Source organism: Rattus norvegicus, chromosome 8, assembly GCF_036323735.1.
Source record: "Rattus norvegicus strain BN/NHsdMcwi chromosome 8, GRCr8, whole genome shotgun sequence".
Classification (NCBI taxonomy): domain Eukaryota; kingdom Metazoa; phylum Chordata; class Mammalia; order Rodentia; family Muridae; genus Rattus; species Rattus norvegicus.
The window spans coordinates 87,669,610-87,813,788 of record NC_086026.1 but is presented as its reverse complement, the minus strand read 5'-3'; the positions used below and the strand labels follow the sequence as shown (position 1 = coordinate 87,813,788).

Sequence of the window (144,179 nt, the reverse complement as noted above, 5' to 3'; positions counted from 1 at the left end):
AAGCCTTAACCAAATTTAATTCCAGCGGTGGCATCTGTGAGCACAAGTGGTTCCTTTTTTTTTTTTTTTTTTTTTTTTTTGGAGCTGAGGACTGAACCCAGGGCCTTGCGCTTGCTAGGCAAGCGCTCTACCACTGAGCTAAATCCCCAACCCCCGCACAAATGGTTCTTAAACAGTTCTCGTGTTGTGGTGACACGCCCCTCCCAACACACATCATAAAATTATTTTCATTGCTACTTCATGGATTAATTTTGCCTCTGTTATGAATCGTAACGTAAACACTTGTGTTTTCTGATAGTCTTAGATGACCCCTGTGAAAGGTCTTTTGACCCCCAAAGGGGTTGCAACCCCCAAAGGGGTTGAGAACCACCAGCAGCACATTAGCCATAAGGTGTCTGCTGTGTCTGTCAAGCATTTGGTCACTGCACTAAGGTGAAATGGAATTTAACCCTTCTGAATTCTGCTGTTTCTGCAGCCCGTGGTGATAACAGTGATGGCCATTTCTCGGCAAGAGTTTTTGAGCAAACTAATCTCACTATGCACTTATACAATAACTATGAAAAACACAGGGATGTGGTGTCTCCTACCGCACTGCTTAATATTGGATACCACGAAGCCACCATCAACAGGCAATGCAGAGTTCTGGTTCAAAGAGGTCTGGAAGTGCACTTTTCCCTTCACAGACAGTTTCCTTGTTTTTCAATACTGCTCAGGCACGCAGAGGACTCAGGATGAGTCTGTGTGACTGCCAGGTACTGCCCTATTCCCTGCGTGTGAGCCTCTGACCGGACTCTGTTGTGTCAGGACAGAGCTGTGGTTCAGTCAGTCTGGAGTTCCAATTCAGCAAAAGAAACAGCTCTAGAGGCTGGTCCACATCGTGCCCCCGTGGCTGCTCTCGCACTGTCAAAGCAGTTATCATAGCAAATTTCATGTTGATTTGAACCACCATAAAGTCATACCATAAAGAGGCCCTTAGGGCCTAAGTTACTTTGTTCACTCTTCTGTTTCTACCGGTGTGAAATAGGAGTGGTAAGGCTTTCCTGCTTCAGGAGTTCTGGGGATTAAATGAATGCAAAATGCTTGCCACAGGGCACCTAGCAAGCTGGAGGCTGTAAATAAAACGGAGTCGCTGGGTGTGGCTCATTCTCCCAGGCTCCCGTGATAGATGCCTCAGATGGCAGATCCCACCTATTTCTTAGAATGAGAGCCATTGTAGTTTGACTCTGCCCACCATCATGACTCTCAGAGACCTGACATGAAATAAGGACAGTTTTCACTGAGAAGATTCTCAAAGGTCATGGTAGAAGATTCTGGAAAAACCAGAAAAAAAAAAATCAAGGTACCAATTCTTTGCTTTCCCCACAAGAATGCACAGCACAGAACATTAGTTAGCAAAGCCTAGGAATGTCTGAAGGCAAACATCAGGGTCAGGATGGGTGAGCTTCCCCTAGGTTAGACTTCCACCCAGAAGGAGTGTGTAGCTGGAGGCACCCCTGCCGCCCAGCAGTCAGGGGCAGTCCTTCCCTGCCGGAAGGCGCAGCCAGGAAGGATGTGCTGCCATCATTCCCTCTCCTAAAGGGCACCCTGGCCACTGTGACCTCGTGTTGTTGTTCAGTGTCCATGTAAGAATCCCCATAGAACCTCGACATCCATCTTTTCTTTCTCCTCTTCACTGAAATTCTAGTCATCACTTTCCAGCTTTCTCTCAAGGGAGAGCATAGCAGAATATACTTTGCTTTGCTTTTTTTTTTTTTTTTTTTTTAAAGATTTATCGTATACTAGTACACTGTAGCTGTCTTCAGACACACCAGAAGAGGGCATCAAATCCCATTACAGATGGTTGCGAGCCGCTATGTGATTGCTGGGATTTGAACTCAGGACCTCAGGGAGAACAGTCGGTGCTCTTTTTTTTTTTTTTTTTTTTTTTTGGAGTTGGGGACCAAACCCAGGGCCTTGCGCTTGCTAGGCAAGCGCTCTACCACTGAGCTAAATCCCCAACCCTAGTCAGTGCTCTTAATCACTGAGCCATCTCTACAGCCCCTTTGCTTTGCTTTTAAAGTTTTACTTTATTCCCTGATTATGTATTTGTGTGGACAGAGGTATGTATATGCGTGTGACCAGGGTAGGTGCTGGGAACTGAACTCCTAACCTGAGTTATCCCTCCAACCGCAGTAGGTTACCTTCGAGATACTTAAAATACAGATTAAAACTCTAAAATGTATGCTTACCTTTAATCGTTTGAGCTATAAAAGATTGGTGGATTTGTATTATTCAAATGCGACATACAGGTATCAAGATAGGAGAGACAAGGACAGACATTTAGAGGAAAGCATAGATTTCTTTGTGAGAGTCCCACCTACCCACTTCCACTGTAGCTGTTCAGAACTACAAATTCCATGAGCCAAGAGGGGTGAAATGAGAGCCCCTCTGACCTTCAGACCAAAGCAAAGATTTGTGTGCATGGAGAAGGAAGTGACTCTCAACATCTTTGAGGCTATTCCCCTGATACCCTAGTTTTCTACTTCTATTAGTTAGTAATGCAAGGAACCTCCCTAAAGGAAGAGTGACCCCCATGAAGCCATGACCGTGGGGAGCCGTGAATGCAGGAAGCTCCTCTTGGCTGTTGCTTATTTATTCTGTCATTTGCCTGGACGTTTAGAGAAATCTTTGACAACTTTTTCTATTAAAATGGGCGAAGTGGTGGATCCAGAAGAGGGAGGCAGTTCTGAAAGCCCTTGTAATTTACCACGGGAAATGTTGTTTTAAAAATCAAGAACGCTGCTTCTTAACCTTGCTAGCAAGTCCCAGCAGACCTTCCCTTCTTTTTAGAACCTTTGTTAATTTAATTTCTAACTTTTCATAAAACACTTTCTTCTTTTTAGACACTATGTTTACTTTAATTTCTAACTTTTCATGAGTAACTCTTTGTTTTGGCTCTTGGTTAAGAAGTTTATAATTGAAAGGAAACACCCTTAAGTTTTCCAGCATGTCACATCTAACAAATTTGTATTTTTATCATCTCCTGGGTAGCATCATTAGGAATGTAATTGATATTTCTATGACCTCTCTGCATAATTTCATCCTATAATTTACTCAATCAGTACCTTTTAAGCTATATGAAAATACAGGGCACTCTTTACATGACCTTCATTTTAATTTAATTTAGTCATTTGTAGTTTTAACAGACTCTCATAAAATACATATACTGTTATACAAAACTAATAAAATCAGATTCTTAAGTTAGGTATCAAAGCAATCACAGAATGAGCTAGGAAAGGTGGTTTTTGTCTATAATTTTAGCAGCGGGGAGGCTGAGCCATGAGAATTGCTTTCATACCAGCGCCAGCTTGGATCACACTGTGTGAGATCATCTCAAAAAATAAAAGGGAAAGAAAAAAGAACCCAAATTTTACATCATGTTACTACATTAGAATTAATTTTCATTCTTAGTATGGTCTAGTCTTCTATAGAGCAATTACCTTCCAGCATTACTAGTTTATTAATCCTTTATATAAGTATCTTCAAATAGATCAAGGACATCAAACACTCACAAAGCAAATGAGGACTCCTCTAGTCCAAGTTATAGACTCACAATGTTGCTAAGGCTGGCCTTGTGCTAGAACCATAGGAACACCACACCATACCTAGCTTTTCAAACAGACACGTTAAGCAAATCTGGTAAAAGATAAGATGTGACTTACTAAAAACAAAACAAGAATGTAAGTCAGGGGTGGTGGCCCACACCTTTAATCCCACTCAGTCCCATCACTCAGTAAACGAAGGTAGGCAGATTTCTAAGAGTTCAAGGCCATCCTGGTCTACATAGCAAGTTCCAGGCCAGCCAAGGTTACATAGTGAAACCCTATAACAACAAAGGAAACAAAATATACTGCCGTTTTGACCCTATAGATAAATTTTTTGGAGCGAATTTGCCTCTTCTGGGTTGCCTATAGGTGCATGGAGTTCTAAATGTCTTCTCAACCAATGTCTTTACATCCAGAATTGCTCTCTAGCAACCCTGCTACTTCCCACCTGAGGAATGACCATACTACAGGGTGTTTCTGTTTTTAGTTATCCCGCTGACTCTTACCAGCCGGAGGGCTTCTCTGTAAACAACCTTTCACCTGTTCCCTAACTGCAATATGTTTCTAGAGCAAACGTGTGTGTTTACCCTGGATTTCTCTGTGTGATGGCCTAAGGAGGCAAGAATGCTTTGGAGTTTGGAAATTCATTTCATATCGGAATGGGAGCTTTTGGGTCTTGAGTTTCCGGGGAGCTGATTGATGAATAGTACGAATCCTCTGTCTAGGAAGTGTGTGCGTGTGTGTGTGTGTGTGTGTGTGTGTGTGTGTGTGTGTGTGTGTGTTTTATTTTTCTTTTTTTTTTTTTTTTTTGGTTCTTTTTTTCGGAGCTGGGGACTGAACCCAGGGCCTTGCGCTTCCTAGGTAAGCGCTCTACCACTGAGCTAAATCCCCAGCCCCTTTATTTTTCTTTTTAAGGCTAACTTGGTCACTCACGTTCTCTGCCTCCTACGTGGGAGTATTATAGGCACACACCCCCAGCCTGGAAAAATGTATGTTAGCACACATGGCAGCTCTGCCCCCATGTTCAAGTTCCTCCATATCTGCTGACCTCAGCTCTCAATATTCTCTCTGCCTCACATTCTGGGGGGGTGCGAGCATGACATTAAAAATAGGGAGGAATATGGGCCACTGAGCCAAGAGCGATTAAAATTTACTCTAAAGGTTTCCTAAGACAGCTGCAGCAAGTGCAGAACAAGTCAACTGCATCTTCCAACACAAGTCCCGAAAACGAATGCTTGCCTGGCTTGGTGACGTTTATCTGCCCTCGGGATGGATGGATATGTTTTTCTGTCTTCCAGTCTCCTCACATCCACCAAAGGGGAACTCAAGGAGAAATGGAAGGAAACCAAAGAGAGACAGAAGACTGTTCGTTGCCGTGAGAACCCAGAAAGGTGGTGAGCTGCGACTGGAGTTCCCAACCCCTCTGCCCTGCCCAGGACAAACTGAAGGATCAACCGTTTCAGAATTTGGTACTAGCAGACTCCGGGCTTACTAGTCACAGTCACATGCCCAGTGAAAGCATCTTTAGACACCAGGAAGAGAAGACAAGATAGGGCGATAACCACAGAAATTTGGTCTTAATTAATGCTTGCCATTAAATTAGAGTTCAAAGGTTATTTGCTAGTTGGGCTTGTGATTCCAGCACGTGGGAGGCAGAAGCAAGAGGATCGTGAGTTTGAGGCAACTCTGAGCTCCTTTGGGGGATTTCGGGTCAGCTTGGGCTGCAGAGTAAGCCACCCTCCCCTCCACACATACACATTCTTTCTTGCATGTGCACGCACACCACAGCTATTTGCATAGAAGAGCCCAAAGGCAGTGTGATAAGCAAAGCACTCGTGGGTAGAGTAGGGACCACCCAATGAGCCCACGGATCATAGTTCCACAAGTCCTTCAAGAGCAGGCTGTGACCGCAGGGACACCACTCGTCAGATAGCCCAGCATCAGGGTTAACTGTTAAAAGGACTACAGTAAAGAAGAAGCTATGGGGTCGGATGGCTTATGAGGAGTCAGTCCGCTGGCAAGTACGTGTGTGAACTCCGCTGGCTGTGAACCGTGTGTGTGAACTGAGACTGAGTGACCTCGCTTTGAAAGGGAGGAAGCAGTGCTTTTCTTTGGCTCTATCTGTTCTTGGGGTGCCGGGAAAACCAAGAGGTGCTCAAATCCTAGGCCTTACATCTCCCCTTGACATACCTCAGTTAGCTGTGTGGTGGAAGTTCTGAAGTAGTTCACCTGGCTAGATCTGACAGATTCCCTTCTAGAGCCTGGGGGCGTCAAGCATCAGGCTTCACAGCCTCCTGCTGGGGCAGTCCTGCAAGCACATACCTGAGGCAGCTTCATGTCGTTAATATCCCAGCTCAGTATCTCTTTGTCTTCAGGATCAAAGTCGTCCAGTTCCATGATGAGGTCGGCTCAACACAGGCTCTTCTCAAATCGTCAGAGATGTCTCGAGAGCTCGCAGTCTCAGAACTCTGTCCACGAGAGCAGCTGAAGGGCTTGTTTTTCAAAGCTAAGTAAATAAATGGTAATAACATATATGACTTAAGAGATTAGAAACTACAAAGCCAGAGGTGGTGGCTCGTACCCCAGAGACCGAGGCAGGAAGGTTGTCATGAGTTCGGGGCCAGCCTGAGTTACAATGTGAGACTGTTTCCAAAGAGTGGGGGGGGGGGGCGCTTAGGACTTAAAAGTGCTTCCTCTTAAGCCTGAAGATAGAAATTCGGTCCCTGGAACCCAAACGGTAGAAAACCCACAAGCTGTCCTCTGACCTCGGCATGTGTGTGGGCCTGTGTGTATGCACTCACACACGTCCATAAAAGTTACGAAAAGAAGAAGCAACAAAGTAAAACAATACAGAAAGAATCCATTTATCACCTGTCCTCCAGAAATAGCAATTTCATTGATGTTTTTTGCAAGTACCAACTGCTAATGAAAAAACAAACTGCCAAAGCCACTAGCATTTGCTACAGTAGGCTTGTTTGCAGTTCCAACACCCTGGTCCCTTTTAGCCTCAGGTTGGTTTCCAGCCTCATTGCTAGACCTGGGTTATGAGAGCCTTAGGAGACATCAATAATGCCTAGAGCCACCCAGTTCTACATAAAGCATGTAAATTTACATAAAGAGACACAGCTAGCCTAGGATATATCCCCATAGCAGTTTAGAGGAACTAATATGTTCATAGATAAATCCCAAATACTGTCCGTCACCTTTCCAAGATCAGCTACCGCTCTGTGGTAACGGCTCGCCCCAAAACCATGAAGTCCCTTCCTCTTCGCAAACACTGGCTAACATTCCAGACCAACTGTGTGAGAGGGTCTCTTTTCTCTTTCTGACTTTGCTTCTGTGCTGAGGCGTTTGTGGTGCCGAGGATAGACGCTGGGGCTTGCACGGTCCACCCAGGCACTGCCATAGCTCCTCATCTATGACTTCTAGATAAATCCCTATGTTTAGGAAACAATTATTGAGCTGCTGGGAAAAAAAGGGTTTACACCCCAATCCAGACAGCTTCTATGACAAGTAGAGAAGTAGTGAATATTAAAGTCCCTGCCACTGCCCAAACTTGGAATTAGAATGGGTATGACCCATGGCACACTTTACACAAAATGGAACAGATTTATTATTTTTTTTTAAAAAAGTTGGAAAACAAGATTTATATCCTCAAAATCTAAAAATGTCATTTTTTGCTAAGGCTAGATACTTGATTTTAAATTAAAAACAGAGGAATAAAAATTATACTCCCGGGTTGGGGATTTAGCTCAGTGGTAGAGCGCTTGCCTAGCAAGCGCAAGACCCTGGGTTCGGTCCCCAGCTCCGAAAGAAAAAAAAAAAAAAAGTCTGTAAAAAAAAATTATACTCCCAAAAAGTATAGTAATTTTTGAAACTTTACAGAGTCTTCAAAGAGACACGCACTTTTACGAAGTGAATGAGGATTAATTTCGTATTTTCCTAAAAATTAGGAATAAGACATTGGGGAGGGGGTGGGCTGCTTTATCCTGTCAGTAAGTAAACTCAATCTCTCCCCAGGATTAAAATAAAAGATCTAAATTCGTCAAGACTTCCTTTAAGAGTCATGACCAAAGCGTGTTCAGTTTTCATCATTTTTACAGACCACGAACTAGAACAAATAAAGCAGTGTACAGGCCCGTGGCCGTGGCCACGCAACTTACCCTTTCCATCTTCAGTGCTCCTGAGGCCTGAGTCCCTCCTTCTCGTTCAGCTTCTTGTCCAGGTGTCATACAAGTGTCAGCACTGGCTCAGGTCCTGCAAGTTCTTTTCTAAGTGGTCGCTGTTCCCTAATCCAGGTCAGGGTACATTATGCTAATGACTCTGGCAACCGTCCAATCAAAATCAAGATGCTTTCAGACAGGGACAGGTAGGAGTAGCCCAGCTCTTCTCAGGGTGTCAGCCACGTGATGACTATTCTGTGGTGTGCTTCTGAACTTTCCCCTCCTTTAGGCTAAGAGGACATCTAACTTAAAAGGATGTTGAAGAAAAAACTGAAAAGAAATACAGATTTTTTCTTCCTGATAGTTTTATAGGTCGAATCCAAGAGCGACTGTTTTACAGTCCGTGTATTTTATCCTGCCTGTGTGTGAGCTAGAAGGAGGGAGGGAGACACACGACAGTGCAAACACGGAGGTGGTGGTAGAAATTTCTGAGAGAGTTTTTAGATAGCTAACAGCCCTAAACCAGAAACATTGAAAGTTTCCCTAATTCTAGGTGTATCAATCCTTACACAAATGCAGTTCCTTTTCAAGACATCCTCGGGAGTTCTCTCTAGAAATGTCCTCAGAACACCGGGCGAGCTCTGCTCCTCTGTTGAATTCCAGGTAGTCTGCTGGGCTTCAGAGATATAACGGAGAATCAAAGACCAAGAAATTCTGTGTAGCTCAGAGTGGTAGGGCAGGGCTGTCACTCCAGGGAGTGTCTCTGCAAGTTCAAGGCCAGCCTGAGCTGACAGTAAGCCCACCCCCACTCCTGCCCAGATCTTTTTTCTACTTCCATATCTAAATCTGACCCATCTTTTAGGAGTTCTAACATACCCTTCTGGTACCTTCCAATACCGTCCTAAAAAAACATGACTTCTCATGGTATTCCAGAACCCTTAACCATATCACTTACAGTAGTAACTTTTTTCTAATTACAAAATAAAACCAACATCTTTTTTGTCATTGTTGCTGATTCATATTGCAGTCTTTCAGTAGATTTCCGAGACTGTGTTTTGGTCACATACCTTCAAACTTTTGCTTTTTTCCTGCATATACCAAATGTAGCTACTGTTTGCTTTCTTTGTGGGGTTGCCTCCTCTCGTTGGGATGAATCTATTCTGGCTTATCAGCTGCGCTGAGTTGAAGTTTTTTCCTCCTTCCCTTCACAGGAAGCCCCTGCTGGGTTCTAGCAGCAGAACCAGAGCCATTCCTGTCCCAAGGACAGGTCCTACCCAGTGAGCTGCAGACCCTCAGGCTGAGAGCTCAACTTGCCAAATCCTGACTTCTGCTTATTGGCTCTGTGAATTCTTTGGGTTTGTTTGTTGATTTGTTTGCTCATTAATTTTTGAGATGGGAGTGCCTCACGTAGATAAGGCTGAACATGAACTTGAAATTCCCGCTCCTTCTGCTTCTTTCTCCCAACTGTTAGGATTACAGCAGTGCACATGGTGTTTTAATGAGATTAATAACAATGATAACCTTAGCAACTTCCTTTGACTGAATTCTTAGAATCAATCAGGGACCATACTGGGCATTTCCCTAAATGACACTTGACCCTCACAGTCACCCTGTCACTACCGTTCCTCCTCCCCAGGCATGGCCACTGTGCTCAGCTAGGAGCTATTCTGATATCTTCTTCACAAAGAAGGAAGTCGAGCCTCAGATAAACAAAATTGTACAGTCGAGCATCACAGACACACGATGCTGGCTGGGGTCTGTGGTCTTCTCCTCAGCCTCCGTGGAGGCAGGAGTCTCTGTGTCCCTTTTCCATTTTCGCCTCCTCTCTGGACAAAGACCGTGCCCTAAGCCATGTGGATAAACCATGTGGAGTTACTGACTGTACCCCTGAAGCTTCCTCCCCCAGTCCGTCAGTCTGCTGCCAGTCTGTTGGGATCTTTCTGGCTGATTTCATGGGTATAGTAGTAATGTTTTGGGCATTGGCGGTGGGGTAACTTTGTGTGGGACTGTCTCATGCACCGAATCCCTAAACATTCCATTCCGGCAACATCATGCCCTCTCTGTGGCATTCATAACCCAGGCATTGGCCATGTTTGAAACTGTCAAACAAAGAAGGCAAGAGTCATATCATGCTGCCTTTCTCTGGTTTAGGACCTCTCTGCCATCTCTGTACTGAGGGTCCTGCCTAGCTATGGCCTCTGATTTCTACCTAACGTGTGGACTTCCTCCACACTTACAATGTTGCTTCCAGAATCTATTTCAATTAGTGTTCCGGAGTCCAATTCCCCAGTTGTGCCATGCCTCATTTCTATCCAGAAGTCTTCAACACTCATCCTGTGTTAGACACCATATCACTTGCTCCTTACTGCTGCCTCAGGAAGTAGGCTTTATTAAACCATGTTAGTCGACATTATAAAGAAGTAAGGCCCAGCACTGGTCAAGGGAGGACTATTGCCAGAGAAGGGTGATGTTGGAAATCATTTCTCGGACTATGGAACAAAGCTACTGCTCTTTCTGGTTCCTTCTGGAATCAACCTTACCTCACCCCTCCCCCACCATCTTTTAGAAAGTCACCTTTTTCCCCCCAAGGCTATCAGGACTTTCTGTCCCACCTGGCAAGGGACCCAGCTTTTCCCTGGAATTTTCCAAATTAGAGGCAGAGAGAATGGGTCTTTCATCTGAGAGGCCGAGTGGAAGGTTGCAGATGTACATCTTGGCTGCACCACAGCGTCTCAAAGGACGGAGCCAGCCAGAAGAAAGGAATGGCCGAGGAGGGGAGCCGAGGTCTGGACAGCAGCCTGAGACCAGCTCCAGTCCTCAGACATGCCACGGAGTGACACAATAAACGTTTTGCATACCTTCAACCCTCAGAACTGGGTTTTCCAACATACACCTGAGAGGGGTCTTTGAACATACCCTCAGCTCCCAGTCCACGAGTGTGGAGCTCACCCCTGCTTCTGAACAAACCACTCTCCTTCATCGTTATGAGTCTAAAGGTGAGACTGGAAGGGTTTGCATGGCATCCCTGAATATTAGGAAAAATTTTGGGAGGTCTCACCTGGCTCAGAGTGAAGAACTCAGAGATGGACCACACTGTCAGCCTCTTAGACACGCGGCTCCTGCTTGGCCCAAAGATCCACCTTCTGATCTGTGCAAAGCTGACTTTGAGGGTTTCCTCTAGGGCTTCTGAATATTGATCTGTAGCTTTCGATGGTTTCTTCGTGCAGTACAAAAGCCCTCCAGTTTCTAAGGCCAAGTTGGGGCACCTTAATCCCAGTTCTTGCCCCTTTCTGTTCTAAGGAGAGTTGGGCCTGCATTCTCCACGTCTCTAGCAGATGACAAACCTGGCCCCCTTTTAGCCCAAGCTTGCTTGCTTGCTTTCTTTCTTTCTTTCTTTCTTTCTTTCTTTCTTTCTTTCTCTCTTTCTTTCTTTTTTTTTTCTTTTTTTCGGAGCTGGGGACCGAACCTAGGGCCTTGCGCTTGCTAGGCAAGCGCTCTACCACTGAGCTAAATACCCAACCCCTAGCCCAAGCTTTCTAAGGGAAGTCCCTGGGTGTCATGGTGCTCTGTGGAAAATGATGTGATGTCTTAAATACTTACTATCAGGCCGGACTGTTTTGCCACATATCTTCTATGTGGTCTAAAAGACATGAACCATGAACCCAATTGCCCACCTATAAAATTGTTTAACTTAAAGTCAAACAAAACAAGAATAACAACGAAAATCCTACCTAGGGCATAGTGGCACACACCTGCAGTCCCGGTACTCTGGGAGGCAGAAGCACAGGCTCACCCTTGACTTTGTCAAGCTGGAGGTTAGCCTGACCATGTGAGACTCTGTCTCAAAAAAAAAAAAAAAAAAAAAAAAAAAAGGTCGAGGCTTGTTCCCACACTTTAGATGAATTGACATTTCAAAGTAATTAGTTATAATTTAAGATCCCACCTACTACAAAGGACAGCTTGTAGATAATAGACTGTCTTTTGAGTCAGTCACTCTGAAATTTCCCTAAATTATATTCTGATATAACAGAAAAGCCATGTACCGGACTACTTCTATCTGAAAAGTTATCATGAGTACTTGGATTTGTCTTGCCCGTGAATCCTTAGCAATAAGAAACCATAGCCACCATCTCTCAAAAGTCAGTGTAGTTTTCTTTGGTCAGAAATATTTATCTGGGTAGTGTCACCAGGTCAGGGTCTTCTCCAGTGCCACTTTGGAAACCAACTGTTTTTCCTTCATGCCAGGTAACTGGCAAAAAACCCGTGGAATGGAGCAGAGTCTTGCATTAGCTTTTACATTTCACGTGAGGGGCTCTTCGCTATTCTGTAATCCACTCTACCAAAACTGAAGAGAAATCCGTACAGAGATTGTCTTACAAGGAAAAGGCAGAGCCTATGAGGATGTCTAATGACTAAAGGTGCTTGCTGTTGTCCTGGTAACCTAAATTCAACCGTCCTGGACCATCGTGCATGAAAAGAACTGACTCCCCCAGTTCCCCTCCTCCCACCCCCCAATATAAGTATTTCTCAAAAGAAAGGCTGATATTTTCAGGTTGAAAATAGTTGAACCTACCAAAGATAAAGTCTACCCTCCAGCCCTTCAACAGTTACAGTGTGGAGGTTGCCATATGTGGCTATTTCTGGGGTTGTTGACTAGAATTGACCAGCTAAAAATCTTTGTTTGGTCGGTTGGTTTTTGAGTCTGGGTCTTGAGTCAGTGTAGCCCTGGAATTCACAGAGATCTACCTTCCTCTGTCTCCTGAGGGCTAGGATTAAAGGTGTGTCCCCCCCTCCCCACCCCCAACCCCCCTACCCCAACACAACCCCCAGGCCCCCACTCCCTGGCTGGCGAGCTAATCAACTAAAGCTTTCAGATTCATATACTTCCTAAATTAAAAACAAACCAGAAAATAATAGTGTCTGTGAAGTGACTTTCGGGCAAAGGAGAAACTGCCCCGAGTATTTTTTGTAAACGACGTCTATCCCAGCCATCCCTTTGGAACCAAATAGAGGGGCAGCTCCCCATGAGCTGCATGCCTGGCTTCTTCTGAGATGGTCCCGTTTCTTTTGATGTGGCAATCTTGACGTCATTTTAGGAATATCAAATACAACTGGGAGCCTAGGCCTAAGCTCCCAGCATCTTCAAAGTAGAAGCAGGTATGAGACTTGAGGCCATGCTCTGTCGCAAAAACAAAATGAAACAAAGTAAAACAAGCAATCGGCAGATTTGGTGATATGGGGTTTGAACCGCTGATGCTGCCGCTGCAGTAAACAAAAGAGCTTTGATGTGCTCAGGGGTTTCTAAGAGTAAAAACTGGTGGGGAATCCAAAACATTTGCAAACTGTGGCTGTGCAACACAGCGAGGGTCAGGGACATGAAGTATGCTTGTGAGGCCAGGCGGCCATTGCTGCTACCCATCTCCAGGGCTCTTCCCAGCCCCTTGCGTTCCCCGTTCTATAGGAACTGACTTCTCCAGGTAGCACAGTGGTTCTCGACCTTCCCAATGCTGCAGTTCCTCATATTGTGGTTACTCCACCATAAAATTATTTACTACTTCATACCTGTAATTTTGCTATCGTTCTCGATTCAATCCCTCCCTATGGGGTCGTGACCCACAGGTTGAGAACCGCTGCTTTCCCATAATGTGGTCAAAGCTCACTGGTGTAGCATGTCAGAGTGCCTTCCTTTCTGAAGCTAGTAAAACATCAGATTGCATGCGTGCACCACACAGTCTTTATCCAAACGTTAGTTGCTCAGTTGTGGGTAAGCACCAAACTCTGGTCAAAAGACGGAAGACTGTTTTGGAGGATCTTCACAATTCGACAGGAAGTGCTCACCTTCAGCTGCTCTCAACTCTCACCACGGGACTGGGTTCCAAGGAGAAGAGAGAGGAAAGGAAAGAAGCATTTTCACTGGGCCTGGGAGTTCAGGCCTATAATCTCAATCCTCTGTTAATCGGCATTTGTGCCCAGCCTGGACGGCAAAGTTCCCAAGTCAACTACCTCCCTAGGCCCCCTGTCTCAACAAAATCCAGCAGGCAGGATCGCTAAGCAGGTCAAATGCTTGCAGTGCAAGGTGGACCAAGTGAGTTGGATCCCCAGAACCCATACATGATAGGAGGAAAAAAAAAAAACCCACCTCAATAATGTTGTCCTACGACATCCATATATGCACAGTATGTGTTAGAGCACAGGTACACATGTGCCTGTGTACAGTGTGTATATGTATATGTATTTATTATATCACACATTTATATAATATATTTATATTTTAATATATATTTACATTATATAATGTATGATATATTCATATAACAAATAAATAGAAATATGTCTTTAAATCCATACAAAATCTATGTAGTCCAACAAGGCTACATAGAACACTACGGGCGGGGATGGTGGTGGAGCAGGGAGTGGTAGCTTTATTATTTTCAGTATTTGGGTAAGGCCTTACCTACAGCAGGACTTTGGGGCATCCAAGACTGACTCCCCAACCACTTCTATAGTTCAACACCCTTACTCTTCCTCAGTGCACTTTCCAGCAAGGCCCAGGGGAGACAGTATGGTGGGCAACAGGCCACTGAATTGTTTGCTTCTTTGTGTCTCACTTTGTTTTTAAGACAGTGTCTTCTTGTGTATCCCTGGCTGGCCTGAAGCTAGCTGTGCTGGCCTCAGAGTTCCTGGGATCCTCCTGCCTCTGCCTCTGTCTCTGCCTCTGCCTCTGCCTCTGGCTCTCTTCTGTTGGAATTTCAGGTATGCGACAGCAGGGAGCCAATATCATCAAAGAAAAGCTAGAGCGAAGCGGCAGGTGTTGTTATGAATCAGAGCCCTCAGCAGAACACTTGGAACACTGGCTAAGGGAAATACAGCCAGGAAATAGCTGGAGGAGAGCTGAGGTCTCACGGTGGGTCCAAAGCCCAGAAATTGCAGGTTCGAGTCCTCATGCCTCCTCACGCAAACTCGGCTGCAGGTAGAACCCTGGCGGCAGCTGTCCACTGCATATGGAATTGCTGATATTTTCTTCTGTATGCTTGTTCATTTATGTGTGCCCCTTGTAACTGTGTAATACTTTCCATTTAAGCCGGTGGTTCTCAACCTGTGGGTCATGACCCCTTTAGGGGGTCAAAGGACCCATTGGTGAAGTCACATATCAGACATCCTGCATATCAGACATTTACATTATGATTCATAACAGTAGCAAAATCACAGTTATGAAGTAACGATGGCAACTCTTCAGGCTGGGCTCGTCTCAACACAATGAGCTGTATTAAAGCATTAGGAAGGTCGAGAGCCACTGTTTTAAGGGACTATAAAGCTACCAACTAATTTTTATAACTCCTTTATCTCTGTGTTTTGCAAACTTTTTGACCATAGAACAAGTGTATTATCTAAACTTCAGACAACTCTCCAAGAGCTTTGCCCTATGATTATATATGATGATATTTCCATTTCAGTAGATGGGCGTGAACTTTTTCTTTTTCTTTTTCTCTTTCTTTCTTTTTTTATTTTTATTTTTTTGGAGACAGAGTTTTCCTATAGATCCTTGGTTGGCTTAGAATTCCTCACAGAGATAGATCTCCTCTGCCTCCCGAGTGCTAAAATTAAAGGTGTACCTGGCCATGCCCACCTAAAGCAAACATTTAAAAATATTTTTTAATCTAAGTTAACACTGCTACTCATTACATTTGACAAAAACTCTCATGAGGTGTGTGGGGGGAGACACAACTATACTATATACTTACTATATATTTTCACTTTACTTCCTGTAAACGTCACTACACTTCCTGTTCCCCACCCTCTGTGCCCCTCCCCTGGCCCATCCTTATCCCCCCCATCCCCGTTACGCTCTACCCTTCTTCTCAAAGAAGGGGAAGCCCCTACTTGGGTACCACCCCAACCCTGGGACATCCAGTCGCAGTAGTCCTAGGCGCATCCTCTCCCACTGAGGCCCAACCAGGCCGTCCAGTTAGGGGAAGGGGATCCATTGGCAGGCGACTGAGTTAGAGACAGCCCGGGCTCCAATTGTTAGGACCCACACGAAAACCAAGATGCGCATCTGTTACAATTTGTAGGGGGGTGAGGGTCTAGGTCCATCCCTAAGAGTAGTATTTTTGAACAGTCTTTAGTAACTGACCCATCAGAAGGCGATCTGATGTCTCACAAGAACCTTCGCTTTCAGAATGCTACAAGTTTATCTCAGTCTCTGGGGGCTGCCCTGCCCTCACAAGACTCGCAGTGAGGAAAGGCAAGAAGCATCTTGCTGTATCACGCAAACGTCTCCGATCTTAAAAATCTCCTCCTACAAGGGCAAAAGAAAAACCTGGGCAGCGTTGCCCCTTTGTGCTGTAGGAAGTGCCTGTCTTTACCACTTACAGGCAAAGTCCCACTGAACCTTCGCAAAACCCCTTGGAGGTCGGCACGTTTCTAAAAAAAGGACGGGAGCCCCTGAGGGGCCAGCTTGAAAGATCACACTCTCAGATGCCTGTTTAGACCGTGCGGACCTTGATTCCAGATAACTGCACAGCCGCTGCCAAAGCTTTCATCGTGCGCCTTTATCCAGGTAAACAGCTGCCGGAACACTCAAAGGGTTTCTGACCCATGATTGCAATAGCTGACTTTCTGCCTCTAGAATGTGGTAGAAAAATGGAGACCCAAAGAAATCCATGGAACGAAGCATGCAGCAAAGCGCAGCTCTCGGAGGCAGGGCACATCCCACTTACAGACAGAAGTTTTTTTTTTATTCTAGGGCTTGGGCGCCAGGATGGCCTCATCTGCAGCAAACGATGCTATTTGAACTACTCGAGGCACGAAGTGAGCCCAACGATTGCCCAAGATGTTGGCCAGTGGGATGCTTTTATCTAACAAAAATTCCAGTCATCCAAAAGGCCAGGAACGTGACTGAACCCAGAAGGTTCTTCTCTTGCCTCTGCTTGGTTTTTGTGTTGGAGGCTCGGGGATGTACATTCGGGACCTGGAGTCTGTTCGGCCAAGGCTCTCTCCAGCTGCACGCTCACTGGACTCTCCTTTTAAGAATACCGAGCTCACAGTGAGAGCTGCCATCTCTCTTCCACAAATACTTGGAGCCCAGTTTTTATTGAAAGCTACTGTAGCCATCTGTCTTCTAACGGCTTCAGCTTCAGTTTTGTCAGAACATGGAGGCCCACAGACATCCACAAGGATATTGACCGCTTAATGGACATAAAACCTATATGGGAAACTGTGAAAGCAAGAACCCCAAACTTGTTTCTGAGCATACTGTTTGTTTACTTATTTACTTCATGCGTGTGTATTTTAGGTTTTTTGTTTTTGTTTTTTGTTTTGAGAGAGAAAGAGAAAGAGAGAGAGAGAGAGAGAGGTGTCCTATAGCTTGAGCTGGCCTCAAACTCTTTTCCTAATCTTTCTTCTGCTACCATTTCTCAAGTGTTGGGATCTCAGGTCTGCACCATGCACGCACATGCACATGCACACACACACACACATGCACATAGTGGGAAAATACATATAACACTCCAGGTATGATGGCAATACCCATAATCCTAATACTTGGGATACTGAGGCAGGAGGGTTGCCATGAGTTTCAGGCCAGCCTAGTTACAGAGTGAGACCTTGTCTCAAAAACAAAATAAAATAAAATAAAATGATAAAATGAAATTAAATAAAAGTTTAAAAAAATGTAGGGGCTTCTGACATGACTCACAGTCAAGAGAGCTTGCTGCTAAAGCATGAGGACCAGAGTTCTGATCCCAGCACCCACATAACAAGCTGGGCATCTTGTGTATATCTGTAACTCCAGCTTGGAGGGATGCGATGCCCTCTTTCTGGTCTCCATCTGTGAAGGTCTCTCTGTCTCTGTCTGTCTGTCTGCCTGTCACTCACACACAGACACAGGGGATTTTGTAAAACTTTTAGAAACATACACCTATCTCACAAAATATATCCTCTGAGCCATCTTAAATGAACTGCTCAGTACCGGTCAGCCTAGTCACGCTGATGGATGACTGTCACCACCACTACCCCACCCCTGGGCCCTTGTAGAACTACAGCTCTCCTCCAGCTCCATCAACCACCCTTTGAGTCCTGATTCACGGATTTGACTCTTCTGGGTGTTCAGTGTAACTAGAATTGAACAACCCTTGTCCCTCTGTGGCTTGATATCCCTCATCATGATGCTGTCGTCTCATCCTATTGTAGAACGTTCTGTCTCTGAGGATGAGTCATAGTCCACTGCACGTACAGGCCGCATCTGGCTGATCCATCCATCTACTGATGGAGACAAGAGTTGTTTCCACTGCACCCTTCATTTGTAAGTTTGCTCTTTAAGGGGTGGTGGTGCTGAGAGTGGAGTCTTCATGTTAAGCATTTGTTTGACCACCATGCTACATTCCCAGATCAACCCTTGACTACTGCTGGCATTGCACGATAGTATAGTACCCACAAAACAGGGGGGGAGAGTACACCGGGGTCAAGGACTTATGAACTGAGTTCTGTCAAAGGTGAGGAAATTCCTGCTTCATTTTTGTCTCTGTGTTCCTTTCTTTACAGAGGCCACACTGTTAGTTTCATAATATCAGGGACGTTACTGCTTTTAACTCCACATTCCATTAAAAGCCAGTCCAGCCCACTCCACCTCTATTACAAGGCAAGCGGCTTGTCTCAGGCTAGGGTGGACCAAGCACGATTCTGCATTAGAGAGAGAGAGAGAGAGAGAGAGAGAGAGAGAGAGAGAGAGAGAGAGGGAGAGAGAGAGAAACACAGACAGAGTTGGGGATGGCATTTAGTATAGTGTACAATTCAGAAATGTTTTATCTGACTCACAACGGTCTTAAAAGAAAATAAAAATATTTATTTACTTATATACTTTGGGGGACTGAAATCAGGGCTCTTCAGCTACCATTAAGCTAAATCCTCGGCCCCCTGGTGCAATTGTACAGACACAGCAGTGGGAGATCTCAACTGCTCACAGTTAGGCAATGTTGGAACAGGGACATCAGGTCTTTTATGGCCTCTCCATCTCTGTGCCCCATCATCTCGGGAGCTGTGATTAAGCAGCAAAATCACCTTACTACAATGATGCAATGAAACTAGAGATCACGAGGTCCCTTTGACCGTGTGATGTTATGTGACAGTGCCCGTGGCAGGAAGCATGTGTTTGTGAAGACGTAAATGGATTTGTGTGAGATCTAATCTAACATGTATGTTAAGAAAATAATAAATGGCCCCATTGCTGTGGTCTGGGTCAGTAGGCAGGGTAAGGATAAGGTAGGAGAGTCAACAGTATGAAACCAGCTTGGGTCAACTGGGCATGGTGACATGTGACTGTCATCTAGCACTTGGGAAGTAGAGGTAAGGCAGTCAGGAGTTCAGGGAAAGGCTAGCTTTGGCTACACAGTGGGTTCAGTGCACTATGGGCTATGTGAGATTCAGTGTTCAAAGACAAGGGCAGGGAGGAATAGAAAAGAGAGAAAAAAGAAAGCTGTCTATTTAAAACATCTGGTTGCTGGGAGGGGAGATGAGCAGCAGTTATGAGGACTAGCAGCTCTTCTAGAGGACCCAGGTTCTGTTCCCAGTCCCCACATAGCAGCTCACATCTATCTGTAATTCCAGTCCTAGAGGATGTAATGCCCTCTTATGGTCTCCTTGAGAACCAGACACACACACAGTAAACATACATACATGAAGACAAAACACTCATACACATAAAATAAATGATAAACATATTTAACAACTTGTGGATGACCTGTTTGTGCACCCACCCCAAACACTGCTAGGCAACCGCAGAGGCATTAAAAACAGTGCTGGGTGTGGCAGGAAGGTGCGGAGGAAACCTGGGTAGAAGAAATTCGAGAGCAGAAAGACGAAGCAGACATCCAAGAAACAACTTGGCAAAGGAGACTGTTACAGCCTGGACCTCAGTAGATATGGAAGGAAGGGAAGCCAGCTGGCTCACACACTTGGTGGTGGGCATCCTGGGTTGAGTACCAGGAAGGCCAGCTTTGAATGCAGCAAAGGCACCATAACGGACGCTCACTGGGTTTTACTCCTGTGTTTGTGGGTCAAGTAACAGATCCCCACCCCAGCCTACATTTTCTCTTCAGGAAGTGAACAAGCTTTAGATTTGAAAATGTTTGGAATTTGAGGCCGTAAGGAAGACTAGGATGGAAACCCAGCTGAAACCAACAAATTAACCGTGCGTCTAGTTAATGAGAGAGAGTTGGGGACCTCAGTCATTTATTTCTATAATCCTATCCTTGGGATGGCTCTGGCTGTGTCTTGATACTTCCGGTTTTCTGAAGACATTGTGACCCTAGAAAGAAGCAAGGCTGGCCAAGCACTCCCAGTGAAGAGGACATTTCTTTAACAAATGCTTGCAGTCTAGGAGCTTTGATTTCCTTGGCTCTTGAGGGTTTTTGATATTGAGCTGACTGCTGAAGTGAATATCTTCTCAGGAGAGGGTCACTTGCAGCAGGGAGGGAGAAAGTGGAAGGTGTGAAAAGAGTTACTGAAGAGAGAGAAAGAGAGAGGGGGGAGGGGCATGGACAGAGAGACAGGGATAGGGACAGAGACAGAGACAGAGACAGAGAGAGGAATCTGCCTTTAGCCCGATCCCGTCGCTACCTGGGGTCTTGAAAATCTAGTAGTGGGTACGAGATGTCAGTTTCCTGCTGCAGCCACTGACCACACGGTGGCGCCGGTGTTTTGTGTGCTGCCTAAGCTGCAATTCCTCCTGTGACCATCGGGAGGCATGCAAGAGCAAGCTGGGTTTTCTCAGGGGCAGCAGTTCCTTAGCAACTCTTGCCTTCAAATGGTTCCTCTTGGATGAGAAAAAGCAGGGAGCAAATGTTTGAATCAACCATTAATACCACTGTGGGGTGTGTGTGTGTGTGTGTGTGTGTGTGTGTGTGTGTGTGTGTGTGTGTGTGTGTGTATTGGGGAGTAGGGGTGGGGCATGATGAAGACAGAGGATCACTTGTCCGGGTTAGTTCTCCCCTACTAAAGCATTTCCAAAGATGGCGTTCAGGTTTGACTGCAAGTGCCATCTCAGTGACTCAAGACATCCTCTCTCACTGAAGCTAGATTGGGGGCCAATGGACTCTAGGACTCCTCATGTCTACTCACTTCTCTGGGAGCTGGGTCTTCAAGGACATGAACTCAGGCCCTCATGCTTGCATGGTGAACAGTTGAGCCATCTTCCCAGCTGAGATCACTCCTTTAATATAGCACCAGGGGCTGGAGAGATGGCTCAGCCGTTAAAGGCTAGGCTCACAACCAAAAATATAATATAGCACCAGGCAGCCTTTCCTCAAAAACACCCATATGGCCAGTCTTCCTGTCCCTGGTAGTAACTAAGCAGTTGTAGACCCAGAGGGCACTCTTTTGTGAGCCTTTCCCCATGTGATTGGTCTCATCTCTGTTGGGCTATCCCCACTAATAGACAAATCCACAGCATATTATTCAGGTCATTGGTCGGCCCCAGCGTTCCACCAGCTGTTGGCTCCATCTCTTTCTTTCTCTTCTGGCACTCTTGGAATTTTCATATTCTCTGCTGACACTGTCCCTTTCTTGGTTTCATCCCTACAGTTGAGCTTTTGCTCAGACCATTCCAATGAGCCTGCTTGGGACTTACACATCCATGAAACCTGCTGTCAGCACGGTCCCTCGTTGTCCTTTCCTGACCTTATCTACAGCTCATACTTCATTTGTGGACTCCCAGGAGCCATCACCTGGCTCCTCTTCCTCTGCTTGACTCTATGGAGTCTCCCTTTCTCCTCAGTTTATGAATGCCAGGTATTCTAAAGGCTGAGCTCTCGCACTTCTCTCAGGATAAAACCCCCAGCCTTTGATGAGTTCCTCAGTCTGTTGAGTACCAGTTGGTGTCACAATTCCCAGATTTATTTCTTGAGCTCAAAGTTTCTTCACTGAGCTTTGTGAATTAACATTGCAACCATTCACCATCTCCCTGCGTTCATTTAACTGACAGGTGGTGGCTATGACATTTCCCACTTGACCCTGGAGGTTCTCTTTGTCATTTCATATCCTCCCCACTCATCACCTCTGAAAGGCCTTATCCTTTGTTGTGCATCCTCTGCTATGTCTTACTAGAAGACAAGCTCTGGTGTAGATACGGTCCTAAAACCTACAACAGTCCCTGGTACACAGCAGCCTCTCCGCCCCACCCCCCTACACTCCTAGAGCAAATGGATTGATGAGGAAGTCAGTCCATCTTCCCAGAGGGGTTTCAGGTCAGGGCTTGGAGCCAAGGTCTCACATAGCACAGCAGCAGCAGTGACCTTGAAGTGGTGAAATCGGAGCTACTTAGTCTGCTGTCAATCACTTCAAGGAAGGGACAGCTTAAGTCAAGGCAGACGGGGGCTGCTAAGTGTCCAGTGTATCCAGAAGTGTGTGTAGACGAAACTCACTGGGACATGTCTGCTTAAAGGTTGGAGATTTGTCAATGACACTGAGATTGATTACTGGGGAGAAAGCATGCTAGAGGCCCAACATGAGGGTCAGGTGTTATGGTGGATGGAGTCTCTGAAGGGAGTAAATAGTGCTTACATGACAGAAGTGGGCTCCTTCGTATAATCGTGAGCATGGGGCTCATTCCACAGCTGTGGTAAAAGATTACATTTTGTGATGTGAAACTGGTGTTTAAATTTTTATTTATTCGTGTGTGTGTGTGTGTGTACACACATGCACATATATGTATGTCTGAGTACAGGTACAAGTGGAAGCCAGAGGACAGCTCTTGGGACTTGGCTCTCTCCTGCCACCTTGTGGGATCCAGAGATTTAAACAGTGCCCCACTGTGTCAAGCACCACCTGTTCAGGTAAGACCCAGAATGACCACTGGACTTTGGAATGATGGTGGCCACTGTTAACTTGGACCTGAGCAGAATAGGTAGAGAAGTGGGGGTGGTTCCAGAGATTTAAAGGATACAGAACCCATGGCTGCTTTCTGAGAAGGGCTTCCTCTGTAACCAAATCCTACTACCTCAGCCTCACCAAAGCTGCGATTATAGGCATGTGCTGACATGTCCAGCAAGATGGTGGGCCTCTGGTGTAGAGGAGAGTACGGTATGGTGGAGGTGACAGTCAAGGAGGAAGGCTTTGTGTTTTTCCGTTCTTTTCCCTTTCTGCTCCCTGCCCCAGCTGTGGCTGCTGCTTTCTCCACATCACCCCCTATTGCTTCCCTAAAAATCAGATAAATAAAAGTAATCTGATGCGTGAGTGGGATCAACTTTATAGGCCAAAAAAGTAATGATACAGGACAAGGTAAAGATAAGATGATTCCTTGAATGGGGTGGCGTAGGCTTGGAGTATGGAGAAACAGTGGCAGAGGGTTTAAAGGAGAGATATGGAATATGTGGGTCATACGGCTTCTGTACTATGTGACATAAGGCTAAAACAGCCATAGACAATGCGTACATGAACCATAGGCAAGATCAAGTGCTAATAAAGGGGCCACCGAGACGGCATGGTGGTTAGAGGTGCTTACACACAGACATGATGACCTGCCTTAAATTATCTTGTTCACACTCCTCAACTTTTCTTAGATTCCACTCTCCCTGCCTGCTAAATCCTCTTGGTCCCCTAAGTCCCCTTTCCTTGCTCCCTTTTCCCTCTCTCGGTGCTGGAGAACACTCGGAGCCTTTGCTCTTGGCTGACTCTTGTCCTCCCCTCCACTGGGTCCTTCTTCCAAACAGTTTTCAAACCTGACTCTCAGTGACGGTTCCCAGTCTATACCTCTGTCTTAGTCAGCATTACTATGGATGTGATGAAGTGCTGGGACCAAAAGCAACTTGAGGAGAAAGGGGTTTATTGGGTTTAGCAATCTCGAATCATAATCCGTCGGGGGAAGCCAAGGCAGCAATTCTGTCTGAGTGGACACCTGGAGGCAGGAGCTGAGGCAGGTCATGGAGGGCTGCTACTTACCGATTTGCTCCTCATGGCTTGCTCAGCCTACTTTCTTACAGAACCCAGGACCACTAGACCATGTTGTTTCCACTCAAAATGGGACAGGCCCTTCGACATTAATCATCAATTAAGAAAATGCCTATAGGCTTCCTTACAGCCCATGTAGGCATTTTCTCAATTGAGGATCCTCTTCCCAGACAACTCTAGCTATGTCAAGTTGATATAGAACTGTCCAGCACAACCTCCATCTCTCTTCTCTACAGAGGTTCTTAATCCATCGTCCAAATGCTCTTTGGCCTCTCTACATCTAATAATCAACACAAAACCAACGTTCCAGGAGGAGCCAAGCCCAGCATTTGATTATTATACTGCCTGCCTCTTGGACAACCTCTGCTCTGTCTCCTAAAAGATCCATGTCCCTCCCTGGAAGAGTGTATTTCATCAGGAGACACCTCACTAGATCCCTTAGGGTGTGGAGAGTCTGAGGGTGCGTCTGCAAGGGTGAGAAGTTATGGATTAGAAGACAGGCTGGAGAAGTGGCTTGGGAGTGAAGAACTCTTGCTGCTCTTACAAAGGACCTGAGTCTGGTTTCTATCACCCAAGTTGTTTTAAAGATGGAGAGAAATCTTAGAACTAATTAGAAAATGGTAACCGCACTGGACTTGGTCATCCCAGACTGGATCCACACTAGAAGATGATGTGAAGGGGAAAGAACCAGGTAGTCAGGTTGAATAGAACAAAGAGAAGCACAAAGGGCAAATGAGGGAAGCCCAGGGGAACTGCTCCCTAAATTTGCATAGTCACTGACTGATCCCAGCAGGAATTATCTGAAGGAAGAAATCTATTTCCAAAGTGTATAAGGTCTGGATATGCTATCTCTCTATCCCTCCATCTATCTACCTACCTACCTATCTATCTATCTATCTATCTATCTATCTAATCTATCATCTATCTATTTATCTATCTTCTTCTATCTATCTTCTATCTATCTAATCTATCATCTATCTATTTATCTATCTTCTTCTATCTATCTTCTATCTATCTATCTTATCTATCATCTATCTATCTATCTATCATCTATCTATCTATCTATCTATCTTATCTATCATCTATCTATCTATCTTATCTATCATCTATCTATCTATCTTATCTATCATCTATCTATCTATCTTCTATCTATCTATCTTATCTATCATCTATCTATCTATCTTCTATCTATCTATCATCTATCAATCAATCTATCTATCTATCTATCTTCTATCTATCTATCTTATCTATCATCTATCTATCTATCTTCTATCTATCTATCTATCTATCTATCTATCTATCTATCTATCTCTATCCGGTGCTGAACACTGGGCTGGAGGCTCGCCCACCCTCAGCACATCTCCTACAGGGTACATCTCTTGCTCTCGTTGGAACTTCTTATCGATTGTTGGGACATATATCTGCACATATGCAGCTCACGACTGAAGAGCGTGACTTGTTTAAACAACAGCTTCTTTATGGGCACTGAAACTTGAATTCCACATATCTTTTGTGTCCTGAAATAGTCTTACTTTGAGTTTGGCAATGTTTGAAAAATGTAAGTATTATCCTAACTCAAGAGCTTACAAGAGCAGGCAGCGGACCTCCTTGTCACTGTGGGAACTTTCTACAGACAGCTCAGTCGGGATCACCTGTCCCTTCCTGGGCTTTGCACCACAGTCACCACAGCCCACACTGCAGACCTCTTTCCTTTCTGTCCATGTGCACAAGCTCCAGAGCCTTGGTTCTGTGTGACAAACGGACCCTCACTGTGGGTACTGCAGGATGGAAATAATTGGTCAGCTGTGGGCCCGGGAGCAGGCTGACCAATAGGCATTCCCCATCTGGTCCAGGGTCAGGCAGGAACAGAAATGGGGTCCCTCCGGGCTGACCCAGCCCCTGTGGAAGAAGCTAGAGCATGGTGCATCTGTGCTGGCAGTGGCTAGCACACTCGACTCAGGAGAGGTCAATATGGAAGTTCCACCAGATTCAAGTGGGAGACCTGTGAGTACCCAGCCTCAGTCAGCAGCGCCCAAGGCTTCAGGCAATTGGATATTCAGATCCTGGTTGGTGGGGTGATTGCAGTGAGGACATTGTCTTTTCTGAAAAAGCCACACACCTAAAATGGAGGTTATGACATAGGGATGGTGGACTCAGGTCTGACTTTACATCCTGGTCATAGGAGATGAAATTCTCATCGATCATACTTTTAAATGGTCTCCTAGGGTTATTGCTTCTGTATTAAAACTGTCTTGTGGTGCGTGCCCGTAAGCTGGCACTCAAGAGATAGATGATTGCTGCAAGTTCCGGGCCAGTCTGGTCTACCTAATGAGTTCCAGGTCAGCCAGGGCTACAGAGGGAGGCTCTGTCTCAAAGAAAACAAAATAAAAGATAATAAAATTAAAATCCTAAATATACTTTTAAAACATAGTGAAAGTAAAGATTCAAGCACCTCTGGCCCCGTCAGTGGAAAACGCCCATTCCATCTTGGAAATCCTAGTTCTCCTTTTCCTCCTCAGCTACAGAAACCAGAGCCTCTTTCCAGGCTCCCCTCTAGTCAGGCCCCTTTCCTTCCAGGTCTCTGTCCTGTCAGGTCTCTGAACAATTTCTCCAGCAACCATCCATTTCTTACCTGATCTCACCTCACCCCATCGAGCTGCAAACATTTCTGCATAAATGCCCTCTTACAGCTTCCCTGCCTCCAGCCTGGCTGGCTAGCAGTTCCTCAAATAGCAGCTATAAAAACCCCTTTAAATGGAAACCAGGTTAAAGGCCTCCATCGCCTTCACTCTGAGCAAAGTCCCACTAACACAGTGGGGTCCTCAACCTTCCTATGCTGCCACCTTTTAGTACAGCTCCTCATGTAGTGGTGACCCCATAGCCACAAACTTATTTTCACTGCTACTTTGTAACTGTGATTTTGCAACTGTTGCGAATCATAATGTAAATATCTGATATACAGAATAACTGATATTTGACCTCTGGGAGGGTCACAACCCACAGGTTGAGAACCTTTACTCTAACAGCTTCCAAAGCTCTAATTGATCCTGTTTACATACTCAATGCTTGTCATCTCTGACCCTATCTTTCTTTGGCCATGCCTTATTTCAGTAGAGCACACTGTATTCCACTCTTGCCTTTAGAATCAAACAGGGCTGTCATATCCTGGGCCTTTGGGCTGGTTGTTCCCTCCACCTAGAATGCTTTTCCCTAGATAGCTGATTCCTATGAGTTCACCTATCACCTTCATACTGCTATCCTGTCCACCTTTCTTTCTTTCTTTTTTTTCTTTTGTAAAAAAGATTTATTTATTATATATAAGTACACTGTAGCTGTCTCCAGACACACCAGAAGAGGGCATCAGATCCCATCACAGATGGTTGTGAGCCACCATGTGGTTGCTGGGATTTGAACTCAGGACCTCTGGGAGAGCAGTCAATGCTCCTAACCATTGGGCCACCTCTCCAGCCCCCTGTCCCCCTTTCAATGACCTTCCTTAGTCTCCTGATTCCTACCTTGCTCTGTCAGTGCCTGACAAACTGAATACAGCCTGCTGATCAATCAGTGTAGTAAGAAGGTGACTTTGACAAGCCAATGTTTCTGCCTGTGTGTTCATTTTTTCTCATTCCAAGTGCTTAGCACTGAAATATTCTTCCCCTGAAATTCGTTGAAAGAGCAAGGTGATTGTGTGTTGGCTGGAGAACTTCACCTTTGAGTTCCCACCTCATTCCCAGTAGCTGACCGTTCTGTTCGCTCCATGTTGCCTATCGGTCATCAACCCTTAGAAAGTCGGACTCACCCAAATCACGTTATTAATAAGTTGAAAGCTGAAACTGGGGCCCTCCGTATACATGGGAGGAGAAGACGATTTATTATTTGCTAATCAATGGGCTTTAGCAGACACACTTTGATCTGCAAAGGACAACTCAACAAGGGACACAGGCCTGTGCTTCAGGGTGAAATAAACAGGCCACGGTTAGCTAACTGCTCTAAATTTGATGGGTGATCTGAAGAGTTCAGGGTCCCAGCCTTTGAGGCAGATGACACAGTTCGCTAAAATGAAAATCTGAAGAGAATTCTCATAGGCCAGGGTGCTAGCAGGGAAGGGCTTGGTTTCCCATTACCCCACCCAGCGTGTTTTGCCATCAAGTCTTACCAGATTGCAAGCAAGTTGACACCACTCCCTTCTCCTCTCCTTTCATTAGTAAAGTCAGATGCTATGTCAACACTCAAAGGGCTCTGGCCTGCTCTGTCTTGGGGCAGACTATCCTGGTTAAACCAATGCTGAGATTCCAGAACAGGGGCTGTCTTCCCAAGGGCAGATGATACAAAGGGACAGGGAGGACCCAGCTCAGGAATGTTACTGCAGCAGAAGTGCACAACAGAGCCACACCGAGGAAGGAAGACAGTTGAGCTTCATGGTCACAGGCTGCCCCGCCTGCGCTGAAGGGACCTTCCCTCTCTCCTCCCAAACTATCTTCCTTCCTTAGCTCTAGGCTTCCTTCTAGTTGTGAAAATGTCAAGGTGGTTTTTATTTTGGGTCTTTGAGGTTGTTTTGCCTGTTTTGTTTGTTTTGGAGACAAGGTTATACCTTGTAATCCAGGCTGACTTTTGAATTCAGGGCAATTCTCCTGCCTTAGCCACCCTAGCACTGAGATGACAGGCAGGTAGGAGTCACCACCATCAGTTGAAGTCAGATTTAGTAAGATCTAATTTATTGGGCTGGAGAGATGGCTTACCGAGTAATAGAGCTTGCTTTGTAAGCATGAGGACCTGAGGGCCAAAAACTCATGCACAAAGCAGGGTCTTTGTGAGTCAGAGACAAGAGGATAGCTGGGGTTTGCTGATCCTCAGCCTAGATCCAGATTTAGTGAGATACCCTCTCTCTAAGAGAGAAGTCTCTTAAGTCTAAGGCAGAGAAAAGATAGAGTAGGGCAGTCAATATCCCCCTTGGCTCCTGTGAGCATGGGTGCGTGCACACATGTTTATATACTACATATACAAAAATACGATTCACACAGTGTAAGTCTAGCCATTTCTCTAGCCCTCTTGGGTTTTATTTATTTATTTTTGAGACAAGGCCTTACTCTGTATCCCAAGTTGACCTCAGATTTACTATGTAGCCAAGGTTTGTTTCAAACTCGTGGCATTTCTCTTGCTTCAGCTTCCTGAGTGCTAAGATTATAGGTCTGTGCCACTAGGCCTGGCAATACTCTACATTTTTAAAAATGTGTGTGCATGCGTGTGAGTGTGTGTGTGTGTGTGTGTGTGTGTGTGTGTGTGTGTGTGTGTGTGCATGTATTACTGGAAATTTTGGAGAGTCCCACCAGTGTCGCCCCATGTTACAGGAAATTTGGGATCCTCTCTTGAGGTTCTTGGTCTTGTTAATAAAAGAATTTGAGTTGACTCAGAAAATAAATAGCTTGAACATGATTTTATTATTAAACTTTAAAAGAAAAACTTCAAAGGAGGCAAGCTTCAAATCTTGGTGGCTGTCTGGGGGAAGAAGATAGAGAAGAGGAAGAGAAAAGGCTGTGTTGCTTAAGTTGAGCATCGTTACTGTCTACAGGTCTGGAGCTGGTTAGTTATCTCTCCAGGTAAGAACTAAATGACAAAATGATGATGATGATGATGATGGTGGTGGTGGTGGTGGTGGTGGTGGTGGTGGTGGTGGTGGTCTTAGGGCTTTACTGCTGTGAACAGACACCATGACCAAGCCAAGTCTTATAAAGGATGACATTTAATTGGGGCTGGCTTACAGGTTCAGAGGTTCAGTCCCATTATTATCAAGGTGGGAGCATGGCAGCATCCAGGCAGGCAAGGTGCAGGCAGAGCTGAGAGTTCTACATCTTCATCTGAAGGCTGCTAGCAGAAGACTGACTTCCAGACAGCTAGGTTGAGGGTCTTTAAAAAAATATATATCTTTTTAAAGATTTATTCATTTTATTTATGTGTGTGTACACTGTTGCTGCCATCAGACACACCAGAAGAAGGCATCGGATTCCATTACAGATGGTTGTGAGCCACCGTGTAGTTGCTGGGAATTGAACTCAGGACCTTTGGAAGATAAATCAGTGCTCTTAACCGCTGAGCCATCTCTCCAGCAGGATGAGGGTCTTATAGGCCACAGTGACACACCTACTTCAACAGGGCCACGTCTTCTAAGAGTGCCACTCCCTGGCCCCCACAGGCTCGTTCAGACATATGAGTCTATGGGAGCCATGCCTAAACATAGCATAATAAAAAAGTATGTTTACTCCAACTTTCAAAGTCCCCATAGTCTAATGTAGTCTCAACGATATTAAAAAGTCTGAAGTTCAAAGTCTCTTCTGAGATTCATCCAATCATTTAACTGTTATTCCCAAAGCAAGACAGGAAAAAAGCTGGGCAAACTCCAGACTCTGCATCTCCATGGCAGATGTCAAAGCCGTCTTCAGATCCACTTCTTTTTCATCTTTGTTGTCTGCAACAAACTTCTTTCTCCTGAGCTGGTTCTACTCCCTGTTAGCAGCTTTTCTCAGCTGATAGCACATGTCTGTCATCTCAAACATCTTGGGGTCTCCAAGGCAACTTCAATGTTACAGCTTCTTGTTCCAATGTCTGGGATCCACACATGATCTTCTGGGTTTCTCCAAAGGGTTGGCGTTTCCAGCTCTGCCCTCTGTAGCACTCTGAGCTCAGGTTGATCCACTCCACTGCTGCTGTTCTTGGTGATCATCCCATGGTCCAGGCATCTCCAATACGCTGGGGCCTTCTGCTGCAACTAGGCATCACCAATAGCCTCTCATAGGCTCTCTTCATGGTGCCAAGCCTCAACTCCTTTGCGTGACCCCTTCAGACCTGGACCATCAACTGCAACTGAGGCTGCACCTTCACCAATGGCCTTCCATGGCCTCTCATAGTGCCAAGCCTCAGCTGTTCTTCATGACCTATTCATACCATCAAAACCAGTACCACCTAGGTGACTCTTACACATCGCCAAGTACAGCTGCAGCACAAGGCACAACCTTGGCTATCTCTGGAACACAGCTTCTCTGTGCTCTCAGAAAACACTTCCCAGAAGATTTCACCTCAGTGATGCTGGTCTCTTAATCACCATTAATTTCTTAGCTCCAGCTGATCAGTAAGAGGCCAAATCTTTTAAGTTCAGACTCCATTTTAAAGAATTTGACCTAAGTTTGAACTCAGATAAACTAACAGGCTGGTACCTAGCATTAGTTTCCAAGTTGCCCCCCAACAAATCTGAGCCTAGCTCCAGACTCTAGGCCAATTCCCCACAAGACCAGCATTTCTAGATTATACCCTCGAGAAGACCAGTCTCTCCAGGTCATTCCCCCAACATCTGCACCTCCAGGTTACAAGCCTACCTCCTGCCTATGACCTCCAGTGCAGAGGGGAGCAGAAATTAAGTTTATGATATGACTCCCAGCACCAGCCAATTATGTTAAAGGCCACAGTAGCTTTCCAATTAGATCCTTGCACATGTACTCCTTGCTTACTGCTTACTATAAAGCCTTACCCCCAATAGACATTTGGGGCTCCCCCACCACCAAAGCATGATGGCAGTGCATTGGGGAGAGGGGGGGCTAACTCGAATAGATTAAAGACCCTGCTGTGAGTTGCATCAGATTGGCTCCAGTCTGTTTTGGGGATCAGTATCATTTCCCTGGCACTACACCAGCATCAATTATCCCAGTAGTCCCTTCTATTTTTCACTCTAAAGCCAGAGTCACATGGCCAAAGCGGCTAAGTTCTGCTTTCTGGGGCTAGAATGTGGCCCCCCTCATTCTACTCCCAGCTCTCTGTTTTCTGACTCCCTCTCTATCTAAGCTTGGCTTTCCTGGAACTTGCTCTGTAGATTGACCTTGAACTCAGAGATCTGCATGGCTCTGTCTCCTGTAATGCTGGGATTAAAGGTGTGGGCCACCATGCTTAGATTTTAGATTTCTAGATGAAGTTTTTTCTTCATCTAGAACCTGCTTTGCTTTGTCTCGGGCTGGCCTTGAGCTCAGAGATCTACTTGGCTTTATTTCCTGGGATTAAAGGTGTCGTACTGCCATGCCTGGATATAAACATAGTTGGGTGGGATCTTGTCCCCAAATCCCTTACTCTGTTATCTCCTGGAACATATGATTCAGTTCCATTTCACTTCCTGGTACCCCTTTAATATTTGAGCCATATATTTTTATATTTTTCCTTTCTAAGCTTGCTATGCTTGTTCAAAACACTCTTAATGAGACTTAACCAGAGAACCAAGTCTCTTCTGGGCCCTTTTGAGACTTCCTTTGTCAATGTAATTAATATAAATCACTTTAGACTCAGGTAGACTCTTCAGACAAGGGCAAAAACCAGCCATATTCTTCACCAAAATACCACAAAAATAGTCTCTAGGTCACATACTGAAATTCCTCTCCACTGAATCCTCTTGGGTCAGGTCAGCACAGTTCAAATCACTCACAGCAAGAAAGTCTTCCATATTCCTACGAGGATAGCCCAATAAGTCCCACTTAAAGCATTCCAATGCTTTCCAAATCCAAAGTCCCCAAATCCACATTCCTCCAAGCAAAAGCATGGTCCGGCCTATCACAGCAATACCCCAGTCTCTGGTACCAACTTCTGTCTTAGCTAGGGTTTTACTCTGTGAACAGACAACATGACCAAGGCAAGTCTTATAAAGGACAACATTTAACTGGGGCTGGCTTACAGGTTCAGAGGTTCAGTCTATTATCATCAAGGCAGGAAATGGCAGCATCTAGGCAGGAATGGTGCAGGAGGAGTTGAGAGTTCTACATCTTCATCTGAAGGCTTCTAGAGGAATACTGGATTCCAGTCAGCTAGGATGAGGGTCTTATAGCCCACAGTGATACACCTACTCCAATAGGGCCACACCTTCTAATAGTGCTACTCTCTGGGTTGAACATATACAAACATCACAATACTACTACTACTACTACTACTACTAATAATAATAATAACAATAACCATCACCATCATCTTAGCTCATAGGCAATGGTAGGGAAAATCTTAAACACAGCAGACAGAATCAACTGGTAAACAAAAACTTTATTGGGGATGAGAAAACATACATACATGTACATGAGAGAGGCAGAGAGACAGGGAGACAGAGACAGACAGACAGGCAGACAGGCAGACACACACACACACACACACACACACACACACACACACACACACACACACACACACACACAGATCCCCTGGTAAAGCAGAGAAGGAAACTCAGGAAAACCAAGTACAGCTTCTCTTTAAGAACTTAGAAATCTTAAAGATCGTTAGGGAATCTTCTTCCCCTAATTTCGTGTTAGTTACTTTTAACAAAGCATATCGTGGTCTAGCCTTAAACATGCTATGCTGGTCCTTGTGGAGGAAGAGAGAAGAAGGCCAGTAGCTGCAGAATAAGTGACCAGACTTTGTCCTACGTTGCCAAGGCCTCGTTTCAGGTCAGGAGGGTAAAGAGGAAGCTGGAAGTGTGCCACCATGTAATTTTCCATCTTTTTTATCCAACCGGCCTCTCCTATCTATCTGCCTACCAGGGATCCTACTCTCTCATTATGGAAGTCAGACACGTGGTAGAGAAGAGCCTTAAGGGAAGGAGGGGAACTTTAGAGACAGAGTAAAGCCCATGGTGTTAGGGGACGCATGCTTGGTCCAGAGATAGACCCAACAGAAGCTCATGGAGGTTCTAAAACAACTGCACCAAACTGGAGACTCTGGGAAGGAAATGTACATTATCCTATTAAAGGGATAATTATCCCCCCATCTCCTTAGCATGGCTTAAATGTGAACCCACCTTCTTGAGGCGCCTTTGGTCATGTGACTGATAGCATGGCTGGATTAACTCTTTTTTTTTTTTTTTTCTTTTCTCTTTTTCGGAGCTGGGGACCAAACCCAGGGCCTTGCGCTTGCTAGGCAAGCGCTCTACCACTAAGCTAAATCCCCAACCCCTGGATTAACTCTTAAGGGAGGAGACAGCAGCATGTTTCCACCCAGAGAAAGATTATATCCCTGTTCTTTTTTTTTTTTAATATATTATTTATTTAATGTATGTGGGGATACTGTAGCTGTCTTCAGACACACCAGAAGAGGGCATCAGATCCCATTACAGATGGTTGTGAGCCACCATGTGGTTGCTGGGAATTGAACTCAGGACCTCTGGAAGAGCAGTCAATTCTCTTAACCACTGAGCCATCCCTCCAGTCCCTCCATCCCTGTTCTTTATTGTAACACAAGTAACTAGATACATCTGGTTGTCACAGGACAACCTCAGATGGCGGTCCTCAAGTACCTTAGACTTTTTTTTTTTTTAAAGATTTATTTTATTTATTATATATATAAGTACACTGTAGCTGTCTTCAGATACACCAGAAGGGGGCATCAGATCTCTTTACAGATGGTTGTGAGCCACCATGTGGTTGCTGGGAATTGAACTCATGACCTCTGGAAGAGCAGTCGGGTGCTCTTAACCACTGAGCCATCCCTCCAGTCCCTCCATCCCTGTTCTTTATTGTAACACAAGTAACTAGATACATCTGGTTGTCACAGGACAACCTCAGATGGCGGTCCTCAAGTACCTTAGACTTTTTGTTTGAGACAACGTCTCTCATTGTCTTACAACTGTGACACGTAGTTCAAGCTGGTTGACTGGGCAGCTCTCAGAGACGGATCTGTCTCCAGGTTCCACCTTACCTTCGATGGGATTACAGGAGCATCATCAAACCTGGCTCTTTGTGTAACTTCTGGAGATTTGAACTCCGGTACTTGAGCTTGCTAGGCAAGCGCTTTACTGACTGAGTCATCTCCCCAGTCTGGAATATATATCTGGAATATATGTATATATACTATATGTACTATTTTATATATAATGTATATGTATGTAATGTATGTTGTATATATCTATGTATATACACATGAATGTATGTATGTGTGTGTGCATATGTATATATGTATGTATGTATGTATGTATGTATGTATGTATGTATGTATGTATAGGTAAGCGTTTGTTAATTTCTTAGGTGTCTGGGTGTTTTGCCTGCATGTATGCCTGTGTACCACAATGCATGCCACCCAGTGGAACCCACAGAGGCCAGAAGAGGGCTTTAGAGGCCCTGAAACTGGAGTTGAGGTTGTGAGCCTCCACGAGGTTGCTTGCTAGCAAACTTCCTAGCAAGTGCTCTTAACTGTTGAGCCTTCTCTCCAGTTCCCTCAATATATTTTTATTAGCTCTTTGGAAATTTCAGTCCGTGTATTTTGATCACGTTCACTCCTCCCTAACTCCTTTCAGACCCACCACCAGCATTTCCCTGCATTTTAAGTGAGTTAGCGCCCGAGAGTGTAGCTCAGGGGCAGGGTGCCTGCGATGAATGGAGAAGCTAAGCTGCAATGCTGTCACCACTACAGGACAGAGGCCGAGCCCTACTGTCTATCCCCCACAGAAGCTTGAAGATCCCTTTTCCCCTTAGGACCAAACAGGTTCCAGCTTTTCCTGTGAGAGTACCAGTTAGGATTCCTTACAATGCGATTCTGCTGGCGTTCAAGTTATGTCCAAGGACTCAAAGAGCCACCACCCTTTAACACTGTTCAGAAGGTAGCTTCCAACGAGGTTTAGGGTTAAGGATTCCTCTGTGAGCCAAGTTGAACAGTGGATATATGGGGTACCATTTAGATCTGGAACTGAGGGAATTGGTGGAAACTTATTTGGGCCCCAAGTAAACACAGTGTTATGTGTTGTCCAATATCTTTTGGAAAATTTGTATTGACTCTGTGGGCAATTTGGGCTTCACCAGTGGAACCTAAAACTTACTGTTGTTTTCAGGAAAAAAAAGTAAAAACAAACAAACAAAACTAACAAAAAACTAAAACAAAACAATCGACCACCATCACCACCACCACCAAAAACCAGATCAGTTTTGCTGCTCTTCTTTGTCTAGGCCACTGTAATTCCCATCCATCCTGCTTCAGCACTACCACTGACCTTGACACACACACACACACACACACACACACACACACACACACACACACACACACACACACACCTTTCCATCTTCTAATTTCTCTTCTTTAGCCAAGTTATGGCCTCAGTATGACTTCATTAAAGAAAAGACTTTTAATGACTTAATGACTTCATTAAGAGAGCTGAGGCTTTTCACTAAAGTAACAGTGGTTCAGAATGCATCTCCAGCCACCCGGATGCTGTCCAGGAGACTAACAGTTGCCAGTTGTACGCCGGACCCTCCAGCCGACGGCAGTATTAAACCAGAATTAAAGATGATTATAAGGGGTGGGGTGTACCTGAGGGGCAGAGTCCTCACCTGGCAGGTACCAGGCCAGAACTCTCCTTCCCACCCACATAAAAAGAAACAAATAGATGAGACAAAATACGGTTTTATTTCTCTGATATTTCTATTTGTGGCAAACAATTTTCCATTCTTTGATGTCGTGTAAGTTCCTTTTCCAAGGGAAAAAGAGAATGGTAAGTTTCATAGCTTTCTCTCATATGCTGAATCCAGATTTACACACACACACACACACACACACACACACACACACGAGCACATACACATACACACACACGCGACATATATACTCTCATACATACATACATGACACATACAGGATACACATACATACTTACATTTACACTTACACACACACACACACACATACACACACACACACACACACACACACACACGCATGCACACAGGACAATTTTGGAGAAAGAAGCAAGCAGAAGGGGTGCAGATAATGAGTTGACCAAGAGCAAAATACAGGACATATGCATAATGAGATCATGATGTGCATAATATCATGATGTGCTTAATGATGTCATGATGTGCATAATGATGTCATGGTATGCATAATGATGTCATGATGAAACCCATACATTTTTGCTTTGATTTGCTTTTTTTTTTTTTTTAAAGATATCACTAAAGCCAGGCATAGTGGCACATGAATGTAATCTCAGCACTGGGGAGGCAGAAGAATTGTGAGTTTGATGCCTGGGCTACATAGCAAAACCTTACCTAAAAAACAAAACAAAACAAACCCTCAATAATACAAGAGAAATGAGATGGATTTTTCATATCATAAGCTCAAGTCAAGCCTTCGGAGTATTGTAATTTCTAACATAATGCTTTTGCCTGCATGCCTTGCCGCCATGTTTGAAACTCCTGCCTTATGAGAGTGCAGTGGAGGAAGTGAGTAAGCAGGCTGAGAGACAAGGGAGAGAAGAGAGGCAGGGGTCTGGGTAACATAGCTTGTGCACCCACAGAGGCTGTGGGAGCAGAGGTGAGGGTGCCAGAGGCTGAGGCACAGGTCCGAGTTTTAAGTTACTATTAACGAGTTGTTTCACTGGATGTGAACTTGACCATAGTCTTATCAGAGACCACCCCAAGAGGCTACCTTGCTCACAACCAAAACAATGCCCATTAGCGTCTACCCCAGACCTATGGCATCCTGGACTGCTTCTGATCTTCCTTGTAGTCAAACATACACATGTATAAATGATCTCGCTTGCTATCTTTTCTGAAGAATCTTCAAAAAGAAAAAAAAAATACTAACAATGCGTTTATCAGTTGCCTGAACCATATTTCAAAAATCTCTAAATTATAGGCAGCTAATGTCTATGGCCTTGGTAAATGGAAGTCGAGGAACACACAGAACTTGTAAATGTTAACATAAAACAGCTTGTCATGGTGGGGAAAGCTGGTGAGAAGGGTCACTGACAGTGCTTGTAACCGAGGCTGCCATTCGGAGTTTGATCCTGAGTCCTGTATGTGGAAGGAAGGAATCACCTTCTGCAAACTGTCTTTTGACCTTCACACATATACACATACACACAAATCATTTTTTATTGTAATAAAACATTAAAGGGATTTTTTTTATGTTTAATAACAGTGAATGGTGCTCTAGATGGTCTAAACACCTATGACTGTCCTCAAGGGGTAAGGAGGACATTGGCTCCTAATGTGCACATACATAACCACAGCCACAAATGAGAGGAGGTGGCAGTTGGGAACAGAAACCCCTCCTGAGCAGGTAATCTGGATGTGACTTAATGTGGAAGGGCTAACACTGGTGAGGGATGCTTTGAGCAATTGTCAGGTATTATAATAGAGAGATTAGCTAAGGTCCGGGTCACTAAGCATAATACCCTTTGAATGTTGTAGCTATGACTGGCTGATGTGAAATCCTGAAGGGGTCACATTTATTTCCAGATGCCCTGACCTGCACCATCTCTGATCTGGCAATCTGGGGACTCGTCAGGGTGTACAGTGATGTGGTGAGGGTGGCAGGGGCCATTAACTGTCAGAAGTGTTCAGAACAGCTCTCGGGCAGGAAAGCTAATCACACCAGGTCAAATGCAAAGCCTTCTTGATCCTGCAGACTGAACTCTGTCTTCCATCTCAACCTATTAGCCAAATGTAAGTCTTTTTCCGTCATAGTGGTCCCCACTCTTATCTGTGGTTTCAGTTCCCTGCTTAAATGTGCTCCGAAATCGTTCACTGGAAAGTTCTGAGTGCAACTGATTCCTGTGCTGTAAACTGCATTTTATTCTGAGCAGTATGATGAAATCTGTGTCCTGCCCTGACCTGCTCGGGATATGAATCACTCCTGCTTCCTGTACACCCTGCTGTGTACACTCTGTGCCCATTAGTCAGCTGGCAGTACCACCACAGCATCACGGTGCTTCTGTCTGGGCCTGGTGTCGACCTCAACTTCAAGTATCCACCGAGGGCTTAGAGCCCACCCCTGAAGAAAAGTGGTCAGCAGAGAGGAGCCCCAGACCTTTAGACAGTAAAGGAGTCCGGCTGCAGTAACTTCTGTGAGCTGTCACATGTCCTCGGGACACTGTAACGGATATTATCTCTGGATCTTAACAGGCCAATGAGGAGGATGCTTGCAGAAGCACAGTGGTTCCATAGCCAAGGAGTCTGAGAGACAGAAAGAGGCCACTGCAGTAGGAGCATGGGAGAGTGGCCCTTAATGTTCCCTTCATGTTTGAGCCTCAGCAAAATGTCAGCTGGAGAAGATTCCACACCACAGAGGCAAAGCAGCCCCCCATCAAGCCACGTCTGTCACGCCTATCTTCACAGCTCACGATACCTAAGATGGGTCCTAGTGTGTTGACTGGAAAGTGCATCAGCCACTGCTGGGCCAGGAAGGTAGAGTCCGGATCTTTCTAAAGATTTGGATACCACCTAGCATCCATGGAGGCTGCCGACAGGGAAGTGCCTGGTTGTAACTTTCTCTTGTTAGGTTGGAATACAAGAGACTCTGGAGTTTTTATGAGCGAAGAGGCTTATTTAACACGTAGTTCTGGAGGGTGGGAATCCAAGGCTGGTCAGCCATGTGTGGCAAGAGCCTCAAGTTCCATTTTAATGCGTGGAAAAACAAAAGGACCGTGACACAGAGGACAAAGAGCGAGGGTCAGCTTGACCTACAGCAACCTGCTGTCATGGTAACCAACTCAGCCTGGTCAGGACAGTGGCAGTCCTTCCCTCGTGCAGAAGAGGTGCCAGAGGGGGCTTTCCTTCCTTCAGATTGTTTACCTGAGCCGCAGGGTCAGGTTGGAGTGTGAAGAGCAGGAGAGAAAGGAGATCCTGCAGTGGGTGCAATCTCACTAAAGCAGAATGAAATTCTCTGCAGAAGGAAGAAATCACAAGCTTATCTTTTTGGCCAGAAATGCTTGAAAGATTTCTGACGCACTCAACCATCAGACTGCTCCTTTCTGAAAAAATGTGAGGTCGGTGGCTTAGATCTGGAGACCAAAGAAACCTCCAGTCAAAGCTGCAGATTTCCGAGGCTGAGCAGCTATGTCTAAAGATATAGGCCCAAAAAAGGACCTGTAGAAAAGGTGACCCAGCCTCTTCAGAACTGTCTATGGAGACCTACGTTGCTGGCAAATGATCTCATCTTGCCAGAGTAGAAGTGTTTGTTTATTTTCATTTTATTTGTATGAATGTTTTGCATGCACGTATGTCTGTGTGCTACTTATATGCCCGAGGAGGGCATCGGATCCCCTGGAACTGAAGTTTTAGACAGTTGTGAGCCACTATGTGGCTTGTAGGAATCAAATCTGGGTCCTCTTGCAAGATCAGTCAGTGCCTTTAAATGCTGAGCCATCTCTCCAGCCTGGTATAGAACACTTTAAATAAGACTTACCTCCTGTGGCTGGAACAAGCAGAAGGGCCATTAGCTCATGGGGAAGGAAACATTAAGACACAGAAGTATCTTAAGCTTGTTTTTCAAGCCTGCACAAGAGCCACAGTTGGGAGGGAGACTGAGACACCATTACCTTTGAGGGAATTTGGCTGTCGAAGCTGGTGTCTTTCCTCTGGGACTGTCAGAGAGGAGGTCTGGCCTGCAAAAGCTGATACTCTCAACTGGCCCAAAAGGTTAAATACCAAAGGCACTTTGGAGAGCGGAGTCACTTGTGATTTGAAAAGATAAGTCTGAATCTAGCATCTTAGGTCAGTCATGCTACCTCCCATCAGTGGCCATGTTGATGTTCATGACCTGTGCTGCCACAGACAGCCATCATCGTGTTCAGAGGGCTGTGTGGATGTCCACAGTCTGTGCCCCTGTAGGAGGCCATCTTGATATCTATGGTCCATGTTACCACCAAGAGCCATGTGGACGCCTGGTGGTCTTTGCAACCACCAGGGGCCATATTGGTGCTGGTGGCCTGTCTCCATGTCATGATGGTGTCTGTGGTACATCCTGTGGCCAAGGACTTGTGGATACTCTTAGTCTGTACTGTCACTGGAGACAATATTAAGATCCTTGGTCTGTGCTGACACTAAAGGCCATGTAGATGTCCATGGTTTGTGATGTGACCAGAAACCACAAAGAAGTCCATGGCCCATGCTGCTGCTGACTATAAGGGACAAGGAAGCTTCTTTTGCCGTGATGTGATGACTGCAGACTCACATTTGAAGACAGACATAGAAAGCTTCTGTGACAACCTACCCCTCAACCCCCAACTACTACTCCCACTCCCAGAAAGGAAATAGTCTAGAAAGGAAGTCATTAAAGACAACTCTTAAAACATGCTGAAGTGTAGCTCTTCATAGTGATAGATAGCTTATGGTGGGGTGAGGAGGGACTGGTTTTCTCTAAGGGGCTGGCCACTGGGAGTTTGACCATGCTCCAGTGAGTGTACGGGCAACACAAATGGACTTGGTGTTATTTTCTTTCTTCTTCTTTTTCTGGGAGGAGGTCACAAGGGTGGGAGGGTGGACCTGGGAGAGCTGGGAAGTGAGTATGATTAGGATGCTCTATGTAAAATTCCTAAATAATCAATAAAAATATTATGTTGGAGAAAAGAATTCAAGATTCCCCTACTATGTATTTTGGAAACATACAATTGTTGCCTACATGAGTTAACCTATTATGCTGTAGAACATTAGAAGTTATTCTCCCCCCACCCCACCCCCAAAAAAGAAAGATGAGTCAGGCTGGAGAGATGGCTCAGTAGAGCTGCTCTTCCAGGGGTCCTGAGTTCAATTCCCAGCAACCACATGGTGGCTCACAACCATCTGTAACTTAATCCGATGCCCTCTTCTGGTGTGTCTGAAGACAGTGACAGTGCACTCATATACATAAAACAAATAATTCCTTAAAAAGAAAAAGAAAGGGACTGGGGATTTAGCTCAGTGGTAGAGCGCTTACCTAGGAAGCGCAAGGCCCTGGGTTCGGTCCCCAGCTCCGGGGGAAAAAAAAAATCAACAAGAATACTGAAGGCGAGGAAGTAGTAATTATTACTAACCAAAGCAGGTTATTAAGGCTGGAATATAATCACTTCTGAGGATTTCCCATTGCTAATTCAGATATGCCAGTATTATCAAACACCCGATGCTCCAGTCCCTTGATGCAGTCTGCCCCTCCTTCTGCTGTAGAAGACATACCACAGAAAGAGACGCAGGACAAATGCCGTTCTGGTTTCAACCATGTGACAGTTCCCTGCAAGTGGAGAAAGACTAGAAAGAAACATAGAAAAATAAAAATATTTTCGTTGAGACTGTAGGTTTCTATGCTTTTTTAAAAGACTAAATGAATATTTTTATTTATTTAAAATGAAGGTCAGAAAGTGTGTGTTGTTTTGAAACAGGGAATCATGTAGCCCAGGTGACGATGCCTTCCTTCGTGTGGCCTTTAAATCTGACCAGTGGGGTTAAGTCATACAAGAAGAGTTCATTCTGCTCCTACAATTCATGAGATGCTCTCTCAGACCCTCAGGAACTGAGCAGGGAAAGGCCACAAGGACAGCTAAGTGGCCTTTGAGTCACAGGGAAAGCCATTCACAGAAGACATGGCTGCAGGCCCCATGAAAATAGAAGAAACGAACAACACAGAACCGAAGAGCAAAGGAGGACTTAAGAGGATTCTAGTTCAACACATACTTGTGCGTGCGCATGTGCACACATGCACACAGGTGTGCACACACACAAACATGTACATGCATGTCCCATACAACGTCCTAAGACCAAAACTCTGAATTTGTGAGCTAAAATATGAGGAAATGATTTGAAAGAAAAGATGGTCAGCGCTGAGACCACACCCCAAGATGTTTTAGTCTCATTGTTGCTTTTGTCTTTTGAGACAGGATCTAATACAGACCAGGCTGACTCCTGACCCCCACCCCCACACCTGTCCCCTTTATTCTTCTCATTTTAAATAAGGTCTTTCGTTTTCATTTGGTTGGTTTCAGTGTTTTTGAGGTAAGAGTGTCCTTAGGCCAAGCTAACCCTGTGCTTAGTAGATGAGGCCTTGAACTCATGAACCTTGGTCTCTGCCTCCCTAGGTTCAAGATGTGTCCTGACATAGACATTCCTTACGGTCTGGAAGAACAAAAGTGGGTAATGCCTCGTAACCCGGAGGAAATATAGAAAGAGATTGGACTAATGAATCAATGTGGTACATCACTCTGAAGATGGACCTAAGGGACCACCCATGCAAATAGCAAATTGCTTGAATAATCAGATTTGTATAGGACCTAAGTCAACATGCTGGCATAGCATCCTGAGCCAACTGAAAACACGTACGGAACCCAGGCATTTGAGTTTCAACCCCAAATCCTGGCCAAGCTGAGGACAGGTATTTCCAGGCAGTAGAGAGTCATAGGCTGTTATAGGTAGCTTGGAGATCTCGCATCTGGTTACAAAGAAACGGGAACAGAAGTTTAAAATAAAGCGTTATTTCACAATGATATGTGGTCAGAAGGATAATGATGCGGTTCTCAGGGAAAGCATAATTTAAACATGAAAGAGGTGTGTTTAAATAAAAAGAAGGAACCAGATCTGTAGAAGAGCCCAGGATGGCCAGGAGTGGAAGGAGGCCATCAGCTTTCAATTCCAGTCATGTTGGAGGGGAATATGGGCAGAATTTGCTTCCCCAGAACAGGAGACAGAGGTAACAAAAGGATTTTGCATATATCATTTTTATGGGAGGAATGAACATTTATCTAAGGGAAAACTGCTGCTATTACACATTCAGACAGTACTAAAGAGATATAAAAGTGCAGAGAAAGTAGAACGTAACCAAGTGTGATAAAATTTGCAGGGGCTGAGGCTGAGCCAGCGGGACTTACCACCTCCCTAGAGTCCCTTCGCGTGTGGAGCTGAGCCTGGAGACCTCAGAGGCAGAGGTCGAGAGTCCTGCCTGCAGTGCTCCTATAGCTTTCTCAAGAACTTCAGAGCCCAGTTTCTGACTCTTTCAGACAGAGTCTAGTACCCCATTCGGGATCCTAAAGTGCTGAGGGCAGGAAGACAGGCAAGGAGGAGGAAGAAAGGATCTACCATGTGACCCGGATGTTGGGGTGGCAATGCAGGTAGCAAGCTTTGGAAGGAGTCGGATCTGAGCGGGGCTCTTCTGAATAAAGGGCACAGAAAACTGAAGGGAAGCGAATAAGCTATTGGGTACATGGACTTTTTCCGATCTCCTCGATCCTCTCAAAGCCTGTCACATTACCAATGACGATGGCTCAGAAGAGGAAGGCCGTCAACGAAGACTGACTTGGCTGCTCTTCGACACCTTTGCCAGCGGCAGAGCCATAGCTGCCCATGACCCCCTGTGGAACTGCCACTCCCTTTAGAGCCCCCAAACTTGTCTGACGCGTGTCCTTTGGCAACCTCAACTCTTTGTACCTTTGCAGAGCTAGCCCTGGTAAGGATTGTTCCAGGCTTCGGATGAGAGTGTCAGCTGCAGAGGGCAAAGGAGTCAAGCTAATGAGCGCTCCAATCCTGCTTCTTGCAGACTGCTTCAGTTTTGAAGGCATTATTTTTAGAATTCCTACTGGCTTTCACCCCGTGCCCTGAATGATTAACTCTTAGCTATCTCCTTGAAGTTTAACTCGCTGTTCCTCCAGTTGCTCCCGGGCAAGCGAGCCCTCTTTCCACCCAGAGACTGAAATTAAAAAATAAATTCCAACCCCCTGCCTCAGGTGTGTGTGTGTGTGTGTGTGTGTGTGTGTGTGTGTGTGTGTGTGTGTGTGTGTGTGTGCAAGTATACATGCAGAGAGGCCAGAAGAGGATCTTTGGTGTCTAGCTCTGTCACTCCCCTTGAGACAGGGTCCCAGAGTGAACCTGTTATTTTGTTGTGTCACACACTGGGCTGGTTGTCCAGGTAGTTTCCAGAGTCTCTCGTTGCCACCTCCCATCTCCCCTCTGTAACACCGGGATGACAGAAGTGCCATCATGCCCAACTTTACATGGTTCTGGGGATTCAAACTCGGGTCCTCACACTTGCACACGTTACCCATTCCCAGGCCCATCTTTTTTTTAATTTTTTTTAAATGTGTGTGTATTTTTATTTTGTGTTTGGGCGTGCCTGTGTGTGCACCATGGCACGTGGAAGTTGGACGTCTCCTTCTGTTGATCTCCCTCTTAGTTTTGGAGACAAGATCTCGCACTACTAAACTTGGAGCTCACTAATTGGCTGCACGGTCGGTCCAGGAAGTTATGGGGCTGACTTGAACCTATAATCCTCCTGCCCCAGCTTCTTGAGTACTGGGGTCATAGGCTGAGCCACACCTAACTGGGCTTCAGAAGCACCATTCATGAGTTCAACCTCCACCCTGAACTCATGTATTACTTCTTTACTGTTCTGCCACCTACCAAAGTCACCTTCAGATTTTGTCACATTTCCAAATAGATATTTGAAGGAGAAACTATAGGATAGGAACCCACCAAACCAGCAAATTTTTATTTTTGTTTATTTATTTTTGGTTTTGCACAGCACCCCAGTCTAGTCTTGAGCTTTGGACGATCCTCCTGCCTCAGCCTCCTTATTTATAGGCATGAGCTACCATACCCAGCTTCTGTTGATATCTGAAACTGACTCTTGACACCTTCAAATGGACAAACAAAAAACAATAAAAAGATATTTAAGCTGAGCGTGATGGTGGACACCTTTAATCCTAGCGCTCCAGAGGCAGAGCCAGGTGGACCTCTGTGAGTTCAAGGCCAGCTTGGACAGCCAGAGCTACACCATCTTGAAAAGGGGACTAGGGAGGGAAATAGCCTGCTGGGGTGGCTCACACAACCACCTCCTCCACCTTTCCTCTCAGCCCTGCACAGCTAGCTTGCCATGCGGACCTGAGTCTGGCACAGTTAGGTCTGCAAGTCAGCTGAGAGAGAGAAAGAGCTATTTTAGAAAGATCCTCTCAGGAAACTTAGTAATGAGTCCACTGAACTCTTGAACTGGAGAGCAGACTGTCCTGATTTCTGCTGTCATTTGGAGAGGTGTAACTCACTTGGGAGTGACAATCGCAGTGAAGATATTGTTAGCTGCAATCTCTGTCTGTCTTGTTCAAAAGCAGATGAATGTCTGCTTTGATCCTCATGCAATTCCAGTGTAACAACTGAACATACTCGCTGGTACTGTGTGAGATTTCACCAAACGCAGAATGAAGAGATCAGACAGGATAGCAAGTGTATCCACTACCCCATTTTTTAAAAAGATTTATTTATTTTATGTATTTATTTATTTATTATATATGAGTACACTGTTACTGTCTTCAGACACACCAGAAGAGGGCATCAGATCCCATTACAGATGGTTGTGAGCCACCATGTGGTTGCTGGGAATTGAACTCAGGACCTCTGGAAGAGCAGTCAGTGCTCTTAACCACTGAGCCACCTCTCCAGCTTCATTACCTCCATCTTTAAAAATCATTTTGTGTGTTGGAAATTTTCAAAACTCTTTCTTCACTGAGTTTGGCAGCCCAGACCTATAATCCCAAAATTTAGGAGGCAGAGACAGGAGGATCATGAGTTTGAAGCCAGTATAGTTAAGTACTGTCTCAAAACAGAACAAAGCCCTTCTTTTCTACTTGTTTGGAATATATAGTAAGTTATTGTTAGCTACATGTAGACAGAAAGTGTTACATAACCCCAGAATATTTAGTTTGATGCTATTAAAGACAAATGTCTCCCTGCCCCTAGAAGTGTTGCTTCTGTGGCTGCTGGGTCACATGTGTGTCAGTAGGTGACAGAAAGGAGAGAGGCTATGTCTACACTCGGTGTTCTGACCGGTGAATATCTGATCAGTAGCACAACAGTCCCTGGGGAAAAAAAAAGTGAGCCTGAGATGACCACTAGTCCACGGCACAGGTCTGGGGGCGGGGCAGACTATGTCCCAGATGATCCCTGCTGGGCAGGTAATGCACAAGTTGAGCATAGCATAGCATTCCCCAGATGACCCCGGACACTCAGAGACCCCAGGCAACACTAAGAGGAGCGAGTAAGTGGTGGAGAAATGGAAGAAAAGAGGAAGGCAGAAGGATGTAGGCACAAGGAAGCGAGGTAGACCTAGAGACTTGAGGACAGTGGGGAACAACTTCATGTGAGTAGCCACATCTGTGATGTGATGGCACCTAGGATCAGGGTGGGGTCTTGCCCTATGCTCCATTGAGGGTCTGCAGCCCTGGAGTGACAGGGGTCCAGGCAGATGTCCCTGGTCCTGGCTGCTGCCTGGGGACATGTCGATGTTGGAGGGTTGTGCAGAACTGGCCCCAGCCCTCACCTGGGTAGCTTGGGAGGACTGGCCCTGGAGGCAGGAGAGCAGAAGGACTGACCCTGATGCTAGCCAGCTGCAGGACTTAGGAGAGTGGCCTGCTTGTTGTTGTGGCTGGGAGGAGGGTATGAGCATAGGAGAGTTGGTCCTACCCATTCATCTCCTCATAGTGGCACGGGTGAGGGAGATACCTTCTTCCCTGTTCACCTCTCACCGCCTGTGGCAGACAGGAGACCTGGCACTGGGGTCACAAGAGCAGGAGAGCCAGTCCTATTCCTCACTAGCTACAGCACTTGGGGGAGCAGACCCTGCACCTTGCCTGGGCAGCACAGTAGAACTGACCCTGGTGAGGGTGTGAAGGCAAGTCAGTGCTGAAGGTGTGAATGTGGGAGAGCCCACTCTACCACTGTCCCTTATGTGCTGGCATGGATCAGGGAGAGATCTTATTCCCTTCCCTTTGCCTTTGCCACCCGAGGCAGGCTGGAGAGTTGGCCCCAAAGGGGTCATGGGAGCAGAAGAGCTGTCCTTGCCCCTGACGTGCTGCAGCGTTTGGGAGATTGAGCGCTGTATCTCTCCTGGGCAGCAGGGTAGAGCTGGCCCTGGTTTGGGGGTTTGCTAGTGAGCCAGCTGTGAGGATGTGCTGGCAGGAGAGCTGGAGGGGTGACCAGCTTAGACACCTCTCAGGCAGAGATCCAGGGCTTTAAATCGGTCCATCCCAACATCTACCCCATCAATGAATTGCTGGAGTACATGAAGGAACCAGTCTCAGAGATCCAAAACTACAGGATCTCCATGACACAAGGCAACAGAAGGATATCCATGAGGAGTCCCAGTGAGGTTCCAGTACTGATAGAGTAGCAGAAGCCTGAGGCCTTGCACCAGACCAAGGAGACATGGCAATGAACATTTGCAAGCAAAGACATGTGGACAAAAGGGTATGCTGTGGGATGTAGTGTGAGACACTATGGTTTCCACAATGAGATCTTTGTTCTCTGTTGGGAGGCAGTTGCAAGGGTGGAGGGTAGGTATGAGGGGATGGGGAGATAAATATGATTGGGATATGTGGTGTGAAATTCACAAATTATCAATAAAAGTTAAAAAACAAAATAAAAAATGGCTCTATGTCAAGCACAATTAGTATTTACAATTGAACACAAAGAATTAGAACATTTTACCTAAAGGCATCAGTTCTGTGTTTCAGAAGACCAACGCTAATGATCTTGCACAATATTTGATATAGATGTTTCTGAAACTGTGTAATGGGGCATCGTGAACCAGTGGTAGTTCAGCTGGGCCCTGTCGCTCTGGCCAAGTTACTTCACTGTGAACTTGATTTTCCGTGTCTACAAAGATCCATCTATTGCTTCGAGTTAATCCATATCCAGATGAAGGAGACAAATGCTTTTTGGTGGCCCTAAATGACATTTAAATAACCTTCCCATTGGGTGGGTGAGATGACTCAATGTGTAGGGGCTGGTTGCCAAGCCTAAAGGCCTGACATGGATCCCACAGAGCCCACATGGTGAGAGAGAGAACAGAGTGATAGAAGTTGTCCTATAATCTCCACACATCACACATCACACATACACACACACACACACACACACACACACACACACACACACGTGCGCGCGCGCGCGCGCCATAAAACACCCCCACACAATACATATCATCCATAAAACACACATACAAACACACCACCACACCCATAACACACACACACCATCCATAAAACACACACACACACACACAAACTCACCACCACACCCATAAAACACAAACACACACACACAAACACACCACCACATCCCATAAATCACCCCACACAATACATATCGTCCATAAAACACACACACAAACACACCACCACACCCATAACACACACACACACACATACACACACACACACACAAAACCTATATAAATATATATTTAAATTGAAAAAACCTTTCACATCCCACCTGGAAAATGCAGAATTCCGATTAGCAGCCACCAGCTGGCCAACCTGTCTGCAGCCTGAAGACCCCCACTACTGGGAAGCCCTTGGAAGCATCAGAGCTGGACCACTTTGCCCATACTGAAGCAGAACAGGGAGTGGTCAGAGGTCATTCTCAGGAGGGAGGGAGGATGGGCTGTGAGCAACAGTGTAAGGAAAGACTCCTGCTGGTTCTTAGCTCTTCACCCAGAGCCCAGCCCCTGCCCCGGCTCTCCCGTTCTCTGGTACCTTTTACCTGCTTACTTATTTCCTCCTTACTAACAGAGCCAGCTTCTTGGTGGCTCCTATAGAAGATAATATACCTAAGCCATTTACCATCACCCAAGCATTCTGCACACATTCTTTGTCTTTAGAGCCCAAAGTTCATGTGACTAAGTGAAGGCTTCCTGGGCGTCTGTTTCATGGACACCTCACTGGTCCATGGCACTGTAAATCTTCTATTCTATGTATTCATAATCGGTGTGGGAATGGCTAGGGGCTGCACGTCCACTGAAGTGAGAAGCATCTAGAAAAACCACATTGTGATGTCTATGCTGTGTGCCTGAATGCTACCATCTTCTTTTGGAGATTAGAATGATGAACTAGCAGGCTGAGTGGGGACAGCTGACCCGCCTGGATGCTGGGTGCCCTCGGTGTGCTGTTTGATGCAGAGGCAGGGAGATATGCTGTCTCCCAAGCAACCATGATTTCAGGTTATTGTTGAATGGGAAGCCAAAAGCACCTTCCTGAGGTAGTGAGGATCTCCCGCTTAGAACTGCTCTGGCCTCAGTTTTCCACTTAACTTAATGACTTAAAATACAGTGTCCAAACGGCGGGAGCACATCCCAAATGCCCAGTGGATGCTGGAAACAGAGGCTAGTACCAAACCTTGTGTACCTCACGTATTTTGCTATACACATATACCATAACAAAGCTAGATTCGTGACGTGCAGAGACTCAAAAACGCCATTTCTAAGAAAGTAGAACAAGGATACTATTTTTAAAATTATGAATGTTATTTAAAATGTACAATTCTTTTAATTTCTGGAAAATGTCGTGTTAGACTCTGGGGCCTTGGTTACTGTAACGCCCACCTCGGTCGGCAAGGAAGACGCAACACCGTTGGATTTTTCTCAACAGCCTTTATTGCAGGAACACCTCATTGTTGATATGGGGACCCCGAGCAACAAAGGCACTAGCCTTATATACAAAACAGGCTATGGCTATATTTTTGTCCTCTAGGGAATGGTGGAGCATGAAATACCTCATTAGCATGAATATCACTCCAGCCTGATAGCTGCCGGAGAAATGCCAACACATGCGCTTTGTGGGTGTTTACCACAAACGACCACCGGATGTCAGCGCCATCTTTTTAATCTATATGTGCCGCTCCCTACAGGTTACCTGTGAGAGAATGAACTTAGGGACTCCTGTAGTCTTGAGCAGACATCTTTCTCACTCTCTGGGGGTGGCACACTTGGGAACGGCTGGACTCAGAAGCAGCTGTTTCCATGTTGTCTTGTTCAGCAATGTCCCCTGATGCTGCAGTGATCTGCAGGCTTAGGCACAGCTTCCTGGGCTGCTGCCTGGGTGTCTTGTTCTCAGAGCTCACAAGTGGGCACTGGTTGTAGTTGGAGGCCTTTGTTCTTTAACACATGGGTGTCTCCCCTGGCCTACTTAATTCCCTTCTGCCTTAAAGTATAGGTGGTGTTAGTATTTTAGGTATAACCAGGCCAACGTACCAAAAGGTGATTGCCCACGAACACTCAGCTCTACGGTTCAGTAGAGCACTTACTTGCCCGGCACGCTTGGGGCTTGGAGCTCCATTCCTAGTGCTGCAAAAGAAAAGAGACAAAGTTGTTACTCCTCAGACATCCCAAGAGGAGGAACATTCCAGGCCATGGGAGTCATGTTAATACCTAGAGCAGTGGGGAGGCGGGGGTGGGGGGACAGGGCACCACAGCTGAACACTTCTGCTGAGGTCTCTGGGGAGAAGGATCAGGGTAAGACAGTGAAGGTTGGAATTGGGTAGTTGGAATAATTTCACTGGGCTCTGGGGCATAGGGCTGTACAGGTTGTTTTGTATGGGGTCCTGGGATAATTACAGCAGAGGCATGGTGGCCTAGAGTGTAAGGTCCTAATGAGGAGGAGGCTGGGATGTGGTTGCTAGGGTGATTGATTCACACTTGAAAAGTGCACTAGCTGTTCACTAACTCTAGGAATTAGCTTGGAGGTGCAGTGTGTCGGGATGGGTCTCTCTAGGTCATAAAGGGTCCAGCTACCTAAGTATTAAATAAACGACAACAACAATAACAACAACAGCTGGAGACAGGCAATATACCCTATGGCATGATGCTGACTCCCCCAGAGGAAACAATACAGAGAGCATGGCCTCTGGGATCTAGGCTCAGCAGCCATATGCTGTCCCCAACACAGGCCAATCCTAATTCAGTGTTGGGTGTGTGAAGGAGTTGGGGGACAACATCTGGTATGAATCCCCAAGACATTCAGATCAGACCACCCTGGAGGTTATGTGGATACATTTGGTAAGTTCCTTACCTCCAAGACTGGATTTCCTCCTGTTAGAAAGATAAAATACTTCTTCCTTACAAACAAATAGATCATTTGGGGATCAAATCCAAATGATCCGAACTGGAATGGGCAAAGTTTAAATAGTACGTACATCAGAGGGGAGGCCATTTTCAAGATTCATATACCAGAAGGGAAGCCATGTCCAAGATCTATACACCAGAGCAGGTCATACCCAAGATTCATATACTAGAGACCATGTCCAAGTTGTTCACACCAGAGAGAGGTCATGTCTAAGATTCATACATCAGAGGGAAGCCACATCCAAGAATCATACACCAGAGGGCAGGCAACACCAAGATCCATACACCAGAGAGAAGCCATGTCTAAGAATAGAAGGTGAGGGAAGCCACTTCCAAGGTTCATACACCAGAGGGCAGGCAATGGTCAAGATCCACCAGAGAGAAGCCGTGTCTAAGAACAGAAGGTGTGCAAGAATAAGGAGCAAGAGTAGTACAAGCTCACAGCTTGGGACTGAATGTGCTAGGGACCCAGTGTGGACCAGAGCTCAGCTCAGCCTGGCCACGGCTGCCATTGAATGACTCAACCATGTCTGTACTTGGAAGATTCCACAGCAGCAGGAAGGAGGTTGGCTCCACTTGCTTCTCAAGAATACAGTCAATATCCCTACATACTGATCCCAGGACGCTCTCATGGGGATGGGACAGAGAGTATATGGGGTGCTGAAAGTGCGCAGTTAATCATTAGGTAACAGATAGAAGGCAGAAAGCAGTCATCCTGGGGGAGAATACAGTGAGTTAGGAGGTCTCAGGCCAAAGTGGAATGATGTCTCTCTCCTGATGCTGCTGGGCATCAAACCCAAAGCATGCTGGGTAAGCAACACACCACCTCACTCACACTGGTTGGTTCTGATCACACCCCACCCCTCTGACATCCAAATTCTTAAACCGCTGAGATGTACACAAATCCAATGTGTAATTTTGACCTATTTGCCCTGTGAACTGTTGGGGGATGGATAGTCTTGCACACTATGTCTCCAGTTGCAGAATTCTGTGCCCTGGGATCTGGTTTCTATGCCCAGACATCTGTCTATAGCCCTCTCCTCGTTGGCATGGCCAAGCATCTCTGGTCGTAATGCTATGGAAAAATTGTTTTCCATTGTCTCCGATTGGTCAATAAAGAGCACTGACTCCGCCTATCACTGGACAGAGGAGATAGGGAGACTGGACTTCTGCCCCCAGTAGGGGATCCAGGGGGAGAGAGAGGAAGGACCATGAGTGAGGAGGAGGTGGTTCAAGGCAGAAGGCCCAGGAGTCGTGACAAGCAGGTCACCGAGGGATTCACCATGAGGACACACGTGGATCAGAGCAAGCCGAGGTGAGACTCGAACTGCAAGTCACACAGAGCCTGTGTCTGGGAAGCAGATAGCTGAGAGGGTTAGAACAGATGGATATCTGCCCAGTCACAGCGCTTAACGCTTGTTAGTAACGTAATAGGATTTGTGTATTACTTGGGAGCTAGAATAGGGCTGGCATTCTTGAGTCGCAGCCTACAGTGGAGCAGGGGCAGGAGGTGACTACTGGCAAAGACTGAAGGCTTCCTGCAAGGCTGCAGGTCTGTTCCTTGGTACCCAGCACGAGCAACAGTGAACCTCACCCCCCAAGTGACTGAGGCTCTGTTTGTGCTGTTATTGCCTTGACTTTTATCTCAGTTGGAATAGTCAAGACGTAGAAGCCCCTTTCTTACCAGAAAGCGGGGGCACTGTTGGCTGTGAGCAGGGTGCATGGATCAAATTGAGCTGTTTTCATTCTGTTGCACCTCTGTGGGTTCTGCGTGCCTGAGGCGGACATGTCTCCTGGGCTCACGGTTCTGCAACCGTAGTGTGCACGAGGTTCCAAGCTATGGTGTTTGGATTTGCCATCTTTTGACCTTTTGCTGATGTGAGCATGGTACCTGCTTTGGGAAAAGCACGCTCTGAATTTTTTTTTTTAATTTTGAATTTTTTTTTCCAGTTACTGTTTCATTTTGCAACACAAGGCCCTACTTGGACTAGTAATCCCAAAACAGGGCAATGTGTTCACTGTCTTGCTAACATCTGATATTTTGTGGGTTAAGGGGATTAAATGAACTTGCAACTCACCTTCTTTCTAGATATTTATAGCAAGATGTCGTAGCACATGTATATAATCCTAGCACCTCAGAGGCAGAGGCAAGAGGACCAAGAATTTAAGTTCAGCAAATTTTGACACTAGCCTGGGCTACAGGAGACCTGTCAAAAACAAAAACAGAACTTTACAAATTAGTGTATGGTGGGTTTATTGCAGGAAGCCCTGCTGTAAGTCCAGCACCATCTGACTGTATGTGAGGATCACCAAGTGACCTTGCAAAAACACTCAGCCTGGGCACCTTCAGAATCTGGATGCAGAGGGTGTGGGGCAGGGCCTGGCAGATGCTCATAATTCTAATTGGTCACTCTGTGCTGCTGAAAGTTGTTGGTCTGGCCTCACTTAGAGAGCCACTGACTCAGGTAACTTCCGGGATCCTTCTTCTGGCCTACCCTGCAAACTTCTCCTGACTCATGAATGACTTTCCATAAAGAAAGCCGGTCAAGTGTGGAGGTGCATGCCTGCCATTTCAACATGTAGGAGGCTAAAGCAGGATAGCCTAGGCTACATAGGAAGACTCTCTCAATGCCCACCCCCACTCCCAAGGCCATGATTACAGAGTAAAATTTTATGATAGTCACATAAGCATTAAAGCTTTATTGTTGTCATCAAATGGATATTTGATTACACAAAACAAATATGATAGCTCAACCAGAAAATAGTTTTTCTCACAATCTCAGGATGACCCAAAAACTGTCCAACTTCATGAGGTGACATCACCTGAGCTCAGGCTTTTCCTATGCTCACACTCATCACCCTTGGAAAACGACTAATGCCCTCCAAGTTACAAGATGGCTGCCTCTCCACATGTAACCTCTAGACCAAGGCAGGAAGATGCAAGATGCAGAGGAAATGCATGTGTGGCCCTTCCAGGAAGCTGCTTTACAGACTTGTATTCTCACGTTGGACAATGCTGGCGCGTGCCAGCTTCAGGCAAGCTTGAGATTGGGCATTTCAATTTCAGAACTCTAATGAAATAAGATTCCATAACTAGGCATGGTGGCCCCTGCTTATAATTCCAGCACTGGTGAGGAGGGAAGGGAAGATCAGGAATTTAAGGCCAATCTTAGCTACATCTATAGCTACAGTCTGGCCTCGAGGGAAGGAATGGGCAGGCTTCATTCACTTCTGTAGGCTGCAGAGGACTAGCCCTTGCCCTTTGCAGCTCCTCAGGGCTGCTGGATTCTTTCAGCTCCCTGGGTGGGATGAGTGTCTCCTCTGGGATGAGTGGTGGAGCCTTGGTCTCCAGGACAGTGCACTGGGAAGTGGTGGGATCTAAACACTGGAGGCCAACGGAATGTTCTTGGATCTTTGGAGGGATGTCCTCAAAAGGACACTAAGGCATTCTCACATGGCCCCTTGATCTCACAGATAGTTTATTTAAGCCAACCTGGCCCAATGGTTTTTCTCAGCTCCTCATTTCTTCCTGCCCGTGCCTTGCCATTTGTCACAGCCCCTCATTAACCTGAGGTAAGCCACCTGGACTTTCAGCCTCCACAGGTATAACTTAGACCTCTTACTTTATAAGCTAGGCTCCTTTGTTACAGCAGTGACAAGTTGACAGGTCGAGCATGGTGGAACATGTCTCTAATCCTAGCACTCAGGAGGCTAGAGCAGGAGGACTACTTCAAGGGCCATCCTCAACTACATAGTGAGCTGGAGGCTAGCCTGGGCTATGTGAAATCTTGTCTTTTAAAAGGCTAACTAATGCAGCTCCTTCCTCTGTCTCCAAGCCCTTCAGCGTGAAGACAATCCCTCTAGCTTCAAGTCTTTCTCTGCTGCAGTGGGATGCACTCTCCCCTTTAAGCCATGTGTGGGGCTGGAGAGATGGCTCTGTGGTTAAGAGCATTTTTTGCTCTGGAGAAGAACCTGGGTCCAATTCCTAGCACCTTCGGGATGGTTTGCAACCACCCATAACTCCAGTCCCAGGGATCCATTGTCCTCCTCTGATGTCCTTGGGGACCAGGTGCTCACATGGTGCACACGCATGCATGCAGGCAAAACACTGGCACCTGAAATGAGGAAAACTCCCACAAACCCACATTCCTGCCGTGCTGGGTCCACCCTATAATCACGTCCCCACCTCAGGACAGCCTCCAGGTCGCTGTTGTCATGGAAGATAGCGTACTTACATCTTGTGGGCATAGGATAGAGGTGAGAAGCATTATTCAGCCTACTGCTTGGATGAGCTCCAGTTTTCAAAGAGCTATACCGGTGTTGAGAACGGATGTCATGAATATTGAAATTAGGATTATGTAAGGCACACAGTAAAAAGAGGGTTGATAGAAAGAATTAAAATTAAAAATAAATCAACAACATAAGAACCAAACTGAACCAACCAACCAATCAACCAACCAACCACCACCACCACCACCAACAAAAAACCAACCACACAAGAGGGCTGGAGAGAGAGCGCTGAGGTTAAGGCCATCAGCTGCTCTGGTAGAGGAGCCAGGTTCAAGTCTCAGTACCATATGCAGCTTACAGAGTCTCTGACTTCAATTCCGAGAGATGAAGCATACTTTTCTGGCCTCCCAGACGATGCACACGCACAGTGCCCAGCCACACATGCAGGCAAAGCACCCCTGGACATAACGAGAAACAAACATCCCAAGCAAAGAGCCAAACTGCAAGAGGAGCACACACTGGTTACAGAGGCAGCACCGGTTAGCCCCGCGAAGGAACCAGAGAAAGCAGTAAAGGGTTGTTATAGAATAGTCTTTTTCTCTCGGAACTAAAACCCCAAAACCACAGTGTGAAAAGCAATGGATTATCATTCACTAAACTGATCCTGCAGACTTTAACAATTTTTAACAAGACTTGTTTATCATTATTATTATTATTATTATTATTATTATTATTATTATTATTATTATTATTATTTGAATGCATGTGTGAATCCCGAACTTCTTTCAAGAGCAGTTATGTGACCTCGACCACTGAGACTTTCCAGCATCATCTGCTTGATATATCAGGGTGTGTGTGTGTGTGTGTGTGTGTGTGTGTGTGTGTGTTAGAGCATACAAGAAGCTTTACATGAAGATGTGGCCACACAGAGAATTTGAAGTTTAAGATGAGGTAAAAGGAATATGACGTCCACATCCAAGGAAGAATAGATTTGGGACCATGATTTTATTGAGGATCAATAAAAGAAGCAAGAACCAGATGCAAGGGTAAGGGTCCATGTGAGGCCTGCCCCTAGGACTTCACAGCCTTGGCTGACCAGCATGCTGGGACAGAGTACACATCCTTGGGTGGATCTGCTGTTTACTCCCAGGGTTCCCAGAGTCTCTGCACACCACCCACCCAACCCTGGGAAACCTCCTGTGCCCAGGCTGTGCCATCCCAAACTGTCCCTGGCTAGCAGGAATCCAGCGAAATTGCTGCAGCTGAGATTCACCAGTATAGTCAACGGACAGGCCAGGCAGGGGAGCAGTGGCCAGAAGGTGGAGCCCACGAGCCTGGTGAAGTGCTGTGGTGGTGAGTTAAGACTCAGGTTCACGGCCTCTGACTAGTACTCCACTGTGTAGATGTACCACATTTCCTGTATCCATCCCTCTGCTGAGGGACATCCGGGTTCTTTCCAGCTTCTGGCTATTATAAATAAGGCTGCTATGAACATAGTGGAGCATGTGTCTTTGTTATATGTTGGGGCATCTTTTGGGTATATGCCCGAGAGGTATAGCTGGGTCCTCAGGTAGTTCAATGTCCAATTTTCTGAGGAACCTCCAGACTGATTTCCAGAATGGTTGTACCAGTCTGCAATCCCACCAACAATGGAGGAGTGTTCCTCTTTCTCCACATCCTCACCAGCATCTGCTGTCAGCATCTGCTCACCTGAGTTTTTGACCTTAGCCATCCTGACTGGTGTGAGGTAGAATTTCAGGGTTGTTTAAATTTGCATTTCCCTGATGACTAAGGATGTTGAACATTTCTTTAGGTGCTTCATGGCCATTCGATACTCCTCAGTTGAGAACTCTTTGTTTAATTCTGTACTCCATTTTTTAAAAACATTTATTTATTTATTATGTATACGTCATACAGCTTTCTGCCTGCATGTATGCTTGCAGGCCAGAAGGCACCAGATCTGATTATAGATGGTTGTGAGCCACCATGTGGTTGCTGGGAATTGAACTCAGGACCTCTGGAAGAGCAGACAGTGCTCTGAATCTCTGAGCCATCTCTCCAGCCCCCTGTACTCCATTTTTTAATAGGGTTATTTGATTCTCTGGAGTCTAACTTCGTGAGTTCTTTGTATATATTGGATATTAGCCCTCTATTGGATGTAGGATTGGTAAAGATCTTTTCCCAATCTGTTGGTTGCCGTTTTGTTCTAATGACAGTGTCCTCTGCCTTACAGAAGCTTTGCAATTTTACAAAGTCCCATTTGTCAATTGTTGATCCTAGAGCACAAGCCATTGATGTTCTGTTCAGCCAGCTGGTGGACTGGCAAGGCGCCATTAGGAGTGTAGCGCTGGTTTACCCTCTTGGGTGTCTGGGGCAGCTTGAGGTCAGGAGAACTCCAGGACAGTGTGTTGAGGCTAGCACTGTGGGTGGCTGCTATCTGTTACGCTGTCGGCACAGATTTTCACAGGCAGGGTCACCTGAGCAGGTGACATGCTTGTTTGCAGTTTAAACAGTTCAGGACCTATTCGCTTACATGGTCGTTGTGCTTCATCTAGGTTAACTGTCTGTCCTTCTGACCCTTGGAAAAAGGAGGACAGCAGAGAGACAGGGAAGCACGCGGGCCATCTCCAGCCTGCACGCCTACTCAGGAGATGGTGCTGGCTCGCCCTGGGAGTGCAGAGGGAACGCCAGCCTCACACAGCCTGGCACCTTGTGCAGTAACTCCTTCATGGTCTGTGGGGGGCAAGCCGCCTGTCAGGCACACACTTATTACAAGTCAGACGAGACAGGTTTGCATATGAATATTAACGCAAGGAAGCTTGGGCAGCATGTACGAGCCCTGTGAGGCAAATAAACGTCCTGATTAGCAAAATTACAGTTCTGATGCAAGGCATGGTTAGGATAGGAAGTTCTTGGGTTCTGAAGGAGTGCTGATTTATAACGTTCTGAGGGAGGAAAGACTTCTGGGCTGGTAAGAGAGGTGAAACTCGGTGGCCTCGGTGGCTGATAAATTTAGGGTGCAGGTGTGGAGGGAATTTGAAGAGCCATGTTCATATTTGGGTTTGTGGTCAAAATAAGCAAAAATCAGCAACCTAAAGAAATAGCTGGACTATGATGTTTATTAGACTAAATCAAATTTGGAAATGAATACTTGATGTATGTATTAAGTTGCATATGATATGGCATGATTAAGACAAACCATTACCAAATAATAACTTGGACTACAAAGATGGCTCAGTGGTTAAGAGTACTGGCTAGGGGCTGGGGATTTAGCTCAGTGGTAGAGCGCTTACCTAGGAAGCGCAAGGCCCTGGGTTCGGTCCCCAGCTCTGAAAAAAAGAACCAAAAAAAAAAAAAAAAAGAGTACTGGCTAATCTTCCAGAGAGCCAGATCCGAGTTCCCCAGTATCTACCAGGCAGCTTGCCACCATCCCTAACTGTAGTTCCAAAGGATCTAATGCCCTCTTCTGGCCCCCGCAGGTACTGCACACATGTCCCTCTATGACGAGAGGGCCAGCTTTCTTCTTCAGCTTTACTTGTGTGTGTGTGTGTGTGTGTGTGTGTGTGTGTGTGTGTGTGTGTGTGTGTGTGTGTGCTGATGTGTGCACGTCATGGCACACATGTCGAAGCCAGAGCACAACCCACAGGAATCAGTTCTCTTCCTCCACTACGGGGGCCTGGGGTTCAAACTCAGGTTGTCTGGGCTGGTGACAAGCACCCTGACCCACTGAGTCACCTAGCCAGCTCAAGGTCTAGTTTTTAAAGCACCTTGTCTCTGGCCCTCAGTCACATGACATATGAAGCATAAATGATAATCAAGCACCTGTTTAGTTTGGTGGATCACAGGAAAATTGTTTTCTATTTGCTATAAAGTGGTTATGCTTTTGATTTGAGATGGAGTTTCACATAGCCCAGGCTGGCCCCCAACTCAATGTGTCCCTGAGGCTGGCCTTGAGCTCTGGGCCCTCCTACCTCCTTCTCTGTCTTAGGGTTTCCTGATGTGCAGGCACCACAGCAACTCTTTTAAAGGCAAATGTTTACTTGGGGCTGGCTTACAGTTTCAGAGGTTCATTGTCATCATGGTGGGAAGTTTCGGCATGCACACGGGCAGACATGGTGCTGGAGAGGTAGCTGAGAGTTGAGAGCTCTGCATCTTGATTGGTAGGTAACGTAAGGAGACTATATATACCATACTGGGCATAGCTTGAGCATATATGACCACAAAGCCTGCCTCCACATTGACACATTTCCTTCAGCAAGGCCACACCTCCCAATAATGCCACTCTCCATGGTCAAGTATTCAAACACACAAGTCTATGGGAGTCGTTCCTATTCAAACCACAACATGCTCCTGACTATAGAAATGTATTTTCTGCAGCCACACAAAATTCTTTGCATCTCCTTGGCCTCTAGGTCATTCAGGCTTGTCTGCAGACACAGCCAAGGTGAATCAGAAATCTGGGAAACCAGCTTTCTCTGTGAAGGACAGCGGGAAGGTGGCTTTTCCGGTAACCGTTTTTGCTGATTTCGAATTTGTGTGAACAAGTCTCACTGTCACAGGGGAAATAGTCAGGAAAAAAAAAGCTTTTTTCTTAAGATATAAAATCTTCTTCGAGCTTAGGAACCTCCCAGAATGTTAAGCCAGGCTTTGGCTGACAGCATCATTTAGGGAGGGATGGTTTCTTTCTAGTTTCATCCTGTTCTTCTGGGCAGAAGAGATTGTTCTCTTCATTGACAACCTGAGATTCTCCCTCCCTCCCCCTCCCTCTCCCTCTCTGCGTCCTAGATAAGATGGTTAGTTTTGTTAATCTTTCTTTCATACAAATCCCACGGCATCCTTTTATAGGTAGAAATGTGGCATCTCGGAGAATCTAAAGGATTTTCTCTAAGATGAACCAATCAGATATACTACCTAGAAATGCTTTGTGTGTGTCCTTATAAAAGCCCAACTATTCTCAGTGAAAACCAGAACTATTATATAATAAGTTTTGAGGCTAATTTTAAAGCAAGTCATGTGTCCTTCCCATTGATCTGACCCAAATACAACGCAGGGAATCCACCTTGGATGCAACAGCTCGGGTTGATCGGAAAGCTCTGCATGAGTGATTTGATTACAAGAACACAAGCTTCATTTTCCAGCCATTATGGTGCTTCCTTCGCTGGGTGCCCCGTGTGAGACCCAGAGGCAGGAAGCACAGTCCTCAGCCAGGACCAACGTTCTGTCATCTGATATCTTGGACCCAGGCTTCCAGAGCTAACCTGACCTCTCACTGAGATGCCTGAGCTGCACTAGCCAGAGGCCGTGTAGAAGGATGCTGAAGCCTCGGTTGAGCGTTCTTTAGAGGATGGATAGGGCAGGGAGCAGACAGCACTGGAGCTGCCAATCATTCAAGTATCAAATGCCGGGGCCGAGGGACGTGCATGCTGACGAAAGGCAAACAAAATGCTAGCTCTCCTCCAGTTCCTCTCTAGTGTCCAGTGTTGCTTTATACAAGCACTTCTCAACCTGTAAGCTGTGACCCCTTTGGGGACTGAATGACCCTTTCACAGGGGCTGCCTAAGATCATGGGAAAACCACAAACTTACAGTTATGAAGCATCAACAAAAATAAGTTTACGGTTGGGGGTCACCGTATCATGAGGGACTGTATTAAAGGGTTGCAGCACTAGGAAGGTTGAGAAGCACTGATGTATACAAATGAAAGGGTGTTCTTCCTCTCTCCTTTCTCTCAATTAAAACCTGCTCTGAAGAGAGGGTGAGCAACTGCTTTTAGGCCAACAACTCCAATGACAGTCGGCAGCTGAAGCCAGAAACCAGTCACGGCCACCTGCAACCTCAGGGGCCCAGTAAGCTGGGCAGGAGATAGGACTTGTTCTGGCCAGTGAAAAGGCCAGTGGCTCAGCAGGACAAGAAAGAGAAGGAAAGGAAGTGGGCAAGGGGCAAGGGGCAAGGGAGACAGTGGACATGGAGGCAAAGAGCAACTGCAAGAGCTCATACAGGAAGCTACCTGCTTCTTCCTTCATGAGAAAGACTGGGGAAAATATGAAGGCAAATTGCATTTATTTACAATCACATTCATCCATCTGTTCTTGCCTCCCTCCATTCATCTACATCTCCATCCATCCATCCACCCATCCAACCACCCACCCCACCCACCCACCCATCATCCATCCATCCACTCTGCATCTACTTATCCATCATTAATCTGTCCATCCATCTATCCATCCATCCATCCACCCACCCATCTATCCATTCATCTACTTATCTATCATGCATCCATCCATCCACTTATCCATCCATTCATCCACCCACCCATCCATCCATCCATCCATCCACCCATCCATTCATCCATCCATCCATCCATCCATCCATCCACCCATCCACCCATCCATCCACCCATCCATCCATCCATCCATCCACTTATCCATCCATTCATCCATCCATCCATCCATCCATCCATCCATCCATCCACCCATCCACCCACCCATCCATCCATGCATCCATCAATCCACCCACTCATCCATCCATCCATCCATTCATCCATCCATCTATCCATCCATCCACCCATCTATCCACCCATCTATCCATCCATCCATCCATCCATCCATCCACCCATTCATTCATCCACCCACCCATCCATCCATCCATCCATCCACCCATCTATCCATCTATCCATCTATCTATTCATCCATCCACCCACCCATCAATCCATCCTTCTGTGTGTCTTACTTTTCTATTGCTGTGATAAAACACTGTAAACTTCCTTCCTTTCTTTTTTTTTTTTTTTGGTTCTTTTTTTCGGAGCTGGGGATTGAACCCAGGGCCTTGTGCTTCCTAGGCAAGTGCTCTACCACTGAGCTAAATCCCCAACCCCGTAAACTTCCTTTCAAGTGTGTTATAACCATACTGTATAACACACTTCTTTTCTGTGATTCAGTGAGATTCTAAAGTTGTTACTAGCTCTTTAACATAAACAAGAGTACATGTGCATCCAATGTCTTTTTAAAAATCTAATTGTCTTTCTACCTAGTCAATGATTTGCTTGGGCTTGATTTGAGGATATTGAAAACAGGGACAAGCAAGCTAACAGACAGGAATTCGGTTTCTGCTGGTGAAGGAAAAGCTAGGCTGTCCGTTTCCTATTCCCTGAGAAGGCTGCTTCCTGGCTGCTGTCAGTTCTGTTCTTTTCTAGTTCAGCTCTTGCTCTGCTCATCATTCCTGTTTCTGCTGTCACCTCCCACCCAGCCTCCACCCTGCCCAGCTTTCCCCACTCAACATACCTTCCTGCTCCTCGAAGCTAGTACCAAATGCGTCTTTACCCAGTGACTGGAGAGTGCTTACAAGCATAGTAAGTGAAGGTTCAGTGTCTTAGTATCTGAAGTCGTCCATGAGCTTTGACAAATCACTGCACCATTTTGCCTATGGGTACATTTCCACAACTCAGCGACAAGTGGCCCCTGGCAATCATCTTGAAGATGATTAACAATGACAGGACCTTTGGAGTTCTTTCAGTTCTCTCTCAATAGGGTTTCATGTACACCAGGCTGGCCTCAAAGTTACTGTGTAGCTAAAGATGATTCTGAACTCCTGATCCTCTGGCCTCTGCCCAAGAGTTGGGGCTGCAGGGATATACCATCATTTCAGTACCACCCACAACATGGCTCAGGCCTTGGCATTTCTCGCCAGGCCAAGTAACCATCCTCCAAGTCTCTCTTCTTATCAGGGGTTGTTCTGTGATTCTACCAACTGAAAAAAAATTCGGGGTGAAAACCATGGTCAAAGCTGCAATTCGAGGGACAGACGAGGTAGAAGTCAATAGACCTCAAGTGTCTGACACAAGCATCGACAGCCTGCCCCCACCCCAAGGCTATCTCATCTGCTGCAGGTTCTAAAAATAGTTTCCCAATGCTGTCCTTCACCTTCACAATTCTGTCTTCAGTTCCAAATGCGAATGGCCCAGAGCAGCAGAATCTGTGCATTGTTTGGAGGAGAACAGAAAGCTCATTACTCTGAACACTGGCCAGCTCTGACTTGTCACCGTCATGTGCCTATTCTGAAATAAACCTGGGTGCACTTTTCTGAGATGATTAAGTTGTTTTACTGACAACCTCGGAGCTATTAAAAGCATAACACCCTTCATATCCCAGACAAGGTGAGTGTCCCCGTGGTGGGGTGTAGGTGACACGTACATAGCCCATCTCTGCTCATCCATCCGCAAGTTAATGTACTCAAGTATTTAGGACTCATATGCAGCAGGCCAGGAAATTAGAGAAGGAAAACAAAGAAAGGCTCGGGAAAGTGCCTCACGGAACAAGAATCCATGAAGGGAGAAAGAGGAGAAGGAGATGGGCCAGAGGAAGCTCTAAATTTGGCCACTGGGGAAGGTCTCTTTGGGCAGGTGGCATTTCAGAACAGGGACAGTGCAGGTGACACTGTCCAGGAGCTGAGTGTAGTTGAGTGTGTGAGGGAGAGGAAGGCAGACCTGAGAAGGGACAGCATATGGGGAAGGATGGATCAAAGACTTTATTCCCTTCAAAAGAATGATCCAAGGTAGCTGTGAGGCAAAAGGAAACATCTGTTAGGAACTGCAAGAAAAAGTCCCAGGCTTTGTGCAGTGATGTCCCCTCCACCCTCTCGGAGGCTTCAGTGTTCAGGTGAGCTTCTCTGGTACCTGGTCTACTGGAAGCAGACTTTCTTCACTCTGTGGCCTGCTTTTCTAACCATCTCTTATGAGCCACACGGGGACCATAAACCTTGAGTCTGCCCACATGAACCACACGATGGGTGCCTATTTTCTCAACTGTGCCAGAGATCTTTGTCAAGGAGGTTAAGTAGGTGGACAAGGAAGGTCACGTGATTGCTGAGAGATGGAAGCATTTAAACTCAGCTCTGACTGACTAGACTTGTTCTCAATCTGCACGATGGTGTCTAGTACTTCCCAAAGGCCCCTATTGTTCCTTCAGAACATTTTTGAAGCTGGATTCTGATTCAAAGCCAGAATTTAGGAGGCCAGCTGGACAACCCTGCTTCAAGGTGGTTTTATTGAACATCTGCTTTATGTTGGGCACAGGAAGTATGTCAAGGATACAGGAAGTGCTTCAAGGCACTTCTACAGGTGATAGCTTTGTGGCTAGGATCTCAAAGTACAGGGAACTGAAGCAAAAGTAGACAAATCGGACGCAAGTCCTCCGAAGAGACTGTGTGCCCGCAGGTACCTGTGTTTTCCAATAAACCCTCTTGCTGATTGCAAAAAAAAAAAAAAAAAGTAGACAAATCGGATTTGATAAACTAGGAAGCTTTCATTTGGCAAAGGAAATAGAGTCACATGACAACCTAAGGAATGGAAGGAAATTATTTGCCAACTAAGAACCCACGAAACTGGGCAAAACGAAGCTTTTAAAAGCAGCCCATCAGGCTTAATGGCTAATGTAATCTGAGGTAATGCTCTGCCTCACTAATAACCAGAAAGAGAGAGGTTGAGACCACGAGTGTGAAAAGTTTAAAACGGGTGGTGGCAGCAGTGACAGGATAGCTTAGTAGGTAGCAGTAATTGCCTCTAAGTTCAGAAGACCTGAGTTTAATTCCCATGGTGGGAGGAGAGACTTGACTTTTACAAGGCATCCTCTGTTCTCCACACGAATAAATACACGTAATCAAAACACATTTTAAGGTGAAAAGAAAATGCAGGCCAAAGATTGTCGTCCACTGTGGATCAGAGTGTGAAGTAGTATAGCATTTGACAGGGAACTGTATGGAGAGTCCTCAACAAACTCTAAAGAGACAAACTAAAGGGCTGGAGAGAGGGCTCAGCGGTTAAGAGCACTGACTGCTCTTCCAGAGGTCCTGAGTTCAAATCCCAGCAACCACATGGCGGCTCACAGCCATCTGTAATGGGATCTGATGCCCTCTTCTGGTGTGTCTGAAGACAGTGACAGTAAACTCAATAACTACAATAAATAAATCTTTAAAAACAAAACAAAACAAACTTAAATCCCCAGTGCTCCCACTCCCGAGCTGCCCTGCCCGTGGAATAAAGTCTAGCAGAGAGGCAGCACATTACTCTATGACAGTTCTATTCATAACAGCTAAGTTATAAACGGTGTCCTTCAGTCAGTGATGGGGAAGGGAAATGTAGACTGTACCCAGACACACAGACACAACGGAACGCAAAGGAATGTTTCAGCCATCATTAAACAAAATCCAACTTGCAATCCTCTTGCCTCTGCCTTGCCAGAGCTAGAGTTTAGAAGTGTGTTAGCCTGCCTGGCAGGTCTGGAATTCTGCAGCAGAGTAGGACAGCTTTTGGCTGGTTGTAATAGTCCGCTGTACTCGGCAATGGGGACTTTCTCTGGTTAGAATGGACACTGCCAGGAAGACTGGAGCAAGTGCAGCGCTAATGTGACCTGAGGCACTGGCTGGCTGGTTTCTTCTCTTACCACCACTGGGGCAGGAAGTACTTCATGATCACCTCCAACCACCATTTCTGCATCCACAGTGGAAAAGCACCAGCACCAGGGAAGTGGGTCTCAGGCTTCCTGGGACCCTTTAGTACAGTTCTCATGCTGGGGTGACCCCCAACCATAAAATTATTTTCATTGCTATCTCCTAGCTGTCATTTTGCAACTGTTATGAATTGTAATGTAAAAGTCTGATATGTGATCCCTGGGAATGCATAATTCAACCCCATGTAAGGGTCGGGACCCCTGGTTTGAGAAACCCTTATGTAGACAGCAGACATAGGAAGCAAAGTGCTTCTGCTTCACCCTCAGCAGGAACTTGTGCTTGCTTCTCTTCTAATAACTTCCTGTCTCAGTCAGTGAGGCCTGCCAGGGACTTGGAAGGCCTCTGGCAGCACCACTGCTGAACTCGGGATCTCAGAGAAGTTCCCATCTCTAGGACCCTTCCCCCATGTCTGGACCCCTTCAGTACTGAACGCCAACTCTGAATCTTTTCCTAGACTATTCCGCCCCACCCTTGCTTCAGGAACCTCGTGGCAAATCTCACTACTCCAGGTGCTGGGGTCCAGTCTATGTCCCCTTGCTCTGTAACCCTTCTAGATCTCACTTCCTAAAGGACTATATTGACAATCCACAGGCAGAGCACACGGGCAATCCTAGCAGTGGAGAAGCCAAGCCAGGAGGATCTGGGCAAGTCGAGCCCAGACTGGGACTAAATGGCCTTGTCTTGTAACAAAAGAGACAGCAGAGGCAAAAGGATTGGGAGTGACTGTCAGGGTAAAGACTAAGGTTTTGGGAGCGAATTCCTTTTTTCTCCTGTGATTTAAAGACAAAAGAGGCAGGAAAAGGAGGGACTGAAAGTAGGAACATATAGCAAAGCACACATACTTCCCAGACAGAAGAGGGCCCGAGACTGGAATCCCAGTCTACCAGGACTTTTCTATGTCTGGGAATGAGTTCTCTTTCTTCCTTTGAAGGGGCTAGTTTGGCCTATTTGAACTACATAATCCAGACCAAAGGGAAGTTAATTGGTTTCTATCACAAGAGCTCTCCTCAAACATCCAACTTGAAAATCCTATTGAACACTTCCCTCCAAAGGGAGAAGCTCACTAAGTCTGTGCTGGGAAGAAGCATGGGAAAGTTGGCTTTGTTAAATATCTGAGGAGCTTAGACCCTCAAAGAGGTCAAGGCCCTCTGTTCAGTTTTTGATGTACACAAATTCAAAGCTACCTGGGCTACGTTACATGAGACTCTCCTAAAAACCAAAACCAGAACCGAAAGTTAAAACATGCTGTAACAGAGTTATATAAGATTGCCCATAAAACACACTCCATAAAATATTAAAAATGAATTGAAAATAGAACAATTAACAGAAAGGCATCTAGGCCAGGAAGATGAGTCAGCAGTTAAGGTGCTTGCCAGGGACAGAGTTTGGTTCTTGATACCCATGTCAGGAAGACACGGTTGGTCACCTGTAATTCCAGTTCTGAACAGGCAGAGATAGGAGAACCCCAGACAAGCTAGTATTCCAGGTTAACCAGACAGGCAAATTATGGGTTCAAAGGAGACACTATTCCTAACCAAATGTGGTAGATAGTAACAGTGGGAGATGTCCAATGTCACCTTCATGCCTTTATACACACATGTACATACATGTACATATATCTGTGCACATGCAAGTGTGTCCAAACAGCAACATGCATACAAATGCACACATATACATGTAAGAGACTGTAAATTTATTTTTAATTTGATTTTATTTGTTATATTTTAAATTATTTAATACAAACAAGGTGCTTGGCTTTTCAGTTGGTTGTCCGGGCTGCTTTCCTGAGAAATGCTCTGTCAACTCCAGAAGGGACTGCTGACCAGCAAGGCCAGGAAATCTGCCCCTTATCTCCTGGTGCCTTGAGTTTGATGTCAGAAGCACGTGAGAGCAAGATCTCTTCTGCCTTTCATGGAAAGGCACTAGAATGAAGTAGATGGAAAGAACTAGAACATGCTCTCAACCCCCTCGTTCACACAGTAGACCCCAGAGTTCTGGTTCACCTTTACAATTACATGCATGCCCTGTAATTCATGTTTGCCAGCATCTATCCACGATTAGGCAATTCTCACATTCACAGATTGTGAGTCATCTAAATTTAAGATATCTAAAAATTGTTTTTCTTTCTTTTTTTATTTTTTTTTTTTTAGAAATATAGGCTCCTTTATGAAAAAAGAGCCGGTATTAACTAAATTTCAATGATAATTTAGGCTAATAATTTGCTTCAGGGAAAAAGCAACTAATGTCTATCTTCCTGGATAACTTCGTATTTGTTAAAAAAAAAAAATGACCTGAGATAGTTAACTATAAGGGTGTGTTAGAAGTATTCTACCTCCTGCCTTCACCTCAGCCATCTGGGCTAAGGAATTCAGATAGATCTCTTTCATAGCTGAATAGGAAAGTAAGGTAACTCTCCTGGGGTCCCCACAGGGATGAGTAGCAAGGTCTTTAACCTAAGGGATGGACACTCCCTCCAAGCCTGACTGGACAGACCCATCTAGTATGTGTACTTTCAACCCAGTTCTAAACGAAGGGTGTAATCCTGTGTCTCACCATGATTTCTCTTGTCCACTCCCCAAGGAAGCAGCTCTGTGTTCAGGATTTGACTTCTGACTGCTTCCTTGTAAGGGCATGCAGTGACTTTTGGCCTTGTTCTTAAAATACGTCAAAGCCAAGTAGCATAGGGTAGAGAGCCAGAGCTTCACAGTTGGCCGACCCAACCATGCAGCTTCCTTAGGACTCAGAAGTGAGGCCGAGGGGGCAGGGTAGGCCCATTTGTGTTGGAACTTGGTGTTGACGAAGCCTTACAAATGAGAACCTACTTCACTAGCAAGACGCACAGTGGAAGGCACGGAGCTTGCTGGGGAGAGCTGGCTAGCTTGGCTAAACCGTTGTCAAACTCACTTATGAATGGAAAGCCAAATCTGGGTCTGCTATTTCAACCAGTAATGTCAGCAGTGTGTTGACATAATCACCAAACAAATTTTTACTTACAGCCAACATGGGAATTGGCGTATTTACAAGTGCTACACACCACGTACCCCCACCCCCACCCCTTTTGAGTGTCCAAATATCATTTCTTGTGTTTGAAGGAATTTTCTGCCTCTGACAAGGCTTCTGTCAGTTCACAGCTGATTGGACAAGCCACCGTAATTCTCAGCCTAACTGTACGCTCTTCTTTAGATGGTCAGGACAGGAGGCGTGGGCAGAATGATTCCTTTACAGCATAATTACTCCCACCCCCAAGGCTGAGTAAGACTCGCCTTCCATCAATGAGAACACCCAAATTCCACCCTCCTTACACTTTCCCTCTTAAATGTAAAGACTAGCGGTTTTACCCCATGCACGCACACTAATTCAGTGCAGTGTGCTGTCTCTGCCTTCTACACCTTTGCCTTTGTAGGTTCTTGGACTGGAAATGCTGGCTCCCAGACAACCTCCAGCCTCCATCTCCATACAGAAACCCAGACGGTCTGAAGGCTCGTCTGAAAAGCCATTCAACACCACCATCTCTGGAAGAGCCCTTCCTCCCCGGTACTCTCAGGAGCTGGCACGAGCCACAAGCCACTTAGGGCATCGGTGTATACGCTTCCAATCCTAACTGAACACAAGCTTCACTGGGGACTGAAGGAACTTTTCGCACAATTTGCTTCATCCACTTAATTCGGCCCCTTGCACTTACTCTCTCCCAGTAACTACCATAGAAGTCTGGCTGGTCCACACAGCAATGAAACTGGACATGACAGAGAACAGATTATCTAAGAAAAGACCAACTGTGGCCACATCACTGGCTCTTTGCCTCTGTGCCTTGTTCCTACAACTTCTATCCCGGGCGTCTTTTATGACCTCAGACCAAAGCCAAGTCCAGATGTCCTACATGGACTGTGGCAAAGATGGCCTAAGAATTTCTCCTTCCAGATGAGAGCCATAAACATAGCTGAGAGGAGAAGAGATAAAATGTAAAAACAAACCAAAACGACAACAACAACAATCTACAAATATCAAGGATGACAAATGTGGGCTTTAAATCTTCTGGGAAGAGGTGGTAACTAGAGAATGGTATAGAGTGGAGAGAGAGCGACCACTGTTGCCACACTGTCTCTCCACTAGAACTACCACTCAAGGTTAAAAGGGTAAAGAATAAACTGGTTAGGGTGGGTCCAAGAGGACAGTGGGACATATCTGAGTTTCCGTCAAAGGCATCTCAGGTCTTGAAGAAATCTGGCTGGAGTGTTGCTATCAGATTGGAGAGATTATGACCAGTGGGCCAGACTGATATTCATAACCCTGTTTGCCAAAGAGCAAAGGAGATGTTAGCACACCAAGAATGTTTTAAGACTGGAGAGAGGGCGCTGTGGTTTAAGAGCACTTTCTAACGTCCTGGGGTCCACTTCCAGCACCCATGTGGCAGCTTGGAACCACTCCAACTCCAGTCCAGAGGTGCGGATTCTGGCTCCTGTGTGCATACGGTACATACGAATTTACAAGGGCAGAACACAAATGCACACTAAAAGACAAAAAGAACAGAGACAACTGGAGCAGGGGGATGACACACAGGCAGGGTCTGCTGTAGTCTGCAGGAAACAAACTGGACAAAATAAAATAACCGCTTTAGAAGAGGTGAAACCCAGGTATCTCTGGATTTTTAAACCAAGGCAAAAATGGAGAATTTTAAAAAGCAGGTCCAGAATGTATCCCAAGGGACCGTATCAGTTGGGGAATGCCCCACTCCCGGAGGGAGGGCACGCCAAGCGCAGACCATGGGACCTGAGGCTTAAGATAGAGAGGCTCGGAGAATCTGTTCTTTCAGGAAGGGACATTTTACAGACCAGAAAAAGAAGGGGAATGGGAAAGACAGCAACAGTGGTACTGGCAGAGGGAAGAGAGACTAGGAAAACCCCTTTCTCAGCTCTGGACTGGGCAGCCATGGTACACCATCTTAAAAAGTCCCTTGTAGAGTCTGGAGAGCCTGAGACTTGAAGTCCTCTCCACAAACTCCAAGAGTCAAGAATGATATACCAAACCTTGACCAGCAGAAAGGTCCACGTAGACCAGAAAGAAAATCTGAGTAAAACCCACGCAGTGTTCAGGTTGGTAGACGCCTGCTTGAAGCCAGAATCTGCAGGGGCATAGAATCTTGGGTTCCATGTGGGACACCTCAAAGCAGGAATGACTGCCCGGAGGGCAGGGCTAACGCTTTCTGGTAACGTGAATGGTGAAGATAGGAACACCAATGTTACACCAACCTTGCCATGACCTGCCTGGGGGCTGTGCCAGCATTCCTAACCAGACTCCTGAAGAACTACCCCCCCCGAGTCCTGCCCAGCATCAGTGACAAGACCACACAAGGCCAGCACAGAGGTGAAATCATTATTTGTAGCTTGACTCAGCCTTACAAAGGAACATGAAGGGGCATGACAGCATCGGGAGGCTGGAGGGAGAAGGCAGGACCTCATACTGGAACCAGCCAATGGGTCAGACTGTTCAGTCTACAGACCCAGGCAGCCCTCTGTTTTTACATTTACTTCTCCTTCTGTAACATTATTTAATATCCAATGTCAACGTGGGAGGCCAGTAGTTCTGCTCTGCTCTCTTCTTCCTTTCCTCATTCAAATGGCGTTCCCAAAGAACAGAGGGAGGCCTGCGCAGTTTGTGGGGCTTGTGGCTCAGCCTCCCACCTGACCCAACAGTGGCTTCCTTACTCCATTTTCATTCTACCTTGAGCCCAAATGGCCTCATCTCCCCTGCCTGGTCCCTGCTGTCCTCCCCTCTATTTCTACTTCCTTTTTCTCCTTTTCTGTGTGAACCCAGTATTAATCATTAGTCTGATTCCACTTTCCCCCTCCCACCATGCCTGCAGTAACTAACATGGCGCACACAATGCTATCAGTGTTCTTTACGTTGAGATATGAGTAGCTGTTAAGGGGTGACTGTGTTCTAGTTGGCTGTATTTTTATAGTGGGCCTACCTTATGATAAGTGTTTTTTTCCCCCAGACAGTATTCCACTCTCAGAGTACTGGGGATTGAACCTGGTGCCTTGAATACCAGTCCAGCAGAGGAAATGACACCAACTAAGAAGGTCCATACATTAAAAACAACCATTTTTTAATTCTTGGGAGTTTCATTTAAATTACTTTCATTGGAGGTCATTTCTCTGGGAATGATAAAATTCTCGGAGTCATCACAATGTCCTAGTTTTTACTGTTTCTTGTGTTCTTGAATTGGATTTGTGCCTTTCAGGTTAGGTCAGTGGTTGAATTTTGTTTGTTTTTGCTTATGGCCAATTTCATTTAAAAATACTATTAGATAATAGGTTACAGATAACCCTAACATAGTGACTTCAGTACCCAAATTTTACTAACAGACAAACATCTACATTAAATACCACAGATCAAACTGATCTATAAAAAATGGACCGTAGGTCAAATGGACTTATGAAAAAATTCATCAAATGCTGTAGGATACACAACGTTTCTCAGCAAAATCCAAAAGCAGTACATGGAAAGAAATAAGATCAGGGCAGAAACTAAATGGGACAAATAAAACAAAACGTCATCAAACGTCATCAAGACTGTTTGTTGGAAAGATAAATAACATCAATGAACCCTTACCTAGAGCAACCCAAATAGGGGCAAGTCCAATTAATAAAATTACAGACAAAAAGGGAGGCAGTACAACAGATACCAACGAAATTCAAAGGTACAAAGACTTAAGCTAGAAATAACAGTAGGAAAGCCTGAAAGAAATAGATTTCCAGATGGATACCAGCCCACCAAAGCTAAGCCAAGAGTGGGAGAAACCCAAACAGATCCGTGACATGTAGTGAGGCTAAACTAGTAAGAAAGACTCTCCCGGGCTGGAGAGATGGGTCAGTGGTTAAGAGCACCAACCCGCTCTTCCAGAGGTCCTGAGTTCAATTCCCAGCAACCACATGGTGGCTCACAACCATCCCTCTTCTGGTGTGTCTGAAGACAGCTACAGTGTATTCATATAAATAAAATAAATTTAAAAAAAAGAAAGACTCTCCCAACCAAAAAGTCCAGAAGCAGACAGACCCACTGCTCTTTTCTTTAGAAGAGATACCACCAGCACTTCTCAAAGCACTGCATATAACAGAAAAGAAAGACGTGCTACAAATGCCTAGTGCCAAAACCAGAAGGACACATTGAGAAAATTACAGGCTAATCTCAGGGCTGAAGATAAAGTCAAAGATTCTCAAGGCTTGCAAACGAAATTCAAGAACAAATCAAAAAGATCATTTGTCTTGATCGTATTCTAAAGATGCAGAAATAATTAAGAATATTCAAACCAGCAAATGTAATAATACACCACATAAATGCACTCAAGGATCATCTCGATAAATACCGAAAAGGCTTTTATCCAATATTCCCTTCGAGATAATGCCCGAAGAGATGAAGGCAAAACTTATCTCAGTATCATAAAGATTTTATACAGCAAACCTACAGCCACATTATAGTAAGTGGGGAAAACTCGATGCACTTTCAGTAAAATGGGAAACAAGACAGAGGGCTAAGCTTTCTCCATTCTCATTCAATACAGTGGTTTAAGATAAGAAAGGGAATAAAATCAACAGCTTTCCTACATTCTGAAGTGACACAGACTAAGAATTCAGAGTAACAATCTCAACTCACAAAAACATCTACCTTAAAATAGAAAGAACCAAAGAAGTGAAAGTTAAAAACAGTGAAGAGAGAAATTAATCATTGTGCTTATGAATTGAAGAATGAATACTGGCTGTACTACCAAAGAGCTCTCTGTACGCAGCCATGGTGACTCCAATGTGTTTAACCAAAAGATGCCAAGTCGGTGTTTGACAGAGATTATGTGCACCCTGGCCAGCCCCATTTACCCAAATGTGTTATGAAGCCAACCTGGGTGTTAAAAATGTAGCATATAGGGGTTGGGGATTTAGCTCAGTGGTAGAGCGCTTGCCTAGGAAGCACAAGGCCCTGGGTTCGGTCCCCAGCTCCGAAAAAAAGAAAAAAAAAAAAAAAGAACCAAAAAAAAAAAAAAGTAGCATATATACATTTTGGGGGTATGTGTGGCATAATGATGAAGTCATGTCACTTTTAGGGGAATGGATGTAACTGGAAATAATCATGTTATCTTCCTCATTTGTTTCTTAGATTTCTGCAGAAACACACAGTCATGACTACGGTAGCAACAAGAATTACTGTGTAGGAAACAAAGCAGACTAAAGGAGGAGGGCGCAAAGGAGTGAGGGATGAGGGAATCCGGTCAATGTATAATATATGCATGTAGGAAAAATTTAAATTAATAAAGGGAAATCTGGCAAAATTAGGAATGCAGACTGCAAACATTTAGACTTGTAAGGCTCTGAACTCTGATTCAGCAGAAGAAAGGCCATATTTCTGTGACAGCCAAATTGGGGCAGCCAATCAGGGCCTGATCCGTAAAGCAGCAACTTGTATTTGGCAGAAATGAGTGGGGTGCTTGGAGATCCCAGTCGTGGAGGCTAAGAGCCCTTGTGATCCCCAAGTTGGGCTTCTCAGATTAGGCTACACCACCTTCCACCTGAGTTGGAAGGCGGCCAGGGAGGGTGCTCCTGTCTACAGAGGCAAGAGAACTCAGAAAACAGAAACGGAACATGCCTGGCCTTGTTCTCTTCTCTCACCCACTCACTCCTCCCAGGGGAGGAGGGAGATTGACAGCTAACACCAGGAGAGGAAATTGAACAGTCTTGGTGAGGTAAAATGTCAGCAGGTCAGAATCTGCATTAAGGGGAGCCTTCGTAAGCACCAGGACCAATCTTCCTCAATGTTGTAGTGGCAGCAAAGGACCAAGAAACCACACATTGGTGTGGTGATGCCAGCCCTAAGTTCAGTCCAGGACACTTGTTAGCTAAGGAGAGCCCTAGATTGTGGCTCAACAATTGGCCTTTTCAGTGAGAGGTGTTACTTCAATTTCTCTTCTGTCTTCTCCTCACTTTTCTCTTCTGATGTTTTCTATATTATCCTGGTTGGCCTGTAACTCTAAGCCAGCTTTATTTGCCATTATCTTCTTGACCGCACCTAAATTAAATCACCCACTTCCCCATAGACATGGGTGGGAGATAAAAGCCTTGGGTAGGTTAGGAAGGGCAGGATTTGGGAAAAGCTGTTAAGAAAGTGATAAGACTTTGGGATGAAGGAGGGAATGCCATTTCTCCCCAGCAGACTCAGCAATCCACAGCTCAGGTCTTTTGTTTTTTCATACAGAGATCCAAGACAGCTCCACCCACTTGCTTACATGCCTGTGACTGTTTTGTACTCTTACAAAGGCTGGGTTACATAGTTGCCATGTGAACTGAAACGTAACCTACTTGCTCTTCACAGAAAAATGTGAGGACTTACTGTCTACAGTGAGAAGTTATGCCAACAGCCTGTAGATGAAGGGACAGAGTGGGATACCAGGAAGGAGAGGAGGATCCAGGAGAATGCTCAGAGCTGGAACCTCTAGGAGGGGTGCAGGAGGATCCAGGGTTGGAAGGCACTGTGTTTTATCCCCTGGGGTCCTTCGCCAGGGGAGGTGATAGCAGTTCTTGGCTGTCAACCTGACCACATACAGAATGAACTCAACTCAAATGGCTGGGCACAGCAGTAATGGATTTTGTTTTTTAATCATCTGAAGGGAAGACCTGCTTCAAATCTGGATCTCTGAGGTAGAAGACCCAACTTTAATCCGGGCCACACCTGCAGCCTATCTATAATAGGGACAGAGAAGACGGAAGCTCCCTTCTCTTTGCCTGCTTGCTCTCACTCTTGTTAGTGTGTCCATTCAAGCAAGTCCTTCAGTGGCATTAGATGCTGCTTTGGGACTCCAGTGTTTACGAAGAGCAGCTGAGACATCCGGCTTCGCGGACTGAACTACTACTGGATTCTTGGACCTTCAGTTTGCCGACAGCCTTGTTGGACTAGCTGGACCACAACCTGTAAGCCATTCTATTAAATTCCTCTTGTATTTAGATTCATTCTATCAGTTCTGTTCCTCTAGAGAGCCCTGACTGATTCAACCACATTCCGCATTCATGCCCACTTCCTAAGCTCCTACAAGGTGACAGAGTTGACCGCCCTGAATAATAGAACAATAGAAAACACAGCCCGGGTAATCAAAAAGGTTTTAATGATTAATGTTTAGACATTATTTGACAGTGTGGGTATATCCAGATGAGCTAAGCACACTTTGACAGCACACTACTGAATGTTATAGTTTTGTACTAAGATATGTAAAGAACCTGCGAGCGGTACCCTCGGATGGAGACACACATGGACGCTCTAGATTAGAGAAGATCAATGTAAACAGACGCTGCAACTCCGTCCAAACAGAGGCTAATGAGGACCAACTGGCTCCTTAGAATATGAATGTGCAAAATTAAAGCATGGTAAACTGGTATTTACATAAATATCAAACCCACAATTAGTTTGTACATTGTCAATTGTCTTCTAGGATGTGTCACGAGTGGTTCAATCAATTTTCTTCAATGCAGAAGGTGTTCAAAGGCTAAACTTTCAACACTTTAAAGATGACACATGTAACAATAGTCCCCACTTGTATGACCAACGTCTCCAGCGCACTATCTGTTACTTTTAAACAAGCGCTTTAAATCAATCTTTAGATGCTAAGCAGAAAAAAATTACAGATGCCACCGAGATTTACACTGAATAAAGCGATTGCTCCCCAAACACCCAGTTCCTGCGTGCTCCAGCTCTTTAATTTTGCCTCAAAATGATTACGGTGCTTCCTGGTCTCTTGGTAAATTAGGCACATTTTAAAAGGAAGGGTATGTCAAAGTAGCACTACAGAAAAGAACAAAAAAAATTTGGACCCAGGCAACCAGTTTCCCATCACTGGGCGTGTGTGTGACTGTCACATAATAAATGTCTAATCACCTTTCCTGAAAGGTAGTTTCCTCTCTCCAAGTGGTGGGAAACAGAATGGCCCTTTTTCTCTCCTGTATAAAAACACTAAGCACTTCAGAAATAAAAAGTGGCCTACTCACCCTACAGTGGCCCTAGACTCTGGGGGACCAGGGACAGGTACATAAGTGCCTCCAGATGCTTGGGACCCTTTCCCCACCTCTTTAAACACATTGATAGTGGCACTCAAAATAAAAAAATAAGATTTGTTAAAAAGTTAAACTGACTGTCCCACTAGACTTGAGCCTGCTTATGTAAAACGGAAGGTACCGTCAGGTTTCGCATCTCCCAGTCACTTGTAGTTACACATCACACACTAATTTCATAAATCACGCATTTGATTTTTCTAAACAGAGCTATTACAAATGAATACAAAGTCGAAACATACCCTAATTAAACTAATAAGCTTTGGGCCCTGCTTTTTAAGTCTTAAGGCATGTGTGTTCTTCTACTGTTAACAACACTGTACAAATTTACAGTCACATGCATGGTCTACACTTAAAAAAAAAAAAGTTTGGATTACAGTGTTTTAAATTGTGAACCACAATTCAGCACCTATCGTGTTACAACTAATAAGGCAACAGCAGTGTCGTATACTACAACAACATTCCCTTTCCACAGTCTAGCGCGGGGGGCGATGAGAGCCCAGAAATGTGAGAGAATCGTATGCCTACTTGTATAATCTGTATACATATTCTAGGGGTTTTGAACTGATGAAAACGGTCCTACATAAGTCACACTGCAGATAGTAGGGCCAGACTATGACAGCAGCTGTTGTGAGCGTCAGGGCACAACTCATACTGTGCTTACAATCACACGCCTTGGTCTGGAGGCTTCGGCTCGGCTTGTCAATCCTTCCGCTGCTTCCTTGACGTCACACTGTTCTCCAGGGAAGCAAAGTTGTTGGTGTGTCCATTGACGGCAGTCATAGACCCGTTCTGGTGGCCCTTCAGGTGCTCTTTCCTCCGAGAGGCCCCTTTCTTGTTGTAAGTCTGAAATGCACAAAGCAGATCAGTGGCTGCCAATCAGTTGACTGTACTGGTCAGCATCTAACTAGGCTTCTTTGTCTGATAAATCTCACCACGTACTTCCTGTGATAAAATAGCCATTTTATGTTTCTTCCAACTTTCTGAGGCTTAGCTCATGTTCTGAGCCCCAGGCCAGAACAGAAACACTTAGGACAACATACAGTTTCTGCTCATTCTGCCTTGTCTCTTCGGATGGTGGAGGAATGGGCTAGGCGACCACACTGGCTTCTACTGGCTAGCAGCAACTCTACCACACAAGTGACTGCTTATCTTTCCACGTCTCTTACTGCTTCAGCAACCATCTGGGCACTCAGGCGGTGCCACGAGCAGCTGGAAGGTCCTATTATCAGGCCCCAGCAAAGCTCGAGTCAACAACTCACACACAGACACATGGTGGCACAGAAGAGAAACAGGCGCTGAGCCTCCAGGTGGCTGTTCCAAACTACTGGACTTTTCTCCCCATTTCCTTTGTCCTTGCTCCTGCCCAGGGGACAGTGGGGACAGAAGCCACTTGGTACTGGCCACAAAAGGAGGAGAATCATCAGTGTCTGCCTGGTGGCTGGGCACCACCAGACAGACAAACTTCTATCAAGCCCCAAGCAGTGGCCATCTAAGAAAAATGGGACCTAACAGTAGGTTTCAATTAAATCAGAGTAGTGATGAAAACTTCACACTATGAAGCTATGACCCGCAGGGCAGTGGGGCTGAGACTTCTGATCGAAAATCACCTCTTTATTTCCCTGCGTTACCCAAAGAAAAGTGGTGAAGCACTCACTAAACATGGCATTATTTCCCACCTGGGTCCCACGATGCCCAGGACCAGATGGAGAGCAAAACTGGTGAACCCTCCTTCCCTACACAGCACAGTGCCAGCATCCAGCAGTGTTCCACACAGCCCCACTGAGTGAAGGGATGAAGGGTGAGACTCACCTGAATGTAGAAGTTTGTGAAGAGAGCAATCAGGGAAATCATGTATCCGATCTGGAAGTACAGCCACCCGAGAGGGAAGGAGCACGGCCAGATGACCCCGCAGCTGGTCTGGATGATTGTCAGCACAAACTGGACCTAGAGGGAAAGGCCAGGGTTGAGCGGCAGCTGCACAGGGATGGGTTCCTACCAGGGGACTATGTCTCAGTGTCCCCATCCAGTGTCCTGAACCAGCACTTAGTAGCTCTTTATACTAGGTTTTAGTCTGTCTCTGCACGTACGTATGCACCTACTAAAGGTTCCCCCTGTCCTCAAAGCTACGTAAACCACCTTTTCCCAAAAGTCTATGACTCAGCACAGAGAGGTAAGAGAAAGGAGTGAGGCACACGTTTAAAGGGCCAGCGATGATGTTACTCATGATGTGCGGTCTGACTGACTCACTTCCTGCTCAGTATCTGTGTTCACTTTGGTGTGGCGAAGGCTGTCATGAACATGTAAACACTTCTTGGCCAAAATTCAAGGCCTTCTGATGAGTGACCTTGGAAAGCAAGTGGACCCATATGATCCTCTGCAGAGGCGTTAAAGGCCCTGACTACTCAAGCACCCTCAGGAGCCCATTGAGGACTCAGAGGCTCCCAGCAGCTGTTTCCCTGTTTCTTCAGTCTGGTCTTTAATCTAAGACCCAGGCAGACAGCACGCAGCCCAGCAGGGCAGCAACGTGTACAGTGTTCTTTTACATTCTGTCTGCCAGAGCCATGATTACAGCACCAATCCGTCTCTGCATCCTTTCTCGTCTGTACCAGGGGAGGCTAAAGAACGATTGTCCTCCCTCACAGGTGAGAAAAAGATTAACAAGGACCGCAGAGCTGCTGGCAGGGTGGTAATGAAACACCAGGCAGAAGGGCTCCAACCTCTCAGTGTTATTTTTAAATTCTGAAAAATCAAGACTGATTCAGGGATCTAAATTAGATTCATTTGGAACAAATGCACACAGCAGGACTGGGCTGGAGGGTTTGGTGCTGGTCCTCCAGCCTCCAGCTTTAATGTGCTCACCTATGAGATGGAGGTAATATTCCAAACAACTCACGCAGAATCCCATCCTTAGCATTAGTGCCTGACACACAAAACAAACCAGGCCAGTGTTTAGCAACAGTATACTAATTACTCAGGAGGGCTTCATGAGGGGAAAGGAACACACACTACGATGGGCCGACCACTGGGCAAGGCGCAGAAAGAATGGCAAGAGTCATGGAGACCAGACAGTTGTTGGCCTGCCTCTGCCAGGGGCCACCATCTGAAGCAGCGGGAGCTTCTACCAAGGACTCCGATACCAGGGTCAGAGTAGAGTGGTCACCTGGCACCCACCTTACCCAAGAGCTTTCACTGTGTAGTAAATACAGGCGCTCTGGACTCAGCACCAAAGTTCTACCTGAACCTCCTGGGAGCATAGGGAAGCGGTTTTCATCTTCATCTTGGAAATGAGAGCGCACACCCAGGTCCATGTGTGCACATTACATGCTTATACACACAAAGCCTGACCTCGAGTTGGACGCTTAAGATTTGAGGCAGCCCCAGTAGAGCGCAGGTCTCCCTCTACTTGAAACAACAACATTGCCTGATCTGCCTACCACAAGTTTAACTGGATCAACTGGATTCCATTAAACAACAGGATGGCTTGGAAGGGGTCTGGATCAGGCAGGGATCAAGTTCTGGGCACAGCGACCAGGTTACTCACCAGCTGCCCCTGAGTGATGTACTTTTTCCACCAGAGGTAGGGACGCATGGAAGGGACAGAGGACAGGCCATAGTACGAGTACATGAGGACGTGGATGAAGCTGTTGAGCGTCGCACCGAAGTACGCTGCGGGAATAAGGCGAGGGAGGAGGCATTAGAGTGGTTTAAGTAACCGGTGTGGGAAATCCAAGACAATTTTGGAGCTGGCGAAATTCTTCTGAACCAAGAGGGTGACGAACACTGCAGCTCTAAGTGCTACTTGGATGTGGAATGAAAACTCAGTCTCCATTTGGGTGGGCGGGGCAGGCAGGCCACCAGGACACCTTGCACCCAGAGTCACAGACCTGCTATGCCTAGCTTGTGCCCTGCAGGTGTGGCTGGCAGACTCGGAGGCACGGTCCTCCTCCCAAACGCCTACAATGAAAGACCCGTTTATCACACAACTTCCAACTTCCGGTAGAATTTCACTTTTAAAATACTTTTATTCTCAACAGTAAATCATGAGGCGAAGCGAAGCCATTGGCTTTTCAGACGTGCCAGGTTGTATAGGAGGAGTTTTGGTGGCTACGACACTGGTCCTGCAGCCCTCACATAGGTCACGTACACTCTCTAGCTCTCTACCGGCCAGCGGGGCTAGATGTCCTATGAGGTATCTTGAAATTTAAATTACTCCTCAAATGTAATCAAATGGAGGGCTGCCCCTACTAGAATCTGGGCTAGCTTATCCACAGGTGATGTGGGATGGACAGCAGACATCAGTTCCAGAGTTTTAGAACTCAGCCCATCCTTCTGGGCTATCCCTTCCCTCCAAGCCACTCCCTAAAGGTACTGTATTTACAAAGTCTGTCTCAGTTATGAACCTACAGCTCAGAGTTAGAGCTGTGAATCTCCGTGGGCAGAGAGAACGAGCAACCATGTTGGGGGCAGATCCAGAGATCCCCGCAAACTCTCCAGGGTTAGGAAGAAGACCCTGTGCCTGAGATACTTTCTGGAGCCTACGTGGAATCCAACCATACCCAACCTTTAAAACCAGCAAAGCTTGATACACGTTTTAGAGACTGTGTAGTTTCACTCTGTCAGACTGGATGGGGACTTCCTAATGTGTAGCTTGCCTAATCCATGACACTCGCCCTCCACACCAGACAGAACAAGGATTGTGAGGGTTGGTTCTCTCCTCCACCACACAGGTCTGGGGTTTAGACTCAGGTCATCAGCTTGGCAGCAAGCCGACTTACCTGCCTACTCACTCCCTACTCCTTAATGTGCCCAGGCTGCTGTTCCCCATCGCAATCAGCAGAGAACAACACCAGAGAAAGGTTCTATGCCCCTAGGCCACACAAACTATTGTTAAAGGCAACCCCAGGCCTTTTCACAAAGTCCCCGCCTATACAGGCCTGGTTCTTGAAGCCACTGGTTTCCTCTGGCAGGTTCAGAATTTCTGACCTTACTTTAAGCCCCTGGCCTATTTAGAACTGATTGTGTGCAGAGTAAGTGAGAGGTCTGAGTTTTTGCTTCCCTGTTTTACACATGGATGTCTAATTTTTCCAGATCTATCTATTGAGGAGGCTTGGCTTACGTAACTCCTAAATTAGCAGAGAAAACAATGGGTTTCATCGCGGCATCTTCATACATTCTGGTTGCTGCTTGGTTATCATTTCTCCCGTCCCCAACAGTGTCCTTCCCTGTGACGTGCTCCCTTCCTCACCCCCCACACCCCCAGCAGTCCCTTCTGTTCTTACACACACTCCATCACCCGAGCACTCTCCTACCTCCCTTAAGATCGCTTCCTGCCCTCTCATGATACGTTTTCCAGTTTTGTGACCTCATGCACACACAGGATTTTATATTTAGGTTTACATGTGCAGTATGTGAGTCTGGCTAACTTCACTTAACATGATGTCCAGCGGCCTCCATCTTCCTGCAAACGGCACACACGATTTATGCCTGCAGAAAATGCCACTGTGCATTTTCATCTGTGCTTGGTCACCCAGGCTGCTACCATTTGTCAGTCATTGTGAGGAGAGCAGCCATAACCAGTAATGTGCTTGTATCTCTGTGGTATGTTAATTGGAGTCTTTGGCTATTTACCCAAGAGCAATACAGCAAGTTCAAACGGAAGTTTTAGTTTCAGTGTCTGAGGGGTCTCCACGCTGACTCCCACAGCATCACTGAGTATGGAGCAGCACTAGGAGTGAGTAGAATCCCGTGTCCTTGCCAGCATCTTGCCTCTATGGATACTGAACCTAGCGCACCTCGCTGACACGGCCAAGTCACTGAGCTACATCCCCCAGTGGTTTGTGTCCTTGATGATAACCTATCTGAAGTGAGATGGGATCTCTTTTTCCTGACAGCTAAAGGATGCGGAACCCTTTTAAAGCTCTCACTGGGCCTGTGGGTTGCCTTTGCTGAACTGTGTATTGAGTTCACAGTCTGTCTGCTAATGAAGCATTTGTTCTTTTTTAAAGCAATGATCATTTCTTGTCAAAGAGTATGCGGTAAATAGATGTGTGATTTACTTTCTGGTCTTCTACTCCTTTAGTCTACAGTCCCTCTTTGTGTCTATACCACAGTGTTCTTACCCCCGGCTCTGTGGTATAATCTTGGATTGGGCCTTGTGAGAGCTTCAGCGTTGTCTTTCTGTTTAGGATTGATTACTCTGTCTAAAATATGTGACATGAAGTGGAAGGGTAAAGGAGACACAAGAAGGTGGGGAGAAGGGACAAATGAGAGGTAAGTATGACAGGGGAAAATGTCACAATGAAACCTTCAGTGTGTGCTTACTGAAATAATAGTAGTAGTAATAATAATACTAAATAAAAAAGAAAAAACTTGCACACAGACTCAAAAGCTTAACTTGAAAATTTACAGAGAGAACATTTTTCTGAGGCTAAGTTTCCAGTCTGTCTCTGTCACATGTTCTCCAAACATCCTATTACTTACAATGGCCGCAGGGAACCCAGTTCATGACAAACCACCAGATGTTGAGCATAGTGGCATGGTGGTAGACGTGCAGGACTGTGATCTGGTGGTTGTTCTTACGAAGAATGAAGAAAAAGGTGTCCATGAATTCTATGAGTTTGGAAAAGTAGTACCACCAGAGGACACGAATAACCTAGGAACAAAAGGTTCACAGTTTACCTCCGTTACTTCCCATTACGACATCGGCGACATGATGCCCACTTCCTTATAAAGCTGGGAGAGCCCCACTGGCCCCTGCTGCCATCCAGTGACAGCTCTGGCCACTGTGAGTGCCTTTAATCAATGAACATGTGATCCTGGAGAACTGAAATGTCGTCAAAGGGCTCCGCACACACTCTTGCACAGCCCAGGACTGGGAGGTAGAGAAGCGGAGGATCGAGAGTCCAGAATCCTCTTCCTATGTAGAAAGAACCCAAGGCTACAAAAGACTGTCTCAAAGCAACTAAGTCAGACCAAAAAGCCCTGGGCGGAAGCTCCAGGCTCAGCAGTGCTGTCCCGTAGTCCAGAGCTGCTACAAGTGAGGAGGATGCTGGGGCCTGAGGGCCTGGTGTGAGGAAGTATGAATCATGAAGGAAGGAAATGGGACGAAGACGTCAGTACCTGTTTCTGGTCCAACTGAAATGCTCAAAGGAAGCGCTGGCCATGCTGGGTTTGACTGCCGGCCTCCTGTTCAACAGACTCCAATTCTCAGAGTGGATAATGGATTTTACCTTTACCATCGCTACTCAGAGGGTACTTACAAGAGCGATTTTAAATCAAATGGTCTTTTATGTAAATATGACACCTGTCAACTGTTCACAGGAGTTTCTTTTACAGAGAGGAGGAGGATTCAGTTTTCATTTTATTTATGCCCTTCATGTTCAAATCATCACACCACACACCCGCCTCTTCTTTCTCTTTTGAAAATGTCAACAGGAATTATCAGGATTGAGAGGCTACTGTCTCTTTTGTCTTTTGTGTAAGTTTTTTTATCAGGGGGGTAAAAAAAAAGCAAATACACAGACACCCCCACCCCCATAACCCTGAAACAATACCTTCATATCTGATTCTCCTGCGCTGCGTGTTCCCTGACAGAAGAAGTTGTATTTGCCTTCCCACACACCTGTCACCAACTGAAAGAGGAGGAAAATTAGTTGCTACACCAGAAACCTGTTCAACAGAACTCTGTTAGTCTACAGTATGCGAAAATTAACTTGGGGCTCTACGGAGTCAAGTTCGTTGAAAGTAAAACGGTCAGAGCGATCAGTGAAGAGAAAAGTTTTCAACCCTGCCAGCACTTTTGTCTAGTCTCCATACTGGGAGGTGAAGCTTGAAGGCACTCCCAGGACGCTGCCGTCAGAAACCCTTTCTTCACCTGCCGCTTGGGCGTGCCCAGACCCATCCAACTCCAGATGTCATCCTGTCTCTCAGGTCACCTTCCCTAAGCTTAGGCTCCTGAAACCTGACTGTACAGGTTGGAGCCATCTGTATGAGCCAGCCATGGACTCCCCAAGGGTGGGGGCTCAAGATTTGTAATTCTAACAAGTTCTTCAATTGCCAGTACCAAAACCACTGGCCTGGAGCCAGCATTTAACACTAGGACGAACATAGTCCATCTTCCTATTCCTTTTTATTTCCTGTTGCTGTGTCTCCCTCTAGACTTACAGATCAGCCGTCTGCAGACACAGAAAGGACCCCAGAACTGGCATGCAAGTTGTAGTTGTCACTGGCTCAGTGACAGGGCCTGTTTCCTCATTGGCACATAGTGAGATGTGTAGCCTATGATGAGACCTACTCTAATGGTCAGGCTAGAAAGTTTAACTATTCTATTTCAATGCTGCCCGCCCACTATGTTCCTAACACCTACTGTATGCAATTTATCGATAAATACCATAGCTCTCTGCTTGTTTGCTTTTCTGTAGTCTAGAACAATCTCATGTGTCCCTGAGGGCCACAGAATGCCAGGAGGTTCCTGAGATGGTATTTTGAGCCTCACGCTATCCACATATGAAGCACACACAAGGACCCAGTCACCAGCATCAAAGTGTGTACCCCTGTCCAGCCTACCATGAGCACCGAGGACCCCTAGCAAAATGCAATCTTGAACTATCACAAACCTTCAGGATCTGAAACCCTGGGGTAGATCACCAAGGTTAGCACTCAAAGTGCCCGATCATAAATTCTTGAGAATCTAATGATGTTGCTTCAAAGTATTGTCTCTAATCCCAGATCTTACACCACCCAGGAACTTGTTGCTAACAGCTTTAGGCCCTACCCCAGATCTTGTGACCTTGGAATTTATGAACCAATATGGGATTCGAGAGAGGCCTCAGGTAACCTGGGTTGAAATTCTCATTTTCCTTCCAGCCTTTGAGTGCTGTGGTTTTACCAGCCAGCCAGTGTCTTAACAGGTGGTTCTGATCATATGAAATTTGGAAAACAACTGTGGGTCCCATTGTAGCTACACAGCACTGTCACCCTGGGATCGTGAAAGAATTACTAGGTGCCTGACCTCACCTAGACCATAAAACAAACCTCAAGGGACCTCTTTCAAAGTTCTCAAGAGAATTTAGTGTGTGGCTCAGACTGTAAACCAGTGGCTTCACCTACTGAGCTCAGTGAGAAAGTGTCTGAGGGAAAGGGTAACTGCAAGCCATGCTGTGGACTTGGTCAGTGCTGCTTGTATTATGTTAATTTCATCCCCAAAGTTGTACAAGAATCTCCATATCCACTGTAACTCGCTGAGGAACTCTGTCCTCAGTTGGTTATGATTGGTAAATAAAGTTGCCAGTGGTCAATGGCTAGGTAGGGAGATAAGAGGCAGGATGTTAGGATTCCTGGGCAAGAGACTAAGGAAGGGGAGAAAGTGATGCCACTCTGGGAAAGAGTGGATACCATGCCTGAGAGGTGCTAGACACTAGACAGAGAACACAGCCACCATGTAGGTGTTGGGAAATTCAATCCGAGAGGGATGCAGTCTGGGTCTGGTCAGCCAAGACGGAAGAAAAGCTTAGTAAGTGATGAGGTGGAATACAGGAAGGTACATCAGCCTCGAAGAGGGTAGGAAGTGGCTCAGCCACTGAGTTGCTTAAGGCATATTAAAATACACAGAGAGAGAGAGAGAGAGAGAGAGAGAGAGAGAGAGAGAGAGAGAGAGAGAGAGAGAGACAGACAGACAGACAGACAGACAGAGACAGACAGACACCGTCTGTCTTTGTCTTTCATTCTGGAACCCAGGACACTGGGGCAGGTAGCGTGGAGTGCTCCACCAGGGTTGGTCTGCGTAGTGATAATTAGGCTATGATCCAGAAGGCTCCAGTTGCTCTCCCACTGCCCTCGGACAAGTACTCAGCCTGGTGAACAGTACAGATGCCCTATAGCAAGCAGAATGTTTGGACAAGGACTGGAAGACATACTGCTACATTTTTTATCCAATCTAATGTCAGAAATCAATGTCAGAGTGAGGAGTAGGCTTGGGCCTTTGGAGACCTGACTGGAGAGACGACTGACACAAGTTCTTCCTTTGTCCTGTGAAAGAAATGCAGAATATCCCGAGATACCAAAAGGGCAAGGTATGCTGGCACCCACTTTTACTTTCCTTTGGGAGATGGAGGCAGGCAGATCTATGTGAATTTGTGGCCAGCCTGGTCTATATAACAAGTTCAACACCAGACAAGGTAAATAGTGAGACTGTCTCACAACTATCAAAGCAACAATGAAAGTCACGTTCTAGACCCTACCATTACTATTTTCTCTAGCTACCACCTTGGTATCCTAGATCAGATGACCACTTCACTTGAGAAGACTATCTCCTGTGACAGGTGGGGCTGCTCCGTAGGAAATCGGGCAAGCACCCCCTTTATAACCCTGCAGGTGCCTCTTAACAAGGAAGGCTCTTGTTAACTGAGCAGTGGGTCCCTCCTGACATGTGGTTCTTTTTTGGTTTTGTTTCCAAACGAATCTAGGTAGAACTTCCTTCTATAAGCAAATTAACTCGAAATCCTTCTTGCCCTTTCCTACGGCCTAGGATAGAAGTAGAAAATCTCTACACGACCCTTGGAGGACAGAAGTCAAGCCTGGGCACTGGGAAGTGAGTGAGCTCTGTCAGCAACAACTGGCCACATACACCAGGTTCACTGGTGACCATGCTCTTGGCCTGTGCCTACCACACCTCCCCCACCCTGAGATCCCTGTGGAGGCAGCCTTCACGGTCACACTCTCTCCACCGGGACTGCCACTAGGGCCAGTGAGCCTCTCAATGCACTGAATTCCACACTTAAAACACTTTAAAGATTTGTTACTGCCTTCCTAACAAAACCTCCAACCCCAGCACAGTGCTGGTCTTCATGTTCTACGATGAACCTCTCAGGTTTCCCCTCCACCTCTGTACCTACAAGCTACTGTATCCAGATACTTTCCCAGATACACACTTCCTTAGCCATCACTGAGGTCAATGGCTGTACTGACCTGTAAAACCTGTGCTGGGACAGAGGCACAGCTTTAGGGTCTCCATCTGTGCAAGCCTTAGGCCCCTGGCACAGTGTCTTGCATCAGAAAGGTTATCTTGAGAGGCCGGGGATATGAACTGTGAACTGTTCATCTCGTCCAATAAGGCTCCTAACACGAGCATAATAAGTGTTTGCAATGGCCCAATGGCCGTTTATTCCTACCACCTAGGAATGTCTTCAGGCACCCTACGTCTCCAGATCTTCTATCTTCCAAAGTTCAGTTCAAATTCTATTTTCTCCATGACTCTCCCTCCTTCCTGTAAGCCTGATCTTTCGTGGCTTCTCTTACTTTGCTCAGCTGATCACTGTCCTTTCAAAGTGTGCTGTTCACTGTCCCTTCTCCGTCCCAAGACAGAAATGCAATAGATCTTCTGAGATACCAAAAGGAAACGCTTCTTGTCAAACGTCACAGATAACGCAGTGAAGTTTTCATAAGGAAAGTAAGCCATGAGGGTCTCATGCTCCTCTGTAGGCTCTGGGGGACCCTGACTCTCACATCAACAGACTTACACACAGGAGAGGGTTAACCAACCATATGAAACTAGTGACAGAAGTTCAAAGTCGTCTAAAGCAGTGGTTCTCAACCTTCCTAATGCTGCCATCATTTAAGACACTTCCTCATGTTACTGTGACCCCAACCATAAAATTATCTCATTGTTACTTCCTAACTGTAATTTTGCTACTGTTATGAATAATAACAGAATCATCCGATATGCAGGATACCTGATGTGTCACCCTGTGGGGTCATGACCCACAGGTACTAGATATCAGGAGACAAAAACCTCAGTTCTGTCTGGAGGGAGGGACTTAAGTTCATTTTTGCTTTGCAGAGAGAGAGAGTAAAAAATATCTGAAAGTATTTCAAAGAGGCTCAAATTTTATGGGAGGCTTCTGAATTCTGTTCATAAGAAGAACGCCATTTACCAAACTTCAGATGGGGGTATGTGTGGAAAACGTCAGAAAGGCCAGAATAATTAAACATCCCAAACTGCGGACCTGGGCTAGCATTTATTTGTCTGGATCTCTACTGAGTCTCTGCAAATGGGCCAGTAATTGAAGCTTCTCTACCCTTCATTCCAGTCAGGGGGATGCCCATGAGTAGTGGCCCCAGAGACCTTCGATGCAAAGGCCTGAGATCCCCTCCCAGCCCTACAAAGAGCACACAAGAGAAGACACTCCAAGAACGGTCCTGTAGCCATTGCTTCCCTGCAGGGCCCAGGCTCAGGTTCTCTCCAACAGGCTGATTTGTGGTGAGGCTGCATGACCGCAGAGGTGGGCCAAGGGGCTCAAGAGACAGGCAGGATGAGGCGCTGAGAGGGAGGGCGCCTATCTGCCTGGGGCTTCTTGGGATCAGCGGAGAGACTGTTCCAGATGGAAAAGCAGGCCACAACACACAGCTTGCTCTGTCTTCGCACTCCCCGTGTGTGCCACTAACTGGTCCAAGGGTGACAAAGAGGACTACTGACGTGGCTTCCCCAAGTAACCATGACACAAGCAGTGCTGCTGTAAAGCCATATGTGCTTTCTCCTTCCTTGGAGTAAAGCAACCTTAATTAGGCCAGGAGCATGTGAAGAGCTATAATTAAAACACAGCAGGCGGCTTCCTTCTCTCCCTAGGAGACAATTCAACGGCCAATGCAGGGTTTGTGCATCTTTTCATCTTAAGAGAATATAACTGCATCACAGTGAGGACCAGGGGACCCAACTCAGGGACAAAATGATTTTAGTGGTGAGAGCTGACTTCTAACCACAAACGAAGGAGAACCTTCGACACAGTCCTTTCTGGAACGCTCCCAAAGCCTCACGGGAAACAAGGTCATCGAAAACACTTGAGTCTGATTGGAAAAGCTTTATCCTCGCCCCAAAGTCCTAAGATGTCAGAAGGGTTGGTTGTTTTGGGTGGTAGGAGGTGGGCAAGTTATGTGGACACCATGCCCTGAACAGACGAGCGGAAGGCAATGAAAACAGACTCCCAATGCTTAAAGACAGCAGCGTACCAGCTGAGGAATGCTCTTAAGAGCTACTAAGACATTTCACAGATTTGCTGGCTTGGATGTGTATGTTTTTATATCTGGTAGAGTGAGTGCTTTAAGAGAGGAAACAGAGACAAAGAAAAGACCCGGCTAAATCCAAGCACACATCACACAGCAGTTCTAGGCTCCTCTGCCTTCCAAGCCTGTTTCTGAATTGTTATCAACTCTCTCCGTGAAGGAAACTGAGAAAAAGACCTTTACCTGTATCTATCTCCTGAGCAGACTTCTAGCCAACCATAAGCTATTCCAAAGACAAAGGCACCATTTTCTCTACAGTGTAGCAGGCCACTCTGGAATGAGGAAGCCTGACTTTCAGTCTGCAGAAGTGTTCTTCCTTCTTCTCCACATGACAAAGATGAAGGGGCCTCCCTTGCTTAAGTCGTAAGGAGGATCCCACACACTTATCTTCAGCGCAGAGCAAACAGGCTAACCCGAAACAGGCATGCCTGGAATCTTCTGAGTACTAGCCCTTGCCCTCTCGTGTTAAAGGTTTATTGCTGTGACTGTTTTACTGTTCAGGCTTCCTCTGCAGAAAGAGACAGAAACCTTGAAACAGACCATTAAATGAGGAGTCTGGTGCAGGGCATTAGTATAGGTGCCATGTAAGTCTGATATGATTCTAGCCACAACCATGGTATTTCTGCTCCAACCCTTGAGAATCTACAGCTAGGGCAAAACCGGAGCTCCTGCCAGGGCCCTTTGAGGAGGTTAAAACTCTACAGCCAGCCTACTGCAGTCTTGCTTTGCAAAACTTGGCTTTAACCTGTAAGATGGGGTGGTGGGTGGTGCTACAGACCTTTGAGTCCCTGCCCTGGGAGGCAGAGGCAGGAGAATATCTATTTTAGGCAGTCAGGTCTTCGTAGAGGTATCCTATCTCAAAAGAAAGAAGAGAGAGAACAAGAGAGTGAGAAAGAGACAGAGACAGAGAATGAGGGGGGTGGGGAACTTGTAGTCTTCCCATATACTTCATTACTTCAATAGAGAGTTAAGTTCTCAGAGGTCTGAGGAGTCTGCAGAATGTGATCCAAGCTCTCGGGGGGGGGGGGGGAGCAAACGTATTCTTTCCCTTCTACCCTCTGGAGGTGGGCGAGGAGTAGGGAGGAGGTGCTTGGACTGCACTCACCTCTTCCCTCTCCACTTTGTGCAACCCTTGAGGAGAAGAGCTGCAGCTACACTGAGGGGCAAGTATTATTTCCCCTGGATCTCTCAGGAGAGTTCTGAGCAAGGAACTTCAGTTGTAAGGGAACAAAGTATTACCTATTTAGGGCAATGATCCAGGAATGTCCAACCTACAAGTGTGCACCCCAGGATAGCTATGAAAGGACCCCAACATAAAACCTACACGTGTGCACCCCAGGATAGCTATGAAAGGACCCCGACATAAAACCTACACGTGTGCACCCCAGGATAGCTATGAAAGGACCCCGACATAAAACCTACACGTGTGCACCCCAGGATAGCTATGAAAGGACCCCAACATAAAACCTACACGTGTGCACCCCAGGATAGCTATGAAAGGACCCCAACATAAAACCTACACGTGTGCACCCCAGGATAGCTATGAAAGGACCCCGACATAAAACCTACACGTGTGCACCCCAGGATAGCTATGAAAGGACCCCGACATAAAACCTACACGTGTGCACCCCAGGATAGCTATGAAAGGACCCCAACATAAAACCTACACGCATGTACCCCAGGATAGCTATGAAAGGACCCCAACATAAAACCTACACGTGTGCACCCCAGGATAGCTATGAAAGGACCCCAACATAAAACCTACACGTGTGCACCCCAGGATAGCTATGAAAGGACCCCGACATAAAAGCACAGACTTAAAGTGTTTAAACTTTCTCTCATGGTGGGGTGAGTGTGTGTGTAATGATTCCATGGTGTGAACTTTCTGGTGACAATGTCTTGTCACAATGTCAAGAGGCCGGGCACACCTTGCAGAGCTTCCTACAAACACTGGTCTCTCCAGTTGAGTCAGCTTTCTGTACCCTCCTTAAGCAGGAAGGCAAAGAACCAAAATCCTTCCCAAAGTATTCTGGCAAACAAAATACTTTCTCCAAATCCTGTTTTGCCACAATAACATTATCTATTTTGGGAAGCCAGAACCAGAAGAAAAAGAAGACAATTTAGAATACAATACTTCCAAAGCAACCAACTGCTCTGGGGCCACATCAGAGCCCCAAGCAAGGGAGAGCCCAGAGGTCACTTGGGAGGTGCTTGGCTACCCCTAATTACAGAGGACAGGAGGCTCCAGCACAGTAAGCGGCCTATCAAACGATAATCTCCCATATTCCCAATAAAACACTATGACCTTCAAAGCACAATTCAAAAAAACAAAAACAAAACCAAAACCCAAAAGACAAAAGCAAAAAAAACCCCCAAACCATCAGTGTGAGCTCTTGGCAACCTGAACAACGGCGGGAACCATCCAGGTGGAACACATATCCAGTGCACACCCAGTCTACTGCGTCAGTGCCAACCAGGAAGGTTAAGCTTTTCCTCTGCCCTGTTCTTGTTCTTTAGAAGTCTGTATTCTAGTTCTTCTACAACTTCAGATGCTTGGGAGAAGACAGTCATGTCACATAACCCCAGAAACTCTAATATGGGAAGCTTATCTTGGAATGTCAACAACACTTGTTTTAATGTAAAAAAGAATTCACATAGGCTAAATCATTACTTCAGAAGCATGACCTCAGGGGTAGCTGTAGGGTATTTGTTTTTTAAGTTTTGTTTTGAGACAGGGTTTCATGGGTCCTGGGCTGGCCTCACACTTGCTATGGAGCCAGGATGGCTGCTATGACATGCATGTGCCTCCACGCTCAGCTGGGAGTACCATCGGGTCTTTAAAAGCTGACTGAGGAGATGAGGAGATGGCTTTGTTGGTGAAGAGCCTGCTGCATGACCTTGAGGGCTGAGTGCAGATCCCTGGAGCCCACGGCAAAGCCAGGCACAGCAGCACACACACGTAATCCAGCACGGGGAGAGAAAGAGTAAGTTTGGATTTATGCTAAACCACGCCTGTCTTCTTGGGAATACATTTTACATAAAATTTTAAAGGCTCTGAGTGTCTGGAAGATAATTTGGTCATATTTTTCACAACATATGATTCTCTACACAACTACTAGAGAAAAAATATACTCAAAAAGTAACCATTTGTAACCTTTAACTTAAGTCTGATTGTTAAATAGTGTAAAAATGTGGTTCTCATATTGGCCTTTTTCCTATTCCTGTGGTGTAGACAACCGAAATAATGAGGAGCTGAAGAGGGGACCTTTTCATTGCAGGTGTCTGTCTGTCTGTCTCGTAAGCCAGTGGTTGGTCTGTGAGTGTGGACTGGGCTGCAGTGGGATGTTCATGGAATACCACAAAGGCACTTCACTGTGGAACAGATACCGAAGAGGCTGGTGGGGAGGGAGGAGGAATCAAAGAGCTGGTGTTTGTGGGTTATGCAGAGCTAAGCAGACAGCCTGGGGGAGCCCAGAGTAACCCCCAGACCCTGGGAGCAGCCCTAGGGTGAGCGAGGGAAAGGCACTGTACAACACTGATGCTGCTTCTCTGACAGTGGCTGCAGAGTCCTGGATCAGTGTGGGAAGCGCAGACTGGGCAGGACTAGCTGCCCTTTGGACTACATCAAACCAGACAATTAGATGCTCTCTCTCCATGCAGGGCCTCAGAGGTCAGAGGCGCAGTGAGAGAAGAGCAGACACATCAAAACAGCTCCACATCCGAGTAGAGCAGCTGCCTGAGAGGCCGCCTGGAGTAACACTGTAACAACGGATCAGAAGCAGCTTTGCCAGCTTGCTGGTGCAGAATCAGAATAAGGGAAAGTCGCTCCTGAAAGCACAGGTTTGTATTGGTCCCTTTTACCTTATAAAAGCGACTTGAGGGGTGGACAGAAGGGTTTATTCTGGTTCAGTTCAGAGAATGTGTTCCCTTGTGGTGGTCAGAAGGGCTTACTTCACTCTGGAGGCAGGGAAAGGAAGGCCATCATCCATCTGACCTTCTCCTTCCCTACTTTCTATTCAGGTCAGGAATGTTGCCATCCAGATAAACCTCTCTGTAAATACACCCAAAAGTATGCCTCATTAATGCCCCAGAACCTAGGGCCTCAGTGTTTCCTAATTCAATCAAGCAAGCTGATGCTCTGAATTTACTGTCACACGGTTCTCAACCAAGAAGACTGACACAGGTCATTTGACAGACAGTGTCGCTACCCAGGTGGAACACTGTCTGAGGGTGGGAAGTATGTAGACTCCCATGCTTGTCAGAGTGGTTTCAAATGTGTCTCTTCTACAGCAACAAGGGAAAGCTCACACACCCAATACTGTCAAACTAATACATCTCATGTCTCAAATACACCGAAAACTCAGGACTGGACCGCCTAAGGTCAATGAGGTATCTACAAGCACAGCCTGTTCTCTACCCAATGCATCAACTATAAATACACCTATACTCCCTTTACATTCTGGCCTTGTGTCAGTTTCAAAATTGATTTGGTTGTTTTTGCCCCGCTCCTTTCCTGTCTCTGTGGTTTATTTCCTTGTTCCTCTCATTTAAGAAGACTTCTGCATTTCCTTTATACAGCCATTACTTTTCCTTGTATTGATTCAGAACATGTCAAGGCACATTTATAATAAGCAAAAATACCCATGACTACGTATTTGCTTAAAAAGTTCCTTACAGCCTAAGCAGGAAGGTAACTAGAGACTGGCGTGCTCAACACTGCACCCCAAGGACCTCACAATCTCCTCAGTGTAGCCGGTTAGGCTTCATGGCTGCCCTACTGTATTTTGTTAGTTAACAGAATACAAATGCTAGTTCCAGAAAAAAGAGCTGGAGCTGAAATTAAGTCCCGGACTTGACAAGGACACAACACAGTCACCACTGTGAGTCCATGGAAGGACAGAAGGAACAATCATATATGATTGTGCTGACGGCTAGGGCTTCTCACACAGCAGGAGACGGAATTCGGTTGTGTGCTGCTCTCTCTGTCCTGACAGCTTAGAGTTAAGGGCAGGATCCCTTTCAAAGCGCTCTATCATTTGCACCACACTGCCAGGGAGATCTGTGATTTTGATACGGCTGCCTGAAAGCCCATAATCAGACACGCAAACTGCCAGTTGTTTATACAGCAATTCTTCTTGCTACCTCTGAGGTACCGGTATACGAAGATAAACAACACTGTGGCTACCTCGTCGGGGCTGTGAGGCACCAAACACTAAAAGCACACACTTGGGTACTTCTAAATTCAATCACCTTAATTTTTTTCTAGAATATACTATGTACAATATTAAAGTCTGTAAATTCTACAGAAGTTTCCTTAAAGAAATGGCTCTATCATTGTTCCATTATGTGAGAGAAGTTTGCTCTGGAAGATGATGGCTGCTGCAGTCTGTCTCTGGAGCAGGAGAGCAGCGGCCAGCACCAGACCAAGAATCAAGCACACGCACTGTCCCTGCCTCCAGGCCTGTAATCTCCATCTTAAACTGCCTTCATGCTAGAAAGGGAGAGAGAAAATAAAAACAAAACAAAACGGCAACAAATGAAATAAAACCCAAACTGTCCAGAAGCGTTTCTCTGAGAGTTAGGCATAAGAGCAATGGTAGCTCGGCTCTCATCTCAGCCAGGTTGTCTCTACCAGGGCACAGGGCTACACATGTGACGGGACAAGCAGCTCTTTCAGCTGCGTCACCTCCAGTGGTCGCAGTGGTTTCTACGTTCACATCCTTGAGCAGTATGAGCCAGGAAGTCGCCACTACAGTTCATCCCTCCCCTCCTCCACCCTTTTCTCCACCTCCTGGAGAAATGAAGCTGCAATAACACCGAAGAGCAGGATGAAGACAGTAAAAGTGGCCATTTTACCAAAGGCGATCTACAGACTCAATGCAATCCCCATCAAAATTCCAATCCAATTCTTCATAGAGGTAGACAGAACAATTTGCAAATTCATCTGGAATAACAAAAAACCCAGGATAGCTAAAACTATCCTCAACAATAAAAGGACTTCCCGGGGAATCACTATCCCTGAACTCAAGCAGTATTACAGAGCAATAGTGATAAAAACTGCATGGTATTGGTACAGAGACAGACAGACCAGCGGAATAGAATTGAAGACCCAGGGGTTGAGGGTTAAGCTCAGTGGTAGAGCGCTTGCCTAGCAAGCGCAGGCCTTGGGTTCGGGCCTCAGCTCCGGAAAAAAATAAATAAATAAATAAAAAGAGGTGGGGCCTCAAGAGAAGTTATTTGGGGTTGGGGATTTAGCTCAGTGGTAGAGCACTTGCCTAGCAAGCACAAGGCCCCGGGTTCGGTCCCCATCTCCGAGAAAAAAAAAAAAAAAAAAAGAATTGAAGACCCAGAAATGAACCCACACATCTATGGTCACTTGATTTTTGACAAAGGAGCCAAAAGGAAAAAAGAGAGCATTTTCAGCAAATGGTGCTGGTTCAACTGGAGGTCAGCATGTAGAAGAATGCAGATCAATCCATGCTTATCACCCTGTACAAAGTTTAAGTCCAAGTGGATCAAGGACCTCCACATCAAACCAGATACACTCAAACTAATAGAAGAAAAAGTGGGGAAGAATCTCAAACACATGGCACTGGAGAAAATTTCCTGAACAAAACACCAATGGCTTATGCTCTAAGATCAAGAATTGACAAATGGAATCTCATAAAACTGCAAAGCTTCTGTAAGGCAAAGGACACTGTGGTTAGGACAAAACGGCAACCAACAGATTGGGAAAAGGTCTTTACCAATCCTACAATGGATAGAGGGCTTATATCCAAAATATACAAAGAACTCATGAAGTTAGACCGCAGGGAGACAAATAACCCTATTAAAAAATGGGGTTCAGAGCTAAACAAAGAATTCACAGCTGAGGAATGCTGAATGGCTGAGAAACACCTAAAGAAATGTTCAACATCTTTAGTCATCAGGGAAATGCAAATCAAAACAACCCTGAGATTTCACCTCACACCAGTCAGAATGGCTAAGATCAAAAACTCAGGTGACAGCAAATGCTGGCGAGGATGTGGAGAAAGAGGAACACTCCTCCAAGTTGGGATTGCAGACTGGTACAACCTTTCTGGAAATCAGTCTGGAGGTTCCTCAGAAAATTGGACATTGAACTACCTGAGGATCCAGCTATACCTCTCTTGGGCATATACCCAAAAGATGCCCCAACATATAAAAAAGACACGTGCTCCACTATGTTCATCGCAGCCTTATTTATAATATCCAGAAGCTGGAAAGAACCCAGATGCCCTTCAACAGAGGAATGGATACAGAAAATGTGGTACATCTACACAATGGAATATTACTCAGCTATCAAAAACAATGACTTTATGAAATTCATAGACAGATGGTTGGAACTGGAAAATATCATCCTGAGTGAGCTAACCCAATCACAGAAAGACACACATGGTATGCACTCATTGATAAGTGGCTATTAGCCCAAATGCTCGAATTACCCTAGATGCCTAGAACACATGAAACTCAAGACGGATGATCAAAATGTGAATGCTTCACTCCTTCTTTAAAAGGGGAACAAGAATACCCTTGGGAGGGAATAGGGAAGCAAAGTTTAGAACAGAGGCAGAAGGAACACCCATTCAGAGCCTGCCCCACATGTGGCCCATACATATACAGCCACCCAATTAGACAAGATGGATGAAGCAAAGAAGTGCAGGCCGACAGGAGCCGGATGTAGATCGCTCCTAAGAGACACAGCCAGAATACAGCAAATACAGAGGCGTATGCCAGCAGCAAACCACTGAACTGAGAATAGGACCCCCGTTGAAGGAATCAGAGAAAGAACTGGAAGAGCTTGAAGGGGCTCGAGACCCCATATGTACAACAATGCCAAGCAACCAGAGCTTCTAGGGACTAAGCCACCACCTAAAGACTATGCATGGACTGACCCTGGACTCTGACCTCATAGGTAGCAATGAATATCCTAGTAAGAGCACCAGTGGAAGGGGAAGCCCTGGGTCCTGCTAAGACTGAACCCCCAGTGAACTAGAGTGTTGGGGGGAGGGTGGCAATGGGGGGAGGGTGGGGGGGAACACCCATAAAGAAGGGGAGGGGGAGAGGTAAGGGGGATGTTGGCCTGTAAACCAGGAAAGGGAATAACACTCGAAATGTAAATAAGAAATACTCAAGTTAATAATAATAAAAAAAAGAAGTGCAGGCTGACAGGAACCAAATGTAGATCTCTCCTGAGAGACACAGCCAGAATATGGCAAATACAGAGGCGAATGCCAACAGCAAACCACTGAATTGAGAATAGGACCCCAGTTGAAGGAATCAGAAAGGACTGAAAGCTAAAGGGACTTGAGACCCCATAGGAACAACAAAGCCAACCAACCAGAGCTTCCAGGGACTAAGCCACTACCCAAAGACTATACATGGACTGACCCTGGGCTCCAACCTCATAGGTAGCAATGAATAGCCTAGTAAGGGCACCAGTGGAAGGGATAGCCCTTGGTCCTGCCAAGGCTGGACCCCCAGTGAATGGGATTCTAGGGGGGACGGTGGTAACGGGGGATGGGGAGGGAAACACCCATATAGAATGGGAAGGGAAGGGGATGTTGGCCTGGAAACCAGGAAAGGGATTAACATTTGAAATGTAAATAAGAAATACCCAATTTAATAAAGATGGGAAAAAAAAGAATATCTGAATGTGTCCAGTGTGTGTGTAGATAGGAATTATCTGTACAAGGGACTTAGCAACAGGCTAATGTGAGCCTGGAAAATAGAGTCCTTCCAAAAGACACAGACAGACAGACAGACAGACAGACAGACTATGCTTACCAATGGAGCACAATGTTCCCCTTTTTTCCGGCTGTATTATTATCCCTTGCAAAATAGTGAGAACTGAAATGCTGATTCTGATTATTTGTCTCTGAAGCCAAAACATCTGACTTTTAACATTCTAGCCATGTAAAAGAAGTTATTGGGCCTAAACTCACACATACCCTTACGATTCTGAATGAGGATCCCCACCCTTCATGTGTCTTAGCTTCTAAAATCGGCTTACACACAACACAGTGTGTGCTTGTGTGTCCCCATACAACAGTGCCATGCACAGTGAATACAACGTACAGAGAAACGTTAAAAACAGAACGTGTGCGGTTTGACAAGTTACCAGTTACAAAGGCCGAATTGCCACAGAATTTACCAATGTTCCACCCACTTCCTCCTCCACACGAGCAACAAGCATTTATTAATAATGGAATGTGCCCAGATCTGCTCGTCACCCTCGCTGTTTTTCCAGCCTGTCTTTTACATGAATAAGAATGTTTCTGAAGCCATTTAGCCTAGTTCTGAGTGTGCCACACAGAACACGAGCGACAAAAACTCAGTAACAATAGCTTCTGCTTTAAGGTATTCCAGGGGACATCTGTACAAACAACTGGTTCTTAAAGATCAATTCTGAAACCTACTTAAAATGCATTAGAGGACTCACTGTCCCTCATTCTCCTGAGTCAAACAGATGTCTTTCCTCATGTAGGGACACAACTCAGGCCGGCCACAGCCGCACGGCTCGGTGAAGGAAACCCCATAGCCATGACCTACCTCATAGAACATGTAGAGAGACAGCAGGGTGAGCCCAAGATTATACACCACCAGGATGCCTCGGCAAGAGAACGGCTGCCTGTTTTTCATGTATTTTGGTCCCAGCCACACGATGAGTAAATAAATGGCAGAGCAGACAAACGTAGGGATGTAATTGTCCAGAAGAAACCATCCTTTGACTCGTGTGTCTGAAAACATCAGGAGAAACACATCGAATCACCAATTAGGTTCACACACGGAAACCATTTCCAAAGCAAGCTGACACTAATGTTGCTTTTAATCTGCCCAATACAATAAAAGCAAAATACATACAAACACACACCAAACAAAGCAAAGCTTTTTATACAGGTTTAGAATAATTTATTACTCGTGTTTATGCTAAGTAAGGTAATGAAAACATGCTTTCGAAGAATCTGAAAGAAAATAAAAAGTCAAATTACCCACTAAGTTTATTAAGTTTATTGAATTAACATGGAATCGGGAAACTATCGTAGATGATAGTTTGCTTTCAAAAGCCTTCCAGCTCAGGGAGTGCCTAGCACGTGCAGGCAATGTGCCCGACTAGAGGCAGGCAATAGAGGCAGGCAATGAGTAAAAGACATGAAATGCTATTGGCTCAGCCATGATCAGACTCGGGACTATGGAAGACAGTGGTTCTCAACCTTCCTAATGCTTTAACCTTTTAACACAGTTCCTCATGTGGTGACCTCCTACCATAAATTTTCATTGCTACTTCATATATGTAATCTTGCTATGTTATGAATTGTAAGTATCTGATAATGCAGGCTATTTAATATATGAACCCCGTAAAAAGGTCATTTGATCCCCCACAGGGTCCTGACCCACAGGTTGAGGACTCCTGAGTTCAGGTATTTAGGGTACTATAGGAACTTGAGACCCACACTGACTCAGTGGACCCCACCCTCTCTCCTAGTTTCCTAGGCAGGGCAAAGAAAGGGAAGAAAACCAAGCACCTGCTGGTAACAGCCTATAGCCCGGTCCTCTGCTGGACTCCCTTCCTTGCTCAAGCCCTCATTTCCTGCCCTGGTCTCACAGGGAAGAGAAATAAGCTCTCTTCAGGGAGCTGCATGCCAGTCTTCCTTCTCTGCAGACACTTGACCCCTTCCAGCCTGTCTGCCACAGCTTGCTTTCTCTTGCTTCAAAAGGAGATGCTGCCTCCACTTCCTTGCCACCAGCTATGCCAGAGTAGGCACGGATGGCACTGTTGGTTCTCACAAGTCCTTCAGGGAAGTGGCTGGCCCAGGAGACTGACCACAAGGAAGGGATTCCTAACATCTTTTGATCTCAGCTCTGGTCCTTAGCGGCCTATATTGAGAAAGTAAGTTATCACCAGCTAGCCTCTACATCTTTACCTACAAAATTTCCATATCGTTTACACAGAGGTTCAGCTCAGCACCTTACTCTTTTGCACTGTACACTTCCAACAAGCACCCACTCTCCCTCCAAGAGCATCCACAGCAGCTGTCACAACCCTAGCCCCAGGGAGGGAGCTCGTCGGGATCCAGGTAATCATGGTGGCTCCAGGCTCTGTGTGGTTTCTCAGTGCAGAACTGAAATGTCAGGATCATTGTGACCACTTCAGCTTTCTTTCTTCTCCAGCTCATGCAATGAACAAATAAATACCTTCTTCCAGTGTTGGAGGAGCAGCCTGAGCTGCTGTAATCATGAAGGTGGCCATCTTGAGGACACATGAGGGTGGCGAAGTGAAAAATGAAAAGAACAGGGTTTTTTCTCCGTTACTACCACAGTGCCCTTGAGATGGGCTGTTCTTCCTTGCAAAGTAAGCTAATCGTTTTTATTACTTCAGACAATTAAAAGCTGAATTTTCTGACTCTGTAACCAAGTACGAAGGCACTGTTTCAACACAAGCAGATACAAATGCATTTCACTGTTCTTTTTCTTTGTCCTTTACCTTACAGCCCAGTATGGCTTGGAACTTGTACATGATTTGTGCTACTCTCAAACTCATGATTTCCTGCTTCAGCTCCCTGAGTGCTAGGATTACAGGTCTGAGCCAGCATTGCCAGTGTAACGTGTTCTTACAACTGACCACCTTCTAATCTAGCCTGTTCCTCCTAATGACGGGCGACTAGCTTGGTGCCTGGTCTCAACAATTCTCAGAAGGGCATCCTTCATGTATGCAAAATGATCAAGAATCACTGTACAACGACAGCTTAGGACGTGCATTTTAACTGCCACAGAAGCAGAGGGTGCACCAGGTTAGATGCCCACACCCTTGTTCTTATCACAGGTGCTATCAAACGCCTTTCATCTTTGACCCACTGATGGATGAAGCTCTTTCGTTGTTTTCTTCTGTACCTTAGAAATGAGTGAAACCGAGAATCCTCTGTTCTGATAAGAAGCTTTTTACAAGCAGCTGCCTAGTTAGGACTTTGGGGCAAGTGACCACGAGGCCCCTGACAGCACTAATGTGTGAATCTGTCAGTGGGGTCATCCTTGACTGGACTACCAAGGCACTGAAATCTGTAGCAGTCGGGGCCTGGTGGGAGAGGACAGATCAACATGGCTTCCCTTGAAGGGAATATCTTATCCTTGTCTCTGTCCTTACATGCTCTGCCTCTCAGCTGTTTCAAGAGGCACGGCTTCTCTGCTATGCTCTTCCGACAATAGTCAGCCTTGTCTCCGGTTCAGAGAGATAAGGACCAAGAGACCACAGACTGGGCCCTCTCAACCCAGAAGCCAAAATAAATCTTTCCTCCTTTAAGTTGATTTTCTTGGTTATTTTGTCAGTGATGGAAACTTTATACATTTCTGTGAAATCTCAAAAATTTCTTTTCTAAAGAAAGTATTATAGGTAATACTAAAAGGCCATGCATAGCTACTTCAAAAAGAACATAGGAACAAATAATGAAAAGCATCATTAGTGGAGCAAGGGATTTCAGGCATGATTCTATGAGAAATGATTAAAAATAAAATGCACTGGGGGTGCACACCTCTAATCCTAGCACTTGGGAGGCAGAGGCAGGTGGATCTTAGGTTCAAGGCCAGCCTGGTCTTAAAAAATACGAAGAAGAGGGCTGGTGATGGAGAGGGGCAAAGGAGAGGGTAACAGAGGGAAGGAACCAAGTACATTCTGTAGACACAGAAATGTCAAGAACGAAGCCCAGTGCTTGTACAATTAACACATGGTAAAATAAACATAATTTTTTAAAAAAACTAAATTTTTTCCTGCCCTCTCCTAAAAATTAAATTTGAAAACAGGAGTAAAGTCCTATGGGCTTCTTACACCACAGCTCAACAACAGAGCACTTCCTCAGCACACAAGAAGCCCCAGCTCTCAGCTGGCACTGTACGCAGACACTTGTATTTGCTGTGGTACCCCACAGCCGCTTACCAGTCCAGCACTTGGGTAGCAGAGACATGAGGATCAGAGGGGTTCAGGGACACCCTGGGCAATAGTACAAGACCCAGTTTTTAGAGAAAAGAAGCCCTTGGGACTTTGCAAGGGAAGACCTCTTGTCCTTGGGCTGGTTTCCTCTAGAGTCAGGATTTAAGGAAAACACACCACCACCAATCACTGTTAAGTCATTGGAGGTCACAGGCTGCAAGTATGGAAACTGAGGTTGGCAGAAAGATGTCCCCAGCCATGGTGTCTCTGTCCCAAGATAGCATTCAAGTACCAAAGAACTTCGCAAGGTCCTTTGTTGCTGGAGATAAAGTTTTAGTCTCATCACAGAAAACATTTTCTAAGATCTCATGCAATATTTACAAGAGGTTATAAAGAGATGGGAGGGAGCTACAGAGGATGAACTAAAGCAGGAGCCACCTTACCTCGGGGGCCCAGTAATGCCCTGAAATAGGTACTGAGTGACGCATCGAAATGTTCCATTTTAAACCTATTAAAGAGAAAGGAGACATTGATTACTGTCTACTCAAAATACTTCTTATACGCAGCTTCCTAAGAGAACAACAAGAAGCCATTTTCAGAGGTGCAAAAGGAAAGGCTGAATTCCTCATGCAAAACCAAAACTATTCCCCACTCCTCCACACAAATCATGTGCGAGGGCTGAAAATCAGAACAACAACGCGCCCTGTGAATTCATGTTAAAAAACTCTCAGTTCCACAGAAACCCTCCCTGTGGTGCTGAACCTCAGTGTGCAAGAAGGAACTGGATTGAGAGGTGGCAGACCTCCATCCCCACAGCAAACCACATTCAGACCAGCAGGAGAGGAGGTGTGTCCTTGCTTGTCACCAGATACAGTACTGTATATAATATATACTGTATATGTTATATATACTTAGGCTATACACAGTATATATTATATGCAATATCATTTAAACTATTCTTATTGTGGGGGGGTATGAATGTGGAAATCTGAAGACAAGTTTGGGAATTGGTTCTTTCCCTCTACCACATGGGTCCACAGGGCTCAAACTCAGGTTGTCACACTTGGCAGCAAGTGTCTTCACCTGCAGAGCCACCTTGCTAGCCCAAGCCTTCACCTGATGCTGTTATTATGACATTTTTACACACACACACCACAGACACACACACAGACAGATACAGACAGACAGACGGACGGACAGGCAAGACACGCGCGCGCGCACACGCGCGCACACACACACACACACACACACACACACACACACACACACACCCCTCTGATGTGTCTCGTCTTGCTGGCCCTCTTGCCATCTCTACCCCACTGACCCCTCTCTGACTCTGCTCCCTGCTTTAAATTACTTGTTACCTTCCTTTTTATTTTAAATAGTTCATGTCCACAGTAAAAAAAATTAAAATATAAAACATCATGTGCTCCAACCACAGCCATGTCAGCACCAAACAGAAGGAAGCCAGTGGCAGTGCTCGAATAAACTGCTCCAGAAATCTCTCCTCTTTGGAGCGTGCACAGACACACACACACACACACATGCACACATGCACACACGCACGCATGCACACACACAAAGGGTCGGACTGTAATCCATTAGCAAATGACCAAGTGAATTTAGCATTCAAAATAGCAAACTGATCGCAGTAGTGAGTCAAGGTGTTGATCCTTAGGACTCTGGATTAATGCTGGGCTGGATGTGGAAGTGCACACCTTTGAGGCAAGACAAACTCTGATTTGAGGCTAGCCTGGGCTAGCCATAGTTCCAGGTCTGCTGGGGCTACAAAATGAGACCATGTCTCAAAACAATCAATCAATCAAACAAACAAAAAATTCAGTTAAATTTAATATAACTTTAATTTATGGTTATCAAATTCACAACCATATGTTTAGCTATGCTGTAAATATAGTTGCATTGTTTTACACAGAATCAATCAGTGAGCCTCCAGTTCTGAAAACCTTCAAAACCATTTCTTAGTATTGCCAAACCTCTAGGGAAAGGGTGGGGCATGGGTATGGATAATATTTTAAGAAAGAAACTTGGAAGAACAAGAGATTATCTTAAAACAGCAGCAGCTAAATGAAAACACTCACTAAATATCAAGTATCTATTGCCTCCCATGTCCAGCTGAGTGCAAACAGGGATAGACTTTCAGCAGCATCACCTAGAACAAGTGATGTGCACAGAAGGCACAAGGACCCAGGTCTAAAGCACAGATGTTGGAATGGACCTCTGTGGTAGCTGTACACACACATTTGATGCTACACGGTAGGAATAAAATTCAAGTTAGCATTCAGACACAGTTCCCGGAGAGACATGAGGAAACAATACAAGAATCGTTCACTCTGCTTGTTAACGAAGGGCTTTTCAGAAGGGGCTGGGGAGGTATTTTCTAAGTAGAGGCCACGGGAAAGCTGGAAACAATGTAGAAAGGCTTTAAATGATACAAGGCTAACTGGTTGGGTGGGGGTGGACAGCGTAGGAGAGCCATTAGTGGATTGGGGAAAAAGTAAGTTCCTGGAACTGCTCTGAATGACCCATTATTCCAAGGACAGCAGCCTAGGACAGAGTCCAGTTTGAGAATGTAGGCTAGCATGGCCAGAGAGAAGCAGAAAAACGTAAGGTCAAATTTCAGTCTGAGAGTACGGGACAGACTTGTGGGTTTAGTATCTGGAGACCCTGCAGACAGTGTCTGTCCTGGATAATCTGTCTAAACTGCTCTGCCATGGAGGCCTGCAGGAGCTGGCTCACATGAGGTGCCCTCTTCAAAAGCATACCCAGGAGGAGACTTGGCCAGAGTGCCACACCTGTTCTGACAGTGCCTTTCTTCTCAGCCGCACAACTCTTCTGAGTATGCAGAACTTTTCTCAATCAAACTTAGGAACATGGTGAAAAAGTCAACAATCTTTGGAAGAACAGACATGGAAATGGTCGAGGGGGATCTATGTCACGGGATAGCTCCATGTTCCTGTGATGAAGTGGGAGCTGACCCAAGATTTACCGGCCTGATTCTGACATGTCAGATGTCTTCCCCCACACCCACACCCACACCCACAGGTGGGTGTGTCCACACGCTCCTCACAGCCTCGGCTGCTTGTTCTTATCAGGTACGAAGACAGGTTGTCACCAAAGGCTCCCTTATATCATTCATACCCACAATGCCATGTTTCTGTCTACCACTCACCAATCCACACCATTCACTTTTTCATTTACACCTGTACACTTGCTGTCCACACCAGGTACTGCGCACTGAGGACTTAAAACCCTAAGAGATACAACAGTTCAGAAAACAGAACTCAAGGCCAGGGAGAAAAACACCATGAACAGAGAAACAGGATCTAAACCGTTCCAATGACCTGCAGGTGACTGCAGTCTGAGAATATTAGACTGATAATAGCAGAGGAGAGAGGCACAACCCACACAATCCAACTACATACTACCAATGGGACAAACACTTCTAAGTGTCAGCTACTTATCAGACTGTCCATTCACACAGCCTTTATTAATGACCTTAAAAAATACTGATGCTGGCGATTTGCAGATGTCAAAATAAGCCTTTTAAAGTGTGCTTTATGGAAAAGGTTAACATCTGTGTGTGTGTGTGTGTGTGTGTGTGTGTGTGTGAGAGAGAGAGAGAGAGAGAGAGAGAGAGAGAGAGAGAGAGAGAAAGAGAGAGAGATAGGGGGTGGGGGGAGAGAAGAGACAGAGAACTTAGTATGTACAGGATTTCATATAATCTCTGGCTTCAGGCATTCAGTGGGGGTCGTGAAGTATATCCAAGTGGACAGAGAAACAACTGTATTAACAACAGATGCATACATGTAACATGGTATACCTTCACAACAAGAAGAAAGCAGGGGGAGGGGGGAAATGAGTCTCAGATGGGACTTATTTTCAGAAATCCAGTTAGAGCGGGCTGCCCTGAGGACAGCAGGTGTGAGTGAGCTGTGTACAAGAGAAGGGAGGGCCCTGCACTTCAGAGAGCCACACAATGGCTCCAAGGCTTGGGTGCACCTGGCCGGGCTCTGCACAGGACAGTCAAATGGCACGCCTTGCAGAGAGCCAGTGGTGAATGGCTTGGGAAAGAAGAGGGGTGCCAATCCTCGGCTGCTCACACCACCTCTATCCCTGATGCCGGCTGTAGACCACCTGCAGCTCTGTGCCCTTTCCAGTCTCCTCTCCCTCACCGCCTCACCCGCTCAGTCACAGGGTCTTCCTCAGCGACAGTACACAGGGTCTTCCCTGCCACGCTGGACTGACCCACTGTTGAGTGAGTGGCCTTTGACATACAGGTACAGAGCCTTGAAGAACCCTTGACACTTTGCTTAGGCATCTGGAACTATGAGAACGGCATGACCCAATTTGCAACAATGTTCAATCATGCTGTCAGGTCTGCAGCCTGCCTGCCTGCCTGCCTGCCTGCTGCAGTTTCCAGCCTCCAAGCCGTGAAGCCCAGAGACATGATTCTCAAGCGCACTGGGCCAAGTGGAAACACAGCCACTCTGTACCATGGTGCTAGTAGGGACCAAGCCAGGCACTGGGCCTCTCTAGAGGAGGCTTTGATCCTCTGGAGCATGCAACAGGCCTTTCTTTGATCTGCCTGGCTCCCCACAAATTGAAGAGAAATACATGACAAGAATAGATTACTCTCCCCAGAAACAAGACCCTGCTGATACCAAACCAAAGCCTCTTTAGCTTGGAGTCTCTGACCTCCACTCAACCTAGCTGGCCTCACGGACACTACTGCAGGCCACATCCAGGCGTACCAAAATCCATTTTTTTAAATTCCAACCTAAGAGTATCCTAAAGCTATTCTGGAGTTTGAGAGCACACAATAAAACACATGGACAAAGATTACATGAGTGAATCTCATTGTTGATAAGTACGAACAGATTTCAGACAATCTCCTCTTCTGCCTGTAACAGACATAAAAGCCTAGGCTGGCCTTAAACTGGGGATCTCCCCACCTCAGCCTCTCAAGTGGCGGGATAGCCAGTGAGTAGCATCAGGCAAGGGAAGAATTCCACTTTAATACTGCAAGGCGTGCCAGCAGACAGTCTCAGCTGAGTCTCTTCCCATTATAAAATTACTGCTTTTGGTAAACGTGCAACTGTATTATTGTGTTACATCTTAAACATCACAGTATGGAAAACTGACTGTGACTGGCATTGTGTTTATAAGCTCCTCTGTATGTACCCGGGTTCAATTCCCAAGCCCCACACAGTAGCTCGAATTATCTGTAGCTCTAGTTCCAGAGGAGCTGGCGCCCTCCCTCAGACACACACTCAGGCAAAACACCAACGTAAGTGAGCGAGTGAAATATTACATTTATAGTAATGTTATAATATAAATATAATACATAATTATAATACTTATATTTATGAAAGGACAGCTGAAGAGAGCATGTGAGGAGGGAAGAGTTCAGCATGGATTACTTGACTTCACCATCTAAGTCACTTCCAGTAACTACTTAGAATTTAGAATCCTTCTGCCTGAATTCAAAGAAAGATCAGAACCACAGCAGCATGAAATACTGTAAACTCTGAACGCAAAAGGGCAAGCAAACCTCATGGCCAAAGAGAGCCGGTCAGGCTCATGTGGAGAACCCACCCCCAATCTCTCTCATTAGCTCCTTTCGAATGCAGTCTAAGTCCACGTGAATTATATAGCAGTTACTAGAAGCATCGTCAAAGAATGAAAAATTACACTATGACAGGTTTCCCAGCAAGCCAGCTTCCTCTGCTGCTTCCCACTGGGCTGCCAAGAAGAGTGAGTGAGAGAAGTGTGGCAAGGACTGCTGAGGGCCCTTAGGCACTGGAGCCAAATCTGAAGAGAGAGATCTCCCGGGCAGTGTACCTGCTGAAGGAAGAAAGAGAGCTGCCAAGCAGGGAAAGGGGCTCAGACCATGGGCAATCTGTCTGGACAGGCCAGACTATAAAACTACACCACAGCAAAGAGAGTTAATGCCCTAAACCCACAACTAGGCCACCTGGTGACCCATCTGTGCCAGGGACATTCTGAAAATCCTGTTTCTGGTTGCAGAGGTGACAAGAGCAGGCTGGCAGTCTCATTTTCTGTGAAATCAGTCCAGTCAAATTCCTTTTGGCTTAAAAATATATCATCAAAGTTTAGCCGTCTACCATGTTACCCCATCACACCGGGTTTTACTGTTTTGAACTGTCAAAGTTCACCCAAAACAGCCAGCTAGCTGGGCTAACAAACCTATGCCCTGCGAGGCCAGGCTGGCACCTCAGGCTCACGCAGGCTCACTCATGACGTTTGAGCAGGTGTGGGACATTCTTTATGTTGGCTGCCAACACACACACCCCCCCTCACACCATAGTCACGAAGTGTTCCCCCTGAATTTTAGAGTGTTCTATGCTGAGATCTCTGGCTCCCAAAGAGAGAGAATAAGCAACAATTCTTCTTAGAAATGTTAATACAGCCCGAGGGCATTGTGTGAGGGCTCTGTCAATTCCCAGCCAGCCCACCGTACATAGTAAGACCCCTATCTCAAAAACAAAAACAGAGGTTAAATACACAAGGGGAAAAGCCTTTAACAAGCTTCAGGATATGAATGTGACCCAACAGTGAAATCCCTCAAAACGTCTGGCATTTAAATAAATAATAAAGTTGGGTTAATAGAAAAAGAATCCACATTAGCTCAGTGCTTCTGTTCCCGCATACAGAGCTATTCTTTTCTACTGCAGAATTCCCATTTGCTCTAACCTCTCTCAAAGAACATAACTCTCATCACCACCCTGATGACACCCCGCCTCCCCCGACAAACTTGAAAAACAGCACAGCCCGTCCAGGCTCTCAGACAGTAACTAAGAGCAAGGTCTGGATGTGTTGTTCTTCCGAGTAAGGTGACAGATCAGGTTGTTGAGAAGGTAAAGCCTTCCTACCGTGTGGAGATAATGGAGCAATTCTGGGACACACATGTTTAAAACGTTGCCACCATCAGATTCCGTTGCACTAAAGTAAGATTAGATGTTTCAAATGGGAAGCATCCATCTCCAACTCCTGGGGCTGCTGGTTGGTGTGAGGAGGGGGAGGCGCTCTTTTAGGGCCTGAGAGTTTTGCATTGGTTGGCATGCCCTCGGCTGGCAAGCAGGGAGCCCTGAACTCAGGGTCCCCAGGACTCAGGCTCATGAGCACAGAAGGGGGCTGGTAGGACTGTGGAGGACACTTTCTAAATCCATAGCTGCTCCACTGGCCTGGCTGTGATCTGTGGTAGCAGTGGTTCATTCGTTTGTCTGAGACGAGGTCTCACTATGTAAGCCAAACTGGCCTCAAACCTCATAATCCTCCTGCCTCAGCCTCCAGGGAGCTAGGATTGTTTACCCACATGCCCAGCTGTTGTTCTTAAAGGAACTGTCTGTAATCCTCCTCCCTACTCTGCTCTCTTCATTCTCAGACTTTCCTCCTTCCTCGAGCCCCACATGAGGCCTGGCCCTTCCCCTGTGGTTTCCTGTAGTTCTGCTCTCTGGGCTCGCCCAGCATACGGCAACCTCCATGTGGCAGAACCCGGTTACTTCAGTTAGGTATTATGAAACAACACTGTGCACCTTAAAGCTTTACTTATTTCAATCCCTTCTGAGTAAGAGAGTACATGATTATGACACTACAGATGGTCAGACTTAGCATTCCACAGGAAAGTGGGAGGAAGACCCATTATCCCACAGCAGCTTCCTAAAACCCTAGTTACTGAGACGTTTTTCCAGGGAGCCTTTTCTCAATGCTCTGCTCCCCTCTAAACAACATGCTCAGCAAAGACATTGTGTGAGGTATAAACAACTTTAAAAACACACACGTATGTAGGTGTACACCTTTCAACACTGAAAGGAACTTCCTTTCTCTCAGGACAAAGACGTGTGCTTTTCTGGTCCTTAAAACAATATATAAGTAATCTAAGGAACTCAAGTCATAAGAAAAATCAGTCTGAACGGGCAACTAAAGTGATCCTAGAACTCAATTCTAGGGAATTCTTAACAGGAATTTTAGCTTTCCCGGTCTCTAACATGGATTCCACATAATAACATTTATCAGAGATGGGTACATTGTTATAGAAATTTACCAACTTCATTTCTACTTTAAACCAGAGAACTGGTGATAACGTTTGCTTCATCAAAATGCATTCTGTTGCTTGGAATGAGACAATATCTGATGCACAGAATCCTCCTTACTGATACATGAACGTCAGTCTGCAGCAGGCGGACTCAGAACTCATTCCCACAATGACCTATGAACAACCACAAAGCCACAGTGTAGCAATGTAAACCCTGTAGTAGTGTGGGAATCCGGCCACACCATGACTGGTTTTACTTCTGTGCTACACAGATGCTTTTCATGCTACCAGGCTTTTGAAGTGGAGCTGACACACGCTAACATACTTCTCGAGTTGTGTACAAAGCAGCGCACTGCTTTATTAGTGAAAGGGCAGAGGCAGACAGGACTCCGCTCTTCTTAAAACACGGAGTAGTAAGCGATATGCAAAGACACTTGCTGGCCAATCAGAATTGAACAGTAGTCGTGAGGCGCACAAACTCTGAAGCCAGCCAGCCAGGCTTCAAAGTGCCTGTCTTGCCAACAGATGACCTTGGGAAAGTGACTGACTCCTTCAGTCTTAGATCTCTAGTCTTTGAAATGGGGTTTATTATACCTTCACGTGACCCAGTGAGTCAACATAGGTAAAATGTTATTATCATCATTACAAACTCAACGCTGATCAAACATACACCTCATGTTTATGAACTCAGGCCATAAACTGAAATTCTCTATGAGGTAGTGGGCAGTGAAACTCGGTATCAGGGCTCTGATATGCTCTACTGCAGATGGACTCACAGCCAATAATAGTGTTTTCATCATAGGACCTGCAAGAAAACTCTAGCGAATTTCTCTGGAACGCTAAGAGGATGCTGGTCATTAATTTCTCTGGGAAAATGCAGATCAGGGCCATTCCATTCTCAGTGAAGAGCAGACGGAGGCCTGTGTCTGACCTGCCTCTTATCCCTCACAACCAGCGAATGGCTGATGCAGAGGATTTTGCTTTTGTATGTTTGTGTACCTGGCATGAGTTTAATGCAGAAACGTCTCTCATACCAGAGGTGTCAAAACTAGAATTATAGACAGCTGTAAACTATCTGTATGGGTGCTGAGAACCAAACCTTGGTCCTCTAACAGAACAGCAAGTGCTTTTAGCCAGAGCCACCCCTCTGGACAAGAAGATTCAAGTTCTTTGACACTGTGGAGGTGTGAGAACAATCCTTAGAAGAAACTGCTTTCAATTTTAATCTTTTCCTGGCCTGGTGACAGTCAAGTGTGACATCCACTCCCTCTGCTACTGGATGACAGCATGAGCCACAACTTCCAGCCAGCCATGTGATCACATGGGATAGCGCTAGCGGACTTGGTTGCTAAGCAGCAATGGATGGATCTGGACATCATTATCCCAAGTAAGATCCATTCTACCTACAGAGGTGCTGAGCTGCCAGTGGTCATACACTTAAAAACTGAACTTGGGTCTTCCGGTCTACATCCTACTGCTCTTAAAATACTTCAGGCAGCCTCCACGGGTCCTCTGATTCAGATAGTACTATAGCCTGTGACTCTAACAGAGCCCTGACATCAAGCAAGCCCATGACCTCATAGGGAATTTCAATCCAAATTCTTGATTGTACTAAGATAATGAAGACAGTAGGTACCAGAACTGATTGAATATACATTTCTCATGAGAATATACAGGATCAGTGTAATTTTAAATGATAACATTACAATACAACCATATCAACACTGCCCCACGAACAGTTATGTTCCCCTAAAATGGATGGTAGGTACTAGAGGGCCTCAGAAACCCCTGCAATGCATTGCCAGATAGGAGAATGAGGCCATGCTCCTCCCTTGGCAGCATCTGCATATTCCACCATCATTTCTACCTCCCCCAACCCCTTCCCCAAGACAGGGTTTCTCTGTGCAGCCCTGGCTGTTCTGGAATTTGCTCTGCAGACCAGGCTGGCCCTGCCTCCTGAGTGCTGGGATTTAAGTCATGTGTTTCTATGCCCAGCTGTTTCCACTCTATTTCAATCTGAGATAAAATGGTGGAGATTCTTTTTGTAAAATGTAATTATTAGTTAAAAGACAACTATCTGTTCATTTGTCTACAATTCTAATTAGGTCTCAGCTCTTCAAGAGTGAAACCTCTGGAGTTCACATCTGTACCTTTACAGAGAACCTGGATGTGCATGTGGCTGCCCATGTAAGCCTGGACAAGTGTGGGCACGTATGTCCTCCTGGATTCCCAGTTTCCTAGCAATAGCTTTTCAAATCTGACCGTGCTTACAGTCACCCAGAAGCTTTAAACACAATGTCTGGAGGCCATCCCCAGAAGTTCAGGTTTGTTTCTGGAGAAAGCTCTCTGAGCAGCTCCGCGGGTGATTCTAAGGAACGGTCTGCTCAGTAACTGGTTCATGAATGAATAGGCCTCTAAATTCTAACAAATGTCCACGTCGCAGCGTTCAGTTACAGCTGCTGATGCTTACACACCGTCCCAGCCATAGATCATATTACACTGGAAAAGCCTCGACAGCAGGCTCAAGGACAAGCTGGTTTTTCTCCCAACAGACTCTGGCACAATTCCTTGTTTGCTGTAATTTTACCAGCTAAGAGGAAGGAGGACCACGTCTAGTCCAACCATCTCTCCAAATGAAACAAAACTCCACCACCACAGAAATTAATTCTTAGGTGCTCTAATACTGCCCTGCCTCACATTTATGGCATTTACCCAGCATGCATTACACAGCACAGCTATCTCTCCTGCAGACTCCCCAAGTGGATGTGAAGTTCTATGAGAAGCCCCTGGCTATTAGTTCTTTAAGCCACAAAGCAGGGTCTGAACTACTTTTAAAACAGAAAACTTTCCATCTTAAATTCAAAAGTTTTCAATGCTATTATATGTCACAAGAGCTATTCTTTCCACTTTTATCGGGAAAAAGAACCCCCACAATTTTCCCTGCTTCTTTCACAGAAAGCCAGAGGCAGTCAATTAGGTTCACAGGGAACTTTGAACAAAAGCAGATTCACTGTGGTTGTAAAACCAAAGGGGCTGCAAAGCAGGGCTGCATTAACAGCTCTGGCCTCTCCTTAGAAAGGCCCGTGTAATAGTCGCCATGAAGAGTTATCCTCAAGGCAGGTAGAACAGGTGCTGGCACTGGGGTATTTGTCAGTGGTGGGGAGGCTGGGATACTTGTGTGGCTTTGTCGTTGTTCAGTTCGTTGTTTTGTTGTTTGAGACAGGGTCTCACTACGCAGCCCTGGCTGGCCTGGAGCTCACTATATAGCCCAGGCTGGCTCAGACTTCCAGAGATCCACCTACCTCTGCGTAAATGCTTAAACTCTTTTTGGTATTTATGTAAACATCTAGAAACCAACACTATAGAAATAAAAGCAGGTGTGTTTTACGATTTCTCTAAAGATCCTCATCTAGGAAATATTTAGAATTGCTGAAATACTGAGAGGAGCTATTAAGATTCTATCTGGAAATAATGAGCTACAGAAACTACAGGCTGCTGGCCTCTGACACTCAAGTTCCCTGCTGCCGGGTAACGGAGTATGTGTATGGAAAACAGTTCAGGAAGTGCTCGGCAGGAGAAGGAATTTCATGTTGTCCGGTAAGTTTAGATATTCACCTGAAAGAATAAAAATGTATGATATATTATTTCTAAAAGCCCAAAGTTAAAGCAATGCAAGAGTCTGACAACAAATCAGCAAAGTGTACCGTGACAAAATGGGACAGAAAGGTACGATGTGTGTGACTTAGCACAGCACACAAAAGGCTGTTCCATTACACCAATGCCCAGAACAAATGACTAGAGAGACACAAAGCACAAACATGGCTGCTGGTGGCAGGGGTGGTGCGGGGGATGAGAGGAGGGGTAGAATGGAAAGCACCTACTGTGTGTGGAGTTTCTTTTCAGGATGTTAAACACTCCAAAATTACATGCACTTAAATAACTTTAAAAAAAATTAAAGGAAATGTTTAATCTATATTTGGTATTTATGTAAATGTCTAGAAATCAATACTAACAAATATTACAACTCTCCTAAAGACCATCATCTAGGTAATATTTAAACTGTAGAAATATTGAGAAGAGCTATTAAAATTTTATCTGGAAATTATGCCTACAGAAACTATGGAAGAGGCCCCATAATTACATACTATTCTATCATCAAAATAAATTTATTGAAAATTTGGAGAAATGAAAAAGTATGTTCACAGAAACACGAACACAGCAGCTTTTATCATGGTAAGCCTTGAACTCAAAATCACTGTCATGCTCTTTAATGGGTGGGTAGTTAAACAGTAGTATGTCCATTACTCAGCAATTATTAAAAACCATGCACGCATGCACACACACACACACACACACACACACACACACACACACGCTCACACACACACACACACGCTCACACACACACGCTCACACACACACGCTCACACACACACACACACGCTCACACACACACACACACGCTCACACACACACACACACACGCTCACACACACACGCTCACACACACACTCACACACACACGCTCACACACACACACACACACACACACACGCTCACACACACGCTCACACACACACACACACACACACGCTCACACACACACACACGCTCACACACACACACACACACACACACGCTCACACACACGCTCTCACACACACACACACACACACACACACACACACACGCTCACACACACACACACACGCTCACACACACCCTGGCATTAGATACTTGCCATGAGTTGTTGTCAGGGAGGCCCCCAAATGATGTTACCAAACTATTAGTGTTGCTCCTGGCTGCCCAAGAGCTGGGCTGTAAGACTACGATGGAGACACAGCGCACTCTGGCTGGACGTTAGAGAAGTCAAGATGGAGCGGATTCAAACGTTTCTCCCGTTGGCTGGCTTTCATAACACCATAGAGTGCTTTGGGCCACTGAAGGAGAAAGGTTATCAACGGTTTTATACAGCAGGGAATCTTGCCTGACAAGGAATGCCTGCTGGAACAACAGCAGAGGAGGCGCTGAGGAGGCGCTGAGGAGGCGCTGAGGCCACACTCACTTTCCCATGGATGCAAGGCCTGCTCTTGCCTAAGGGTCAGGGCAGGGGGTGGGGAGTGGTCACCTAGGTCTGGGGAGTGACAGGGGAGGAATCTGGTACTGCTGTTCTGCCTGATGGCCATGGTGTCACACTGCCTCCTCAATTGGGTATGCTCACACACACAGATAAATGCTGCTTCCAACCCTGACCAGGGAAGCCTCTCTCTAGTCAATGCAGCAACTGGTTCACTCCCTAATGCTCAGGAGAGAAAGGAAGACACAGGCCAAAGGACAGTAGTGAGACGACCTTCAGACATTGCAAGCAGCAGTACCTGGGCTTTCTGGGTCACAGAGAAGGGAGGGTGGAGAAATGAAGACAGGAAGGAAAGAAAAGAAAATAGACGAGGACAGGAAGGGGGGAGCAGGACATGCTGGGGGACATCCCGGGGTAGGGGGAGGAGAAAGAGTCAAGAAAGTGTGTACTCATGTTTGAAAGTCAAAGGATAAACGACTTAAAGAAAAAAAACCGCTATTGATATCCCAACTACCTACCTGACTGTCCAGAGATTTAAATTGAGTCAAAGTCAATCATTTATATACTATTTCTGCAATAAGCAAATTACAGAGCTGAAGAAGAGCTTAGTGGTTGCCAGGGGTTAGAGGTGATGGGGAAAGATGTAGCAATCAGAGCAAACTTGCCCTGATGGCGCCATCCCAGGCCAGACTGTACCAGGTCAACGTCTGCAGGGCACTTGCCCTGGGAAACCAGGTGAAGGGTATTTAAGATCCGTGTGCTATGTCTTTTATTTATTTTAAATTACAATAGAATTCCATAGTTCCCCTATTTCCCTTTATCCTCGCCCTCGTGCCCCTGCCCTAGCTCCTCCCTCTGTGTTACCTGCCCTCTCTTACAGCTACATCTACAACTCTCTCAACAAGAAAAGCTAACCAGCAAGTGAGGCTAAAAATTCATTAAATAAAAACAAACGCACAATCAGATCCTCAATCTAATCTACATGGTGGTGGTTTTGGGGGTGCGACTAAAAATAAGTCAGGGTGTGTGTTCAAAAAGGGGGAGGGGTCCTTTGACCTTTTCCCCAGAGCTTAAACCATCACCAAGCACTGGTGTTTCCACAGCCCTGGGCTCACGGTAGTCTGTCAGAGCATGTTATTATTTAACCCTCAACTCTGCAGACCATGTGGGGTGGATAGGAAGCGGGTCTCCACCACCCTGCTTCACACATGGAGCCCGGCACTGCACACAGGCTACTTTTCAAAGAGTAAGAGGGTCATGGAACAAAAGCCCCCCTGGATTAAAATGTCATCTTTGAGATTCAAAGACACTGTGCTCTGAACTACTTCAGTCATGATGACAAATGCAAAAATCTCATCTTACAGGACTGTAATGAGTAGGCAAAGACACTGGGGATACAACCATAACAGCTCCAGGGCTTTGTAAAACAGTGAGTGCAAGCTATGTGTGTGTCCTTGTCCCTAGTAAGTGGGACGCCTTCCCTCATCTCCGCCCCTCCTCCCTCTACTGCAGATTCAACCTGGGGTTTCACACTAAGAAGGTGTTCTGCAGCGGAGTTAGTCTTGGGCCCCTGTGACAGAAGTCCTTGCCACATCCCAGGTGTTTCTGCCAACAAAATATGAAAGCTTGTTGTATCTTAAAATAAAAAAGGGTTTGTTCTATTGTCTGGTTACTTCCTTATCAACTCCACAGAAAAGGACAAGGATAAAGAAGTATTTCGGAAATGATGCATGGTGCCCCACACCCTTAACCCTGCACTTAGGAGAAGTGGAGACAAGTGGTAATTTCCAGGCCAACCAGAGGCTACACAGAAACTGACTCAAAAATAAAGAGGAGCAATTTTACGTGTGGGGGGCTCCTGTCACTGTGTGACCCCTTCCTGGTGCATTTGGCTCTGCATGGGGTTTTCTGTCATGCAGTCTGCGGGGACTGCGCCTGAGTAGAACTGCTAAAGTTCTCCTGGGTCCCAGCAATATGAACAGTGCTCTCATGCGAGCCTTTCACTCCAGCTCTCCCCAAGCAGTAACATTCAATCTGAGCTATCAGAAAAACCACCTTACTGTAACAAAATGAAGCAAAGCCAGTGGTGACATTAGCATAAGTCCATTAAGGCTTAACCAACGGGTCCCCATGGAAAGTTAAGGAGATTTAGAGGTAACCCTATCTGTGTACTAAAGTTATAAGGCGCCTTTCCTAGAGGAATCAGGGACATTTTAATGAAAGAAGATGGCTTTCCCGAGCATTACCATTTTTTTTTTTTTTTTAGGAGAACAGCACAGATGCTGGCCAGGAGTGAACCTGTCTCCTTGAACCTCCAAGAGCTGCTGTACAAATGGGATTCTCTATTGACTCTATCAAAAACATCCATACTCAGCAGAAATCCACAAATCGTAACCCAGGACGGACAGACGGACAGACAGACAGAAAGACAAGACTGACTACCTAGCAGGTGACAGAAATAAAATGGTACCTAATATCCTACTTGATTAGGAAAAGCTATCACATATTTCCTTGTGTACAAAATGCTGAAGAGCTGAACCTGTTAAACCCGGCAGCAGGCCTGAGAGAGTTGTCATTTCCTCCAGTGATCTGTCACACACACGAGCATCTAATGGAGCCCATTAGTCTGGAGATCAGCTACAGCCAGCCTGGGCTGCCGGAACACACACTCAAGACAAAATGACTCAGTAAACCATTTCTTCCACATTGTGACGGAGGACAGAATGTCCGGACCTTTTTGCTGTTTTGGTTTGTTGAGACAGTCTCATTCTGTACCTCTGACTGGCCTTGAACTCACAGAAAGAACTGTCTGTCTCTGCCTCTGAAGTACTGGGATTAAAGGTGTGGTCCATCACACCCAGTGTGTGTGTGTGTGTGTGTGTGTGTGTGTGTGTGTGTGTGTGTGCGCGCGCATGTGCGTACATGCATGCTTATGTACAGGTGTCCACTGAGCCCAGACACAGGACATCCCCTGGAACTGGAGGGAACTATGAATTACCTGGTGTAGACTGTGAGAACTGAGCCTGGGTCCTCTGGAAGAGTAACAAAAGCTCTTAACAACTGAGCATTTTCAAACCCCCATAAACAGGGTCCTAGATCTTTTCAAGTCAAATGTGTTCCGTGTTTAAGAGGACACACTCTCCTGGTTGGTTTCCTAACTGTGTACATAGCATCCTGCAGGAGTGAGGCCCTGGTGGTCAGCAGCTGAGTCAGCCATATTCTGTTTATGTCCTTAGTCATCACAGGCGCTAAAGCAATAGAAAACAGCTTGATTTTTCCAATCCTTGTGCGGGTGCTGATGAACAGGAAAATATTTTGACTTGATCACAGAGAAATTTTATACCCATGTCAGAGGACACACCCTGAGTGTCCTCTACCTGCTACACATAGAATAACTAAGTGCCTTGGGACACAACAGCTTCAATTTACAACCAACTAAATTCTACCTGGGTCATAATGGCCTCATAGTGACAAGCGGCCCTCTGGCTGAGAACGGTCTCACTGTAGGAAACTGTTTAGCAAGTAGGGAGAGAGAAGCTCTTCTGAGTTTAACAGGATGAGGTGGCATTAACTCTGGCCTAATTTGTCTGAACATCAAACACATATCATTATGGACTGTGATGCTTCGCTAATAAGTTAAAAAGATTCCATTATGAAGGCTCAATGCTCTTCCTTTGGTGATACCTGCTTTAAGATGGGAGCCTTAATAACAGAAACACACCAGTAACAAGGCCAGTAGTAGCTACCACTGATGACTTAGGACCAAGTACATACCACACAAACTGTTCAATTTCATCTTCTTGACTATGCTACAGAGGGCTATTTTTCTTATTTACAGACATAGAAACTCACACATTAGACACTGCAGAGCCTGCTCTGGGTTGGAACAGATCCAGATCTGGCTGCCTAGCTCTGACACTAAAGTTAGAACAGCTTTAATCTTCCAATCTTGCTGCTCATAAGCCTCATGCGTGTGCTGTGACAAAAAGTTGGGGTGACCCCACTCAGCTGAACTCTAACTCAGGATCCCACTATCCAGCCTTAACCTGGACATCCCCCTCTCTTCAGACACAGGTTCCCAGCCGGACCTTCTCCCCGGTCCTCCATGGATGCAATCTGCTTTGGGGATGTCTCCACAAGACCCACATCTCTGGCCCCACCCACAAAGCTTTGCTTTTCTAGTCAGGCTGGATCCCAGCTTGCCATTCCAGGAATACTCCTGACACCACCTGTGGAGCCTGACTCCCAGGAAAAAGGACCAGCAGAACCAAACTTCTGCCAAACTCAGTGTCCATATGAACAGCACTCTATCCTCAAACATCACTCTGACACATCAGATGAGCCACAGAAACGCTGTCCGTGTGCGGATGAAAGCATCAGTAGGCAGTCTGCAAAGGTCCGCATGGAGGCAAGCGAGGCAGTCACGAGTGGTGCGGAGACAGGGGAAGAGCTGAGGTACAAGATCTCCTCTGTGAGAAGGAATGCTTTGCAATAAGACAACACCGACACACACCAAACCCCACTGAACTAAACCTTCAAAACCATCAACCGTGTACTATGTAAACCAGTAGAAATCCACCCTTCTCCGCTCACTGTCTATTTTAAGACAACCTTTTGACAGAATGACTATACACTTACAAGTGTGACAGTCTACATGTATATACAACACGTGCTGATCGTCATGGTAACCATACATCATCTCAGACACAGCGCTGCTTCACTGTAAGAACACCCAAAGCCGTCTCTAGTAGCTGCCCTACATACTTCACTGTTGTTGGCCACGGCTGTTTTGTGCCACAGAGCATGACAAGTTATCCCTACCCCCACAATCACACCTGTGAACACTGTCTCCATTCCTCTCCCTCCTCCCCTTCCTAGCCCTGGATTACCCCACTAGCACTTCTATGAGATCCACCTTTTAGCTTCGTTGTCTACATGGAGGATGTGGTGGCTGTCTTTCTGTGCATGACTGACTCCTCCTGGCATAATGCTCTCCAGCTCTACCCATGTTCCACAGAAGCTAACACAGAATTGCACTATGTATGTATATCCTGTTTTCCTTATCTAACTCAGCTGACAGACGGGCTGGTTGTTTCTACTTCCTGGCTTTTATACAATAAACTCCCAAGTATGGGGTCTCCTCAACATACTGCTCTTCTTCCTCTGCACAGCATCAGTGTGGGATCACTAACCTGTTTTATAAAGTCCCTCTTCATCCCTCTACTTTTGTCGTTATTCTTCCCCTTCCGAGAAGTCACTCATATCCCATTTCCCATGTTACCCTTACTTCCTCTCTCCAAAGGCTGGGATGATCTTACCCAACCTGAAAAATCATCCCCTAAACTGTCCATCCAAACTCATTTTCAAGGTATATTACCAAACTTGCTTTTCATTCCTGTCTCTTCAGTTTCATTCTCAGCGATAAAGCAAACTAGACAGCAAAACGTAACTGTGTTGACAGACGCATGAGCAGGGTAAGCCTTCAGGAAACAGAGGTCAGGAAGGAGACAAAGATGAAGCAGAGAGCTGTTGTTAGGGACAACCAGCCAAACCGAAGAAAACACTTCACGAGGGACTGTCTAGAACTCACTCAACAGCAAAAGCAAGATTTCTCAATGTTAAAAAGTAGCAACATTCACTTCAGCGCCCACAACACTGGGACAAAACAGAGGTCAGAGAGGCCCCTGTGCAAGGACAACACACACTTGTGAAATATTCATTATTTTTATTAATCCTTCTTTCAAAAAGTGAGCAAACAATCTCACCAGACATTTCTCAAAAGGAAGTGGCAAAGAAGTACATGAAAAATACTTGGTGTCACCAAGGAAACTGAGAAATCACCACCTGCCAATCAGAACGGTTGTGACTAAAAAGATAAAAGCATGCATTAGTGGGGACAGGAAAAGGAATGCCCAAAACACTCCTGCGAGGAGTGTAGATAATGCTGCCACTGTTGGAAAACCACAAGGACGAAGCTCCTCAAAGATCCAAACGGAACCACCACAGGAGCCAGAAGGTCCTATCCAAGCATTATTCAAGGGTTTCGTTCAATAATTCAAGCATTAGTCAATGGTGCCAAGTGTGGAGGATTCAGTTGGTCAGGGAGCATTTACCCTCTATGCATAGGACGGCACAGGCTGCACCCTCAGCAGGACACAGGCATGCACGCAAGCAAGCACCAAGGTGGAGACTCAAGTGGAATGGGGCACATAAACAAGCCAGGCACACATACACAAGTCAAGACACACACCCAAGTCAGGCACAGCAAGAAGACAGCTACTTCGTGTTTTCACTCATGGGAGTTCAAATGTTGATTTCGTAGAAAAAGAAAGGTAGGAAGGTAGCGGGGGATAAACTCCTAAGGATACATGATTGACATGAACATGCTATTTCAAGGAGGCCAGTGCTACCCATGAGAATGACAAGGCCTTCCCCAGGTCCTATTAAGGCTGTTGACAGTGTGTCAAAAAGCATAAACCATAGGCCTCTTGGATGACAGCAGCCTGTGTCTCCTCCAGAGACAGTAAGTTTCAGAACTCCCGATGGTCTCCATCAGAATGTTTGACCTATCTGATCCCAGAGAGAGAGAGAGAGAGAGAGAGAGAGAGAGAGTGAGTCTGTCTGTCTGCTTGTATGTCTGTTTCTTTATTCTCTATTTTCATTCCCTAGTGCTCTCATCAGGTCAACCCCAAAGCCCTTCAGGTAGCAGCAAGGGTAGAGGGAACAGAAACAGATCAGATACTGGGTACAAAAGTACAGTCAGGTGGGGGGGGAATAGCTTCCAGTGTTCTGTAGCACAGCAGAATGGCTGTGGTTTACAATAGTTTATCTATACTTTAAAGTAACAAGAAGAATTTGAAGGATCTCAATGCCATTTGATCACAATATATTTATATGCATGTACTGAATGTCTACAGTATACAATATGTACAATAATTGTTAAAACTTTAGAAATGAAAATAATTAGATACTCTTTGGTTACTAAAATTCATTTAGAAAACAAAACAACCACTGTAACAAAACAGGCTTGGCTGGTATGATGGTAAGGAGGAGTGTTATATAGCCATTTTCTCGATAGTAAAACATTCCCTCCTACAAGAATGCTTAAGACAGAAAATAACTCAAAACCTGAAGGAAGTCCCTGAAACTGACAGGGTTCATTAATCCTTCCCTGTCCAAGAAGGAGCGACCACTCTCAGAAGCCAAGCCCAAAGGAGACTTTAAGACAAGCCCAGGGGGTTGGGGATTTAGCTCAGCGGTATAGAGCGCTTGCCTAGCATGTGCAAGACCCTGGGTTCGGTCCCCAGCTCCAGAAAAAAAAAAAAAAAAGGACAAGCCCAACCACTTTGAATAAGCAGAGATAAGTGAGCTTTCTGGAAGGGCTCAGATCAGCCAAGCCTAGAAAGTACACTCAACCGGTTAAGCTATAGGCTATGCAGTGTGCTCCACATTCCTAGTTTTGCTTGTTAGCTCTTCTGCCCCTGTAAGAAATCATAGTAAAACTTACTGGTTCACCAAGTTGGACTTTGGTGGTAACTGTACTTTGGTCTGTCCTGGCCTCCCTAACTAGGCTAAGTAGTAGATTTTGTGGGGTTTTTTTGAGTGTGAGTGTGAGTGTGAGAGAGAGAGAGAGAGAGAGAGAGAGAGAGAGAGAGAGAGAGAGTGTGTGTGTGTGTGTGTGTGTGTGTGTGTGTGTGTGTGTTAGAGAGTGGGAGGAGGAGGAGGAGGTGGTGGTGGTGGAGGCATCTTCCCCAGGAAAAGTCTGTTATACAACAAAGGCAGGCAGATCTCTGTGTCAAAAATAAAGAAAAAAAATCATTAAAAGTCAAAGTAAGAATTCATTCAGTTCCTCAGTTACATTAGGCACTTTTCATGTCTTGGTGACAACATGTAGCTGGTGACTACCAGGTTGGACAGTGCAAACAGAGCTGACAGAAAGGCCAGTAACTAGAGTCAGTAACTCACTGCACTGAAGCAGACTCAGCACAGAAACAGGCAGACTGGCAAGACTTGTCTTCCAGGGAATTAAGGGTTAAACAGTTACAGAGAGCAAGATCAAGGGGACACACTACAGCAGTTTTGGATCAAAACAAAGGCACTCTCCAGCATCCACAGTAAATGACACCAAGCCTGAATAAAAATGAGATCAAGATTATGTATATTTAAGTGATTTTCAGCCAACTTTAAAGTCTAAGGATTATAAAGCAAAGATATTCCATGGGAAGAGATATATTCAAAAATAGAAATGAGTATTATAAAAAAATGATTACTGCTACAATGACATTAGTCTTTTTGTTTGTTTTTTAAACAGGGTTTCTCTAACCCTGGCTGGCCTCAAACTGACAAGAGATCCACCTACCTGTGTCCCCAGAGCTGGGATTTAAAAAGTGCACTGCAAGGCACGTACATCCCAAGTCTAATCGTACTTGCTCCTTTCTGCTCAGATTCGTATTTTTTCTACTACAGCTCTACAAGACAGCACACACCTCAACAACCAGTACTGGAACACAGCAACAGTACATCTTACCCTACCCGAGTAGGGCACGCTACAGACATAGTCATGTGATCAAGTCCAGCGCTGCCATACACCAGGTGAAGGTCGAATGTGAAGGAGGTGCACACAGACCCTGTGGTGCACACCTAGAATCTTAGTCGGAGAGAAAGGAGGGCAAGAGCTGCTGTAAGAAGAAATGAAAAGCAGTCGTTTATTAGCTAAGTAGAAAGATCCTCTTTAAGAATGCAATATGGGGAGCTTTTGTAGAGGGACTCTTAGCGGGCAGTCGGCACCCCTAGCCTCTGACCGGTTTCAACAAGAAAAAACTGTTTTCCTGATACTGAAAGGTTATTTTCCCATCTCCCACTCACCAGAGACTATGCCTGTAAGATCTGAACCTGCTGAATGCAGCAGACGGAGAGGATCCCAGGCGTCTTTCATTAAGGCAGGCACATAAGAGATGGGAAAAAAAAAAAAAAAATCAAGCATTCTGGCGTGCATTAATTTTCTGCTGTTTTATAAAGCACATTTCCCACAAAGAGATTGTTTATGCTCCCAGGTAATGAGAAAATATCTAAAATTTAAATTTTTGAGTCATTTTAAGTTAATTTCTGTCAGGTTAAACATCGATAAGTATAATCTGGGTAAGCGAAAGCTAAGGCTCAGTAAGGTTTTAAGTGTACATGAACAAAGTGCTTGACAACTGCTCTATTAGCATCTACAGTGATAGTCCTTACCCCAAGGCTTTACTTCCAAATGATATTGAAAATTTAGTTCTTAATGTTAAATATCCACCACCACCTCCACTCCCACCCCTACCCCCAAAAGAAAACTCAAAAAAAGAATGAGGGTTGTTCAGGTTTGTTTTGTCAATGTGCACTGGTGTTTTGTCTGTCTGTCTGTCTGTCTATCTGAGGATGCCAGATCTCCTAGAACTGGAATTTCAGCTGTTGTGAGCTACATGTGGGTGTTGGGATTTGAACTCAGGACCTCTGGAAGAGCACTGCGCCATCTCTCCAGCCCCCAAATGAGTGTTCTTTTTAGGTTTATTATTTCTAAGTGTGTGTGAGAGAGAGAGGAAGAGAGAGAGGAAGAGAGAGAGAGAGAGAGAGAGAGACAGAGAGACAGAGAGAGAGCGAGCACATGGGCCCGAGTGTACATGTGTAGATGCCTATGGAGGCCTGAAGGGGGTTTGAAATCCCTGGAGCTGACCTTGGAGGTGGTGGTGAGCTACCTGACATCGGTGCTGGGCAGTGAACTCTAGTCCCCTGCAGGAACAGCGTGTGATCATAAGTGTTCAGCCATCCTTTAAGCCCCAAGAATAATGCTTTAACACCTGACTTCAGTAGCTAAAAGTGCACAGTTTAAAAACTGAACACTCAAATACTTTAATTTTACTGAAATAATCATTTTGAAAGTAAGGCTAGCAATAATAGGACTTAAATATGTTATAATTAAAGGCACTTGTGAGAGAGTCTTACTACCACTTCCCTGCTGACTCAAGCACATATACAGGACTAAGGAAAATTCAACCTAATCAATTGAACAATAACAAGCTGATTTTCACATTACTGTGTGGGCATAAAATCTGACAGTTCTTTTTTAGTCAAAACACCACTGGCTCTGATGGGTTAGGACACTCTTGAACAGTTCCTTGAGCTAGGCTGCTTTAGCTAATGTACTCATACTGCAACAAGAGTACGTTCAAAGGACAATGAGGAAGGGCACAATACAATAACACACGCTTAAGAAAATGCTTTACTGCCAGGGATGGTAGTGCACACCATTAATCCCAGCACTCAGGAGTCAAGAGGCAGGTGGTTCTCTGAGTCTGAGACCAGCCTGGTCTACTGAGCTAGTTCCAAGATAGCAAGGGCTACACAAGGAAACACTGTCTTAGGGGAAACAAAAAAGAAAGAAAATGCTTAAATTACAACTCGTTGCTTTGTATGCAACTTAATTTAAGCATAGACATAGGGAGACAAAAGAAGGGGAATGTAGGGTGAGGGAAAGAAGGAAGAGAGATGGGGACAAGAGGGGAGAGGAGGGAGTTAGAGAGGGGGAGAAGGAAAAGCAGGAGTGACTAGAAAGTCAGGGCAGAACACATGGCACGTGCAAGTGACATTTCATCTCCCTGGGCATGCCTCTCACAGTCTGGGAATGTATTCCTTTACAAGACTACAGTGTCATGAGAGCAAAACACTGCATCTGAGTGCACACACTCTGCTGTGCTGGGCACGGCACATCCCTTGTGCTATGAATAACAGCTCCGAAGGTTTCTACCAGGGCACAGCCTCAGAACAGACATCTGTGAATTTCTCAACACAATCGTTTTCTCTTTGCTTTCTTAGTTCGGAAAACATTATAGAGTGATGCCTAGGAGCTAGGCGTACGATCTTACTAAGGGATAACAATGATCTGAAGATAGAAAACAAAATCTTGACAGTTTATACAGAACAATGCAGCTGACATATTGGCAGTGGAGAGAGGCCCTCCTTGCATCGTACCTCAGCCTGGCTGTGCTCAGCCCATGCTTGCAGCACTGGGGGGGAGGGGGGGCTTTGTCTGGGGGGGGGGGTACTGATCACTGTAAATGACACCCACTGTCTGCAGAGAGAACAGAAGCTCTGGCTCATCACCTAAGAGGGGACTGGCTCTCATTTCAATCATTTCCCTTTCTGGAGATGAAACAGAAGCAGAGATGATTGCAATTAAAGCGATCTTCACGGTGGCACGCGCAACTGCTTTATTAATACCATCTCCAGACAGGTAGAAAGGCAACGTGGTGCCAGAGAAAATAAGTTCTAATGCCAAAACACTCCAGTCGCTGGAAAACAGTTCCCACTCCTACTCCTTGGGAAACACCAGTTTTAATCACTACATCAATTTAATTATGAAAATCAAAGGGCTCTAGACACCATGAATTTAAAACCACGAAAACGCCGGAGCAGCATCCATTCCCCTTCTAGCATGCACCAGCAAGCAATGATTGCTTCCCTCCACAACTCACTGGTAAGGTTAGGCTCAACCCAGAAGGCAGGACGTGTGACCTTGAGCTACTCCAAGAAGGGAAGGGACCACAGAGTCAGAGTGGCTTCTGAGAAAACCCTGCACTGACCTGAACAAAAGCAGCAATCTTACAGCCACAGAACCACCATCTTCAGTTTAACTTACTAATTAAATTGCATTTACTTACTTTCGTAATTAAAAAATTAGGGGTACTGTTATCATAAGTGAGGCTGCAGATGTCGCCTGGTTTCTAAGCAACACAGGCTTCTGCTCCTGACCCCGGGGGGTCCTTGGCTGGCCCACTGAAGCAGCTGAAGTGGAAGGCTCAGATGTGGACATCAGAGGAAAGGGCCGCAGGACCAGGGTCTTTCTATGAAGGGCTGAGTAGAAAGGGAGGCAGCCCAGCTCCTGCTGCCAGGCTTAGGGAAGCTGACCCAGAGTCTAGGCCCAGGCCTTTAAGGGAACTGAGATGGCAGGATTATTAAAAGGGCAGAAAAATGTGCATGTGCAGGAGTCATCGGTGAGAACCTTCAAGTGACCCAGGAGCCTCTGGATGGAGTTAGACAGGATGAAAGCAGAGACACACGGGGGTAATATTGGATCAGAGCAGGGTCAGCGCCTTCCACCAGCAAGGACACAGTTCTTATAGCATTTGCTAGGGATGAGCATGAGCAACGCCCACCAGTGACGGTGTGTGAGGCCAGCCTTCAGAAGCATTAGATTTCACAGACTGTTGGAAAAGCCACGCAGCCTGCCCACCGCAGACTAAAAGGCCTGGAACATGGGTAATGTGGTGTCTACAGACAGTACGTTCACCATAAATGCTAAGCTGTAATTGTATTTCTCCTAGTGATTTCTGGTCCCCGTGAAAGGAACAGGCAGTGTGTCCCTGCCTGGAGGCAGTGTAAAAGGGCTGGCTCTAGATCAGTGAGTCTCAACCTGTGGGCATCGACCCCTATGGGGTAGGAGGTGCTGAACAGTAGATACCCCGCATATCAGACATTTACGCTGATTCATGATAGTAGCAGAATCACAGTTATGAAGTCACAATGAAATAGTTTTATGGTTGAGGGTTACTACAACATGAACTGTATTAAAATGTCACAGCATTTGTCACTGCTCTAGATGGTAGTGAGGTTGCATCTGGCTTATGAGACAGAGGTCAGAGGTCTGCTGTCCTGTGGTAGGGACAGCACTGCTCTTGTGGGACCTGATGTCTATGTATTGAGCTAACTCAATCTGTTGGATTGAGGTGAGTGTCAGGTGCAGGAGACCGGAAGGACTCCTGGAGAAGTCGCATCCTATGCTGAGAGCTCGGGTCGGCTGGACAGTAGCAGAAACGGGGAAGACAGTGTTTTAAGCATGGGCTGAAGGCATAACCAACAGAAACACCAAGAAGTAAGAGTGCAGGCTCCTCAATAGAGGAGCAGCGATTGTAAAGAATGAGAGAGCCTCAGGCCAGGCACCACTAAACCCAGCAGCTGGAAGACATGGGCAAGGAGATCTCGGTGAGTTCAAGGCCAGCCTGGTCTAGAGTTCCAGGAAAGCCACCAAGGTTACATAGTGAGACCTTGCAGGTGGGAGGGAAGGAAAACAAGGGAGAGAGGAAGACTCCCTCCCCCCCCCACCCCACCCCTCAACCCCAGACAGAAAAGTCAAGGCCCTTGACATAGATGCGCCAGTGTACACATTCTCCTAGATAACAAACTGAGCTCACAACTGGAGAAATGAGTGAGGAAGCAGTGTGGCAGAACTACAATGAAGACTGGAGCTCATCCAGGGTACAGACCTTAGTGGGTGCATGCTTCCGGCCTTCAAGAGTCACGGGCGATGGAGAAGGGGACAAGCTGACAGAGGGGTGAGCCGTCTCAGAACTGAGCAAGACAAGCTACTGAGCACTCAGCGAAACCCAACCCAGAGGCTTCTACTCCCTAGAGACAATGGCTGGAGCTGCAGCAGGAGGCAGACAAGTCACAGTTTTCTGGCTGAGTCAGTGGGGCACTGCTGTGTGCTGAGACCCAGCTTGGTGAAGTCTTCAGCTGTACCTGAAAGCAATCATCACAGAGACCTCATAAAGATGTTAGCATTCTGGGCCTGATACTGTTTTTGCTTTTAGTTTAGCCTGGCCAAAAGGTTTGGTTTTAATGAGGAATAATAAAACATTAGTTCAAAGACTGGGGGTGGGTGGAAGGGTGTTTACTATACTGTAAATTACTACAAAAATAATTTAGGTTAAACACTAGAAGAAAGGGAAGGGGGTAGCTCTAACAATATGCAACCGCTTATTCTATAAACATTTACTGTGAAAACATGTCGCACAACAATGGCAACCGCCCCACACATCTCATGCTGTAGTCAAGCCAGGTGAGGGACGGAGGAATACCAAGTAGACTCAGGGTCTTTCTATGACCAACCTTCTTAAAGGTCACTGGAATCATGAAAAAAGCTGGTAACAGTAAAAGGTTTCTGACCAAAAATTAATTCTACATCAAATGTGTAATGAACCGGGAGCGTCTGTCTGAGCCCCCGCCCCTTTACATACGAGCACGGCACTGCCTGCACCACCATGCCTTACGGTCTCAACCAATGCCAACCGAAGCCCTCAGAGCTCTGACTCAGTAGTGTTGTACACCACAGACTGCACTTCTACTGTGCGGTCTTCTCCCCTTAGAGACACGTTAGAGGTTTACTTATGGAAAAGAACAACATTTAGTATTTTTCTACTGGCATCCTCCATGTGCAGTACCAAACTAGTGTATTTTGATATTATACGGTTTAGGTACATTCGGTCTTAAAAACTGCTGTTGAAGCTGCAAGCTTGGATTTCATTAAAAATAAAGCAAAACCAAACAAACAAAACAAAGTCACTGAATGAATTTTAGCCTGGGATTAGCACAAATTTCCAAAGCAGTCCTACATTACCTTCTGCCATTTTGTGCCACATATTTATGCAAAGCAGAATCCTCAGTCCTGGTGATTACAGAATCAAATCAATCAACTCTGAGAAAACACTGAAGCTGCCCTACAGCTGGAGCTGCTACAGCTCTTCAGGGAGAGCGACTCATACTTCCTGGAGGTACCCAGTTTCACTCTCATCATACAACTAAGGGCTCACATGCTGCTCACACAGTAGGCCCTCCACACAGCAGGCCCTCCACACAGTAGGCCCTCCACACAGCAGCACTCTACAAGGCAGACCCTCACTACTCTTCTCTCCAAGACGGTCTCAGCTCTTGAAATTCAGTCCAAAAGCCACCCACCCCCTATGTCTAACTGTCCAAGCCAGAACAAATCTACTTCTCTAAAACCCCACAGAAGCTATATGTGGTGGCTCACTCCTACAAATCCCAGGACAGCCTGGACTAGAGAGAAAGACCCAATTTCAAAAACACCAAGTGAGGGCCAAAGAATAGTTCCGGGTGTAAAATGACAACCTGAGATCAAGCTCTGAAACCCTCCCTGTGACCCTTTCTCAAGAAATATATTTTCTAAAAAAATCCACTTTTTTAAAAAAATAAAATAGCCTGAGACCCTGCTCAAGTACTTAGTACCCCTTTCAGCCAACTGTGATTAATGCAGTCCTCAGCCCTCACTGGAGTCTCTTTTTGTAAAGAGTGGTGGTTAAACAGAGTCCCACAACTGATCAAAGAACAGAGAGTGAGTGACTATACGCTGTAAGGCCTAAACAGGCCATCTAAATCACCCTTCCCTCAGAGGCTCAGCAAACATGGCAGGTGAAGAAACAACAGAACAATTCTGAGAGTCAGAGGCTGGGTTGCTATAAAAAGGTGTTTTCCTGACATAAGGCCATTGTGCTCATGAACTCATGGCTGTGGCTGCCGGTACAAGATCAAGCCAGTCAGCGTTCCAGCATGAGTAGAGGAAGAGAGATCCTGAGGCCCAACCCCTAGCTGCTGCAGTTGATAGCTGCTGGGAAAGGAAAGTCTGTTTTTAGAGACGAGGCCACTGGCAAGGTGCCCATTCAGTAGACAGGCCTACATCCATGCGCATCCTGTGGGCACTAAGTGGACTCAGGGGTGTAATGAGGGTGCTCAGGGAGATGATCAAAACTATACACACACACACACACACACACACACACACACACACACACACACACATAGATCTCACACACAGAAAAGTTCAAAGAAAATTAAAATACCAATGTCCATAACGCCCTACTCTCCCAAAATAGCACATCAGACAGAGACATAAAGTAGTTTAGAGAAGGGGTTGGGGATTTAGCTCAGTGGTAGAGCACTTGCCTAGCAAGCGCCAGGCCCTGAGTTCAGTCCCCAGCTCCGAAAAAAAAAAAAAGTTTAGAGAAAGTTTCTTGTATTGCTCTATTTGAATTTCTCTGCAAACCCCAGCAAGTTTAGCAGGCCAGATTATTTCTAAATTCCTTCCTAGTCCTTAACGTCTATGGATAAGACTTATCTGCTTCTACCAAAGCCACTGTCTGACTGAAGCTATCACTCTGCCTCCACTGACCTTACACAGCCCCTCTCAAGCGGAGCTGCTCTGCCTTCTATCTAGTCTTGCACCATTATTCCCTGATCAAAACCAAACAACTGTTCAAACTCCTCAGAGTGGCCCTAGGGCCCACACTGATAGCTTCCTCACCCACAGGTTTCCTGATTGTTATTCCTCACAAGACTCTCTATCAACAGGACTCCTTCCTCTTTCCCCCAGCCTGCTTCCTGCTTCCTCCTGGCTTTCCAATCCAATGGAAGTTCTCATGACTGTCCCCTGTACCCTACACGATCCTACCACAGGCCTCACCACCAAGTTAACATGTTCAGTTTGCCACTGTCCTCCAGCAGTCTGGCCAGCCTACCATTCACTCTATAAACCAGGCTGGCCTTCAACTCAATAGATCCACCCTCCTCTGCCTCCCAGTGCTGGGATTTAGAATGTCACTACCAACACCCAGCTAGGAGCCATGCTCCTCAGACGGCAGCACCATGCTCTGCAGTGAGTGAATATGCTTAACTGAAGAATCAGGTAGCCTTGTGGCTACTTAACCCAGCTCTGCCCACCCTCACCTTGGTGCAAACCAAAATAAGGTTCTGAGGAGTGGCAAGCCCATGTTATTTTAATAATGGACACCTTCAGTACTTACAACAGCACTGATTATTACTTCTTTGGGAATAGTGCCATCAGGCTGCTCTATCGCAGGCCTAGTCAACCTTGAAACTTACAATGTGATATGCAAATAAACAACACCTTTAAAATAGCACTCGTCACCCAGGTGGGTGGGATGACTGTCTAGCAAATGGTCTGAGCTGCTAATGCTCGCTTGGCCGGGAGACGTGGCCCAGTTCCCTGACCGGGCTGGCTCCTCATCTATGAAGAGTCATGTAGCTCAGGGTTCTCAGGGGTCCTGTCAGCTTCACACAGCCCAGTGCAGAGGAAAGCACACATCCATCCAAAGGACACTATGGAGAGATGTTTCTGTGTCTATTTGCCAGATACCTGCCTGCACTACAGCTGGAAGGTAGAGACTCTGAAACAGAGTCTTCCTAGGAGGATTCTGAGAAACTATGAGAAGAAAAGTACTGATCACTTTCATTTTTGTCAGAGAAAACTGAGACACACAGAGGTTAGCATGCCAGGCCAAACAGCCAAGGCGTCGGAACACCCAATTCAGCCAGAAGAATGAAGGAGAAGCTGAGGTTTGCCTTGGCTTTCCAGCTCCCATTCTGCTTGGCTTTTTAAATGGTGGGAAGAGATACAGATGTAAACGAGGGAGCTATTCAAATAAAACATGACACAGAGACCGGAGTAATCGAACAAGGGGGTTGGGGGAAACACAAGTCTTAAGCATTCAGACTAAGAGGTACACTCAGGCCATGGGGTCAAAGGACAACAGGCCTGAGGAGACCTTTAGGCTGGACCGAAATGATCCTATCGGCATGCCAGAAAGCCGCTTGGGCAACAAAACACAAGGGAGACAGAGGAGACAGAGTGAAGCTGCAGTCGCTAACTCAATGTGCAGAGAACGTCTGAGCAGCGGTCAGGGCCAGGCCAGGCCTGAGTGGGCCACAGCTGCTGACTGACAGGGTAGGCAGAGTGGCTGACGTGAGGGTTGCTTCTAGCTTAATAGTGGCTTAGGCAAACTGGTGTAGACTAATGCTCCTTTACCATGCAGCACAACAGTAGAATTCTTGGTGACAGCCCACAGACTTGGATACAGAAGTTAGCAGCCTGGAGCTCAGAGGAGGTGAACCAGAAATAAACAGCAGAGAGGAGCAATGAACGAGTGAATAGCTTTGCAATTCCACCAGCAGATCAGCCATGCACTGTGACAGTGTCTGCAAAGGTTCACCTCCGTCTTAGATTCCGGAGCCCCATTTCTCAAAACCATGAGAATTCCCACTTCTGTGCTACAGCTCGATGAAAAGCAAGTGTCTGGGCTAGGGCGGAGGACATCCGTGCCTGTAACCTCAGTACCTGGGAAGTCACATAATGAATTCCAGGCTAGGAAGGCTGTGTATGGGACTCTGTCAAAATCATCACCACCACCACCACCACCACCACCACCATCATCATCATCGTCATCATCATCATCATCAACAACAACAACAACATCCAAACAAACAAAAGAATACAACATGGGCGTGTGGCTCAGTGGTAGAGCACTTACATACATGACTTAAGTCCTGGGTTCAATTCCTCGTACCACCAAAGTGGAAGGGAGAGGAGGCAGAGGAAGAAAAGGATGGATGGCCTCAATGCTCTCTGGTCACAGTCAACCTCCTTTGGGGTCACTAAGCCCATTCCCAACTCTACTACTTCTTGTCTTAAAAATGAAGCCCCTGCAGTATTCACATAGCCTTTCTAGGGACATGGAGGTCCTGACAGATCTTAAGAGTCTTATTTAACAGCTGCCTTAGAGGCTGGGCTCAGGAGGTTCTGACAGATCTTAGGGAAGGAGGACAAAATAAATAAAGTAATTTTTAAAAAAGTCTCAGTGGAGACACTCCAATCCATTCAGAGCAACCACCTTCTGGTGTGAAGTGCACTGGTACAGGAGATAACAGGCAAGACCGTCAACTGCCATCAAGCATCGAGCCAACTCCAGACTCCTCCTTGGGACAGCTGCCTTTGAGGCCTGGGGCTCAGACGACTGGGCTCTACCTCAGTCATGTTGTAAATGGCTAACCCTACAGGCTGCAACTGCAAAGAGTTGGGAGACTAATATTCACGAGGCTTTTAAGCAGTGTTTTCTTCTTTGGATAGCTACTTAAAATTCCTATCTGATTGCAGTCTCACGACTGATGTGATTACTTGAATATTCAAGATAAATTCTAATGTTCTCCAAGCTAATTTGTACAAAGCGTACGAAGGCTGTATTACAGTCCAAGTTAAAATTAAAAGAGAGGAGAGGCATAAGGGAGTTATACAACCCCTCAACAGAAAATGATTTTAAAGGTCCCCATTCGAGTCTATGTAACCTAAGGCAGGGAATATGAAAACACAGTTCTTTGTTAAAATTCAACTAAACATCTCTACCTTATAACTATTACCAGTGTGTGGAGGGGACTGCAGTCCACGCAGAACCAAAATGTGCAGGGCATTTTTCAAAGCCTGTTGCAATGCTGTAATCTTCAAAAAGCAAACTTAAGAGTGTCCATGTATTCATCTCTTCTACAGATTGTGGCCCAGGGTCACGATGGTTTTATCATCAGGTTCCTTGCTAATATATAAGCCATCATATGACTTGGGATTTTACCGTAGGAACAAAAGTACTCTCAAGCCATCTCAGTCCTGTCAGACAAACCTAGTGACTCGATGCTCATCTAGAAAGAAGATTCAGTGCTGAGAAGCTGGAGGGATCCCAAGAGAACTGAAGGGGCAGCAAGGTGCCTCCGGCTGAAACACCAGCCCAGCACACCAGCTCTTAACAGTGCAGGCAGCAGAATGACCTAGTGTTCTCAAAACGCTAACAACTTACATGTCCATTCTCAGGGCATGGAGAGGACGCTCCCTAGGGAATCTGAGTGCCTTTCCTACCCAGTGTAGCACACACCTCTCAGACCTTACACCTTGTAAAGAAAACCTAATGGGGCCAAGTCCCCATCAGGACAGCAACTCTGGCTTCCCTAGGCCAGACATGAGGCTTCTCAACACAGGCTTCTTAGACCAGCAGAGTCCTAGGTCTGCACTCTTTTCTTTTTCTTTTCATTTTTCCCTCAGTACTGAGAACAGAATCAGGGCCTTGGGCAACCTTAACCATGTGCTCTGCCACTGAGGCACTCTACCAGCACCACACTGACTGCCCAAACAGACAAGCCTTACCTACAGAATATCTGAAGAAGAGGTAAGGTGGGAAATGAAAAGTCCCTCTTAAGCCCTGACCACAGGGTTACTATTCCCTGTCTACTTCTTCATATAGAGCTCTGCTTAGTTACTGTCAAACAAAGTCTTTATGTTGTCACCAACCTCCCGGAATGGGATGGACATGAACTCCACTGGCCTCTTCTGCCTTCTGAAGCTGGGCTACCCATGCAGGTGTCTGGGCCTTAGGGGTTAGAGCATTGCAAAAGCCCAGGGACTCTGCTGCACTTGCCTGGCTTTACATGAAACTTTGAACACTGAGGTGACATTCCTAAACCCTACCTCTTCTGTAAAACTCAGGCTCTCACCTTCTAAGGTCCAGTGAGCTAGGTGGAAATGAATTAGTTTATGCTGAGCACTTAACAAAAGTGGCTCATGGTAAAAACAAAAAACAAAAACCAGCTCATTTAGCACACACCAATCAGTGTATGCCCTGCCAAGCTCTGGCACAATTTATTCTGCTGTAGGACATCTTCTAATCTGTTGCTGTTATAAATAATGCTTCAGTGGCATCCTGTACAGGGGGAATTCTCCCTGCAATAACCAGTCAATATCTTGCTTAACTTTCATACATAATACTGATGGATCCAGTGCCATTCGAAGTGGGTATAGTTAGTATCGAACTCTCTACATAACCTGGGCTCTCGGGGAGGTGGCGTGTAACTTACCTTCAGTAAGTGTGGAAGCCTACATGAGTGTGTGGCTGCTAACTCAGAAGGCACTGACTCTAATATGCATCCCACAGCTGTCCTTACTTAAACGCAGATAAGATGTTCTTTTAAATGCTTCTCAGATCCTAAAGTGCATTTAAATTCCCAAGACATTCCCAAGTTCTGTCAGAAGTGAATGCTAATTTTCAATTGTGCAAATCAACTAACAAAACAGCTGGCTGGGGTTCAGTAACCTCTGTAAATATTAATTTGTTTCTTCTCCAAAGAAGCAGGTGTGCCTTGAACACTAGCCCTGGGGAATCACCATACTGCTGAAACCCCAGAGAAACAAATGAGTAATTACTGAATTTGGTATCCTGAGAATATTCTTTAAGGATGGAGAATTCAAAACAATCACTTTGTCACAGCATTTACTGTGCCAAGACAAAGGGGGGAACAGTACTCCTGGCTTCAGAAACTCAAACACATCTCTGAGAGGCCAATTCCCCAGCATGGTTCCAATGAAGCCCCTTCAAGATGGCTTCCTAGAAGTTAGTAACAAGAAATAACTATTAACCAGGAGAAAAGGAAACGGTACCGGTGGAATCAACCAGTAGAAACTATCACTAACATGAGTCGGGGTTTGTAGCCTCATATAGTAACTAAAAATACACTTAAAAGTCACAAGTGGTTTTCAAGAAAGTGGTTGTTCTAGTTAGAAAAAGCAAGACAGAATCAACACTGAAAATCTTACAAAAATAACAACATGCTACACCCTAAACCTCAAAAAAGTAAGATGTTAAGCCAAAAGCACTCAAGTCTATCTGGCAATAAGGAGTACTAGGGTATCCCTTACTGCCTGAATACAATCACAACTGAACTTCAAACACAACAGGTGAGGAAGGGACAGGAAGGGTAGGAATTTTGGTCTCTGTGCATTTGTGTGCCTGTGTGCTTGTGGAAGCCAGGACATTGTTACACCATTATTCCCCAGGTACTGTCCTTTGGGGGTGGGGACACGACAGGGTATGTCATCGGTCTGTAACATTCTGAGGTGTCAGGTCTGGATGGTCAGGGACTTCAGGAATCTGTCTACCAATGTCTCCCAGTGTTGTGAATACAGATGGACGTCATCGCTCCCAGCTTCCAACCACCCCATCTACCCCAGCTATGGGTTCTGAGTAGCTAACAAGTCCTCAGGCTTGCAAGGCAGTCAGTTCTCTATGCTGTAATTTAAACTTCTAAAAACTCACCAAGAAGGACTGTTTTAAACTCAGGGACCACGCGATGCTTAAAGTGGATGACCTCAAGTCAACTAAAATGTCCCCATGGGGAAAAACACATGCCAATGGGAACCAAAAAGTTTGGTGACAGTAACGTTTATGGGTTGAAATCAGGGCATGGGAGGGAGTAAGGGGATGGGAGGGAGGGCCCTATCAGAAACTCACTTTGGTCAGATGTGTTTCCTTCACTAGGCTGAAACATCTCCTAGGAAAACATGTCAAGATCCAAGCTCCAGAAGTCAAAAAGAGCAACAGTTTGCTACCAACGTTGCAATCCCCACCATCAGGTGTCCTGCCCTTCCGAGACCTAAAAGCTCAATTTTCATTCTCTACCCACTGCCAGACAGAAACAAAGGGTTTATTCTTGGCAAAACTGAAACTAAGAAATGTTAACCTTTCATTTTTAAAGGGAGAGAAAGGGAGAGACAGACAGACAGACACCAGGGCTCAAAGCTAATTCTCATGTTGGTAGCATGTAACAATGCAGCCAGTTCCACACACCAATGCTTAAACGCCCATGCCTTTTCAAACGTTACCAAGTGAGCAGGTGTGTGCTTTACTCAAACCATGCATCCCGGGCCTGTGTGTTTTCAGTCTGTCACATGCACTACTGTGTGAAGTAAGCCAGACTGCTACCTCTCCTTACTCTCAGGCTCTCTCCACATTCCAAACCTCCACCCTATACACACCAACCAGACTCCTATTTCTTAAGCACAGCACTCAGTGTATTCCTTTGGGGGGTGGGGTGGGGTGACGACCAACCCAACTTGTAGTATTCTGTTACAGGACAGAAAACAGGATCTGGCACCAGAAACATCTAGGCTGCATGAGTTGTGACCTTGGGGAAGAATCTAAACTGAGCGTGTTATTATAAAGTGAGAATGCTCTGGTATCAATTAATAGGGTCTGAGGTCAGTTCTCAGGAAGTAATTGATCTAGGGGTCTGACACTACACCTCAATAAGTTCTTCGTTATTACGGCAAGGCCAGATTAAAGTCATACTTCTAAGGTCTCTCTACCAGTTCCAGTCACCTGCACTTCCTTCTTGCTCAACGACTCCATACTTGTTCACTCTCCAAACTTCCTCTTATTCTCAACCAGCTGGCGTTAATGCAAGCCCTCCCTAACAGCTGGTACCGCAGCCAGTTGGGTAAGGTTAAGAGTCAACCCACCCGTGGGATGAATACCAAGTTATAGGAACCTTCTGCCAGTTACTGCTTAAAGGGGCCGAGGCTCAGGGCCAAGCACCTCAAGGGGGAATCCAGATAGTTGCTAGGAGTCATCTTGCAGAATGAGCCTAAGGATCTATCTCAGAGGACTGCAGTGAACTGGAGCAAAGGTCTTGCTTTCAAGGCCGTTACAAAGGTGTGAGGGTAAGCTTATTAGGACTGGGTTTGCTTCTCGGATCTCAAGCATCCTGACCAATTCAGCATTACTAGGCACTGCAATATCTGACAGGCAGTTGTTCCACAGAGTCGGAAATTCACCTCCGACTCTTCTTTTGGTGTAAAGTATAAAAGAAGTACGCACAAAAGGGCTCCAAATGTAAGCCAAATCAAGAAGCCCTTTGGAATCAGAGACTGCTTCACTCATCTTTGGATCTGAACACCCCATCCATACACACATTTAATACATACCAGCTAATGAAAGCCCATAAGTTAGTAAAAATGAATCACAGATTAGGGACATACCTCAATTGGCAGACTACTTGCCTAGCATGCTGAAGCTAGGTCCACGCCCTGCCCAGCCCAGTCCAGACGTGTTAACCTATACCTATTTACCCAGTGCTCAAGAGAGAGGTAGAAGGATCAGAAACTGAAGGCTGACCTCAGAAACCCTTAAGATGAGGCCAGCCTAGACTGCACGAGACCCTGTCTTAAAACAATCGAATCAGGTATAGGGTAACTAAAGGAACATATTTCAGACAGACTTGAGACAGCAAACTGCTAATCCTAGATGGTTTAAGATGGTTACGCACATGGTTAGATGTTTAAAGTTACCCAAATAGCACAATTACATACATGACATACATATATGTGATTTGACAAGCAACCCATCAACAAGCGGATGTGGTAAGAAGCTGGAGTGCTGGAGACAGAGTCCGTGTTTAGTCAACATCTCTGGGCCTTAGGTTTGGTTTGGCTCGGTGTTCTGAGACAGGGTTTCTCTGGGTAGCCCTGGCTGTCCTCAAACTTGCTCTGTGGACCAGGCTGGCTTTGAACTCATAGGGACCTGCCTACCTCTGCCTCTTGAGTGTTGGGATTAAAGGCAGGTGCTACCACCACCCAGCTGCTAGTTCCCGGTTTTTAGTTGTTGTTTTTTTGTTTTTTGTTTTTTAACAAAAAGGTGGGTAATGAGACTCCCTAGAGGACTTGGTATGTGGAAAGAAGCACTGAGCAAATCTGTTCTCAACATTAGTTCATGAAAACAGTTCAATGAGCTCAATGGTAGCGTTTGCTAAGCGTGTGTGAACTTCTGGGTTCAACAGCCTGCAGCAGGACCAACGGGGAGGCAGACTTGTGAACGGGACCTGAACAGGATGCATGCAGAAAAAGGCAGGCAACTAAGGGGAAGTGGTCTATGGTATGGCTGGCAGGCAACAATAGAAGATGTATATATATATGTATTTCAAACACACACACACACACACACACACACACACACACACACACACACACCACATAGGGAAGGTTAGTGTGTGGCAGAGAAAAAGGCAATAAACACGCTCTGCTCTGCCACAGTTCCCGAAGACAAGGCAAGCCATTTTGCCTTGATTTGTGTGTACACTTCAAGTTGGAAATAAAGCACAAAGGTAAAGTACTTCACCCCTAACAGCAGCTCAAGCAGTAATTATGGCTAAGAAAGAGAGGAATTGCTGGGGGGGAAAGAATTCTGCAAACAACAGGCATCCAAAGGCTAAGGTTCTGGCCAAGAGAAACACTGTTAATCCCAGGAAAGGAAAAGGAAACATTTATCAAACCTCTTAGCCGACCCCCTGTTGGGTTCTTTCATTTATAGTCTCTTGAAACCACCTAATAAATCAGTAACACGGGACCTGGTTGCCTAACAAGGAAAACCAAGAACAGTGTTGGACTTACGAGTTACCTATCTCGAAAAATGCAACATCCATGCTTCCCATTCGTGTTTAAGTTTACCCTACATTCTGTGTAAAGTATTTAACATTCCTCCCATCTGTCCTCAGTTCGAAACTGGAAGACAAAAAGAAAATAGAAAACGAGATGGCCTACGGTAGAAGTTCCTGGCACTGACGTTATCATCAAGAGAAAATCTCAAGGAAAGTAGCATTTCTTTCAAGGTCAGGGCTTTTGCCGAGAAACCAGGCAGTACTGGGGCTCACTAGATACACGATGCATTTATGCCCAACCACCGGTGGAAATCTAAGGAGTGCATTCACATTTACCTAACGCAAGGCCAGCTGTATCTGCAGATGCTGACCCAAATGCTGTGGCCGGAGACTTGCAAGCAACGTTAAGTACAAACCAACAGGTTATAACTGCCAAACGGAGTTAGAGGAACAAATTACAAAACCAACAGGCAACACTGGCCCTCCCATACAACTGTACAAAACACTTCCTGCCACCAGCCCTGACATTAAAAAACAGAAAGACAGTCGAGGCTGGTGGGAGGGCTCCTCGCTCACCACAATTTCTTATCAGACTTCTCTCTGGGTATCCTCCAGCTAATGAGTCATGCTTTGCATTCTTTCAATCGCCCCCTCCTCTCCCCTTATGAAAATTCAGCCAATGCATCCTTCACATTTGCAATCGAGGCGCCTGGAGATGAGCATAACTCATAATGTTGAGCGGTGACGCTAAGTTCAAAGGTGCCGAAGGGCTTCAAGATCATCTAAAAAGAACTCGCTCGCTCTCTCTGGGCGTTACTATCTCCAGCCCAAGGATAGGGGAAGGGGAAGGCTTGCTGGCAGGGAAACAATAAAGGGCACTTTTCCCAAAACTCCGAGCAGCTCACTTTATGGATTGGCAGACTGCTGGCCGTTACCCGCAGCTCTGCTCCCGCGTCTCCACCCTCCGGATACCCGCCGGAGTGGTCGCGGGCTAGCGGGCGTCCCTGGTAGCAGCAAAGGAGTGGAAGGCAGGAAAAGGGCGGCGCGCGGCCCTGATGCCCGGTGCAACACGGACCCGCGCGGGCTCCTCCTCGGCTGCCCATACGGTCGCTCGGAGAAAGCTCTGAGGAAGATCCAAGCGTGCCGCCATCCCTTCCTGCGATCTCCGCGCCTGTCAGTGCACCAAAGTGGCTGCCACCCACGAACAGGTGCGACAGCATCCGGGCGGAGCTCTGCTCCGCCCGCGCCCGGCGCTCGCCGGGCCACGGTGCCTGCCGCCCCCCGCCCAACCCGGACCTCACGGCGCCAGCAGCCCGGCCGCACCCCAGTGCCGCGGCATCCGCCAAGTTCCTGTAGCAGGCGGCTCACCTCTCGGCGTGAGCGGCGACGAGGAGCACCGGACGGCAGCAGGACCGCGCAAGCAGGAGGATGTGCAAGCGGACGCGGGAACACGAGCAAGCAGCAGCCGCGGTGCAAGAGGAAGGCGCCCGGTAGCTTCAACCCCGGCGTGGGCTGACCGTGACGTCACAATGGCGCGGCCAGCCAATCCGAGCCCGGAGGCAGGATCAAGCGCTATGATGTCATGCGGTCTTGGAGCCAATCCTGGGGCGATAGAACTTTCGTGATTGTAAATTCCAGAATCCGATGTGGTGTGCAGCGGAGGCCGGGGTTGGTCCCCCGTGGTTCACGTGTTTCGGGGCAGTTTTCTCGCTTCTTCCTAATAAGCCTGCGTGGGACGCAGAGTCTGCGCAATAGCCACAGTGAAGTTCTGGATGCCCTGAACTCTTTCCAGCAGCCAGGGGGCAGGGTCTGGCGTGGCGTTTTTGGCAGGTGCCCACCCACCTAACGGGCTTCGCCACCTTTCTAAAGGGGATTCTTTTCACGGTTTTTAGCGACCGTCTAAGACCTACGTGGGGCTGCTGTTGGGCAAATCGAAGCAACAAAAATCACTAGGAACTTTGTAACTGTAATACTTGGATAGGTTGATCACATACTATTGAGAGTTTTGATATTTCTACTCTACAAAATTATGTCTTGTAATGAAGAAGTATTGTAATGTCTTTCAGCTGGGCAAATTTAAACATTTAAAAAGGACTCAGGCACAAACATAAAAACCTTACTAGTTTTCGCTGCTGTTTGCTAAATCAAGGCCTTCATCTGAGTATCATACAACTCTCATTTCAAGCGCCAGAAATTGAACCTTTTGTTGTGCCCCTTTTGCTTTACACCCATTGACACAACACGTCCAAACAGCCGTTCAGTGTAGAAATATTTAATTATTTATGGTAAAATGTTTATTGTGTACCAACAATGTTCCAGGACCCAGACCACTGTCATAGGAATACGGATATACAAGCTATAAACACATTAGATAATTTGAACATTCACAGATTGTCGTAGTAATAACAATTAGTTGCTATTCACTGAATAACATGCAGGGCACTAACCATAAGTGCATGTCTGTCTATACATGAACTGTCATTCAAGTGGCATGTGAATGGTCACCTGTGCGTCCTGGCTTCCCGGCATTCGCCATGCTCATTGTACTGTCGTTGCTTTCACACAGCAGGGACTGCTAAGATCTGTAGATAAGTAATGCATCGAATCTAGCGTGTATCTCCTCTCAATGGCATTTACAAGGTCTCGGGGCATCATTTGCCTACATTCTTTGTAATCTGGGGTGTGACCTGTAGTCACTAACCATTTTTTTTTTTTCTGAATGGGTGAAGCATGAACTCAGCAGTGCCATGACCGATCCCTGTGTTGGCTCCACTCACCACCCGTGTCCCTCCTGTCCATGACTCTTAACTCCTCAAGACTATTAGTGAGGCCACACTCTCCTCTTCCTCAGGTCAGAGCCTTAGGGTTCCTAATATGTAATTTACATATGCAATCAGAGGCAGGCAGGAGCTACCCCCATTTTAGTACCTTTGAATTCAAGTGTAAATCTGCGCACGCAAGCCCCCCCCACACACACAATTACCGAATTTGTGTAAGTAAGGTGGGAACCTTACTTAACTACCTTTTTTCCCC

The 144,179-nt window shown here is 45.9% G+C and overlaps 2 protein-coding genes, 1 long non-coding RNA gene and 1 other non-coding gene across 5 annotated transcripts in view; 1 reads left to right on the top strand and 3 right to left on the bottom strand.

The window, feature by feature from the left end:
- Nucleotides 1-7,796, bottom strand: part of Gcm1 (glial cells missing transcription factor 1) — a 13,237-nt gene extending 5,441 nt beyond the window's left edge. The window contains 2 exon segments of the mRNA NM_017186.2: nt 5,907-6,090; nt 7,748-7,796. Coding sequence (NP_058882.1) covers nt 5,907-5,981 — 75 coding nt within the window. The 5' untranslated portion in view covers nt 5,982-6,090; nt 7,748-7,796.
- Nucleotides 7,797-46,147: 38,351 nt separating this feature from the next.
- On the top strand, nt 46,148-46,275 carry LOC120094500 (small nucleolar RNA SNORA17). The gene has a single exon (XR_005488805.1). It is a non-coding gene; the product is annotated as a small nucleolar RNA SNORA17 (small nucleolar RNA).
- Nucleotides 46,276-49,829: 3,554 nt separating this feature from the next.
- Nucleotides 49,830-61,663, bottom strand: LOC134480077 (uncharacterized). The gene is made up of 2 exons (XR_010054223.1): nt 53,001-61,663; nt 49,830-50,539 (listed from the first exon to the last, which is right to left on the bottom strand). It is a non-coding gene; the product is annotated as an uncharacterized LOC134480077 (long non-coding RNA).
- A 14,507-nt stretch (nt 61,664-76,170) lies between these two features.
- On the bottom strand, nt 76,171-142,625 carry Elovl5 (ELOVL fatty acid elongase 5). 2 transcript variants are annotated; one of them, NM_134382.2, is made up of 8 exons: nt 142,515-142,625; nt 103,575-103,639; nt 99,762-99,949; nt 84,689-84,766; nt 83,616-83,787; nt 80,677-80,801; nt 78,945-79,079; nt 76,171-77,978 (listed from the first exon to the last, which is right to left on the bottom strand). In NM_134382.2, the coding sequence occupies exons 2-8, from the start codon at nt 103,630-103,632 to the stop codon at nt 77,835-77,837; spliced, it is 900 nt and encodes a 299-aa protein (NP_599209.1). In that variant the 5' UTR covers nt 103,633-103,639; nt 142,515-142,625; the 3' UTR covers nt 76,171-77,834. The 2 variants fall into 2 exon arrangements, with proteins under 2 accessions (NP_599209.1, XP_063120907.1); XM_063264837.1 differs by lacking the exon at nt 142,515-142,625 and adding an exon at nt 129,578-129,828.
- Between the last annotated feature and the right edge of the window lie 1,554 nt (nt 142,626-144,179).

What these genes read in the sequence shown, in the direction of transcription:
- Elovl5 (XM_063264837.1), bottom strand. An exon ending in GGCATTACTGGGCCCCCGAG is followed by an intron (nt 99,950 to 103,574) that starts GTAAGGTGGCTC and finishes TGATGTTTTCAG; the next exon opens with ACACACGAGTCAAAGGATGG. An exon ending in TCACAAACTTCTACATTCAG is followed by an intron (nt 77,979 to 78,944) that starts GTGAGTCTCACC and finishes TGTGCATTTCAG; the next exon opens with ACTTACAACAAGAAAGGGGC.